The sequence below is a fragment of the Mobula birostris genome, chromosome 17 (genome assembly GCF_030028105.1).
Source record: "Mobula birostris isolate sMobBir1 chromosome 17, sMobBir1.hap1, whole genome shotgun sequence".
NCBI lineage: Eukaryota > Metazoa > Chordata > Chondrichthyes > Myliobatiformes > Myliobatidae > Mobula > Mobula birostris.
Genome location: NC_092386.1, coordinates 65,344,029 through 65,488,207, shown reverse-complemented (window position 1 = coordinate 65,488,207; position 144,179 = coordinate 65,344,029). Strand labels below are relative to the sequence as shown.

General features: G+C 40.5%; 1 protein-coding gene across 3 annotated transcripts; it reads right to left on the bottom strand.

The window, feature by feature from the left end:
- Positions 1-23,546: 23,546 nt before the first annotated feature.
- On the bottom strand, positions 23,547-119,746 carry melk (maternal embryonic leucine zipper kinase). 3 transcript variants are annotated; one of them, XM_072281835.1, is made up of 18 exons: positions 119,206-119,746; positions 105,853-105,934; positions 90,680-90,765; positions 90,373-90,489; positions 86,005-86,148; positions 80,901-80,969; positions 80,243-80,335; positions 78,133-78,231; positions 76,278-76,346; positions 71,413-71,511; positions 56,248-56,334; positions 48,545-48,670; positions 46,850-46,978; positions 45,570-45,795; positions 42,444-42,540; positions 38,929-39,097; positions 32,302-32,405; positions 23,547-24,445 (listed from the first exon to the last, which is right to left on the bottom strand). In XM_072281835.1, the coding sequence occupies exons 2-18, from the start codon at positions 105,911-105,913 to the stop codon at positions 24,268-24,270; spliced, it is 1,953 nt and encodes a 650-aa protein (XP_072137936.1). In that variant the 5' UTR covers positions 105,914-105,934; positions 119,206-119,746; the 3' UTR covers positions 23,547-24,267. The 3 variants fall into 3 exon arrangements, with proteins under 3 accessions (XP_072137936.1, XP_072137937.1, XP_072137938.1); XM_072281836.1 differs by lacking the exon at positions 119,206-119,746 and adding an exon at positions 106,436-106,571; XM_072281837.1 differs by lacking the exon at positions 119,206-119,746 and adding an exon at positions 106,454-106,571.
- Positions 119,747-144,179: the final 24,433 nt, after the last annotated feature.

Sequence of the window (144,179 nt, the reverse complement as noted above, 5' to 3'; positions counted from 1 at the left end):
GATAATATCCGCAAAGTTTTTGCAAAGTTTCCGACAGTACCCCACCATTCCCAAGAACCTTCTCAGAGCTCTCTTGTCCTTTGGAATGGGAACTTCGGAGATAGGCTGTACCTTAGCCTGCATCGGAGCCAGCTGCCCCTGTCCTACCACATACCCCAGATAAGTGACCTTAACGTGGCCGAACTCACTTTTTGTGAGGTTCACTGTCAGGTTGGCTTCAGACAGCCATTTAAACAGTTCCTCTACTGCCACAATGTGCTCCTTCCCACGTGTCACTCCAGACCACTAAATCGTCAATATACTCTTCTGCGTTCTTTAACCCTTTTATCACTGAATTAATCATCCTTTGGAAGGTCCCTGGGGCGTTCTTCATGCCAAAAGGTAAAACATTATACTCGTATAACCCCGATGGAGTGACAAATGCTGAGGTTTCTCTAGCCCGGTCGGTTAAAGGAACGCACCAGTACCCTTTTAGCAAATTGATCTTTGTGATGTACTTAGCTCTCCCCACTTTATCGATGCAATCGTCTACCCTTGGGATGGGGTAAGCATCAGTTTTTGTGATAGCGTTCACTTTTCTGTAATCTGTACAGAATCGTATGCTCCCATCGACTTTCAGGACAACCACACAGGGAGACACCCATTCTGATTTGGATGGCCTAATAATACCTGTGGCTGGCATGTGTTCAATTTCTTTCTCCACTAGCTTGCCCTTCTCCAAGTTCATCCTATAGGGGTGTTGCTTAATAGGCTGATCTGATGTAACAACAACATCATGTACCGTCCCCTTGCATTGCCTCAGGACATCCGGGCATACATCTGCATGCTAGTTAATTAACTTTATCAGCGGCTCGCTCTGTTCAGGGGTTAAGTGAGAGACCTTATCAGCAAAGTTGGCCAAAACAATAGAGTTCTCCAATCTGGTCCAAGCTATTTATCTTTTCAAGATGGGTTTTCCCCTTATCATTTGGCACCCCAGCCTCATTAATTTTCATGATAACACCAACTAGATCTGCTTTCTGATCGTGGTAAGCTTTTAAAATATTAATGTGTACTAATTGGGTTGGCTTACGTCTGTCCGGCGTTTCGATAACATGATTCAAAGAGTCTATCTTTTTAATCACTTTGTACGGACCGTGGAATCTCACCTGGAGGGGGTTGGTTACCACTGGAAACAGAACTAAGACCCAATCGCCCACTTGAAACACTTGTTCATGGACACGTCTATCATATCACTGTTTCATTTTAGTTTGGGAGTGTTGTAGATTTTCTTTGACAAAGTCACAGATCCTTTTAAGCCTCTCGTGAAATTTTAAAACATAGTCAATCACATTGACTTGTACTGCTGGACTGAAACATTGCTCTTTCAGTAAGGTCAGGGGTCCTCTGGGCCGATGACCGAAGACGAGCTCGAATGGGCTGAACCCCAGTGACTCCTGAACTGTGTCCCTTATGGCAAATAACAGAAGAGGCAAGGCATCATCCCAGTCCCTAGCATTCTCTTGACAATAAATTTTAATCATGGTCTTTAATGTTGCGTAGAATCTTTCCAAAGCCCCTTGGGACTCTGAGTGGTACGCGGAGGCCAAATTCTGCTTTGCTCCCATCTCATCCAACATCCGTCGGAATGTGTGAGATGTGAAGACACTCCCCTGATCTGACTGGATTTCCCTTGGCAACCCCACCATAGTGAAAAATTTCACAAGTGCCTTTACCACTGCGGGAGCCTTGGCGCTTGCCAGGGGCACAGCCTCCGGAAACCTGGTGACGGCACACATCATAGTCATCGCATTCTCTCGCCCACTTGCAGTTCTGGGCAGGGGACCGACAAAATCCACAATTATTCGGGAAAAAGGTTCCCCGAAAGCAGGTATCGGTCAAAGGGGCACTTTAGGCAGGACCTGGTTCGGCTTTCCTACCACCTGACAGGAATGACACCGTCTACAATATTCAATAATATCCTTCCTCATGTTCGGCCAGTAAAACTCTTTCATAATTCTATTGACTGTTTTCCTCACCCCAAAATGTCGAAGCTGGTCCTCCTGGGTAGTAATTTCTGGATTGCTGCCTGTGCCATGCGCCAGTGAGGGAAGAAACAGGATGATTTGACAAATAAATGCCTGGCTGAGAAACTGGTGCAGGGGGCAGGGCTTCAGGTTTTTGGATCATTGGGATCTCTTCCGGGGGAGGTATGACCTGTGCAAAAGTGACAGATTGCACCTGAACCCGAGGGGGACTGATATTCTCATGGGCAGGTTTATTAGAGCTGTTGGGGAGGGGTTAAACTAACTTGGCAGGCAGGTGGAAACCAGAGTGAAGGGACTCAGGAAAGGACGGATGGTAATAAGGTGAAGATAGCGTGCAGTCAGATTGTCAGGAAGGGCAGACAGTTGATGGAACTTTGTTGCAGCTAACAAGCTGAGTATCAAATCATTAGGGATGCAGAGTCAGAAAGGATTGTACTCAAGGTGTTGTATCTAAATGCATGTAATATAAGAAATAAGGTGGATGATTTTGTTGCAATATTACAGATTGTCAGGTATGATGTTGTGGCCCTCACTGAATCGTGGCTGAAGGATGGTTGTAGTTGGGAGCTGAATGTCCAAGGTTACACGTTATATCGGAGGGATAGGAAGGGAGGCAGAGGGGGTGGTGTGGCTCTATTGGTGAAGAATGGCATCAAATCAGTAGAAAGATGTGACATGGGATGGGAAGATGTTGAACCCTTGTGAGTTGAGTTAAGAAACTGCAAGGGTAAAAGGACACTGATGGCGGTTATATACAGGACTCCCAACAGTGGCTGGGAGGTGGACCACAGATTACAACAGGAAATAGAAAAGGCGAGTCAAAAGGGTAATGTTATGATAGTCATGGGAGATTTCAACATGCAGGTCGATTGGGAAAACCAGGTTGGTAATGGATCTCAAGAGAGTGAGTTTGTTGAATGCCTATGAGATGACACTTTAGAGCAGTTTGTCATTGAGCCTACTACAGGATCAGCTATACTGGATTGGATGTTATGTAGTGAACCAGAAGCGATTACGGAGCTTAAGGTAAAAGAACCCTTAGGAACCAGTGATCACAATATGATTGAGTTTAACTTGAGATTTGATAGGGAGAAAGTAAAGTCTGATACAGCAGTATTTCAGTGGAGTAAGGGAAATTACAGTGGTATGAGAGAGGAGCTGGCCAAAGTAAATTGGAAGGAGCTTCTGGCAGGGATGTCAGCAGAGCAGCAATGGCGTGCATTTCTGTGAAAAAATGAGGAAGGTGCAGGTGTATCCCAAAAATGAAGAAATACTCAAATGGTAAATTAGTACAACTGTGGCTGACAAGGGAATTCAAAGCTATTGCAAAAGCAAAAGAAAGGGCATACAGCAAAGCAAAAATTAGTGGGAAGATAGAGGATTGGGAAGTTTTTAAAAACCTACAGTGAGCAACTAAAAAAATTATTGGAAGGGAAAAGATGAAATATGAAAGCAAGCTAGCAAATAATATCAAAGTGAATAGTGAAAGGTTTTTCAAGTATATTAAAAATAAAAGAGAAATGAGAGTGGATATAGGACCACTAGAAAATGAGGCAGGAAAAATAATAATAGGGGACAAGGAGAGGGCTGATGAACTAAATGAGAATTTTGAATCAGTCTTCACTGTGGAAGACACTGATGTAGGAGAGTGTGAAGGAAGAGAAGTGGGTGCAGTTACTGTTACAAGAGACAAGGTGCTCAAAAAGCTGAAAGACCTAAAGGTACATAAGTCACCAGATGAACTGCACCCTAGGGTTCTAAAAGAGGTAGCATTAGAGATTGTGGAGGCATTAGCAATGATCTTTCAAAAATCATTGGATTCTGACATGGTGCCAGAGGATTGGAAAATTGCAGAAGTTACTCCATTCTTTAAGAAAGGAGGAAGGCAGCAGAAAGGAAAATATAGATTAGTTAGCCTGACCTGAGTGGTTGGGAAGATGTTAGAGTCAATTGTTAAGGATGAGGTTATGGAGTACTTGGTGACACAGGACAAAATAGTACAAAGTCAGCATAGTTTCCTCCAGGGAAAATCCTGCTTGACAAACCTGTTGGAATTCTTTGAGGAGATTACAAGTAGGATAGATAAAGGGGATGCAGTGGATGTTGTATATTTGGACTTTCAGAAGGCTTTTGATAAGGTGCCACACATGAGGCTATTTACCAAGTTAAGAGCCATGGTATTACAAGAAAGTTACTAACATGGTTAGAGCATTGACTGATTGATAGGAGGTAGAGAGTGGGAATAAAAGGATTCTTTTCTGGTTGGCTGTCAGTGACTAGTGGTGTTCTGCAGGGGTCAATGTTGGGACCACTTCTTTTTATGCTGTACATAAATGATTTAGATGATGGAATAGATGGCTTTGCTGCCAAGTTTGCAGATGATATGAAGATTGGTGGAGGGCCAGGTAGTGTTGAGGAAACAGGTAGGATGCAAAGGAGGACTTGGACAGATTAGAAGAATGGGCAAGAAAGTGGCAAATGAAATACAATGTTGGAAATTGTATGGTCATGCACTTTGGTAGTAGAAAAAACTGTGTGGACTATTTTCTACAGGAATGTGAACTGCAGAAGGACTTGGGAGTCCTTGTGCCGAACACCCTGAAGGTTAACTTGCAGGTTGAGCTGGTGGTGTGGAAGGCAAATGTCATGTTAGCATTCATTTCAAGAGGTCTAGAATACAAGAGCAAGGATGTGATGCTGAGGCGTTAAGGCACTGGTGAAGCCTCACCTTGAGTATTGTGAACAGTTTTGGGCCCCTCATCTTAGAAAAGATGTGCTGGCATTGGAGAGGGTCCAGAGGAGGTTCACAAGGATGATTCCAGGAATGAAAGGGTTATCAAACGAGGAACGTTTGATGGCTCTGGGTTCGTACTCGCTGGAATTCAGAAGGACGAGGGGGGATCTCATTGAAACGCTTCGAATGTTGAAATGCCTAGACAGAATAGATGTGGAAAGGATGTTTGCCATGGTGGTAGAGTCTAGAAGAAGAGAAAAAATAAGGACCAGCCATGATCGAAAGACTCAGTGGGCCAAATGACCTAAATCTGCTCTTATGTCTTTATCTAGGAAAGACTACCCTGCTGGCCCTAAATTTCTATCTCTATTATCTGCATGTAATTGATCAATTATACTAAAGCAACTCAGCAGCAACCCATACTGTCAATGTTACCTACAACACTATCCATTTCTGAAACCTTTGTTGACAACTGGATTAACCTGTGATTAACAAACTTTATATTGCCCCTGACTTTACCTGCCTAGTTTGACACTCCCCTTTCTCAAAAGCACATGTAGGTAATGAAATTTGAATTACAAATATTATAGAGGCCAATGATCACAAAACTGGAGATCAATTTATGCTGCAATTTCCAGAAGTAATTTATAGGCTATTTCCCTCCAATTAGGAAAGTAATATTGAATAAGTCTTCTTTCAGAGGACTCAACATCCTGTCTCAATCTACTTCAAATCATCAGAAAAAGCATCTCTACTTTGGATTTGTGTAATAGATAGGCTTAAACATTTGCTTTCTGTACTCTGGAATGTGGATAAAACATCACTAGCCCATGGAAACAGTTGCAATTGGTACTTTCCGATAAAATGTTAGCAAATTATGGATACCAGAGATATTTAGACAATCATATCCATTTCATTTCAAGGACAGTATGCCACCTCTTTTCAACCTCTTTGTAGAACCAGGATCTCCAAATTCATACAAATGCACCAAGTTCAGGATAGGTAACAATTTATCATTGTCTATTTGTTTACTGAAATAGAGAGAAAAGTGTCTTTTGTCCTATGCTTTCTACCTTGCCAAACAGAAAATGAAGATGTTGCAGTGAGATACATCCCTAGACTACAGCAAGAAGAATTCCTTGTGAATTGGTGAATAACTTTAGACCTAGCAGACATGGTTGGATGCCCTAGTTAAGCAGTCATTCATAGATTATGTTATTGTTACTATTCTATAGATTTGTTGAGTATGCCCACAAGAAAATGAATCTCAAGGTTGTATACGGTGACATATACTGTATGTAGTTTGATAATAAAATTTACTTTGAACTTTGAACGTGCAGCTTCTGTTGCATCTTATGTTTCATTATCATGACAGATTCTTCTGCCCTATCTGAGACTCTAAAATACTTACCAAATGTTATTTCCAAGTGATCTCCCAAAGGTAAGCTCTTAATTATAGATATGCTGGCCATGCATTAACTAACCAAATAAAACTATTGTTAAAAGATTACAAATTCAGGGATCCTTTGTGACTTCAATTAAAATCATAAGTAGAAGCAAACTTTATATTGCCACTCAGCCCCTTTTGCCGTTCCTTACTAAGTCATTGTTAACTCAGGCAGTGAACACCTGCGGTAAGATCATGGTTGAAAGATCAACTTTGTGCCACTTTTCTACATTAACTTCTCATTTTTTGATCTCCTTTATCCAAAAATCAATCAGTCCTGGTGTTGAATATACTCTGTAGCTGTTCCTCCACAGATATCTTGAAAAAAGAATTCCAAAGATGCACTATCTTCTGGGTGAAGAACTTTCTTCCTAACTATGTCCTAAATGATTGAATTCTTATTTTGAGACTGTGACCACTGGTCCTGGACGCCTCAGCCAAGCAAAGCACCAATCCCCATTTCCCCAGCTTTTCTCTGATGTCATCTTTGTACCTCTTTATTCTTATTATAATCTGACAACCACTTGAAAATCATATATTTCATATTGCTCTAACAATCCAAACTATCATCAGACAGACTGAAAAACATTTTATGTGATGTGAGGCAATATGAATCATTAAGCTTCTTGTGTTTACGAATGACTTAGATACATGCAACATATCAACTGCAAACAAGATTCTTTTCTCAATTTCTACCCTTTAAAATGTACTGCTTACTCTGTGCCTTTGGCGTGATTGTTTTTTAGTAACAACATACAGCATACAAAAGCTGATCTCATGGTAAGAAAAACAGAATCACAATTTAACAGCAAACATCCTTTGCTAGTGCATGTAAGATTAAGCCGTCTTCCACTTGAGGTTTGTTTGGATTCAGAACCGTTATAAATAATTTAATAAACCTCATTTCAGGAAAACTGGGCTAATCTTGGGAATGCTATCTCAGATATTAGCCTTAAGTAATACAATAGCCATCTCCCAGATGAGTGTTGCATCTAAAATTGTGCTGTCCATTACAGCCAGTTGTATAAGGGACCTGTTTATTATTTATTGTACTGTCCTGCACTGTTTTGTTCACTTTATGCAGTCCTGTGTAGGTCTGTAGTCTAGTGTAGTTTTGTGTTGTCTTACGTAGTCTAGTGTAGCCTTGTGTTGTTTCACGTAGTCCAGTGTAGTTTTTTCATTGTTTCATGTAGCACCATGGTCCTGGAGGAACATTGTTTCGTTTTTACTGTGTACTGCACCAGCAGTTTACGTAGTCTAGTGTAGCCTTGTGTTGTTTCACGTAGTCCAGTGTAGTTTTTTCATTGTTTCATGTAGCACCATGGTCCTGGAGGAACATTGTTTCGTTTTTACTGTGTACTGCACCAGCAGTTTATGGTTGAAATGTCAATAAAAAGCAACTTGACTTGACTTGACTTGACCTGAATTTAATGAATAAACTCTTCACGGGCTACCAGCCAGGTACAGGTATCAATTTTAACAGACGTTTCGAGGACAAACTCCTGTCGTCTTCATCAGGGATAATGCCTCAGCATGTCTAGTGCAGTGGTATATATACCCCTGATGTCTATCCCTCCTGATGGTTAATCCTCAGCACAGTAGTTTTGTGCCATCGAAGTCAATCCCTTGGCCATTATGAATGCAATGTTCTGCTACTGTTGATTTCCCCAAGTAACCCAAACGGATACACCTCCTGTGCTCCTTGATGCAGGTTTCCACTGTGTGCCCCGTCTGATGATACTGTATACGTTGCTCTGCATTCATAGAGAATCCTGCAAACGGAGAAATTGGCAGTAGCAGAACATTGCATTCACAGTGGCTTCGACTGCACAAAACTACTGTGCTGCGCCAAAGGCTTTTGGGATCGCCTGGTGAAGGAAACAATTGAAATAAAACTAGAGGAAAAGAATTTTAACAAAGATGAAGGTCTCACTCTAGGTAAGAACAGGAATTTGTTTGTAAACAAGGTGGGACAGTGGAGACCTGATTGGTTGAGGTCTAACCAATCAGGAGGAACAGACATTGGCGGCACATACACCACTGAACTAGATGTGCCTAGGCATCATCCCCGATGAAGATGGCAGAATTTGTCATCAAAACATCAGTTAAAATTTATACCTGTACCCTGGCTGGTACCCGGAGATGAGTTTATTCGTCATATACACCTGGAATGCACTAGATGCTTTTTCAGTGTGAATATATGTACCAGTCTAGCATTTGAGTGTGCTTTGTTTTAAGTTGTACATATATCAGAATCTTCTAGACAACACAGCAAGTCCAGTTGCCTTGATTTACTACTACTTGATATACAATGACCTGGATGACTGAGAACCTTCATCGACATATCAGAGTAGAACCTTGGTTAACACTCAGAATTATCAACAATTTAATCTTTTCCTGGATGTATCAAAGACTGACTATCATATTGCTTTCTCCAATCATAATCGATGGCTGAGCATATTTGATGTGTTTGTGAAAAAGAGCAACAGACCATAAGACATAGGAGCGGAATTAGACCGTCTGGCCCATCGAGTCTGCTCCGCCATTCAACCATGGCTGACCTTTTTTCTATCTCCTCCTCAACCCCAGTTCCCAGCCTTCTCCCTGTAACCTTTGATGCCATGTCCAATCAAGAACCTATCCATCTCTGCCTTAAATACACACAACAACCTGGCCTCCACAGCTGCCTGTGGTAATAAATCCCACAAATTCACCACCTTCTGGCTAAAGAAATTTCTCTGTATCTCTGTTTTAAATGGACGCCCCTTTATCCTGAGGCTGTCCCTCTTGTTCTACATTCCCTCATCATGGGAAACACCCAATCCATGTTTACTCTGTCTTGGCCTTTCAACATTCAAAAGATTTCAATGGGATCCCCCGGTATCCTTCTACATTCCAGCAAGTACAGATCCAGAGCTCCAGATAACGCTTGTATTCCTGGAATCATCCTTGTGAACCTCTCTGAACCCTCTCCAATGGCAGCACAACTTTTTTTAGTTGAGGAGCCCAGAACTATTCACAATTCTCAAGGTGAGACCTCACCAGTGCCTTATAAAGCCTCAGCATCACATCCCTGCTCTTGTACTCTAGACCTCTTAAAATGAATGCTAACATTGCATATCCCTTCCTCACCACCAATTCACTCTGCAAGTTAACCTTTAGGGTGTTCTGCACAAGGACTCCCAAGTCCCTTTGCATCTCAGATTTTTGGATTTTGTCCCTATTTAGAAAATAGTCTGCAAATTTATTTCTTCTACCAAGAGAATGACCATGCATTTTCCATGTTGTATTTCATTTGCCACTTTCTTGTTCATTCTCCTAATCTGTCTACAGCCTACCTGTTTCCTCAACACTACATGGCCTTCTACCAATCTTCGTATCATCTGTAAATTTGGCACCGAAGCCACCTATTCCATCATCTAAATCATCGATAGACAGCATAAAAAGAAGTGGTCCCAACACTGACCCCTGCAGAACACCACTAGTCACTGCCAGCCAGATAGAAAAAGATCCTTTAATTCCTACTCACTGCCTCCTATCAATCAGTCGATGCTCTAACCATGTTGGTAACTTTCCTGTAATACCATGGGCTCTTAACTTGGTAAGCAGCTTCATGTGTGGTACCTTGTCAAAGGTCTTCTGAAAGTTCAAATTTACAACATTCACTGCATCCCCTTTATCTATCCTACTTGTAATCTCCTCTAAGTACTCCAACAGGTTCATCAGGCAACGTTTTCCCTTAAGGAAACCGTGAAACCAAAGTTCCCATATTGCATTTGAAATTGCATTCGATCGTTTACAACTGCTAGAACTTATTTGCATTGCCGTCATTGCAAAATCCTCCACAAACCAACTAGTATATGTTTATTTTCCCTTCCATTAAAAAGTATTTCTTTATGAATGGTAACCTGAATCAGTTTTATTAGCAAAACTAAAAAGTAAGCATTTTCAAATGAAGTGATCCTCATGAACATATAAATTCAGAGAAAATATTTTTGAAATAACAATACTTAAACAATTTAATAATTCTATTAGTGAGGTCATTTTTAGGCATATTAAATTTTTTATATGACAGTTATTTAAAACATATTGATTAGTTTCTGCTCTCCAAATTAAATTGACCTAATCTGAAGTCTCCCCAAACCAGAGCAACAATGGATCATGACCAGTTTTGAAAGTGGGGACAGATTGAGGTAAATAAAATTCTGAATCGACAAAAAATGCAATTTCTGAAACTGCAACCTGGCAAAGAACCACAACAGGGGAAAAAAAAAGCCTTACAGTTTTATTTGGTGCTACAGATAAGCCACCCAGCCTCTCCAGGGGAAGGGAGTGGTGAGGAACGATTGAGTACTCTGAATGCTCAGAGGCTGAAGGGTGATTGCTATTTCTGGTTCATAATTTGAAACAAAAATTCAGGGATTTTCTTTACTCTAACATTTCTTCACCTGCTTCAGGAGTATTTGAACACAGATATCTCAGATATTTTAATGACTAGTTCATCACTGTAAGTAGCATGCTAAAAGCAAAATTAATGGCTATTTCACTTGCAAAGTACTGATGATGTATGGTTATTATTCTCTCTGCGGAGGTTATCCTCTTTGATGCAACTGAACATTTGCACATAGAAATAATTAAGGAATAGAAGCAAGATTTCACCACTTGGCCCTTCATGCCTGCTTTAAAATTTAGTAACATCATATTTGCCTATACTAATCCCATATTTCTGTATTCTCTTGATAGCTAAACATCTATTGATCTGTCTTGAATATACTCAACAACTGAGCTTCCACAACCTCCTTGGATGGAGAATTCCAAAGAATCACTACATTCTGAATATTTTTATTATAACTCTGAAATATCTGACCCCTCTGAGATAAAAGGAGAAACTGATAGAAACATTCAGCACCTCAAGCTGTGGAAAGATTAATAATTTTAGATATCAGATTCAAGAACTTTCATCAGAACCAAATAAAATAATTAATTTCATATGTTCAGCATCCTCAGTTTTCTTGATTTCAAGCTTTATTTTGAGACCTTGATCCCTAGTTCTACATACCAAGTTAAGCCTTTAATGAATTTTACTTGTTTCCTTGAGATCACCTCTTATTCTTTTAAGCTCAAGGACAAATCTGTGCCTCATCCCCTCCCCCATTCCAGGAATCAAAACACTGAAATTTTATTGCACTCTTTTGCAAAATGTTTTTTTCTTGGTGGGGATTTGGCGGAGGTTTGGGAGGTGACCTGACCTGACTATAATAATTGAACAGCTGTTTCACTAGGGCCATGTACTGTATAATCACAGTAAAATTACTTCTACATTTCTCTCAAATCTCATTGTAATTAAGGCCAACATACCACAACATACCATTTGCTTTTATAATTCCTCATTTTACCTTAATGTTTAACCAAGACACACAGGTCCCCCTGAAGACAAATGTCCGACAGTCTCTCACCATTTACTAATATTTTGTCCTGTTATCTACTTCATCAAAATAATTTCACACATTCCCATATTTTATTTAATTAAGTACTGCATGTCCCTTTCCAATCTAGAGGTTTGTCAGTATCCCCCGAAGCCTCTCTGCATCGTCCTCATAACCCACTCTGCAGTCTGGCTCAGTGTCATCATCTACCTTTGAAATATTACTCGGTCCCCTTATCCAGTTCACTAGTATAGATTGTGAACAGCTGGGACCCTGGCACCGTTCCCTGTGACAACCCACTAGTCATAGTCCCTCAACCTGAAAATGACCTATTTATTGTAACTCTGTGCTTTCTGTCCATTAATGAATCCTTAATACATACTAATATATTACTCTAAATACCAGGTGCCCCAATTTCTTTTAATAACCTCTGTGTGTACTTTCTTGGAGGCCTTCCAAACGCAACATATCTATTTGTTTCCACTATATATTCTGCAAGTTATAACCACAAAAAAATCTCCATTAGATTGTCAAAAGTGATTTTGCTTTCATTAATCCATGTTGACTTTATCTGGCATTATTTCCTAAATACCCTGCTGTCATTGACAAGGTGCCACACATGATGCTGCCTAACAAGTTAAGAACCATGGTATTACAGAAAAGATACTAGCATGGATAAAGCAGTGGCTGATTGGTAGGAGGCAAAGAGGGGGAATAAAGGGAGCTTTTTCTGGTTGACTGCCGATGACTAGTGGTGTTCCACAGGGGTTTCCACGGAGACTACTTATCTTTACATTATATATCAATGACTTGGATGTGGTAAAGTTTGCGAATTATATGAAGATAGGTGAAGGGGCACGTACTTTTGAGGAAGTAGAGAGGCTTCAGAAGGACTTAGACAGATTAGGAGACTGGGGAAAGAAGTGGCAGATGGAATATGGCGTCGGGAAGTGTATGGTCATGCACATTGGTGGAAGAACTAAAAGGGTAGACTGTTTTCTAAATGGAGAAAAAAATTCAAAGATCTAAGGTGCAAAGGGACTTGAGAGTTCTTATGCAGGATTCCCTAAAGGTTCATTTGCTGGTTGTCTTGGTGGTGAGGAAGGCAAATGTGATATTAGCATTTATTTCAAGAGGACTAGAATATAAGAACAAGGATGTAATGTTGAGGATTTATAAAGCACTGGTGAGGCCTCACTTGGAGCCTTGTGAGCAGTTTGGGCCGCTTATCTAAGAAAGGATGTGCTGAAACTGGAGAAGATTCAAAGGAGGTTCACAAAAATGAGTCCAGGTTTGAACAGCTTATCATATGAAGAGCGTTTGACAGCTCTGGGCCTGTACTCACTGGAATTCAGAAGAATGAGGGGTGACCTCATTGAAACCTATCAAATGTTGAAAGTCCTTGATAGGGTGGATGTGGAAAGGATGTTTCCTATGATGAGAGAGTCTAAGACCACAAGACACAGCCTCAGAATAGAAAGACGTGCTTTTAGAATGGAGATGAGGAGGAATTTCTTTCGCCAGAGAGTGGTGAATCTGTGGAATTCACTGCCACAGTTGGCTGTGGAAGTCAAGTCATTGGGTATATTTAAGGCAGAGGTTGATAGATTCCTGATTAGTCAGGGCATGAAGGAATATGGGGAGAAGGCAGGAGATTGGGGCTGAGAGGGAAAATGGATCAGCCATGATGAAATGGAAGAGCAGATATAATAGGCCAAATGGCCTAGTTCTGCTCCTATATCTTATGATTTTATGCTCTTATTTAATACTTGATTCTAAATTTTTGATTACTATTGACGTAGAACTGATTGTCTCCTGTTCCTAACTTTCTCTCTTCCTCGTTTTTTTTCACACAGTGTGTTTATATTTACTACATCTTCAGGAACTGTTCTAGATTCTATGGAAATATTGAGAGATAACAACCAGTCTGTTGACTATGTCCATGGGAAGGCTTTAGAACTTAAGGTCCAGGTCAGCAGATCCTGTGGTTTTGATGGCTTTCTGTCCCGTTAATTTGTTGAATATTTTTTAAGTTAATGCTAATTTCTTTCAGCGTCTTGTTCACTTTAGACCTGTGCTCCAGCATTTGTGGGAGGCTTTCTCTATTTTCTTCTATGAATATAGACACATAATATTTGCCACTTCTTTGCCTGTTCTCCTAATCTGTTCAAGTCCTTCCGCAGACTCCCTGCTTCCTCAACACTACCTACTCCTCCACCTATTTCTGCATCTGTAAGCTTGGCCAGAAAGCCATCAATTCTGCATTCTGGATCATTAACACTGTATAATGTGAAAAGTACTCTACTGTGTCTTTATTTCTTAAGTAATTCTTGTTGTATACCTATAGAAGCCTTTACTCTGTTTTCATGTTTTGTTTCTAGATTTCTCATGCAATGAACAGGTTCTGATTTTACTGATGTCTATAAGTCAATAAAGAATCACTGAGTATTGTAACTAAAGCTCCACAGTAATGTACTGAAAGGCATAAAAAGCACATAAGATGGATGAGAAAGAACAATTACTAAAAGGAGAGAGAGAGAAAAATAGTGACAACATTTGTAGAAATGAATGTATACATGCATACATCAGACCTATTTAATAATAGTATGGAAGATTAATAACATTATCATTAATCCTGCATAGAATAATATATAAAAACCTTACATATAATTATAAATAGTTGTCCATAACTTGGTCATTCACAAACTGGGGACTGTCTGTATCCTACTTTTTCTCTCCATATTAATTTTGTGATTTTCCTGAATTCTTTAATTTTGCCAGACAGGCTTCCTGCTCTTTTTTTTGATAGCATTATAAACCTCTTCCTTTGACCTCTCTCAGTTAGGTTACTTTTCCTCTTGAAGTTTTTTTTTGTCTTATGGGGAGATATGTTGCAAACCATGAGTACTGTCCTATTCTTTATTATCAGAACCACCTTTTCCATTTTTTCTAACTCACCTAAAATTAAATAACATGGAATATATCTCACCTAACTCTGGTGATCTGCAACCACACCTCTATAATATTGTACTCAGTTACTTTGATTTGTGCCACTCACTTACTGGCCTTGCTGTTACGTGCACCAATGAAAAGCCTTCGGTATTGCCTTTCTATAATTTTCCCTGCTCTGACTCTGATCAGATATTCATTCACCTGGGTGTATGCACTGTCTCTTCCTGACTGCCTCTGCTCAGTTTGGTATCCTACCCCATCACCTTGTTCTTCTGTTTAATTGTCTGCATTTTCCTTCATCAGAACACTTGTCTCCACTGTTCACTTTAAAGCCTTATCTGCAGCCGTCGTTATCTAATTCTCTAGGATATCAGTTCCAATGCAATTCAGGAAATCTTTTCCAGCAGAACAGCTTTCCTAATAGTTGTTCCAATACTCCAATAAACAAAATCCATTTCTCCCATATAGTCCTCGAAGCAGGTATTATATTCTCATTCAATTTTGTCCCTGTGTCAGTTTGTATATGGTTCAAATAGTAACCCATAGTTTGTAGCCTTCGTAATTTCAAGCCTCCTTTGGTAGAACCTCCTTCTGTGTAGAGCTTACTCTTTGGTTTCCACATGGACCTTGACAGCCAACAACAAGTTCCAGTCCAGAGCAGAAGTCCTCAGTCTTGCTCACAGCTGATGGTGATGGCATTTTTTTGCTGATGAGTCTGTCCCTTACGGATGCTACATTCTTTTACACTTCCCTGGTTTGAATGCCCTCTTCCCCATCCCATAGTGCATGATTGGTTTGCTCGTCCTCCTTGCTGACTATGCTCTCGTTCACATAGGATACACAAATGCCATGTCTGTTGGAGGAATGCAAGGACTGAAGCTGCTCCCATCATTATCTTTTGGGTTTCCATATCTGCCCCACTGCATCAAATGGATCACACTATTAAACACTCTTGTCCCTATTAACTGATCAGTTTTGAAGAACTTTATCTAAGATATGTGACTGCCCTCTAAAGCAAAAAGTCCAGGTAACTTCTCCCTGCATCATGGTGTCCCAATGTAAGATTTCAGTCCACCAACTCTGAGTCAAATCTTGGAAATACTCAACAGATCAGGCTGCATATGTGAAAACAGAAACACAATGAATATTTCAGGCTGAAGATCTGTCACCAGAAATGATTTTCAATTCTGATCCAAGGCTCCTCAAGGCAGACATTTATTGCAGATATGGCTACTTCGGATCATAATTATTTCCACCTACTACAGTTGTACATTGTCATCAGCCTATTATTAGTCAGAATATTAATTCTGGTTATGTAGATAATTTAATTAATTTAATATTTTAATTATTATGCTGCTCCATTGCCTTTGCCTTACCTAAGTGCACATTCCAAAGATTTTGTACTTCACAACTGGTCTTGAGTAAATGCAGATATGCATTATTTAAAATAATTTAAATATTTAAAACAATATTTAAACTAAGAAGTTAGTACACTATACCAGCAAATATCTTGCACTAAGGCAGTACCATTAAAATCAGAAAACATCCAATGACTAGAAAAATAATTGAGATAGTTTATGGAGACATGAAAACCTAGGTCAAACCTTTGCCAAAAAGATGGATTAAGTAGTGTTATAGAGACATATAGCACAAAAATGGGCCCTTTGTAGCATCATGTCCATGTTGACCTTTCTGCCATTTTAAGTGTAGTAATTGTGTCCGACTCCAACTCCTTCTCTGGCTCTGTGTTCCAGATGTCAACCACTCTCTGTGTAAAACAAAAACATTCCCCTAAGATCCCTTTTAAATCTCCTTCCCCCCAACTTAAACCCATGCTATCTCTATCATGGGAAGAAGATTCTGACTATCTACCTTACTTATCCTTCCCATAATCTTCTATCGTCTAACCCCTCAGCCTTCCTTGCTTCTGAAAAACAAGCCCAACCTATCTGAGATCTGCCCATAATTAAAGTGCTCCAATCCAGGCAACATCCTATTGAATCTCCTCTGTACTCTCTCTATCACGACAACATCCTTTATATAGTGTTGCAGTAAACACTGCACTAACACTAAATATGTTTTTTAAAGTTGCTACATGATGTCCCAATTCTTGTACTTTATAACATGACCTACGAAGGCAAGAATGCCATGTTTATTTTCACCAACCTATCAACCTGTGTTCCCATTTTCAAGGAAATATATACTTGGACGCCTAAGTAGTATCACCTAGTAATGTATGAGAGGCACTGCGAATTTTGTTTTTAGAATGCAGGATGAGGGGGAGCAGCAAGGAAGATGAGGAAGAGCAGCAATTTCTGGGAAATGAAGGAGTAGGGGTAAGGAACTACAATCATATCAAAACAGAGGCAATTTATATGATCACCTTGTTCCAGGAGTCAGTGGTTATTCAATGGGCACTTTTAGTACAAAATAAAGGCAGAAATATCTGGGAGCGCTCATCAAGTCAGGCAGCAGCCCTGGAAAGAGAAACAGTTCATGTTCCAAGTCTGGGACTCCATCAACAGAACATGCATGCACCTTCACAAATATTCACAATCGCCGACCACCCTGTAATTTCAGTCTCTGAGGCCAATACAAGAGCATCCTTCAGGAGGGTGAACCCACGGAAAGCATCTGACCAAGTGCTGAACGCCTGTGTTAATCAGCTGGTTAGACTGTTTACTGACTTCTTTAACCTATTGATTTGGCTGTCTGTGGTACCCATCTGCTACAATCAGGCTTTAATCATACCAGTGCCCAAGAAGAAGATGGCATCCTGCCTCAATGACTATCATAGAGTAGCACTTATATCCACAGGGGACGAAGCACACAGCCTTGTGGTGCAACTGTGTTGCTGGTGACCGTGGAAGAGATGTTGCCAGTCTGAACTGACTGGGGTCTGCAAGTGAGGAAGTCAAGGATCCAGTTGCACAAGGAGGTATCAAGGCCTAGACTTTGGATTTTATTAATTAGCTTTGAGAGGATGAAAGTGTTGAATGATGGGGTGTAGTCAATGAAAAGTATGCCAATATATGCAGCTTCACTGTCCAGGGCTGAGTGAAGAGCCAAAAAAATGGTATCTGTTGTTGACTTCTTGTGATGATAGGCAATTTGGAGCAGATCCAAGTCACATAGTAGCACTTACATCCACTGTGATGAATTGTTTTGAGACATATCAACTTCTGCCTGAGGAGTGACTTGGATCTGCTCCAAATTGCCTATCATCACAAGAAGTCAACAACAGATACCATTTTTGGCTCTTCACTCAGCCCTACACAGTGAAGATGCATATATTGGCATGCTTTTCATTGACTACACCCCATCATTCAACACTTTCATCCTCTCAAAACTAATTAATAAAATTCAAGGCCTGACCTTGATACCTCCTTGTGCAACTGGATCCTTGATTTCCTCACTTGTAGACCCCAGACAGTTCAAACTGGCAACAACATCTCCTCCACGATCACCATCAACACAGTTGCACCATAAGACTGTGTGCTTAGTCTCCTGGTCTACTCACTTTACACTTAATGACTGCGAGGCTAAGTACAGGTCCACTGCCACATTTAAATTTTCTAACCTCACCACTGTTGTTGGCCAAATGAAAGGTGATGACGAATTGGCGTATAGGAGAGAGATTGAAAATCTAGTTGGTGCTACAACAACCACCTCTCAGTCAGTCCTTATTGGAGGATGGGAAGTGGAGAGGATCAGTAACTTTAAATTCCTTGGTGTTATCATTTCAGAGGATCTGTCCTAAGACCAGTTCAAAAGTGCCATTACAAAGAAGGCAAGACAGCACCTCTACTTTCTTAGAAGTTTGCGAAGATTTGGTATGTCATTTAAAACTTTGATAAGCTTCTATAGATGCACAATGGAGAGTATCCTGACTGGTTACTTAATGACCTGGTATGGAAGCACCAATGTCCAAGAACAGAAAAGACTACAAAAAGTGGCAAACACTGTTCAGTCCATCACAGGCAAAACCCTCCCCTCCATTGAGCACATCCACAGGGGGCTCTGCCACAATACTGCAGCATCCATATCAAGGTCCAGTTATTAGCCTACAGCCAATAGGCTCCTGAGCAAGTGTGGATAACTTCACTCACCTCAACATTGAACTGATTCCACAACCTATGATGTCACTTTCATGGACTCTGTAACAGTAGTGTCAGGATTATTTATTTACTATTTATTATTATTATTTTGTATTTGCACACCGTCTTCTTTTGCATTTTGGTTGTTTGTCAGTCTCTGTGTACAGTTTTTCATTGTTTCTACTGTATTCTTTGTTCTATTGTGAATGTTCACAAGAAAATGAACCTCAGGGTCGTATATGGTGACACATACATATTTTGATAATAAGTTTACTTCAAACTTTGAGAGAAAGTAATTTAGCCTTATGTAGTTGAGAAAGTGGAGAAAGAAAGAGTTGAACAAAGGGAATTATGTCAGATAGAGCAAAACCAAATGGATTAATGTGGTTTTTAGAAGTACAGTTTGCTTCTTAGTTTGTTACACATTCTTGTGGCAAGTCTGAGGGGCATACTCAGCATGCCAAGATATGTTAACTGAGAGGCAATCATGATATGAGCAGAAATGGCCAGTTCTGATAGAGAGAGAAAGAATGAAAGAAAGACCTCAAGTCAAATAATTCATGGTTGAGTCAGGGAACTTGAGGAACACCTACATTGGTAGCAGAGGGTGGGATGGTCAATTACCAATGTCCTTTGTGCTGTGGATGACTCCAAACACTAAAGTGTCTTGTTTTTGCTGCCTATTGAATTAAGTTTTAACAGGACTCTTCAAAGCCTGACAATCATATGTTGCCTTGATACAGCCATCCTGATCAAGAATTTTGCAAATTGGGCTAATTTTTAAAAATATTATTATATAAGAGATACAGCATGGAACAGACCCTCCCAGCCCAACAACCCACCAATTTAACCATAGCCTAATTACAGGACAATTTACAATGACCAATGAAGCTGCTAACCAGGATGTCTTGGACTGTGGGAGGAACCCGGAGCATGTGGAAGAAACACACACGTTCACAAGGAGAATGTACAAACTCCTTACAGATGATGCTGGCATTGAACTCCAAAATGCGCAGACCCGTAATAGTGTTGCGGAACTGCTTTGTACCATCGCAACCGTGTGACAAGATCTGGAATGTATGGTCCAAGCAAACCCAAAATAAGTATCAATGAACGGGTTATTGGGGAGCAAGTGCCATTTATCAGTACTGTGAACAATCTCTGCATTATTTTGCTTATGGCTGAGAATAGTTGAACTGGATAATAATTAGCCAAATTGGATTAGCCTGCTTTTTGTGAATAGAACATATTTGGCAATATTCCATATTGTCAGGTGTTCAAACAGTGAGTAAAAGCATTGAAATTAGGAAATCAAACCACTTATCCTTTGAAGCTGGGCTAGTGAGGGTGGGGAGGTCACCAAATTTTACTAAAATGTGTGGAGCTGAATGAAATGTATTGCCATGGCAGTTGTAAAGCTGAAGTGCCAGACATAAGACATAACTAGCCACTTGGCTCAGCATTATACAAAATGTCTCTGGACTTTGGGTAATAGCAGGGCTGGAGGGAAAGATTAAGTGTACCAGTACTCATTCTTCAGCATATTCCATACTATAGTATGTAGGTAGAGAGGTCCAGACTGTTTTGTCATATGCACTTCAGCCAGCCAACACTGTGCAGGGCCACCATTCAACCAGTACTTCAGTTCAGCCTATCATTTTTCTACAAGGTGAAGTCTTAACATTTTTTTTTCCTCTGGAGAAGCTGTAATTTCCCAGCATCTCCCATTTTACTTTGTACTTGGGCATGCCAGTACAAGTCAAGGAAGATGTTGAGAATTGACCATTTGCTTTTGTGTAGGGTGAAGTTTTCTTTTTGGACAATGTTGGTTCTAGACTACTGTCTTCATACACTCGCTGGTTGCAGAAGGACTCATCACAATAACCTTTTCCACCCTGGAATCAGAAGGGAAGGCTTTAGTGATGACTGCGGTAAATTAGTGCACAGCCACACTGTTCTGGGCAAATTTAATAGCTTTAAAAAGTCACTAACATTCAGATATTACAAAAGTATTGAAATTTAGTAAGTGTTCCCTTTTGCTTTTTAACCCAGCTAAGAATCCCCAAAGTCAATAGGATCACTGATCTTATACCATGTTTGACCCCATTTCACATGGAATCCAGTGACAGATGCAGTAGCACTTGTCGTCAAGCAGGTCAGGTAACATGTTATCATTTCAGATGAGGTGGCCTGAAATGCTAACTATTTCACCATCCATAAATGCAGAACAGCAGAGTATTTTATTCCTATTGCTTAATTCCAGTATCCATAGAAATGTTCTTTAAGCTTTTAGTGCAAGAGAAAAGCAGAATAGCAATCTGTGATAGCAGAATCACAAACAAGAGGAGAACTGCAGATGCCGGAAATCCGAGCAACACACAAAAAGCTGGAGGAATTCCGCACGCATGGCAGCATCTACGGAAAAAAGTACAGTTGACATTTCAGTCTGAAACCCTTCAGCAGGACTTGAGAAAAAAAGCTGAGGAGTAGATTTGAAAGGTGGGGGAGGGGAGAGAGAAACTCTAGGCAATAGGTGAAACTTGGAAGGGGAGGGATGCAGTAAAGAGTAGGAAGTTGTTTGATGAAATCATTACCATTCAGGGCCCCAAACAGTCCTTCCCGGTGAGGTGACACTTCACCTGAATCTGTTGGGGTCATATACTGTGTTTGCTGCACATGGTGGGCCTCTTGTATATCGGTGAGACCCGACACAGATTCGGAGACCGCTTTGCCGAGCATCTACACTCCATCCGTCAGAACAAATGGGAACTCCCAGTGGCCATCCATTTTAATTTCACTTCCCATTCTGATATGTCCATTCATGGCCTCCTTCACTGTCAGAATAAGGTCACACTCGGGTCGGAGGAACAACACCTTTATTCCATTTGGCTAGCCTCCAACCTGATGGCATGAACATCTATTTCTCTAACTTCCAGTAATGACCCCCCCCCCCCACCATTTTCCATTCCCTTTTCCCTCTCTCATGTTACCTCCTTGTCCGCCCATCGCCTCCCTCTGGTGCCCCTCACCCCTCCTCTTTTTCATTCTTCCATGGCCTTCTGTCTCTTTCACCGATCAACTTCCTAGCTCTTTGCTTCATCCCTCCCCCCCCAGGTTTCACCTCTCTCCTGGCATTTCTCTCTCCCCTCCCCCATCTTTCAAACCTACTTCTCAGCTTTTTCTCTCCAGATCCTGATGAAGAGTTTCGGCCAGAAATGTCGACTGTACTTTTCTCCCCCATAGATGCTTCCTGGTCTGCTGAGTTTCTCCAGCATTTTGTGTGCGATAAAAGATGGCAGACATTTATGGAATCAGAAATAGAGGGTTTTTTTTGAAAAGGCATAAGCATTGTTTATGTTTCCTCTTCAAAAATACTAAAATTACTGAAGGCACACCACTATTATCAAAATTTACTGAGAAACATAAGGAGGTATAAAAATGGGTGTCCAAGCACTTGGTTTAAAGCAGTGAGTGTCCTGAAAGGACAAATGTGATGTAGAAATAGAGTTTTAGGGTCTAAATTTGAGAATAACCAAGAGGCTGGAATCAGGGGAACATACTAGACTGTGAGAGATGAGGGATAAGGTGGGTGAGAATTTCAGAGATGGTACAATATTTTTACAGAAGCGGGAATCATTAAGGTAGATTATATTTATATTAAAAAACACCAAGAATTTAACTAAGTGAATATCTCTAATCGGCACACAGAGGTATGATATTGTAAAATGGCATTTAAAATCCCAGTGTATTTTCTTATTTTTATTTAAAAACTGTTGCTTTTCTCTACATAGATGCCCACACGTTGATACCAATAGGAACAGAAGTAAAGAAACAAAAAAAGTTCAGTTAACAATGAATTTCATAAACAATGGATGCTAATTTCTTAACCAAGGCAGATTCAAAAAGAAAACAGCAGACCAAATTTGGACTGTATCTGTATAGGCAAAGTGTGCAATTTTATCCTTGGGGAATGAATGCAAAATGAGGCAATATACTATAACCTCTATGAACTAAATATTCAGTAGTATCAGATATTCATACAACTGCTGAGAACTGTCAGACGTTAAATGGCCTTGCACTACACGTTAAATATGTAAATTGGTATGCTCATTCATCACTTTGTTGATTGTCATAAAAATCAAATTTATCTTAACTTATAGTTCTACGATTAGCTGAAGTGTGGTTGAGCAATGTAAACAGCTTTCAATACCGTAAATTTAATCAGACACTTTGATATTCCCTGCAATTGCTCCGAGACCTTTAACCATTAAGAATGGTATAATTTTTTTTGGCTGGTAAGCCAGTCAATTTATAGTATGCTGTTTAATCAAAACAAGCTGAATAATGTAAACCAGCAACGGGAAACATTTAAGTAGGTAAAAAGGGATCATTGCAAATACTCTACAGGTAAAATGTACTCTCAGCATTGTCACAGTACCCTTTAACAGTACTGTCACAAGTCACTGATAAGCTGAAATCAGCTTCCAGAGGCAATTTCCTTGTGTCATGTCAGTCCATTTTAGATCATTAGTTAGTAAATACAAAATTTCATTTAACATTCAGAAAGACAGGCAAGTTATTTAAATCAACTTAATTTTATGCAACATACTGAGTGTATAGTTCAACTGTGGTAACTGCAGCTGTGACTCTTTTAACGATCCCAATAAATCCTCTTTAAATCACAGACAGGAAGAGAATTATGCAAATGATATATTAAGCAATCTTTGACTGAATGCAGTGTTCTGTGAATGCTGGATTTTCAAAAAAATTGGAATAGTCACGTCTGAAAATTAGAAAATTAACAATTAAGGTTCAAAAATAAAGTGGTATACTAAGACCAAATCTAAGGAAATTTACAAGTTTATTAAGGAATGACAGTATAACCAACTCACACAGATAAAAAAAGTGCACTTTTTACAAATTACATATTACATGATTACAAAAAATAAACAGAAAATAAAATAGAACTACTACAAAGCTATGTTGTACAATTTAATCATGAGTTTCTTTATCTCCATTAATTATGCCTCAATTTTTACCAAGAGAGATTTAACTTTAAAATTTGTAAAGCAATTTAAAATTGAATGGACCACTCCATTTCAAACTTCTTTGTTTAACCCTCCCATATATAAATATTTCTATTTCGGCATACAAATGAGTTTTAAAATTCACTCACTCGTGGCTAATTTAAGTTAGGAAGATCATACTTTTATACAGCTTTAGGTTTACATAGCTAGGAACACAAACTTCTCAGTACCTAGGGTAACATGCCTAGTACATGCATCCTCATCCTCATGTATTTTAGAAACCTTCTCAGGTGATACTGTCCTAATGTTGCTGTAAAAGATATTAGAATTATTTATAAAAAGAATCACTAAAATATATCCTCTACATGCACATGTTTCCAAAACTTTTTTTTTGTTATGCTCAGTGTATACTGATACAGCTAGGTTACATTAAACTGAGAAATCAGTGAAGGCACAAGTAAAATAGTAGATGGTACACAATGCCACAATAACAAAATACTCCTTTCATCAATCGAAGAACTTAAAAAAAAAAATTAAATTTCTAATATACACACTAATTAGATGTTGGAACTGGATAAAATATCTTCGACTAAACGTTTATAAACCCAGGCATCACCCTTTAGTCGCTGTCTTCTGATACCAATCACTTCAGGCTTGCTGAGCTGACACATCTCCAACTTGAACTGCATGGTGACCTTTCCAAAATCTGACCTCGTCCAGCATTTTAAAGTATAGCTGATGGAGAACAAGGTGATGATTGCGTAGTATGAATATACAATCATAATATAGAATTTCTTCTAAAATCTTGTTACTTCAATATTGATCTAACTGGAGCAAATTGGCTTAATGCATCTAATGAGCAAAGTATGAAAGAAATGCATTTATAAAAAGCATACTTTAATCACCCATTGAGAGACTATCATTCCTTGAGTGCACACATACAGAAGATTTTTATATTGAGACCACAAAGTTTAGTCAAAACAGATAGAAGTGAACTATTTAAAAGTTCAATCTCATCAATGATCACACTGTATTTCAAATGGCATTGTGGCAAGTTTCAGGAGACTTTATTGCATTGCAATTGCTCCCAATTACCAGTTTTGATTTTTCAAAATAATTACCAAAGGAAATTCTCCATATCTGTTATGCTAAGAATTACCAAGCCATTAATAGATTTAAAGTCATTTTTTAATAATAAAGACAAGATATTCTCTGAATGAAAAATAAAGCAGTGAGAACATTAAGTAAAATGATATTTCTACTTTGAACAGAATTACTAATTTTGCTGCAAATTACACCCAAAGTTACTTCCATTTCAAAAGATACAATTTTTTCCACTGCCTCCCACCAGAGTTTCCACTCAAACATACATGGGAACTACCAGATGCAGTCTTCTATAAATATAGATTGCATTACCATATATAGTTGAGGTAAATGCCATAGAAGCATTTAAGATGAAGGTAAAACAGCACAAGAAGAATACGTTCACATAAAATTCTCAATCGGCGCTCATAAAAGCACTATGAAGGAAGAACGACAATGCTTTTTTTTGTTAGGGGATTCATTCATCCAGATAGGAATGTTAAATGTCTTCAGGACTTAACAGTTCTTGATAATATTTGGGAAATTGAAAAGCTTGCCGCACCATGCGATAAAAGTTAATCCAACTCCCAAGCAAAGGTTTATTTTGCAAAAGTATTCTTGGTGTATCAACCATGTCTAAATGTTGGAACATTGAGTAATTAATACAATAGCACCATCCAGAGGAAGCAATATAAACTGATTCTTGAAAGCTGCGTATAGAAAGGAATTGTAACATTGACTAACAGAAACAATCATGTGCTGGTCTACCAAAAAATATTTTTCCCAAACAAGAGCAGGATTAACATAAAATAGTAAAATTTGCACTCCTATTGATTACGTTCTAGAATTTAGAAATCTGATATTTTCAGCATTTTCTGGGGTTCTGTCATTTATAGCACTGATTGGCCAACAGCTATTTTCAGCAAAAGATTGGTTAAGAATCTAAGAGAGACAATGGCCAAGCTCATATTTCCAATGTAGTATGCTACAATTTAGATAAAGATTAAGGAAAAAGATGCATCATGTATTCTCTTGTTGGAAAATGGTAAAACTAATTATTCTTCTGCCTGCATGGGAAATATTTACTGTACATGCAAAAATATATAGGTAATATATTTCAATACGTCACAATGATTCAGCCTATTTACTCAGTACTTTTAAATAAAGCATTGAAAGTGATATGCCTCCGAATTTGGTATAAAAGCAGAAATTGCAGGTCAGCAACATTTGTGGAGCGAGACACAGCTAGGTTTCAGATTTATAATATTTGCATCTAACTGGGTCAATTTAGAAGGCAGGTATGTTTTAAAAGTTGCACAGAGAAACGAATGGGAAGAACAAAGGTGATGTCTGTGACAAAGTGAAGACCAGGAGAAAAAAAGACAGCAAATGGGTGTCAACAGAAATGATGAAAGCAGCTTCCTAATGACAGCCATTCTATCTGGATAAAGAGAACAGTCCCAGAAGCAAAAATAAGAATTCTTGCTTGAAATCAGAAATAAAGGAGAATCATTGGGGAAGTCCAACTGGCCAGGCACATCAAACTCAGCTAGGGACTGAAAAGAGAAAAAACGACAGATGTAAATCTGAAACAAAAACTTAAAACTGGAAACAAATCAGCATGACAGGTAGCATTTGCAGAGAGAAGGCACGGAGCCAATGGCTTGTGTACAACGATAATCTACTCCACTTTCTAAGAAGTTTGCAAAGATTCGACAGGTCACCTAAAACTTTGACAAATTTCTACGGCTGTGTGGTGGAGAGTATATTGACTGGTTGTATCACATCTGGCATGGAAACACCAATACCCTTGTATAAAAAGCCTAAAAAATGTAGTGAATATTGTCCAGTCCAACAAGGGTAAATCCCTCCTCACCATTGAGCGCATCTGCAAGGTGTGTTGCCACAGATAAGCAGTATCCTCACCTCCAGGCCGTGATCTCTTCTATGCCATCAGGAAGAATGGCACATGAGCCTCAGGACCAACACCACCAGGTTCAGAAAGATTTATTACCTCTCAACCATCAGGCTCTTGAACCAAAGGGGATAACTTCATTCAACCTATTACTGAAATGTTCCCACAACCTATGGACTCACTTTCAAGAACTCACCATCTCAGGTTTTCAATATTTATTGTTTATTTACTTACTTTCAGTTTGCTGGGTTTTTTTTGTCTTGTTGGTGTGATCTTCCATTGATTCTATTGTGTCACTTGTATTTACTGTGATTGCCCGCAAGAAAATGAATCTTAGGGCTGTATATGGTGACACATGCTGTATGTGCTTTGATAATAAACTTATTTTGAATTTTAGAGTGTTTCCAACCACTAATGGGTTAGCAGAATGGATTTACTTAATCCATTCATTTGCCAATTATTGCACCTAATCTCCTTTACTTTATACAAGGCTAAATTACTTTGCTTCTAGGTTTGTATTTCTTGCTGGAAGCAAAATTATTCCTTGTGCTTTATGTGATTAATGTCAGTATTGATAGAGTGAACGTCAGTGTCAGAGTATCTTACAAGGATATAAAAAAATATTGAGTTCATAAAATCAAATGGAGGTGGCTTGAATGGTTTAATGTCACAAATCCCAGTAGAAGTACATCTTCAGTTTCAATCCCTGGGAATAGATAGCTTTACAAAAAAAAGTCAGCTTATTTATTAAGATCTGGTGCTGGAAATAACTAGCTGACAGGGTAACCAACAGGACCATTCTAACACTCTATATAAAATGAATTATTTCAAATTTGAAAAGAAGTAATAGAAATTGGGAAAGAAACAATTTTGATTAGTTTACTGAATCTTTCCTACAATATTTATACCAGGAAACATTGCTGTACAACTCAAACCTATTAAAAAAAGACAGTACATTATACCAAAATGAGTGGCATGCAAGAGTATTAGACAAGCTGCAGTGTTAACAGCTCCTCCAGAAAAGAAGGAAGTGTTTTAGCCAAATGCAAGTTATCCAGAAAACAGAATTCAGAAGTAGTAACAAATTGCTAATATACTGAGATTTGTATTGTTTAGGAAACAAAGCTCTGAATGTGAAAAAATAATGTAAAGAAATTTTCAATTAAATTTTAGTCATTCTCACCCCCCCCCATGTAACTAATACTGATTCTATCTTCAATGCATTTACTGCAAAGTGTCTTGTAATATAACCAGTGGGATTACCTGCAATGCAAAAAAAAAATTGCTCTATAGGTTATATTACGCCACTTTCTAGATGAGAAGTATTTCAAGAGCAGCTCTTGCTTTACATTTAAACAGCCTTAGTACGTAAGCATGACTTGTAGGGAGGGCAGTATTAGCATGTGAAGGACGTTAATGATCATTTTTTTACCTATCCTACATCAAAATTGTCTTGGCTCACCTAACAAAATCAATACATTAAGTTTCAGATTTACAGGAAGCTGATGAAGTTGCTGATGACAATGTTTCTCAACATGCTCCAGGAGGACAACTGGCAGGATATCAGAGGAGGCATCAGCATTGGGGTCACTGCACTTCCTAATGTTGTATCATTTGAAAGCTCAACTGATCTTTGCCATTTATTCATCGTTACGTAGGCTTACCATTTCCTTTTCCTCCTACATCATCCCGTGAAAGCTACTCACTCCAACCTCTAACTTTAGTGACCCAAAAACTGTACACCATCTCGTCCCCACCTTTGCGATATCGCAGTGTAAAGATAGAGTACGGAAAACAAAGAAGAAAACCGGCCACAAAGATCTCATGCTTTCCATAGCATGCACTCCATTTTTCCTTTTGCTGTCCAGTGTTAAGTTAGAGTCATTATGGCATAGGAGGCATTATTGTAACCCAATTTAGCTTTTTGTTGAGTAATCTAATCAATTCAATTCCCCAGCACAAGCCAGTAATCCTGCAACTTTTTTTTAGATTAGATTATGAGGACACTCAGTCCTCGTTTATTGTTATTTAGAAATGCATGTATTAAAAAATGATACAACGTTCCTCCAGAATGATATCACAAGAAAACACAGGACAAACCAAGACTAAAACTTATAAAACCACATAATTATAACATATAGTTACAACAGTGCAAAGCAATACCATAATTTGATAAAGAGCAGACCATGGCACAGTAAAAAAAAGTCTCAAAGTCCCGATAGCCTCATCATCTCACGCAGGCGGCAGAAGGGAGAAACTCTCCCTGCCATGAACCTCCAAGCGCTGCCAACCTGCTAATGCAGCACCCGACCACAGTGGACTCTGAGTACATCCGAAAACTTCGAGCCTCCGACCAGCCCTCCGACACTGAGCACCGAGCACCATCCTCTGCCGAGCGCTTCGACCCCGTCCCGGCCGCCAAGCAACATGCAAAGCCAAGGACTCGGGCCTTCTCCTTCGGAGATTCTGGACCACACAGTAGCAGCAGCAGCAAAGCAGGCATTTCAGAAGTTTTACCAGGTGTTCCTCCATGCTCTCTTGTCCGCCTCCGTCAAATCAGGATTGTGCACACACCCTACTTGAAAAATAACAGACATCACCACCGGAGTGGCCGCTGCGAGCTGCGTCGCGCCACCATCTTCTCCTCCTGCCTAAACTTTAAGGTGTTAATCTAATTTACTTTTGAAAATATTGATGGTCTCCACCTTGTTTAAGAAAAGTCCTTCCTTGTCCATATGCATCCCTTCATCATCATCCGAGATCCATAAGCCATAGCCACTATACCATCAACTAATAGGGACAGCTTTTATTTGTCTACCTTTTCTAACCCAATTATCTCATACCTTTCAATCTCCTTTGCTCTAAGAACTCTTTGCCGGTTGTCGATTGCATCGCCTCTGATCTGGGCCAACAATTACGTGCTGGGCGGCACCTAATTAATTAGCATGTTTATTTCGGCTTTTTTCTTAAAGATGTGCTGTGTGTCTCCCGGCTACTGCTGCATTCTCTGCGAATCGGTATCTGTCCACGGCCTGGGTGTTGGGGTGGTGGGACACTGGGGTGTCATCTCGTCGTCTATTTCCATTAGAGCAGGCAGCTCATCTTCTCCTATGACTGCCCGCCTCGATGTTGAAGGTCGAGGTTCGTCGTCTGCTGTGGCTGATGTGGAAGGCTTGCTTGACTGCTGAGCCTCGCGCATTTCTCTATCATACAGTTCTTTGTAAGCACTCAAACCATCCTGAAAATATCCCCTAAACCGATGTACCCTTTCAAAATTAAAGTCGTACTTTATCATTACTCATTCGGTTTTGATTGTTATCCTTTCCTCTTCCAATTGCATCAGCTCTTCATCTATCAGTTCTTGGTCATGGGATGCCAAAACCTCTTCAACATCATCTTCGTCAGCTTCCACAAGCCAAATTCACTTAGTCCTTACTTCGTTCACCACGATCGAAATGCTTAATTATGTCTAGTTTTATGCTAAGTGTAACATCCTTACGAGCTCTTTCAGGCTTTTCCGATACCATAGAACTCATCTTGCAAACGACTGCTCACAGGCATGCGTTTAAGCAATGCCAGCGAGAATGCAGTTCCGAATCCGGGGGAGAGCGGCTGCTCGGGGTGCGCGCTGCCTTTTATCGCGTGCTGCTTTTCTCGTAACAGTGAAAACACCCTCTGTTAGCGAAAACAGGGTACTAATGTAGGTCTTTCGTAACAGTGAGGTTTTGTAAAGTGAACGTTTGAAAAGCGGGGGACACCTGTAATATCACTGTATTAGAACCTTCACATCCGCCCCCAAGTGTTGTGACCAAAACTGAATTCAATTCTCTACTTGTGGTCTAATCAAGAGTTGTATAAAGGTTCGTCATAACTTAATTTTTTATATACTCAGTAGAGCATGTTAAAATTTGGACTTCATAGATAGCTACTTACTTCTCTTTCACTTCTATCATCTTCAAAGGACCCGGCTGGTGGCGTAGTGGCATCAGTGCCGGACTTTGGGACGAAAGATTCCGAGTTCGAATCCAGCCGGCTCCCCTGCACACTTTCCATCTGTGCTGGGTTACGAGCTGGTGATCTCTTTGGAAACACCACCCGGCAGAAGGTACTTGCCTTGTACACGGTTCCTCACTACATCAGAGAGGCGTGGAGGGAAATCGTCCGCTAACCGGAGAAACTCCGGATGCGACGTAATTTTCCTTTCTTTTCCATCTTCAAAAAATTTTGCACTTTACCCCTCCACATTTCCCTCTGTTCCTGCACCTCTCAGAACTATCTCACCAAACCTGTTGCCTTTTCCCACCCTAAACACAAGAGATTCTGCAGATACTGGAAATCCAGAGTAATACCCACAAAATGCTAGAGGAATTCACGTCCTGATGCCCGAACATCAGCTCTTTATTCCTCTCCATAGATGCTGCCTGACCTGCTGAGTTCCATCAGCATTTTGTGTTACTCTGTCTTTTCCCGTCCCTTCTGCCAAAATGCAACACTTCAAACTTGTGTATTAAATTCCATTTGCCACTTGCCTGTCTATTCTGCTAAACCGTGTCCTGTTGTACAGAGATGGTATAATTCCTCTCATTTGCCACATGTTAAAGTTTGGCATCATTGCAGTTTTTGAAACTTTAGTCTGTTCTAGCACCAATCCTGCGTGCTAATGAACACTACTGTGTGCCATCTTCCAACGTGAAAAGAGTGAAAATCAAAAGAAGTATGAATGCTAGAAAGCTGAGATAAAATCAGAAAATACTGGAAGGAATCAGCAGATTGGGCGGCATCTATAGAAAGAAAAACGATGTTTCAGGTTTGAGATTTTTCATCAGAATAAGGAAGGAAGAAACTGCAGGTATCATTGAAGGTGAAGTACAGCAATAGCTAGAATAAATCAATTTGTTTCTGATTGGATTAAATAAAATGTCCATTAAGGCATTAACAAGCAGCAAAACCTGTGTCTAAGCAATATGTTGCTAATCTTACAAAGTTTATGTAATGTGTATGGTCTAGTCTACTGGGCATATCCAGATCAGACTGTATAAAGAAAAAGGAAAAAAAGAATGATGCCAGCGGTGGTTGGATTTGGTGAAGACGAAAGCAGCCAGATTGTGACTCATTTTCAGTCCATAATCAGAAATGCTTGGAAATCTTGGTTATCTAGTATAAGGTGTCATCAAGCAGCCCAAGTAACCTAACAAGGTGAATGGTCAAATTCATAAATCACCAAATTAAAATAGATTGACTCTGAACAATTTACAGAGCTACAATTGGGATATATTACAGTAGGAATTAAAATATCATTAAAATGTTCTAAACAATTATTTCAGTAAATAATCATCTGTAGTCCATTTATATAATGGCTTGTGTGTGTATAAAAAATAACTGCATTTAAAAAAGTTGTAAATAGAGAACTTTGCACTAATTCACTGCCACAGTAGTAAACACTAAAACAATAAATCTTGTGAGACCGAACTATTAAACACGTGTTTTCATTTTTGTTAATGCATAGGTACCTAATTCCCATCAAACCTGCAGTACTTTAACACTAATATCCCATTATTTTCATTCAAATATTGGACTAATTTTAAAAACTTACCCCTTTTGCACAAAGTCTACACGTTTGGTTGGTAAAATCTGAATAATTTCATCCAAAACTTGATCTGCATTCACCATGGTGGTTGTTGTCACATTATATTGTGCCTAAAAGAGCAAGCATGATTTTACTGCAGTTTCCATATTACAAATTCAAAGAATTTTCACTTGTTTAACCACGAGCTTTGAATACAAAAGTGCAATTTCAATTTTGGAATAGTTTCCTTTGTAATACTACAAATTAGAATTTTCCTCAAGGATCTATTTGCATATAATATATTGTCAGAGAAAATAATTATGATGATTCCTTAATGATTCAGTATTTAAAGTAAGCCAGGTTGGGTTATTAGACCATCTAAAGTATTCCAAAATAATTTACTTAAAAAGATTTCTCAGGATGGTAGTGTGAATTACTGCATAATAGATTATAGTATCAGGCAAGCATAGCTGCATTTCTGTGAGACTGCAGAGAAAGGACAAATAAAAGCTGCATGTTAGATTAGCACTTTACTCTCTGAAGCATAGGAGAACGAGGGGAGATTTGATAGAGGTTTAAAAAATTATAAGGTTTTAGATAGGGTAAATGCAACCAGGTTTTTTCCATTGAGGTTGGGTGAGACTACAGCTAGAGGTCATAGGTTAAGGGTGAAAGTAAAATATTTAAGAGAACCTGAGGGGGAAATCTTCACTCAGAGGGTGATGAGAGTGTGGAATGACCTGCCAGCACAAATGGTGGATGTGGGTTCATTTTCAACACTTGAGAAATTTGGATAAGTACATGGATGGGAAGGGTATGGAGAGCTACAGTATGATCTACACCTCGACCAATAGGACTATGCAGAATAATACATTGGTGCCAACCAAATGGGCCAAAGGGCCAGTTTCTATGCTGTAGTGCCTTGACGCTATTGCTGGAGTTCGTACAAAGGCGGCATTGGGTATAGGAGCTGGGAAATCAGACACCATGTTACAGCTATACAAAATGTTGGTAATATTGCATTTGGAGTATTATGTGTTGCTTCAGTTTCTACTCTTTAGGAAGGACATGGTAAAGAAGAGATTCACCAGGATGTTACCCGGAATGGAGAGCTGTAGTTATAAGGTAAGTGCGGATAGGATGATTTTATTCTCATTGAAATGCTGGAGGCTGAGGGGTAATCTTATACGGTTTATAAAATTATGAGATTCATAGATAGGATAGGTAGTTATTCTTCCAGGACAGGCTAGTTGAGAACTAGAGGCCAGTGGTTTAAGGTGAGGGAAAGAAATTTAAAGGAAATCCATAGTTATCTGGAATGAGCTGCCAGAGGCAGATATGATTACAACATTTAAAGGCACTTTGGGTGGATACTGAGATAGGAAAAGAGTAGAAAGATATGGGCCTAATGTAGGTTAATGGAATCAGTGTCAATTATGCTTCATGCATGAGGTGGGCCCAAAAGGGACAGACAGGAATGATGGGTTGATATCTAAATTGGCAGGCTATGATTAGTCATATCTCACAAGGTTCACTGTCACTAACTTTAAAGTGTTCAGAAAGTACTGTTTTATCATTTCCATAGACAATTTATTAGTGACTTTGAGCTTCATTTTTCTAGGCTTCACTAATAGAACTGTTTTGTGAATGGTAGCAGTCAGGTGTTTTGAAGTCAAGGAGGAACTAAAGTTAATGGGAGAGGGGCACCCTCTCCATGACACACAAGAACCCCGTCATCAGGTATGAGGTCAGTACTGATGTACATTGTGCAGGTGTGACTCGTATCTTGACCCTGCACTGAAAGTTAAAGAAATTCTGAAGATTTCATTATGAAAGCTTATTACCTCAAAATGCACCATAATTCAATCAAAAAACAAGTTTACGAATTTGCTTCTTGCTATATCAAAATAAGAAAATTAGGAAAGTTGAGTTTTATTAATGAGTCATATCCTTAAAAGTGTGGGCATGTGGCCAAGTGGTTAAGGCATTCGACTAGCGATTTGAAGGTCATGAGTTCGAGCCCCAGCCGAGGCAGCGTATTGTGTCCTTGAGCAAGGCACTTAATCACACTGTGCTCTGTGACAACATTGGTGCCAAGCTGTATGGGTCCTAGTGCCCTTCCCTTGGACAACATCGGTGTCATGGAGAGGGGAGACTTGCAGCATGGGCAACTGCTGGTCTTCCATACAACCTTGCCCAGGCCTGCGCCCTGGAGAGTGAAGACTTTCCAGGTGTAGATCCATGGTCTCACAAGACTAAAGGATGCCTTTACTATCCTTAAAAGCAAAAGGTTCATTCATCTACTCGCCACTTAGTGTGACAAATTTAGCCGTGTCTTTGGCATTTAATTTTCCAAACTGACATGATTCACAGAATCCCAAAAGTGTCTTTAATGCAGAAAAAAATATCCAATGGAAAAAAACAATGTTCGGACAAAGTTAGGATGTAATGAAGGGGATAAAAATAAGGCTCTAAAACTAAACCAGGAAATTATAAACCAGTGAGCCTGACAGCAATAGTCGGAAAGTCACTGGAAGGTATTCTAAGGGACCGGATATATGTGTATTTGGATAGACAGGGACTGATTAAAGATAGTCAGTACGGCTTTTTGCGTGGTAGGTTGTGCTTAACCAATTTTATAGAGAGTTTTTCAAGGAAGTTACCAGGAAAGTTGATGAAGGCAAGGCAGTGGAGGTTATCTGACAAAGTCCTACGTGGCAGGTTGGTCAAGAAGGTTCAGTCATTTGACATTCAAGTAGTAGCAATATATTGGATTAGGCATTGGCTTTGTGGGAGAGGCCAGAGAGTGGTAGTAGATGATTACCTCACTGACTGGAGGTCTGTGAATAGCGGAGTGCCACAGCGATTAGTGCTGGTTTCATTGTTGTTTGTCATGTATAATCAACAATCTAGATGACAATGAGATTAAATGGATCATCAGATTTGCGGACGACAGCAAGATTGGGGATGTAGTGGACAGCAAGAAAGTCTATCATGGCTTACAGCGGGATCTGGACCAGCTGGAAAAATGGCAGATGGAATTTAATGCAGACAAGTACTAAGTGTTGCACTGCAGTAGGATCAACCAGGGTACGACTTACATAGTGAACGGTAGGGCACTGAGGAGTGTAGTAGAACAAAGGGATCTGGGAATACAGGCCCATAATTCAGGAAAGTGGCATCACAGGCTGATAGGATCATAAAGAAAGCTTTCGGCACATTGGCCTTCATAACTCAAAGTATTGAATACAGGAGATGGGATGTTATGCTGAAGTTGTACGAGACATTGGTGAGGCCTACTATGGAGACTTGTGTGCAGTTTTGGTCACATACCTACAGAAAAGATGTAAATAAGTTAGAAAGAATAGAGAGAAAGTTCAGATCTGAAGACCTGAGCTATATGGGAAGATTGAATAGGTTAGGATTTTATTCCTTGGAATGTAGAAGATTGAGAGGAGATTTGATTGAGGTATACAAAATGATGAGGGGTATAGATAGGGCAAATTAAACCAGGCTTCTTCCACTGAGTTTGGGTGGGACTACAACTAGAGGTCATGAGTTAAGGATGAAAGATGCAAAGTTTAAGGGGAACGCGAGGGAATACTCTACTCAGAGGGTCACGAGAGTGTGGAATGAGCTGCCAGTGTAAGTGGTGCACGTGAGCTCGATTTCAAAGTTTAAGAAAAGTTTGGATAGGTACATGGATGGAAGGGGTGTGGAGGGCTATGGTTCTGGTGCAGGTCGATGGGAGAATTTAAGTGGATCGGCATGGACTAGATAGGTCTAAGGATCTGCTTCTAAGCTGTACTTTTCTATGACGCTATACGAGTCAGAAGCACAAGGCTGCAATATGAAGTTGCTCATAGGCAATTTGCTAATATATAAGTGATACAGCAACTAAAAAGTTAATAGTTTAAAATTTGTAGAAGTTAAAGCAGAAGACTGAATTGTTCGTCATTTAAACATTTGGCTGGAGAAGTTGCTGCTCAGAGAGGCAGTGAAAAAGTTGGGAGCTGAGAATTGTATCACAAACATGCATAACACAAGACCATAAGACAAAGGAGCAGAAGGCAGCCATTCGGCCCATCGAGTCTGCTCTGCCATTTTATTATGAGCTGATCCATTCTCCCATTTAGTCCCACTCCCCCACCTTCTCACCATAACCTTTAATGCCCTGACTACTCAGATACCTATCAATCTCTGCCTTAAATACACCCACTGACTTGGCTCCACTGCTGCCTGTGGCAACAAATTCCATAGATTCACCACACTCTGGCTAAAAAAATTTCTTCGCATCTTTGTTCTGAATGGGCGCCCTTCAATCCTTAAGTCATGCCCTCTCGTACTAGACTCCCCCATCATGGGAAACAACTTTGCCACATCCACTCTGTCCATGCCTTTCAACATTCGAAATGTTTCGATGAGGTCCCCGTCATTCTTCTAAACTCCAAGGAATACAGTCCAAGAGCGGACAAACGTTCCTCATATGTTAACCCTCTCATTCCCGGAATCATTCTAGTGAATCTTCTCTGTACCTTCTCCAACGTCAGCACATCCTTTCTTAAATAAGGAGACCAAAACTGCCCACAGTACTCCAAGTGAGGTCTCACCAGTGCCTTATAGAGCCTCAACATCACATCCCTGCTCCTATACTCTATTCCTCTAGAAATAAATGCTAACATTGCATTCGCCTTCTTCACCACCTGGAGGTTAACCTTAAAGGTATCCTGTACAAGGACTCCCAAGTCCCATTGCATCTCAGAACTTTGAATTCTCTCCCCATTTAAATAATAGTCTGCCCGATTATTTCTTCTGCCAAAGTGCATAACCATACACTTTCCAACATTGTATTTAATTTGCTACTACTTTGCCCATTCTTCCAATCTATCCAAGTCTCTCTGCAGACTCTCCGTTTCCTCAGCACTACCAGCCCCTCCACCTATTTTCGTATCGTCAGCAAACTTAGCCACAAAGCCATCTATTCCATAATCCAAATCGTTGATGTACAATGTAAAAAGAAGCGGCCCCAACATGGACCCCTGTGGAACACCACTGGTAACCGGCAGCCAACCAGAATAGGATCCCTTTATTCCCACTCTCTGTTTCCTGCCAATTAGCCAACGCTCTATCCACGTATGTAACTTTCCCGTAATTCCATGGGCTCTTATCTTGTTAAGCAGCCTCATGTGTGGCACCTTGTCAAAGGCCTTCTGAAAATCCAAATATACAACATCCACTGCATCTCCCTTGTCTAGCCTACTGGTAATTTCCTCAAAAAATTGTAATAGGTTGGTCAGGCAGGATTTTCCTTTAAGGAAACCATACGGAGTTCTGCCTATCTTGTCACTGGCCTCCAGGTACTCTGTAACCTCAACCTTGACAATCGACTCCAACAACTTCCCAACCATGGATGTCAAGTTAACAGGTCTATAATTTCCTTTTTGCTTCCTTGCCCCCTTCTTAAATAGTGGAGTGACATTTGCAATCATCCAGTCCTCCAGAACCATGTCAAAATCTATCGACTTTTGAAAGATCATTGCTAATGCCTCCGCAATCTCCACAGCTACTTCCTTCAGAACACAAGGGTGCATTCCATTTGGTTCAGGAGATTCATTTACCTTTAGACTATTCAGCTTCCTGAGTACTTTCTCTGTCGTAATTGTGACTGCGCACACTTCTCTTCCCTGCCACCCTTGAGTGTCCGGTATACTGCTGATGACTGATGAAAAATACTCGTTCAGTTCCTCCGCCATCTCCTTATCTCCCATTACAATTTCTCCAGCATCATTTTCTATGGGTCCTATATCTACTCTCACCTGTCATTTACTCTTTATATACTTGAAAAAGCTTTTAGTATCCTCTTTGATATTATTTGCTAGCTTCCTTTCATAGTTCATCTTTTCCCTGTTAATGACCTTCTTAGTTTCCTTTTATAAGCTTTTAAAAACTTCCCAATCCTCTGTCTTCCCACTAATTTTTGCTTCCTTGTATGCCCGCTCCTTTGCTTTAACTTTGGCTTTGACTTCTCTTGTCAGCCACTGTTGCATCCCTTTTCCATTTGAAAATTTCTTCTTTTTTGGAATATACCTGTCTTGCACCTTCCTCATTTCTCGCATAAATTCCAGCTACTGCTGCTCTGCTGTTCTTCCCGCCAGTGTCCCTTTCCAGTCAACTTTGGCCAGTTCCTCTCTCATGCCACTGTAATTTCCTTTACTCCACTGAAATACCGACACATCGGATTTCGGCTTCTCTTTTTCAAATTTCACAATGAACTCAATCATGTTATGATCACTTAAGGCCTACATTTGTGAAAGGTGACAACAAAGAAAAACAGTCAAGAAGGTTCATTGAGTAGTTGCATTTTGATGGCCTACAGGTGGAAATTATTTCTGGCTACAATAGAATTTGAGGCAAAGCAAAGACAGAGCTTGCCAATAAAGTACAAATGGTGCAGGAAAACATCCAAGAGTCAAGATGATTTACAAAATTATGGATTACCAATATTGTTATTTTACATCAATTAGCAGAAACAAATAAAATTAATAAATATCCCTCCTTGCTAGAGTATGTTCAACATAACTGATTCCACAGCTTAAACACTCAATCTGATTTTTAACAATGGATCAATTGGTAAAGTTAACCTGAAAGGCTAACCTTAATCTTCCTTGGTCCATCTTTAAAGGGTCTTTTTCGTTTGCTAGGAGTTAGCATTGTGATCATCTTGTCCAACCCCCGTTCCAAGCTTCCAAACATCTTGGTTCCTTTTTTCTTTTGGCTGCTTTCACCATCATTCTGATATAAATTAAGGTCCAATGAACGAGTCCTGTAAGTTCCAACATTTAATAGGTTCTTTTATTTTAATATGAAAAACCTAATCCACTCCTTATAAAGCAGATCCAAAATTCTGTAAATAATAAAACTACATAATTTTCATCATCAGTGAGTGGATCTTTTGCTAATATACAGTGCTCTTCACTTAACTGTTCAGGAGCTCTTAGACCTACCAGGATGAGAGTTGGTTTATGACTGACCATGAATAATAACCAATTGTGAACATGCAGCAATATGCAAACACTCCACTGGGAGTCTGGTATCTTGTCAATGTTTTCATAAAGTATGTGGTACAAAGAGAAATACCACTGGCAAAATTTTCAGATGATACAAACCTAATGAAAATGACGGATTCTAAAGCTGAATAAGATAATTTACAGATAGAACTGAATTGACCAGGGAAGTATGCCAAGAGAAAGATGAAATTCAAAGATTAAAAATGCAAATCAGAAATTTCAGAAATCAGACAGGACCTACTACATGTGGTTGTTAAAAGGGAAATCCAGTTTCCATTGATAATAATTGAAATCTTAATAATGAGCAAAGGGTTAAGAAAACAGAGGTTCAACTGAAATTTTAAAAAATCCTGTAGAAAAATACTATAGTCCCTAAATACAGAAAACAGAAAGTAAAATCATTGGGTCATAGTTGTACAACACAGAAAAAGGCCCTCCAGCCCACTTTGTCTATGCTGACCATCATATCCACCAATACCACTTGCCTGCATGATTCTATATTCTCCATTCCTTGGTCATTCAAGTACCTGAGTAGATGCTTCTTAAATGCTGTTACTGTTCCACTTCCACCATCTCTTGTACCTCATTCCAGATGCCAACTAGTCTTTATGGTTTAAAACAAAAATAGCTCCTCAGATCCTCTTTAAAGCTCTTCTCACTCATGTATACTCTCCAGTTTTAGACAACCCTACCCTGGGAAATGAACTAACGAGAAAAAATCTGCAGGTGCTGGAAATCCAAGCAACTCACTCAAAATGCTGGAGGAACTCAATAGGCCAGGCAGCATCTATGGAAAAGAGTACAGCTGACGTTTCAGGCTGAGACCCTTCAGCATGGGAAATGAACAGTGGCTACCTATAGACTTTTATCTACCATGGCTCTAATAATTTACGTACTTCTATCATGTCACTTCTCAGCCTCCTTTCACTCCTGAGAAGACAGACCAAGGATATTCAACCTCTCCTTAGAGCCATCCAAACCAGGCAATACTTTCGTGAATCCTTTCTGCACTTTTTCCTATTTTAATCACTTCCATCCTATAGTGGATGGCTGGATAGATTGCATTAAGAAACTTCTTAATTGATAACTGACTTTAAGATACTTAGGAGAATCTTGATTGCAACCAACTGTTTCACTTGATGCAGAACAGAGACAGTCTTTGTTCAAAATACCAGAAGGGATACTGAGTGGGCATTTGGAAAAGACATCAGGTGAAATGGTGTGCCCCACCCCCATCAAAAAGTTTTATTCAAAGTAAAAAAAAATATTTTGGAAAATAGTGATGTGGACTTCCATGAGAAATGCCATAGTTTTTGTCGAACTCTTATCATTTCTCTCGAGGCAACTTCAGACTACCAAACAAGGGTGTGGAAATACTAAACTTCTTCAGAGTTGTTTCCCAGCTGTTCTCCAAATGCATTCTTTTATTAGATGTATTATGCATTACCAACTTCCTGCAGTTTCCCAGCAGTTATATTGGGATATCTGTTGTTTGCTGAAGTATAAGGTCAAATAATTCACTAATTCAATGAACAACCTTTTGGATAGTTGCTTTTCAGTGATTGATTTAAACATACATCCAAGTAAATAGTTTTATTTATTTTATTAATTACATTTTAATAGTGCGATTTTTATAGTTTGCACATGAAAGACATTCAAACTGTTAGCTTTAGCAGCTGGGAGCTTGGCTTATCCAGCTATTAAAGCAATTCTTTGGGTGTGGTTTTATCAATTAATTAGACCTGTTGGAAGAAGATGGTGTTTTAAGATCTGCACAAGTGTGAACTTATCAGAAGGGGGATGAAGAAAGTGGCAGAAGCTTACTGTTTGGAAATTTCAGGAAAATAACATACCCGTGTATATTATCATGCCTTCAAATGCCACCAGAGTTAAAAAATACATGTGGACTAAGATGTTAACTGCCCTGTGCTATCACCAGTGGGATCATCAGTTGATCTGCCACCTGTCCTCAGGAGTTTCGGCCCGCTTATGATCAAGACTCCCTCGAGGTGGTGGGCCAGCAGTGCTAAAGCACCACCTCCCACTGGGGAGCTTAAAAACTTGGCATCTGCCTCTATCAGAGTTGTTGGTCACTTCCATCCAACAGATAGTCTGCTCTTCAGGTGTCTATGCAACTACTGAAGGGTTTGCAAAAGATGTATACACTGTCTGACTATCTGCCCCTCTGGACATACTTGGTCCACACCCATGCTGATCCTTTCTCTGCTGCCTCAGCTACAGCCCTACTGATTGACTTGATCTCTCTTCTAGTGAAGCCAAGGTCACGCAGCCACTTCTGGAGAGTGAACGCAATAAACCCACGGCAGCCTACTTCGAATGGATAGCATGAGACCTTCCGCCCTCTGTCTCTGCACTCTGATCTTAATTCTGCATACTTGGTTAACTTGCGCTCATGGGCTTCATCAATGTTGTCTTCCCAGGGGACTGTGAGTTCACCAATAACCACTTCTCTACTGGTGTCAGACCATATGATTATATGGTATATAATATATACATTGAGGTGCAATTCCCAGATATGAATAAGTACTCTAATCAAGATACAACTTGGACTCTGATAACAATTTCCAGCTCTTGAGATAAAGGCTATCATTTAATACTTTTGTAATTGTATTTTTTACTTCTCTTTAAAACTGATTTCTGTATTGGGGAACTTTTAAATTTAGTACCGAATTCTTAAGTTCTTCCTATTTGGAAAATATCCAATGCCGGTAGTAGTTTAAGGAAAGGAAACTGGAACTGAAATGGGAGAAGCTACGTACATTCCTAATTCCAAAAATGGCATTTTTAAAAATTTATTGGGATACTGCGCAGAATAGGCCCTTGTGGCCCTTCGAGCCACGCCGCCCAGAAATCCCCCAATGTAAACCTAGCAATGAACAATTAATCTACCAACTGGTACGTCCCTTGTACTGTGGGAGGAAACCAGAGCACCCAGAGGAAACCCACGTGGTCAAGGAGAGAACGTACAAGCACCTCACAGGCGGTGGTGAAAATAATTGTATGTGAAGACAAAAACAATTTCCCCAATCATTAAATATTCTACTGCTTACTTTGAATCATACAGTTGCTGTATGCACATACCGTCTTTCTGGACTAAATGCAGCAGCTGTATGTTCTTGTGGGACATCTTGGTTTGAATCCTGATTTAAAGACGTCTCTTTGTAGCTATTGACCACAGCTGACAGTTAAACAATGAGACAAATTAAAATGTAATACAAAATAAAATTTTTTCAATATCTGCTTTAAACTCAGCTCAACCATAAAATTTGCAGCAAAGTTTTGTAGTTATGCAAAAACAAATCGAAGTTCCAATACAACTCAGTATGTGAGTAGAAAAATGTATTTCCTGTCATTGATGGGTATTATTACCATTCAGTACAAGTAGCAAGATAACTTAGTGATACTTAAAATACTAACTTTCTTCAAAGTAAACAAAATTTTTAAGAACGGATTAAAAAAGTATTCTAACTTGGAAAAGAGCAAGTGAAAGCCAATCACAAACAAGAGAAAAAGCTGCACATGCTGGAAATCCGAGCAACACACACAAAACACTGGAGGCTGAAACCCTTCAGCAGGACTGGAGAAAAAATGCTGAGGTGTAGATTTAAAAGGTGGGGGGGGGAAACACAAGGTGATAAGTAAAACCTGATTGGGGAGGGATGAAGTAACGAGCTGGGAAGTTGATTGGTGAAAGAGACAGAAGACCATGAAGAAAAAGGGGGAGAAATCCCAGAGGGAGACAATGGACAGGCAGGGAGATAAGGTGAGAGAGGGAAAAGGGGAGGGAAAATGGTGAAGGGGGGGGTATTACCATATGTTTGAGAAATCGATGTTCATGCCATAGGTTGGAGGCTACCCAAATGGAATATCAGGTGTTGTTCCTCTAAGCTGAGTGTGGCCTCATCACGACAGTGGTGGAGGCTGTAGATGGACATATCACAATGGGAATGGGAAGTGGAATTAAAATGGGCGGCCACAGGGAGATCACGCTTTTCTGCAAACCGAGCATAGGTGCTCAGCGAAACAGTCTCCCAATCTACGTTGGGTCTCACCAGTGCACAGAAGACCACACCAGGAGCACCAGACCCAGTAAATGACCCCAACAGACTCACAGATGAAGTATCGCCTCACCTGGAAGGACTGTTTAGGGCCCTGAATGGTAGTGAGTGAGGAAGTGTAGGGGCAGGTGTAGCACTTGTTCCACTCTCAAGGTTAAGTGCCAGGAGGGAGATCAGTAGGAAGGGATGAATAGACAAGGGAATTGCATAGGGAGCAACCACTATGGTAAACAGAAAGTGGGTGGGAGGGAGAGGTGTGCTTGGAGGTGGGATTCTGTTCGAAATGCTGGAAGTTCTGGAGAATTATGTGCTGGACGTGGCGGCTGGTGGAGTAGCAGATGAGGACAAGAGGAACCCTATCCGTGGTAGGATGGCAGGAGGATGGGGTGAGAGCAGACATGTGTGAAATGGAAGAGAAGTGATTAAGGGCAGCGTTGATGGTGGAGGAAAGGAAGCCCCTTCGTTTGAGAAAGGAGGACATCCTTCGTTCTAGAACGAAGAGCCTTATCCTGAGAGCAGATGTGGCGGAGACGGAGGAATTGAGAGAAGGGGATGGCTTGTTTACAAGTAACAGGGTGGGAAGAGGTATATTCCAGGCAAATGTGAGAGTCCGTGGGTTTATAATAGTGTATAAGCTGTCTCCAGAGATAGAGACAGTGAGATCGAGAAAGGGGAGAGAAGTGTCAGAAATGGACCAGATAAATTTGAGGGTGAGGTGGAAGTTGGTGGCAAAGTGAAAACTAATGCAAGTTCTGTGTTTGAAAGATAATTTTATTTGGAAAGAGTTAAGAAGGAAGCAGGACATTTAAAGGGTTTTCTTTTACATTTTCCTTTAAATCCTAAAACAATGAAAAAGTTAATTCCGCTATATCAGCATTTAATTTTAAATTATGCAATATCTAAACTGCGTTATTTATTCCACGTGAAGCAAAAATCAACCAAAAAAAATTTTATGCTGTTTCATGAATACCTCCAATATTCACTAATCAGTTAAATTGCCGACTTCTGTATATTCTCAATGTCTTCTCTGTGGAAACGCAACTATATGTCCTTGAACTACAGTTATGCCACAGGTCTATCACCCTTTCAATTAAGTTGTTCTTTGTAGCTTCTCTTCCAAATTTCTAAATTCCTTGTATTCTAATGTGCTGGATAGTTCTTTATAAATTGAAAATATATCTTCTGTTCCAAATAAAATATGCTTAAACCCTAATTCCTCAAAAACTAAATTTCTGAAATCAACCATTATTTTATGCTGGAGTTAATTAAGACAATGTTCATTTTGAACAAAAATAGTATCTTGCACATCAGTGTTAGGTGACCAGGTACAAAAATAGTGTTCCAAACCAGAGGTAAAAGATCATTTTTGATCATTGTTTGCTGTGTAATTCCAAGAATGCTTTACTATTTTGATATATCATTAAGTTATGTCTTAATTTCACATACCCCACCACCACTCAAAGGATGGCAAATCTTTGGAATTCCCTCTGTGGAAACTCAAGACTGATGTCATTAAAATTTGAGTAAAGCTATAGGAATCAAAGGAAATGGAGATAGGACAAAAAATTGTGTTGAGATGGTTGATTGGCAGTGACCTTGCTCATTGGCAGACCTAGCTTGAGAGGCTGTCTAGCTTATTCCTGGTCTTATTTCTATGCTGTCATGAGGTATACTGATTTTCTGTAATGCAACATGTTTCATCTGTCTTGCTAGAAAATAGTGGTCACTATAAAGCAAATCAGTATTTAAAATATCAGAAAGAAGTGTGGCAACAGTTTCATAGCTTGTACATACATCTCTACTGTTACACTATTATTGTTCTACAGCAGGAGTCCCCAACCTTTTTTGCGCTGCGGACCGGTTTAATATTGACAATATTCTTGCGGACCAGCCAATTGAGGGGGTGGTGTTCAAGTTCAACAGTGCATGACAGGGAATGAGGAAAGGTGCAGCTGACTCATATTGTTTCATATCGCCAAATTATGTCGTTTCCTCACGGCCCGGTGGTTGGGGACCAGTGTTCTACAGAACAAACTACTCTTTATTTATCTATGACTGCCAGACTACATTGGCTGGAAACTGAACCATGTGGACCACTTCTTGTTTCATAATAGACACAAAAATCTAAGATCTTAACGGAAAAGGTTACCTTTATGAGGAACATCTTCACTTTTTCTGGGAGTAACTAGATTTTTCTTTCCACGGCTTTTCTGAACAACTGGTGTTCTGGTTTCAGGCTGCACAAAGTTATCGTTGGCATTCATATTCACTTTTATTTGCTTTATATTTTCTTTGTTTCCAGATTTCATTGAAGCAAGCTTTTGTTGTTTATCCAAAAACTGTAAATTATCTTCTGAATGATCTTTAAGTGCTTGCTGTGTAATAAGATTAAGAGGTATTTTAAAGAAATCGATGAGTTAATCTCATGGAATTTCAAAAATACAACATGCCTGTGAATGATAATAAAGAGACTTGAAACATGAGCATCTTGACACAAACACTATTCCTACGAAAAACATATGAGCAGCGCATTTTCCAACAGTTTTAAGCAGACTCCATTTTATTGGCTGCACAAGATCCAACAATACTGAAGCAGCTTTCATATTGGGCATCGATCTGACCTCAAGTCAAAATTGAAGCAATTTAGTGCTTAATCTCAAATGGAAGAAATGTTTTGTATAGTTTAAAACACTTCAAGTGTACCAGTACAAATTGATTAAAGTTTGCAGTAAATCAACATGTCAATTTGGTGGGTGTGTACGCGTGCACACATGCATAAAATACAAATATACCAGAGATACAAAGACAGACGTTACACACAGAAAAACAAATCTAGCAATCCATTGGGTCTTCCTCATTAATGCAATTATACGAATGCCAAATATCACTGTTTGTGATTTTTGGGGAATAACATGCTGAGCATGGAATATTGAAATGTTGACATGATGATTCATCTGGTGATTGATTCCCAAGTTGTAGGACTTTATTTTGATACGTTTAAATAGAGGTTAGCTAATTATTTAATATTGACCTCAGACAGGTTTATCAAGGAATGTTAACAGTAGAAAGAAGCTTTTTTTCCCTTCACAAGAGTGACATACTAATGAACATTTAAATACAATAACATCAGCCATCAATATCCATCTTCCAGAGGCATGTGCTATACCCGATCAAGAAGTCACTGTATTAAGTAAACAAACACAGATTACTCCAAATTTTGCTGTTTTGAATGCACTTGCCATTGGTTGAGAAGTTAAGATCCCCGCAGTTTTAAGGATCCAGAATTAGCTGGAGTCATGAGCAAAAATGCAGAACTTGATTCCTCCAAACACAAGAATTCTTACAATTTGATATTGTTATTTTTGGTAAAATGAAATTGTCAAAATGAAGTAACAGATCATAAAGAAATCAATGAAAAATTATGCAGACCTCTGTAACTTGGGATGAGTTTGTAAAAGGATATTTCTCTTTGAGGATGCACTTATCCATAAAGTCCAGTGATCCACGCATGCAGGATTGATCGTCATCCAAATCTTCGAAGTTTATATTTCTCTTTGACTAATAAAAAACAGGAGATAAATTTGCTACAAAATACTAAGATTAAATAGTAATGTGACCACAAAAAGTAAAAAATACTTATTTGATCACCATAAATTTCTAAGAAAAACAGTTCTTCAAAGATCCTACATAATAAAATTTGCATTACAAACACTAGTTTGGCACAGTTGTCACATCAGTAAAATAAACATCTATATTCAAACGTACACCAATACTGTTGCAAAAAGATGAAACAATGTCATAGGAAATAAACCATTTAAAATCTGTTTCACATTCTTCCACAAGATAATATCCTACTCTTTAAGAAAAAACAACCTACATGCCAATCCACTAATTATATCCTTCATTTATTTTCAAAAAGGCTTGTAAAAAGAACCTTTCTTTTCATGGGGGGGGGGGGGGGGGAGAAGAGTATAGTAGATAGAACGCAACCAAGGATCAAATTTAGAATTTTAACTCATAATTCTATTGGGAGACCAAGTTTCTCCCACTAGAAGGGAAGGCAAGAAATATAATTAAAAACATCATTAAGAACACCTTTTCTGAGATAAATTGTGGTAGACTGTCACCACAAGCAATGAAGAGGCGAGCGAAGGTGAAGCTGACTCGAAGTATGAGCCATGCTGGTATATTGCAAAGTCATAACGGAACATGTTTGACATGGTTTCCAAGTCGGGGAAGCAGTTGCAGCGAGCAATTCAGAGAGGAGTCAAGGCAGGGGAGTTTCGATGTCTGTCCCCCTAAACCAGCTGCAAGGTAGGATTGATCTAAGCAGTGAGACGATGTGGAAAGGTTGAGAATGGCTTTGGGCTGGGTGGCAAGGTCCAGGCTGAGAACTTTCACTGCAGCGGGGCCTGAGTCCCAGTGCGGGGGACGACCAGCCCGGATAGACTGGAAAGGTAGGATGTCAGAGCCAGAGGCGAGGCTCAGGCCGATTGCACTTGCTCTATTGCGACATTCACTCCTATCTCCGTGGCGCTGACACTCCTCTGGCTGCTATCCACATTGTGTCTGTGTGTTTTGTGGTGATTTGCCCACTTTATGATGAATTTGAGACTGAGGCTTTGGGCCTACATCGGCTGCTCTGGGATATGGGTTGTTTTTTTTTAAGATTATGGACTCAATTTGCTTGCTTCTATCATTAGCATGATTTGTGTTTTATTTTTTCTCCTCTTTCTCTGTTCATTAGATGTTGGTTGGGTTCTTTCGGGTTTCTTGCTTTTTGCCTGTAAGCAGACAGATTGGTTTTGCTGTAGGCTAGGAAGCTCTTCTTCATGTGGTCCTTCTGAAAGTCAAGCACTGACCACTTTTGTAGCAATGGATTATATAGGGAGTGGTGCCAGGCAACTCCGCATTATCATGAGCCTCAGGTTCTTTTAAAGTGGGAGTGGGATGTGAGGGGCATGAAAGTAGGACATTAAAAATAAGGAAGGACTTGTACCTAAAATAGAGATTTATGCATTTTCCTCAAAAGTTGCATTTTTAAAAATTTCAGTAGTTGTAATATGCAATAAAAAATTAAGCTACTGTTAAGACATTTTTAAATTAAGTCTTAAATGAACTCACCTTCAATTCTGCTAGAGGTGTTGATACCTGCTGCTTCTCAGCACAAGAGAATAAGCGGACTGACTTTCCATGGATTTTCTTGTGTAACAGCAGTAGGTATGCAGCAGTTATTCTATCGTATTTCCACTAAAACAAAATAATAAAAAACTTGATCTATTGTGTAAAAGGAAGCTGTATTTGAACTAATACACGTTTCCAATAACAATTATGATTTAATGACACAGGCCACACCACGAATCACTACTGTGGCAGGCGGAATTCATACCCTGGAGTGATAGGGACATGCCAGTCCTAGGACGCAAAGTTGGCTCCAGCGGACTGGACAGATGAGTTCAATAGTGAGATCCACCGACCAATACAGCATGGAAAGCAAAGAGCATGACAAGGCACAAAAATAGTCATGGTCATCCACTGCAACCAAGGAAGACCCAGTTGTGAAGACTACTTGTACCACTGGAATCGGACTTCCAAGGCCAAGAGAGGGGAGCGGCCTCAGTGCAATGGCTTTTCTGCTTTAAAAAATCTCCTGCACAGGTTTACTGTCATCGTTGGATACGATGGACAACCAAAATTAATCAATGATTTAATGTTACTAGGATATTAGCATTACACTTAATTTATTTTGTAAGGCAAGTATATATTTTCCCCATTATATAATACTCCTGTATGGTCTCAGCAGTTTGTAGTAAGACAAGGCAAGGGAGAAAATCTGACAACTTTGGGCCAGTTGGACATCAAACATTAAGGAAGATGCTGAAAACTATTATTGGCAAATTAGAAACAGTGTGCTTACATAATAACAATAGCTTTGGGCAAAAGCAACACAAATTTATCAAAGGAAAGTTATGTTTGACAAATCCGTTAAGCATTTTTATGCTTTAACTTACAGTAAATAAGATTGAACCAGTTAATGTGGTGCTTATGAGCTCAAAGAACAACCTCTACAACACTGTGCAAGAGACAGATTAAGTAAAAGTGAAGTGCACAGTATTGGTGCCTTTCGAAGTCCAACCTAACACCCCCCGTCGAGAGAGGTGGAAATGGGTAAGGCCAGCCAATGGGGCTCTGGTGAAGCTGTATAGGCCAATCCCCTGTACAGTGTATGCAATGATTACAGAAACATTGATCAACTCCAACCATACCATCAACTTTGGATGATGGAGATGGGAGGTCATCAGTGGCCTGTGTTCCACTGGGAGCTAAGGGCCCATGAAGAAGATGCACCATATTGGTAAAATACAGGCATGGATCAAGAATTGGTTAGCAAACAGAAACTGGAAGAGGGAAGATGTGACCAGTGGTGCCCAAGATGCTCAAAATTTTGATCACTGATTTCATGAAGCCCCCAAGTGTAATTTATTTCTGTTTGCTGATACAAAGGTAGATTGCAGTGAGGATTTTTTAGAAGAGAGGCTTCAGGAGGATATAGACAGGCTATCTGAATGGTGTCAAGTTAGGAAAAGGGGAAGTACAACAAGATCTAGGTATCCTTGTTCATCAGTCACTGAAAACAAGCATGCAGGTACAGCAGGCAGTAACGAAAGCTAATGGCATGCTGGCCTTCATAACAAGGGGAATTGAGTATAGGAGCAAAGAGGTCCTTCTTCAGTTGTACAGGGCCCTGGTGAGACCACACCTCGAGTATTGTGTACAGTTTTGGTCTCCAAATTTGAGGAAGAACATTCTAGCTATTGAGGGAGTGCAGCATAGGTTCACGAGGTTAATTCCCGGGATGGCGGGACTGTCATATGTTGAAAGATTGGAGCGACTGGAATTGTATACACTGGAATTTAGAAGGATGAGAGGGGATCTGATTTAAACATGTAAGATTATTAAAGAATTGGACACGCTAGAGGCAGGAAACATGTTCCCGATGTTGGGGGAGTCCAGAACCAGCGGCCACAGTTTAAGAATAAGGGGTAGACAATTTAGAACGGAGTTGAGGAAAAACTTCTTCACACAGAGGGTTGTGGTTCTGTGGAATGCTCTGCCTCAGAAGGCAATGGAGGCCAATTCTCTGGATTCTTTCAGAAAAGAGTTAGATAGAGCTCTTAAAGATAGTGGAGTGAAGAGATATGGGGAGAAGACAGGAAAAGGGTACTGATTGTGGATGATCAGCCACGATCACAGTGAATGGTGGTGCTGGTTCAAAGGGCTGAATGGCCTACTCCTGCACCTATTGTCTAAGTGATAAGCAAAGACATAGCACATGAAATACAATGTGGAAAAATGTGGGATCATTCATTAAAAAAATAGAAAAATTACACTTTTTTTAAAAAGAAATGGTGAAAGATTGGGAAGTGCTGGCGTTCAGAAAGATCTGGGTGTTGTACACAGATCGTGAAAATTAACATTTAGTTTCAGCAAATAGTCTGTTGTACCATAATGTTAGAAATGTCTTGCTCCAGTTATATACAGCTCTGGTGAGACCACATCTGTAGCATTGTTTCCAGGTCTGACATTGTGATAGAGGAAGTACCGTAAGGTTTTATCAAATTGATTCCTGGAATGACAGGAAAGGTCATCTGACCTGCCCTATTCTTCCTGGAGGCAGGAGGATTGGGGTTTGACAAGGTAGGTGGAGAAACGATGTTTCCCTTGCTGGATCTCAAATTAGCCAGATATAAATAGCTTTTTAGATATTAGGGGAAATCAAGGAATATGAAGTTTGTGCACGAATGAGCCAAAACCACATTTCTATTATCAGACCCCTCATAATGGACTACTGCTTCCCTAACTGGTCTACAAATCTTATTCGTTCTTTCATCACAGAATTACATTTTTTACATTGCAATTTGCAGGGATAATTCTAAAATACTGTAAATTTTAAAAGTAACCCCTTTATTAAAACTAGTTAGGTTTTATTCCCAGCTCAGGATCCGTATAACTAGTTACCAAGTTTGTTAACCTGATGGCAAATAAGACTAAACTAATTCATATTTAACAAGATGGGAACAATTTGGTCAAGACTGGTTCCTATTGGTTTTGAATAACCAATCACTATACTAGTTAACCTTTCAACTTTAAAACAACTTAAAACACAGACACATAGAAATTGGCTCTCACCAAGGGCAGCGAATACTTAGGATTTTCTATTCCAGAGAGTTCTCAGGGGCAGATCATCCGAAGTATTTAAAGTGGAGGGGGATACATTTTTGAAAGACTGTGAAATCAAGAATCATGGGGACCTGGCACAGGGTAGCCCACTCCTGCTACCATTTTCTTGTGTTCTTAAGACACAACTATACCTCATCCATTCCTCACCAATTACTTTTCTATCTCATTAAACCAAGAAATTATGCCTAAAGTAACCAATGATATTTGATATAGAATCATCATTTCTCTAATGTAGACATTCTGTCAGGCTTAAATTACTGCTAGTGGAATAGAACCCAAATGAACTGCCATCTGTGAATTAAATTGAACAATGCAATGGTTTTCATTTAAAGAAAAGACTTAAGACAGTGGGTCATTCAAATTAGAAAGTAGACTCCATTTAATAGCATCCAAATTGACTGTTAGCCTTTAATGATTTAGTTATAGCAGGTGTACCTTCAATGCAATAAAATCAAATGCTCAAGCTAGAATCAGGGGTTCAATTTCAAACTAATTCCCATAACCAATGACTGCATTCAGGTAGTAGAAACAAATTTATTAGAAAACCAAAGATGCATTTGCTGATTGAAAATAGGTGGCATGATGAAATTGATACAATTGCGTGAAGTACTGAGGCTCCTTTGGACCTCAAGTGCAGAAATTGCAGGGGTCCCCAGCAGCAGTATTTCAAACGTCTTTAGCCACTGGTGAGCTGTCAGACAATTGGAGGATAGCTAATGATGAGAAGCTGTTTAAAGAAGACTCTAAGAATAAGATGGGAAATTATAGGCCTTTGAGCCTAATGTCAATAGTGGATAAATTATTGTAAGGTATTCTAAGGGACCAGATAACACAAGGGACACTACTTTTCATAGGGATCGCTCCTTCTGTGATTCCCTTGTCCATACCTCCCTCTCCACTAATCTCCCTCCCAGCACATATCCCTGCAAGTGAGAGAAATACTACACCTGCCCATTCACCTCAATTCAAGGTCTCAAACAGTCCTTCCAGGTGATGAACACTTTACCCGCAAATCCTGTGCTCCCAATGAGACCTCCTCTATATTGGTTAGACCAGTCATAAATTGGGGGACAAATTTGTCAAACGCCTCCACTCCATCCGCAAAAAGCATAATTTCCAAGTGGCTAATTATTTTAATTCCTATTCCTGTTCCAACATGTTGGTCCATAGCCTTGTATTCTGCAATGATGAGGCCACTCTCAGGGTGGACTTCAAATGCCGTCTAGGTAGCCTCCAATCTGATTTCATGAACATTGATGTCTCCTTCCAGTAAAAATTCCCCTTCTCCTCTCCCCTTCTATTCACCTCTCTGGCCTCTTGCCTCTTCTCACCTGCCATCTTGTGTTCCCTCCTTCCCTTTCTCCTATGGTCTATTCTCCTCTCCTTCTAGATTCCCTCTTCTCCAGCCCTTTAGTTTTCCCACCCCACCTAGCTTCACCTATCTTCTTTTAGCTTGTCCTCCTCCCACTGTCCCCCCGCCACTCTACTAAACCTTCAAGACAATAAGACATATAAGTAGAATTAGGCAATTTGGCCCATCGAGTCTGCTCTGCTAATCATGGCTAATTTATTACCCATCTCAACCAAATTCTTCTGCCTGTAACCTTTGACACCCTTATGAAACAAGAATGTATCAACCTCCACTTTATAAATATCCAATGACTTGGCCTCAACAGCCATCTGTGGCAATGAATTCCACATATTCAGCATCATCTGGTTAAATAAATTCATCTCTGTTCTCAAGGGAAGTCCATTTATTCTGAGGCTGTGCCCTCTGATACTAGACACTCCCACTTTCGGAAACATCCACTCTATCTAAGCCTTTCAATATTCGATAGATTTCATTAAGATTTCCCACCCCTACCCCCCCCCCCTCATTCTTCTAAGCCCTTGTAAGCACATACCCAGAACCATCTAATGCTCCTCCTACATTAAGTCTGTTATGTCTGGGATCTTTCTTATGATCCTCTTCTAGACCCCCTCCAATGTCAGCACATCCATGTTAGATAAAGAACCCAAAACTGCTCACAATACTCCAAGCATGGTCTGACCAATCCCTTAAAAAGCCCAAGCATCACATTCTTGCTTTTATATTCTAGTCCTTTCAAAATGAATGCTAACACTGCTTTTGTCTTCCTTATCACCGACTTAACTCACAAGTTAACCTTTGGGAGTCCTTGTGCAGGATCCCCTAAGTTCCTTTACACCTCAGATTCTTGAATTTTCTCCCAGTTTAGAAAACAGTCAACTCCTTTATTCCTTTGACCAAAGTGCATCACCATACGCTTCCTGACTCTGTATTCTACCTGCCATTTCTTGACCCATTCTCCTAATCTGTCCAAGTCCTTCTGCAGACTTCTTGCTTCCTCAACATCACCCTCCTCCCTACCTATCATCATATCAATGGCAAACTTGGCTACAAGGCCGTCAATTCCATCAACCAAATCCACCCTTCATTTCTTTGTTCCACATTGCTATCTCTCTAATCTCATTTTCCAGTGGTACAATATTCACCCTTACTCCTCTTTAAATATCTGAAAATCTTTTCAAGTTCAAGTTTAATTATCATTCAAACATACAAGAATACATCCAAATGAAACAGTTCTCCTCCGGGGACAAAGTGCAAAATGCAGTATCCACAGTCATACACAACACAAGGCTCATACAAGATAGCAGTAAAACATAGTCACACTAAGTGAAACGCCCTGTAAATTGATGCTGCATGGGAATCACTGGTAAGAACAAGCAGAGGAATGTACACATGCACACATGCAATCCAGCATGTCACTCCACCGATCAAACACGGGAGGGGCCAGACCCCAACCCAGCATGGATGCCACACTACACTGACTCCAGCATCTCCTCTCCTGGAATACTGAAAAAAAACAAAAACAAGCCTGCAGCATGAGGCCTAGTCCTCGCTACAACCAAAACCACTCAGCTCCCTCGCCATCTGTCTCACCAATAAAGAGGAGAAGTGGACTTACAACATTTTACACTAACAATGTCCAACAAGGTCTTGCGCTTGCAAGAGAATCACCCAAGACAATCATTTGCATTTAAGCTGCACATAGTGTTCGCACACCAACTCCAGTGCTGTCATCCCTGCTAGTGTCCCCTACCAATCAATTTTGGCCAGCTCCTTTCTTATGCCTCTTTAACTGCTTTTACTCCACTGTAATTTTGACACACCTGATTTTATCATCTCCCTCTCAAACTGCAGGGTGAATTTTGTTATGATCACTGCCTCTTAAGGCTTCTTTTACTTTAAGATCCCTAATCAAATTTGAGAAAGTCTGCAGATGCTGGAAATCCAAGCAACACACACACACACACAAAATGCTGGAGGAATTCAGCAGGTCTGATGAAGAGTCTCGGTCCAAAATGTAAACTGTACTCTTTTCCATAGATGTCCAAATTTGGTTCATTACAAAATATCTAATCCAGAATTTCCATTTCCCTAGTGGGCTCAATCACAAGCTGCTCCAAAAAGCCATCTTGTAGGGATTCCACAAATTCGTTCTCTTGAGATCCAGTACCAACCTGATTTTCTCAAGCTACCTGCATATTGAAATCCCCCACGACTATCGTAACATTGCCTTTTATACGTCTTTTCTATGTCCCTTATAGTTTCTTCACTCTACATACCAGGATTCGACATCTTCTGATGCTATGTCATCTCTAAGGATTTAATTTCATTTTATACCAACAGAGCCACCATGCCTCCTCTGCCTACCTGCCTGTCCTTTCAATACAATGTGTATCCTTGGATGTTAAGCTCCCAGTTGTGATCTTCTTTCAGCCACAACTTAGTGATGTCTACAACATCGTTCCTGCCAATCTCTAACTGTGCTACAAGGCCAGCCACCTTATTCTGTATACTACATGCTTCTAATAGAACATCTTCAGTCCTGCATTCGTCACCATTTTAAATTTTGCCCCACGAACCTACTATTTAGTTTAAAAGGCACACTTCAACCCAACCCACTAACTGCAATTTTCCCCTATTATCTGCTTATCCTTCCTCAGTCTCAACACACACCGCATCTACATTTATACCAACTGCCCCATCCTTTGGCCTATCACTCGGGTTCCCATCCCCCTGCCAAATCAATTTAAACACTCTCCAAAAGCTCCAGCAAACCTGCCCACAAGAAAATTGATCCTCCCGAGCTCAGGTACAGCCCAACCTTTTCGTACAGGTCATACCTTAGTAATACAGTAGTGAATTTTCTGCAGTTGAACCACAATAGAATAAAGGATGTAATGAAATTTTTGTTGTTAGACAGAGATTTAGCATTTTTATGAATGAAGAGCTAGTCCTCTTCTAGACTGCATGCTATAAGAAAATAAAAAGACTAACACTTAGATTTAGTTAAGCATCTATAACATTGTAGCTGTTAAGATAAGTAAACTTGATCATCTTAAATTTTAATGGAGATAGTAAGGCTGCAATAAAAAATGTTAAATCTTCCTTTAATACTGAGAACAACAATAAAAAAAGACAAATGTAATTCAGGCTCTAAAATAGGATGAATTCATTTATTGAAGATCAAAAATGAACAACTTTGGAGGGAGATTCATACCTCTGATACCAAGCTGGACATGTGCTTTTTGGAGCATTTGAAGAACACTGACAGCTCTGTAATGCAGTCCTCATCAAGACGGTCAATCTAGAAATGTAAACAGTCAAGAAAAAAAAGTTAAGATATAATATAGTTAGAATCTTGTTCAATGCGTTAAGTTTGCAATGTACAAAATGCATTCTGTAACTTATATTTACTGGTAGATTAATGCATTAACACTATTGCAATATTACAAAACTTAAAATTGGTTCACTACATGTTGGAGGAACTCAGCAGGTCAGGCAGCATCCATGGAAACGATCAATCAACATTTCAGGCCGACTCAGGACTCCGGGTTCCAGCCCAAAATGTTGACTGATCGTTTCCACGGATGCTGCCCGACCTGCTGAGTTCCTCCAGTGTGTTGTGAGTGTTGCGTTGACCCCATCATCTGCAGAGTATTTTGTGTTTACTTAAAACTGGTTGTTTTGAAAGAGTACACAGAAACATTAAGGATCAGACATTACAAGTGGAAGTAACATTTTCCTTAGCTTCTTTATCTTGGGCCTTCACTATTTAAAAAAAAGTTACTTTAATACAACACAGATCTCTTGGTGCCCTCGTTTCATTGATGTCAATACATAGCATATAGGAAAATATGCATATGATTTCAAGCCAGACTACAGAAAAATAGCTATAGATGAGATGATTCAATTTTGATTAAAGTATATAGATACTAGGGCTACTTGTATCATAATCAAACCTGCATTTGGTTCTAATGAAGTTTGATCAATAATCAAACTTGTGTAACAAGTTATCCTGCAAGAATAACTGCACTTTGTTTACTGACTTTATTTTCTGAATAATTTACTTCCTGTAAAACCCATTGGATGATTTCAATGTGAATATCTAAATTAACCCATCAAAATAAACCTTGCAACATCTGCAGCCTTCTTCAACTTTCTTTTTACTTAGGTGTCTAACAGTTTTGTTTAACTATCGTTATATCTGTTTTACACAAAGGGGAAGGAATTGGTATTCACTGTAAAATTGATCCAAATGGAAGTTTTGAGATCAACACTTTTAGGTCACAATAATACTTGCAACAGTTACAATTTCTATAATCTCTTAGTCTCAACTGTTCCAGAAGTCTTCGGTAAATTTTACTCCTTATCTCAAATTTTTGGGCAGTCATTTGTGAATTCTGCAGAGCAAATGTTGATTACCCAGACAGCTTGTACTAAAAAATAATTTGCATGACAGCTTTGAGATGGCCCGCTTCCACAGTGAAAGGGAACATAAAATGTTACATTTCAAAATGATACAATATGCATAGAAATACACGTTTACCCAACACGGCAGCTTATAATTCTGATGATAATTACCCACCCTTTTATGATCTATATCATCTGCCTATCCAGTGTAACCTTGTACATTGGTTTTACTTCTTCAAACAATAACCCTAGAAGCAAATTTCACAGGTTCAGATCTCCATGAATTTTTTACTGCTTCTACCAGATCAATTTGCATTTCCAGTCTTAACTGTAATCTACTGAAAGTAGTCTACAATCATAAGTAGTTTTATCTTTCATAATAAACCAAAACAAAATTAAGTGTAAAAAAATACTTGGAGCTTTCTTTTGTTTTTGAGTTTCCTCATTCTTGAACCCCAGTGAATACTGATACAAAATCAATCCCACAGACTTGCTTAATTCAAATGACCTTCATTCAAAAGTTTGGCACAAATTTAAATGCTACCTTCTTCTTCTTCTTCTTCATCATGTGCCTTGCATGTTACACGCTTGGGCAATCATGGCTTTCCACATCGAACGATCCCACGCAGCGTCAATGATATCTCACACACTTAGATCTGTCAGTTCTTTCACAGAGTCCATATATTTTCTTCTTTGCCTTCCTCTTCCGCATTTCCCAGGCATACGGCCTTGTAATGTAAGGCATTCTATTTCTCCCTTTCTGATGACATGGCCCAGGAATTTAAGTTTCCTCTCATTCGATGTTCTCATTAAAGATCTTTTTGTATGGGCATGTTGGAGTACTGTCTCATTAGTTACCCTATCTCTATACGATATTTTCAGCATTCTTCTAAGAAACCGCATTTCAGTTGCTTCTAAGTTTCTTTGGAGTTCTGGTGTTATAGTCCATGATTTGGAAGCATACAGCAAGATTGACCAGATGTAACATTTTAGTAGCCTAAGCTTTGTTGTTATAGAAATGTGTCTGTTGGTAAAAATGGGCTTCAATTTTTGGAAGTTGGTTTTGGCAATAGCAATTCTTCTTTTTATTTCCACTTTACTTCTAGCATCTTGTGATATAAAGCTACCAAGGCAATTAAAGCGGGTTTTTTGTTCAATCTCTTGGTTACCAATGAACAATTGGCAGTTGGGAGTATCCTGCTGGTTTGATATTACCATACATTTGGCTTTTTTTTAAAAAAACAGTTGATGGTTAGACCAAAATCTGCACTTGTTTGTGCTACTTTGTCTAGGAGGATCTGTAGGTCTTCTGCAGCACTTGCAGAAGTATTGCCTGCATATCTTATACTGTTGATGTTAACACCTCCAATTTTTATCCCATCTAGGTCTTTTATTTCTCTGAGAATCATTTCACTATATATATTACATAATTCTGGTGAGGCAACGCATCCCTGTCTAACTCCTCTTTGAATTTTAGCCCAACTGCTTATATTATCATCAATTTTTACTGCCGCCATTTGGTTGCAATATAAATTTTGAAGCAGTTGTTGGTCCCTTCCGTCAATGCTTAGTTTAGCGAGAATTTGAAATAATTTTTCATGTTGCACTTTGTCAAATGCTTCAGTGAAATCAATAAAACATAAAAAGACATAACTCTGATATTCAATTGCCCTTTTTGAAAGCAATCGTAGTATGAAAATTGGTTTCCTATCCTCAATAAACCCATATTGCAGTTTAGAAGTTTCTGGCCTTAACTTGTTTCTAATTCGACTCAGAACAATTCTCAACAAAATCTTTATTATGTGACTCATAAGACTGATTGTTCTATAATTTTTGCAGTCAATCGTTCCAGGAATGTTTGGCAGTTATAAATACTGATTTCAAGAAATTGTCAGGCAAATACACCAGACTCATATTTACCATTAAACAGTTCGAAAAGAATATCTATGCCCAGATCTTCTAGGGTTTGTATCATTTCCACTGAAATTTCATCAGGTCCATGCTGTTTCATGCTTTTCATTGCTTTAGTTATTTCTTCTTTGGTAATAGGTGGTCCGGAATTAGGGTGTTTAATATCTGGGTGTTCCTCTCTATTATCCTTAAACAGCTGCTCTGTATACCAAATCCACCTCTCACATACTTTATTTGGATCTGTTAGTATGGATCCGTCTACTGATCTTATGCATCCTGTAGAGGAGGTTTTCTTAACTCCAGTAATTTCCTTAAATTTTCTTGTGCATTTCTTTGCTGTTGTTAATATGGCCTTCTACTTCATTGCATTTTTGATTCAGCCATTCTTCCTTTGCAATATTGCACAATTGTCTGGTCTGTCTGTCTAGCTCTCTGTATTGCATTTCATTATTCTTCACTAACCTTCTTTGTTCCATTAGATCTAGAATTTCTTGGGTTATTTACCTCTTGTTGGTGTGTTGGATTTCTTGTACGGGGATTATCTCCTATACTGATTGTTGTATAGCATATTTAAATCTGTCCCAAATAGGTGTTGTTACATTTTCATTGAGGTGTTCTTCTACAGCTGTCTTGAATTGTTGCTTAAGTATGCTATTTTTTTCAATATACCATCTACCTCAGTTTATTTGAAGCCAACAAGATTTCTTTAGCAACACACATCAAAGTTGCTGGTGAACGCAGCAGGCCAGGCAGCATCTGTAGGAAGAGGTGCAGTCGACGTTTCGGGCCGAGACCCTTCGTCAGGACTAGACCTAGTCCCGACGAAGGGTCTCGGCCTGAAACGTCGACTGCACCTCTTCCTACAGATGCTGCCTGGCCTGCTGCATTCACCAGCAACTTTGATGTGTGTTGCTTGAATTTCCAGCATCTGCAGAATTCCTGTTGTTTAAGATTTCTTTAGGTGAGGTATGGATTCAAGCTCTCCCATAATGAAATGTTGTATCATTTTCTACATTTCAACTTTTGATTTTGACTCTACACAATTCTGCATTCTATCTGGGATATAGATGCGGAAGATCATTATGTTTTAAAAAATAATTAACTGAAAACAATAAATCAAAATAATGTACTTCATAGACATGAAGCATATAACCATGAAACAGGTTATTTAGTTCAACGAGTCCATGCAAATGTTTATGAACCACAGATCTCTTCCACTGTTCTTCTATTTTTTTATCATTTAAATTTTGAATTCTTTTACAAATTTTTCCCCGAACCCTTGAGTTAGTGTTGAAAATATGTAAATCATAGTTTACAAAACATAAAATTATCCATAAAATAAAAAAAATGGCAGAAATAAATATCAATAACCATGTGTGTTTATTTAGACCTCTAATAGCATAAAAGACTGCCATTCAGCAATATGCTTCACCACACATTCACCACTATTTCCCACCCCCAGGAAACCTAAATATTTTTGTGTATAGATGTCCAATCTATCAAACTGTTTGTAAGACATGCGTTCAAAAGCTGCCACTTTGGCTTTCTGTGGTCCACTCCTGAAATGATGGTTCCCCCCCCCACCCCCCCAACAAGTTCCTCCAACCTCTACATATAATTTGTCTTCTTACTATTGTAGTTGCCTAGATCCAATTTTGAGAGTGTTTATCCCCAAGTAACCCAAGTGTGTTTTCCAAGACAAAAAGTCTGGGGCAGAAAGGGAGTTGAATACCTGAAACTTCACCAATATACTTATGTTTCATAATCCAAAATTCTTGAATTCTGGGACAGGACCAGAGTGCATGTACTAAGTCCCCTTTATCCACCTCACAGCACCAGAATTTAGGGGTATTTTTCCAACCCAAATCTATGTCACCTTGTTGGAGTCCAATAAAAACATTGTAGAGTCTTAAACTGAATAAGGTCTCTTGACATTGTTTTGACATTTTTGCAAATTTTGTCCCACTCCTTTGTCTCAAATGTCACAATCGGTTCTTTTTCCCATGCTCTTTAAGACCCAACAGAAATTTGTCCCCAGAGATTTGTGTTAAAGCTGAATAATAAGTTGAGGCTTCATGACCTTTACCATATGCAGCCAGTACAGTAGACAGTATCGTAGCATCTTGTGGGGGTTGCTGTGTAGAACCAAAAGTTGTATGTAGCAAATGACGCAGTTGAAGATATCTCCAAAATTGTGACCTAGAGATATCGTACTGTTGGGTTAATTGATTAAAAGATTTTAAACTGTCACCATTATCAAGGTCTCCCAATTTAATTACACCTTTCCCTTGCCATTCCCTCCAGAAGAAAGGAGACTTATCAATACACAACTTTGGATTCATCCAGATACTCGAGGCTTCATTCAAATATGGATTAAATTTAAATAATCTGGCTAGCTTATTCCAAAACAAATGCACATGCGATATAATTGGGTGAGACCGTGCCTCAGAAGGTACCTTGATAGACAAACATTGTAATGGAGGGATGGGAGGAAGAGCAGAACACTCAATACGATACCAAGGAGGCACTATCTCCGGAGGGAGAGACCAATGTGCTAAGTGCTTAAGAGTAAAGGCATAGTAATAGTATATTAACTTTGGCAAACCTAAGATCCGCCCCCCTCTTCAACTGGCCATTGTAATTTGTTAAAGTTTAAGCGTGGGCATTTACCATTCCAAATAAAAGTCTTAATTATTTTATCAAATTGCTTAAAATGGGAGGACTTCCGGGTCATCAAGGGAATGGCGGCGTAGGGAAAGGTCTCTTGACGAAAAAGGTAAACTGCCCCAAAGTCGAAATTAAACAAATAGTTAGTATTATATATCAATAAAAGGGGCAAGGATGATGTCTAAGAACAAGAATAAAAAGTCTGCTCAGAAGGCTGATAAATACAAAGAGACGCAGCAAGACGAGGGGCCCAGCTCCCCCACGGCTAGCCAGGACGGAGGTACTGAAGAAGAATCGGTGAATCTGATTTTGATTCTCAGAGAGATTCGTGAGTTCCGACAAGATAACAACAAACAGCTGGAAGATATTAAAGGAGAAATAGTAAAAATTAATTTGAGGTTAGATGAAGCTGAAGCGAGGATTGTAGGGACTGAGGAGAGGCTGCAAAACGCAGAGGAAGTGATAGCAGAAATGCTAAAGCTACAAGAGCAGCTCCAGTGGAAGCTAATAGACTAAGAAGGCCGCTCAAGGAGGGAAAATGTGAGGATCTACGGAGTTCCCGAAGGAACTGAAGGTAAACCTGGATTGGTGATTCCCTTCGTGGAGAAGCTGCTTAGAGAGAACCTTGACATACCGGACGCAAAAGACCTACAGATAGAAAGAGCCCACCGCGCATTGGCACCACAACCCCCAGCAGGTGCCCAGCCCAGATTGATTCTAGTCAGATTTCTCAGTTACACAACAAAGGAAGAGGTGCTTAAACTGGCATGGCAAAAGAAAGGTTTCATGTGGAACAACTGTAAAATCAGCTTTGACCATGATTACGCACCGGGGATCCTTGCCAGACAGAAGGAATATGCGGAAACGCGGAGGGTCCTGAAGGAAAGCAACATCAGATTGCAGACCCTGTATCCAGCTCGGCTAAGAGTCGTTTACGACGAAGGGACAAAAACCTACACTACAGTGGAAGAGACAACGTTGGACCTGGCGGACCGGGGACTACCCATAAAAGTTATCACCCAATCGGAGTCGTTACTGGAGAGGATTCAGCAGAAGTCATGGCAGCCAGTGCGGCGAGGACGCTCCATGCCAACTACAGTGTCAAACTACAAGGAAAAGCTGCAAATATTTAGACACGAACGTACAGAGAGTACAGATTAATTAAGAGAAATGACTGAAGAGAGTAAATCGGACTTAAAGGTAAAATGAAAGCTGGTAACTGAAAATAAACTAGGCAGAATAACTTGAATGATAGCAATATGGTCGAGACATAAATAGGAGAGAATTCTGTATGATTATTCACACTGCGGAGGGCCCTCTAACACAGACTGGAGATTGGGGTTAGCCCTCTGAACTGAGGCAGGTCGGTGTTCAGGCCTCACTGTTGGAAGTTGGGGAAAATTTTCAAATGTGATATGTTCAAAAATGTCTAGGGTGTGGTTTTATGTTTTGGTTTACTGTTGAGAAGGGATTGCTTACTGTTTGTTTAGAAAAGAAGAGTGTCTTTTTTTCCTTATTAGAGGAAAATTGCAAATTGAACTGGTAAAAATAATTTTCTAATAATGTTAATGGGGTTTTGAATCCAATTAAGAGAAATAAGATTATGTCTAAATTGAAAAAAAGAGAGGGCACAAATAGCTTTCCTTCAGGAAACACATGAGCCAATCCAAACATGCAAAATTAAAAAGAATGGGCTTTAAGCATGTATTTTATTCATCATATAAATTGAGCCACAAAAGAGGGGTAGCTACTTTAATATCAAGTGCTCGTAATTATGAACATATTTTAGAGATTAAAGACAAGGATGGAGGATTTGTAAAAAGTAATGGAAGAATAGAAGGTACTGAAATAATATTGTTGAATGTTTATGCTCCACCAGGTTGTGAATGGTCATTCTCTCGACACATTTTTGACCTAATGGTCAGTTCTTAAGGGGTAGTAATCTGTGGAGGGGATTTTAATATTAGTTTAAACCCTGCATTAGATTCTTCAAGAATGGTTACTCAGAATAAACTTCTGACTAGGAAAGTGAATTCATTGATGGAGGAGTTGGGAATTATAGACGTGTGGAGGGAATTACACCCCACTAGTAAAGACTATACACATTACTCTTTCCCTCATTCAGCTTATTCAAGGATAGACTATTTTTTTAAATATTTAACACAGATAGTCTCAGGATAAAAGACTGTAATATTACAACAATTGATCTGTCTGATCATAGCCCAGTCTCTCTGTCTCTAATCCTGGAAAGGAAAATGAGGAAAACACTATGGAGGTTAAACTCACATATACTCAATAACCTGAAAGTAATGGAGAGATTAAGGGGAGAAATCAAATACCTAGACCTTAATGACACAGGAGAAACACCACCAGTGATTTTATAGGATACATTGAAAGCTGTACTGAGAGGGAAAATTATTTCCATTACCACTCACATGAAAAAAATCAATGCACAAAAATTAGCAGACCTTCATGGAAAATTAAAACAACTTCAAGTTGTAGATAGCAACAAAATTAATTCTAATGTAAAACAGGAAATTAAGAAATTGCAAAGTGAAATTGATGATATTTATACATTGGAAACTCAAAGAAATTTTCTTTATCTGAGACAAACGAATTATGAAGTAGGAGGTAAACCAGCTGGATTATTAGCATATAAATTACGTAAACAAGCAGACAATACAATTCATAAAATAAAGAATCCAAAAACAAAGCTTGTGGAGAGTACAATAGGGGAAATTCAAGAGTTTTGAAACATATTATCGAGAGCTGTACTCTTAACCCCAGACTTCCAATGAGCCCGATATAGACACTTCCCTGAATTCTTTAGATCTACCCAAGCTCACAGATTTACAAAATGAATGCCTATTAGAACCAGTAACTGCCAAAGAACTGAACACCAGAAAGATTAAAGGTCGGAAAGTCTTCAGGTTCTGATGGGTATGAATGGTACAAATCACTGAAGTCCCCCATTATTACTTAACACCTTTAGTTGGATCTTACAGAGGAGAAATCCCACCTTCCTGGAGAGAAGCGATTATTTCAGTTATTCTCAAAGAGGGTAAAGATAAACTAGAATGTGGTAATTACCGGCCAGTCAGCGTTCTTAATTTGGATTACAAATTATTTACATCTATATTAGCGTGCAGACTGGAAAAGCTTCTACCTGGCCTCATCCACTTAGACCAGACTGGATTTATTCAACAAAGACAAACTCAGGACAACATAAGGAGAACTTTACGCATACTACAACAGGTTACTAAGAATGGGACAGAGACAATGGTAGTGGGATTAGATGCTTCAGTTAGTTGGGTATTCCTATACAGAGTGTTAGGAAGATTTGGCTTTCAAGAAAAGTTTATTAAAGTAATCCAGACTTTATATGACAGCCCTACAGCTCGAATTAAGATAAATGGGGACCTCCCTGACTCCTTTATTTTAGAGAGAAGAACTAGACAGGGATGCCCAATTTCTCCTCTCCTTTTTGCACTATACATTGAATCTCTTGCTCAACTAATAAGACAGAGTGAAATCGTAAAAGGTATCAAGATGGCAGGGATTGAACAGAAAGTGGCGTTATTCACAGATGATGTTTTAGCATGGCTGAGCGAACCAGAAAAATCATTTATAGGATTGTTTACACAGTTGGTGAGTTCGGGAAAATATCAGGTTATAAAATTAATGTAAAGAAGATGCAGGTTATGTCCCTAAATTATACAACATCCAAAAAACTGCAGGATAGATATAATCTTAAGTGGGAAGCTAAATCATTAAAATATTTAGGAATAACCCCGCCAAATGATCTTTCAATGTTGTCACAGGTAAATTATGGGCCATTGATTTCAGAGATAAAAGCAGATATACATAGATGGAATCTTATCCCCTTAAGTTTAAATTCAAGAATAAATAGCATAAAAATGAATATTCTCCCTCAGTTACTTTATCTTTTCCGGACTTTACCTGTGGAGGTGGACGATAATCAATTCAGGGAATGGGACAAGTGGATTTCCCGCTTTATCTGACAAGGAAAGAAACCTAGAATCCGATTTAACACCTTACAGTTAGGGAAGGAAGGAGGAGGTATGGCACTTTCTTGCTTGAGAAATTATTTTTATGCTTCACAGATAACCCCTCTGTTATATTGGTGTAATAGGGAATATAAGGCTAGATGGAAGGAATATGGATTGATTGACAGTTTTCCTCTACAGGCCTCAATAGCCGACAAAGGATTGATGACCCAATTGGAAAAGTTTAAAAACAGCTGGATAAATCTCACATTAAAAGTATGGCAGAAAGTGGCTAATTCATGTGGAATCAATAACATCTTAAAACTTTTCAGATGGTGTGCATATGATACCGAATTTCTTCCCAGCAGAGGAGATAAAAGACTTGAACTATGGATAAAGAAAGGTCTTACAACCTACCTCTTATTCACACATAAAAGAGTATTACAAAGTTTTCAATCCCTGCAGGACAAACATGGCCTGAACACAATGATTATTTTTTTTTTTTTTTTAAAAAGTACCTTCAAGTATGACACTATGTTAACCAGAGTTGTAGATATACAGACTTATCAACAGTAGAATTATAATTTTTCAAGGTTCTGAATTCGGTTTACAGTTCAATACCAAGTAAATCAATTTCTCGATTATATAATGCCCTCTTTCATGCCAAAAATGAAAACACTTTGTATATTAAAGAGAAGTGGGAGAAAGAAGTGGGGTCGGTACTTCCAGAGGATGCTTGGGGGAAAATATGCAGCTTTTTGATTTGTCGAGAACATTGCTGGAAAAATATTATAAGATACTTCAAGACCCCGTACCAGGAAAAATATAAAAGACACAAACGTGACGTGTTGGAGAAGGTGTGGCTCCAAGGAGGCAAATCATTTCCATGTTTTTTTAGGATTGCCCTAAATTAAGTTTATATTGGAAAGGCCTTCACAGAACATTGGTTAAGGTATTTAAGACCCAGATACCTCTGAACTTTGAGACTCTCTATTTGGGGCATGTATTGTTTTTGGAACAGATATAAAGCTGCTGCAGGTCCTTTTAGTGGCAAGTAAGAAATCAATCACCAGAAAGTGGCCAAATCCAATATCACCTACATTAGAAGATTGGCATGAAATTATTTTGGAAATATCTAAAATGGAAAAGGCGACTTACTCTCTGAGAATTGAAAAAGAAAATTTTTTATCAAATTTGGAATAAATGGATTGAATTCATAACCCCAAAGTGAGCAGACTTTAGATGACTCTCCTAATCTGGTGAAACTTCTGAAATGCCTGCTTCGCTGCTGCTGCTACTGTGTGGTCCAGAATCTCAGGAGGAGAAGGCCCCGAGTCCTCGGCTTTGCTTGTTGCTCGGCAGCCGGGGCGGAGTCGAAGCGCTCGGCAGAGGATGGTGCTCGGAGAGGCTGCATCGGAGGGGCTGGTTGGAGGCTCGAAGTTTTCGGACGGACTCAGAGTCCGCTGCGGTCGGGTGCTTCCAATGGTGCTGCATTGGCAAGTTTGCAGCACTGGAGGTTCAGTGGCGGGGAGAGTTTCTCCCTTCTGCCGCCTGTGTGAGATGATGAGGCTATCGGGACTTGGAGACTTTTTTTTAAACTGTGCCATGGTCTGCTCTTTATCAAATTATGGTATTGCTTTGCACTGTTGTAACTATATGTTATAATTATGTGGTTTTGTAAGTTTTAGTCTTGGCTTGTCCTGCGTTTTCTTGTGATGTCATTCTGGAGGAACGTTGTATCATTTTTTAATGCATGCATTTCTAAATGACAATAAACGAGGACTGAGTGTCCTCATAATCTAATCTAATGGTTTATACTGCTTTTCTCATCAACATAATAATAGTGTTAACGTAAGCATCCTTGGTTTGAATGTTTACTGTTCTTTTTTTTGGAAAACAGGGAATTAACACTAGTAAAGGATAAGATTTGGGAAAGGAAGAAAACATGATAAAATGAAGTAAATAAGTACATAGGGATTGGATAAATATGTTTGTGGGTAGGAGCAAACATGATGATTATGAAGACATGTAGTCCTCTTTTATTGTCATTTAGTAATGTATGCATTAAGCAATGATACATTATTTCCTCCAGTGTGATATCACAAAACACAGGACAAACCAAGACTGAAAAAAACTGACAAAACCACATAATTATAACGTATAGTTACAAACAGTGTAACAATACCATAACTTGACGAAGAAGTCCATGAGCACAGTAAAGTTCAAAGTCTCTCAAAGTCCCACATCTCATGCAGACGGGAGAAGGAAGAAAAACTCTCCCTGCCATGCCGACCACAATCTGACTCTGAGTCATCCGAAAACTTCGAGCTCTGATCAACTCTCCGACACCGAGTACTGAGCGCCATCTCTGTCCGAATGATTCGACCTCCTTCTCGGTAGCCAAAAGCAGGCAAGGCCGAGGACTTTGAGGCCTACCCTCCGAAAGATTCCCGACCACACAGTAACGACAGCAGCGGACGAGCATTTCAGAAATTTCTCCAGATGTTCCTCTGTGCTTTCACGTCCATTCTCCATCAAATCAGAATTGTCCAAGGCCCCTACTTAACAGGAATGATATCATTTTTCACCGGAGGGCTGCGCACACGCAGTTAAGATATAAATACCTACGATGGAAGTTACATAGGGTTACATACAATATTTTGGACCAGAAAGAAATGGTCCAGAAGAGATATATGGAAATTATTATTAATCCACTATTATTACTTTTTTTTTTACAACCATTATCAATACTTAGTCTATTCTAATAGAGTGGAATTACAACTGCACATATCTATTTAAGTGCCTAATTACTTTTTATATCATCTCAATGTGTACTTGTTGTATAAATAATTATAGATCTATACATATATAAAAATGGAAAAAGTTATACATGTAAAACAAAGTTTGTATAATACTTGCGAATACCTTATACCTATAAAAATAAAATTATATAACAAATTGCTTAAAGTGTTAATGGGATTTGAACTGGTAACGATTGGAACAGATAATTAACCTTTGGAATGCTATTCATTTTCGAAGCATTTACTTTTCCGGACATTGACAAATACAATGATGACCATCTGTCTACATCACATGAAATTCTCTGCAATAATGGATCAAAATTTACCTTTACTAAATCCTTCGGTTGGGGGGGAAAATTAATACCTAAATATCATATACCCTTCTTTGGACATTGAAATTGGCCTGGGTAAAAAGCAGATGCAGGGCAATATGCAATCAACGATAGCGCTTTCGATTTTGTCCAATTAACCTTATAACCTGAGAATCTAGAGTAAGACTTTATAATGTTAAAAAGACATGGCACTAATTGACAAGGGTCCGACACAAATAATAAAATATCATCCGCATAAAGCATCAGTCTATGAACCTGTCCTCCCACAGATATCTCTATAAAGTCCTCATTCTCTCTGATAGCTGCTGCCAGGGGCTCCAAAGCTAGACAGAACAACATTGGGGAAAGTGGGGAACCCTGTCGGGTACCCCTTTTAAGAAAGAAGCAAGGTGAAATGTAACCACTAGTTTGAACCGCTGCTTCAGGGTTATTATACAACAGTCTAAACTGTTCTTCTTTAACATGACCTTTCATTTCATTCCCTCAGGCATTTAAATTTCTTTTTACTACTCATCTCATCCACAATTCTATTAGCCACATTCTAGTCACTCCTTAGATAATGAAATTTTTCCAGAATATCCTATTGAATTTATTGATGCTACATTTCCCATATTCTCCTTATAAGAAAACAAGCTATCAGCCCAGAGTTTATACTGGCTCTCAGAGCAAACCAATCAAATTTTACAACATACATAGTTCTCCACAAACTTTCCTCACTCACACGCCCATTAACTCCATCCTGACTCATCTACACGAGTAATTTACCACGTCTAATTAACCTACCAACAAGAATGTCTTTGGAATGTGAGAAGAAGCCAGAGTACCCAAAGAAAACCCATGCAGATACAGGGACAATGTGCAACTCTACACAGCCAGCATTAGAGGTTAGGATCAGATGTTGATTGCTGGAGCTGTGAAGTTCAGTCCAAGAAAATTTCACTAGCTTGGATAAGATAGACTAATTTCACTTAACTTGACTTTACAGAATCCATATTAGGAGACATAAAACACTAAAATAGCAATGGGATCTCAAGTAATAACCTATCAGATTTTCTTAAAGGTGTTTGCAGAAACAGAATATATACTTTTTATTTTTTTTATATAAATTGTTACATTTTGATTAGATGGCTTTTCAAAAATTCTTAGATACACAAAATCCCAAGAGATGTAAGCCCAAGCTTCAAACAAGAGAAAATCTGCGGATGCTGGAAATCCGAGCACACACAACATGCTGGAGGAGCTCAGCAGGCCAGGCAGCATCTATGGAAAAAGTACAGTCGAAGCTGAGGAGTAGATTTGATAGGTGGGGGGGGCGGAAGAGGAGAGGGGAGAGAGAAAAACACCAGGTTATAGGTGAAACTAGGAAGGGGAGGGATGAAACCCAGAGCTGGGAAGTTGATTGGTGAAAGAGACAGAAGGCCATGGAAGAAAAAAAAAGGCGGTGGGGGTGGGGTAGGAAGAAGTACCAGAGGGAGGGCAAGGAGAAAACATGAGAAAGGGAAAAAGGGATGGGAAATGGTGAAGGGGGGGGTGGGGTTGAGGCATTATTGCAAGTTAGAGAAATTGATTTTCATGCCATCAGGTTGGAGGCTACCCATACGGAATATAAGGTGTTGTTCCCCCAACCTAAGTGTGGCCTCATCATGACAATGGAGGAGGCCACGGATGGACATATCGGAAAGGGAATGGGAAGTGGAATTAAAATGGGTGGCCGCTGGGAGATCCCCCTTGTTCTGGCGGACGGAGCATAGATGCTTGGCGAAGCGGTCTCCCAATGTACGTCAGGTCTCACCGATACACAGGAGGCCACACTGAGAGCACCAAACAGAGTATATGACCCCAAGAGACTTTCAGGTGAAGTGTCACCTTGCCTGGAAGGGCTGTTTGAGGCTCTAAATGGTAGTGAGGGAGGAGATGTAATCCCAAGTTTAGAATTTTTAAAACATAATGAATTGACTGTGTTTTAGAATGTGATTGTCATAGGGCAGCAGATCACGGATACAGGCACTTTGGGCTAACCAGTTCAAACTGACTGCACTGCCATTATTAACAGGTGACTGCCTGTTCAGCAAACAAATCTCAAAGTTGTATAATTTACAACTTGTATATTCTTTGATCAAAAAAATGCACATTGAACCTTTCAATTATTACCATTTATAAATTTAGAAACCAAATCTTATGGTAGAGATGTCTCAATAATTAAGAATTGTACTTTTAACATTAAATACGAAAATCACATTTTATTTACACTCACTGGATATCTGGTACGCCAGTCAACTGGGCAGCCGTAATCTTGCATTAACCAGGGGTGGGTTAGAAGATGTTTTACAGTGATCCTCTTCTTTGGATCTACCTGTGAGGAGGAATTAGAACTATAATGGCCATCCAAATACCTTTGAAAACGCAAAATAAATCAAACAAAATTTAAAATCACTGATATGCCTTCAGATCCAATTTAGTTAGTTATTAAATTTTGAAACCTTAAATTTAATGTGAATACTTATCAGTGTAAATATTTTGAATTGCTGATGTTTGGCAACATAATTGCCCTTGCACTCCAGCAATGTTAAATTCAACTAATTGAAGGTGCTCTGGTGAAAGATCTGCACAAATCAATGCGTAGTTTTCAAATTCTATGTTTTAAATGCCCATCTGATAGAAGCTTTTGGAAGTCACAATTCTTTGAAAATGTTGAGAGAAAAATAATTACATTTATTTTAAAGAATCTATCCAATTTACCTTTATCTCAATTGTAGATGCTCAATTGTATTGGATAAATTAATGTACATCTCAAACTAGCCTTTGTCAAATCATAAATTAAGCTGTAGGCATCACTCATGAGACCACTTAAGCAGAGTTGCAGGATTATATTGATTCAGGTAAAATACTGACAGTTGATATTAAGATAGTGGATTAGAGAACTCATGAACAATTAAATGCATGAACAATTAAATATTTTGTTCGTACATATTATCTATGATTAAGAACACTGTGGATGGTTACAGAAGAAATTGCGGAAGCCCTGGCATCATTGTTAGCCACAGATGATGTTGCAGTAAACTGAAGGGTAGCAAATGTGCTTTTATTTATGGAGGGAAACAGAGAAATACCTGAGAACTACAGACCAGTAAGTCTAATATCTGTAGGTAGTTACTGGACAGAATTCTGAGTGATGAGATATATGTACATCTGAAAAGATAGGGGTGGATTAAAGATAGTCAAGCATGGCTTTGTGCATGGAAGAGCATGAACCTGCTGAGCTTTTTGATAGTATAAACAAGGATGAAGGCAGGGCAGCAGATGAGGTTTAGATGGAATTCAGTAAATCCCTTGATGGCGATCCATATGCTCTAGAAAGTTAGATCATATGGAACCCAGGGAGAGCTGGCTATGTGGATACACAACTGGCTTGTTAAAAAATCAGAGGATGATGATGGAAGGTTGCCTCTCAGACTGGTGACTCCTGACTAGTGGGGTGTTTAGGGGCTGGTGCTGGGCCCATTAAAAAAAAATCATGAATATCAACTATTTGTATGAGAATGTACAAATCATGGTTAGTAAGTTTGCAGATGACACTACAACAGTTGGTATAGTTGGCAATGAAGGTTATCAAAAAATTACGGGGAGGGGAATCTTGATCAACTGAATGTGTAGGCCAACATATGGCAAATGGAGTTTATTTCAGATAAATGTGAGGTGTTGCATTTTGGAAAGTCAAACCAGATAGGGTTTTCACAGTGAATGGCAGAATCCTGCAGAGTGTCATGGAACAGAGGGACCTTGGAGTACAAATACATAGTTCACTGAATGCGGATTCACCGGTAGACTGGTCAGTGAAGGCAGCTTTTTTACGCTGACCCATGTATGACATGGCCATGAGTAAAGTTAGGAGGTGTTGGTGCAGTTGTATAGGACGTTGCTGAGGTCAAAGGTGGAATATTGTGTTCAATTTTGGTCACACTGCTGTAAGAAAGATGTTATTAAACTGGGAGGAGTGCAGAAAATAATTACAAGGATGTTACCAGAATTTGAGGGACTGAGTTATAGGGTAGGTTAGGCAGGCTAGGACATAATTCATAGGATAAGACAGGAGTGTTCTTATAAATAGAGGCCATTTGTTGGTTAGGGTCTACCACTGATGTTGCAACCTAGTGGTCTATGTGTCGGTACACAAGCCAGGCAGTACGATGTGGAGAGCAAGCTGTTGCTCATGCGGCATGCCCCCCCACCCCCCCAATGCAGCTGATGAATCGAAAGAAACAGCAGAGACCAATACAGTTCGGCTTCAGTGGCATCGCAAAAATAGCCAGTCAGCATTGAACTCAATGTAAGATTGCCTTAAGGACTCCAGAGGTGATCTTATAGAGGTGCATAAAATCATTGGGAGCATAGATAGGGTGAATACACCAGTATTTTCCCCCCCCTAGGGCTGGGTAATCAACAAGTAGAGCAAACAGATTTAAAGTGAGAGGGGAAACTTCAGTTTTAAATATATAAACACGAAGGGTGATATTGGTGTGGGATGAGCTTCTAGAGGAAATGATTGAGGCAGGTACAATAACGACTTCTAAGACAGTTGAACAGGTACATGGATTGGAAAGGTTTAGAATGGACCAAATGCTGGCAAATGGGACCTGCCTGGATGGGGCATCTGAATTGGCATGGTCTAGTTGAGCCGAAAGGCCTGGTTCTATATATTGTGTAACTCTATGACTCACCACCACCCCCCCCCCAATTTCAATTATCCTGGATTATTTTCCCCGAAACAAGTGCAAAATAATTTACAACTTGGAATATTTCGGGCGTTAAATCAGTATAGTTAAGTACATTTCATTATAACATATCTGTATTTCAAATTTGAAGTGTTTTTGACATGAATGTTTTTCTCCACATCAATGCCTCATACCTACAACTTGTAATATTGCTCCAAACACACCATCTATGAAGATTTTCAACCTTTTCTGAATGAACCTCAATAAAGTATAAGATTCGTAATCTAACACATGAAGATCTGACAGGGTAGATGGTGCCAGAGCATTTCTGGTGGCTAGAGTGTCTGCAATTAGCAGTGAATAAGTGGTTATCAGTACAAGAGTCATTTACTTAAAAATTATGATGAAGCATTTTCTTCTCTCAAAAGCTGAGAACCTTTGGAACTCTAAACCAAAGTCAACTGTGGATACTGAGAACTTGGGTATTTTTAAGGATAAAATAAGGGTAAAATCAAGGCTTTTGGATCAGGTAGATAAATGGAGTATTCGCTGAAGATCAGAGCACCCATGAACTCACTGAACACTGCAGCAGGCTTAATGGCCCTAAAACTATTTTCTAATCCTTATAAATTTATGAATTTCATAAACTAAAATTGTGAATTAACAATCATTTAAAGAACGGAAGGCTAACAAAATGTCATTTATTCATCATTTTCCTCGGCTCAAGAGATTCTAATCTACTGTCTTGGTAAACAACCAAATACAATTGAAGTAAAGATTTCCTTCTCTTGATGAAATAGCAGAGCAGGATGACCAAACAACATTAAAATTATTTAGGATCAAATGTCATGATAAATCTGTGGATTATTCTAATATTAAAAAAATCTCTGCTGTCAAAAACAAAACATCTGTAGAATCAAATTAAAAATAAATTTCAAAAATGATCTTTGGCCTTTTTTTTTAATTTAAAAGGTATTAGAACAATCTATAGAATCAGGTGCCCAAAGGTGCTTTGATACACTTCAGTATGTTAGTTTCATAGCAAATGGGACATTTAAACAATGCTGTACCAAAACTCCAACTAGAAATAGGACAATCTAAGTAGGGAATAGTGTAATCCCAAGAACAAGGTGGTCACTTTTTTCTCCTTTTTTGCCAGAATACTGCCTGATCTTCATAGCTGTATAATTTACATATAAATCAGGAAAAGTGGTCAATTATTGTTTTACATTATATTGCTATTGAATATAACTTAATTAAGTAGCCATAGAATACACCTAGGAAAGGAATTAAGTTACTCGCTTTTAGATTAAAATCTATTTTTAAAAGAAAACAAAAATGTAAAATGTATCAATATTTTGGATTGATGCTGATTCTGATGAAGGTTGATTTTCTGACATGACCATTGTATTGCAGAGGCTATACGAGGGGTGACTGATAAGTTTGGGGCCTAAGGTAGAAGTCAATTTTAGAAAACCTAACACATTTATTTTTCCTACATTTACACACTTAGTCCAGCGGTCGTGGAGCATACTGATCCCTTCTTTGTAGAAGTCGGCGTCTTGGACCTCCAGAAGTGGTCCACAGCAGGGGTGATTGATAAGTTCGTGGACTAAGGTAGAAGGAGATGAGTTATTAACTACAAACTTACTGCATTTTCACTCAGAGTTGAACTGCATATGCATGTAGCAAGAGCTGTATGACTCATCTCCCTCTACCTTAGGCCACGAACTTATCAATCACCCCTGCTGTGGACCACTTGGCTGTCCAAGACACTCTCGTTCAACTCTTTGAGTGATAATGCAGAAAGTTTGAAGTAAATAACTCATCTCCTTCTACCTTATGCCACAAACTTATCAATCACCCCTGCTGTGGACCACTTCTGGAGGTCCAAGACACCGACTTCTACAAAGAAGGGATCCGTATGCTCCATGACCACTGGACTAAGTGTGTACATGTAGGAGGGGACTATGTTGAAAAATAAATGTGCCAGGTTTTCTAAAATAGACTCCTTCTATGTTAGGCCACAAACTTATCAATCACTCCTTGTATTTGCCAGCTGGCAGTCTCTGAGTTTTGGTGTTTTTAACAGGTAAAGTGTTAAGAGTTACTTTATATCTGGGCTACCATACAGAGACTATACTCTTACATTCCCATTTGGGAAGCTCTAAATCCATTTTTGTTGAAGAGATAAATTTTGCTGAAGGTAAAGAACGTTGGCAGTATTTAAAATATACAGGGTTGAGTAATTTAAAAGTGCCCACTGCTAATGCTATCAAGACATATACAGTATGTAATAAACTACACAATAAATATAACACCTGAGGGTAAATAAAACCGCACACTTTTCAAGTTTCTTAAAACACTTCAAAATATATTTCAAGAAGTTAATGTAATAGAATTCTACCTGTAACATTTGATTCAAAATCAGTACACTTGCAGGTGAGAGCCATTTGGGTATGTTAAATTTTCCCCTCTGCAAAAAGAAAAGTAAGTTGAAATGTTTGTTTTAAGTATGTTCAATATTCCTCAAACAGCCAAAGGTTCAATATGCCGAAAGGAATAACAAGTTATCAAGCTGAAGGCACAGTGGCAAAAATCAAACTACTTTTCTGTTGTGTGCTTTAAAGGAATCAGACGACAACAAATCTGAGATAAGAAGCTAGAGTGCAAAAACTTGAGTCATATGCATTAACAGTTCAAGGAATTGAAGGATTGAAGAAGTGAAGGCATGATTAAACTGGTAGACTGCAAATCAATAATATTGAAGCTGTTGGGCATTAGATAAAGCCTGAAAAAAATTTAAGGATTAAGAATGGAAAGAATATGACATTTGCACTGCATGCTTATCATCTCTTATTCATTGAGATATATTTGCTCCAACACAAAAAAATAGTTTTGCATACAGGGCAAACAAGTACAAGACTAAATTCCTGTTTGTATTTTTGGACCCATTCAATTTTTAACTGATTCTCAATTCTAAAAGGAAGTTATCAATTAAAATGCAAATCTTCTCAGAAGGGTTATGTAGATACATTTTCAATTAACATTCGGCCGGCTGGTGGCACAATGGTATCAGTGCTAGACTCCGGAGGGAAGGCTCCTGAGTTCGAATCCAAGTCGGGCCACCCCCCGAGCACAGCTTCCATCCGTGCCGGGTTGAGCATCGAGCTCACCACTCGGCCTCATAAAAAAAGTCGAGTCAGGAACGTTCATATCGTGACCCGGGTACTCCGAAAGATGACCAATCCTGACACTACGCGCCAGACAAGAATGGCTGCCTGTCTGGTGTGACATGCTAAAAAAAAAGTTAACATTCTAGAAACATCTTAAAAAAAACAAAACCTTATGCAAATTCCCTGCACTTCACCTTCATTATACAATTTCTTGCATGGATAAATTTCTATAGTGCCCATTAGTTGCTTACACCTTGTACTTGAACGTCCTTTATCAGAGTTAGCAACTTTCTTGTTAGGCTATCTCTGGGATCGAGGATGACCTGATTCCCCTCTGAATTTGTGCACCTCAAAGTGAAAATGAGGCCAAATATGGGAAACCCCATTGCCTGATTGGAGCACGTAGATTATTTAGAAATGCAGCACAAAGAGCCCATGCCACCCGATTACACTTATGTGACCAGTTAACTACTAACCTGTACATCATTGGAATATGGGAGGAAACTGGAGCACCTGGAGGAAACCCGCACAGTCACAGGGAGAATGTTTGAACTTCTTACAGCCAACAGTACAATTGAATCTGGGTCACAGTAATTGCATTACATTAACTGCTACTCTATCCTGCCACACCAGATGAGTCGTTCATGGAGTTTCCTTATGTAGGAAATACAGGGCTTCAATGACTCTGAAACAAACTTTAGGTTCTCAATAAGGGTGGGGATGATTGAGTGAGTGAGGATGTTGCAGTTTCTTACCCCCAACCACCTCCCTCCCTTCTTAGGAGATTTTAAGCACATCCTTGAATTGTTCCCTTTGTCCATCAGATAATTTCTCAAGCACTTGCATTCATACAACTTTTGTTTTTAGTTATGACATTGTGTGGATTATAGGAACAGATCTTTAATTTGCACAAGTTGTGCAAGTTAGTCCAAATTCTACTATAGTTCTGTTCTGTCATTTACAGAAGATCAATTGACATGTTCTTGAGCAGCCCAAAAGATCTGGTTTATTGCACTGGCTAGAATAAGGAGAAGGCAGGGATGTGCTTATGCAAAATGTATAGATAATTGAAGAAAAAGAATTTACCATTATTTTCCTGTATAGAGTCACCATATTATCATCATCAAATGGGAGAAATCCACAAAGTAGTGCATACAAGAGGATCCCCATGCTCCAGATATCTGCCTGATGTTTTAAATTGAAAAAGGGAAATTACTGAGAGCATCTTCTTCATCTTAAACTTTCAGACATCATAACTGTGACACAGGTAATCATAATATTGTGTAACACCATCATTTACTAGCTTCATTCAAATAAGAAAATTTCATCAGATCATTTGAACATTCATTTTCCAAATCAAAGTATGCTCAATTTCCCTCAAAAGTTCTGAGGAACATACTTAACAAAAGAGCCCAGCCTTCACTTTCTACCATTCCAGAAATCATATTAAAATCTCAAATAATAAGGTTTTGGGCCAAAGTGTTGACTATTTATTCCCTTCCACAGATGGTGCCTGACTTGCTGAGTTCCTCCAGCATTTTGTGTAGGTTTACCGACATTTATTTGCTTTGAACAACTTAAATGTGGTTATCAGTTCACCTACCTGGTGCAGACTCTCACATCATTTCACATTATGCTCCATTCAGTATTTTTCTGTCCACTTGCTTAATCTATAGTTTATTGCAGCTTCCTCAAACCTAACTTTTCCAGCTGGCTTGGTATCATCAACTAACTTAGTTATATTAATGACTTATACGAAGGAAATGTTAAGTGTGAATAGCTGAGTGCCCAGGATTAATTTTGTAGCATCCATGAATCGGTGTTTGCCATCTTGAAAGTAGCTAGTTTATCCCTACTTTCTATGCATGAATCAATATTTAAAAATAATTTTAATTCTAACAAGCTAATAATATATTGCCCTACCAAATGGCTTTTGAAAATCCATAGATCTACTGGTAATTTTTCCTTCATGAAATTACATCATCCTCATTATAACTAATAATAATGACTTTTGAAAATGCATCTTCTTTCTAGATCTCACAAGCTAGAGGGTGAAAGAGAACCTGAAAAAGATAGAAGATTCTGAGGAATCTTGACAAGGTGGGTGTGGAAAGGATTTTTCCACTTGAGACATAATATAGAACTGGGGCGGGATCTTAAAAATAAAGTGCTTGCCATTTAGGACACAGAGAAGGTTTTTTTTTCTGAATAGCATGAGACTTTGTAACTCTCTTCCTTGGAGGGTGATGGAAGAATCAGCTTTCAATATTTTAAAGAGAGAGCTAGATAGATTGTTAATAAAGAAGCAGGTGAAACTGGAATAAAAATTGAAGAATTGTTCAGATCAGCCATGACCTTATTGAATGGCAGAGCATCCCCAAGGGACAGAATAACCTCATCTTGCTTCTATATAACCACATAACAATCACAGCACAGAAACAGGCCATCTCGGCTCTTCTAGTCCGTGCCGAATGCTACTCTCACCTCGTCCCACCGACCTGCACTCAGCCCATAACCCTCCATTCCTTTCCTGTCCAATTTGTAATTTGTAGTATTGTGTGACTATAGGTGAAACATTAAGAGATCCAAAGATTTTTTTAAAAACTTCTTCCCACTGCCCTTTGAAACAAGGAGACACCGTTCAAGGATTAGAAGGCAATCATTTAAAACAAAGATATGCAGGTTTTTCTCACGGTGGTTGACAAATCTCTGAAATATCCTAACCATTGAGGTTGTGAAGGCTTATTTAAAAAAAAGTAAGACAAATTTTTGAAAATGAGGGCTAGAGGGCTGTGGGGACTGGCACTTGAGAAAAAGCTTTGGGAAGATCAGATATAATCACATACATTGTGGGAAGGTTTGAGGAGATGAATGAATTGTTGCTGCTTCTATTTTCTTGTGTTCTTAAATAAGAGTATTTTTACTTTGCTACTTTGCACATCATTGGAAAACAAAGACATGTTTCTGAAAGAAAAACAAATTTAAAATTATCATTCATTGACTGGAAGATTTTGCACTACATTAAACTTCTGCCACGATTGGGCATCCAATCGAGATTTCTGGGAGAGAATGGAATAGATCAAAGAATTCACTAAAGGAGCAAAAGAATTACCAGCATGAGGAAAGACGGGAATAAAATACTGTTTAAAGTTTTAGTATTTAAATATAAAATACACTAATAAAATGCATCACTCACCTCAGAACCAATATAAGCTTTGCCTTGAATAAGTTCAGGAGCTGCATAGGCAGGGCTACCACAGCAAGTTGTTAACTGGTAATTCAAACCACCCTACAGCAAAGAGAATCTGTACGTTAATGTCTGCATTTGCCACAACAATACCTATTCTTCAAATCTTCATATAATTCAATACACATTTCCTTAATTTTATTCTCTATTGTTACTTTACTCCCCAAAGTGGTTTCTTTATAGTACAGCAAAACAAGGAGGTAAACAATATAAAAACAAAATAATGGAAAGTCTCAGCAGGGCATGTGGTGAATGTGGTATCTGTGGAAAGTGAAAATGCTAAATGGCTTCAGATGATAGATCCTTCATTACACCTAGGTAAGAGAAATTAATCTGGGTACCAGGAGCACATTGGTGAAACCAAGAGAATTTTTCCCATAGAGTGAACATATATGGCAGTCAGGCAGAAAGTGCTATAGTTGTGTAATTTGTTGAAGTGCCTTTGGCATTCTGAGACACTTTCAGCAGGTCAACTGTGCACAGAGAAGCAAAGGAAAAGGGATGGTAAGTGAAAATAGTCCTTATATTGACAGGAAGAAGTACGTCAGCAGTTTCAGAAAAATAAGTGAAGAATGAGCACTTAGGAACTATAAAAGATTCTACATACCTTGGGCTTTGCACACAGGCCAAAATCAATCAGCTTCAAATTATGATCTTCATCAATCAGTAGATTTTCCTATGTTCAAGAATACTAGATAATGTTACAAATACAGAAATTGAAATGTTCATCTTACATCAAGGATTAGCTTTTAGAATCAGAAAACTCTGCTCATCTAAAACATGTAAAGTAGAATGCTTTTTTACAGCTACATGTTCTACTGTTGCAAATCCCGTTCTATCAAATCGATTTTAAGTTATTACATTTTGCTAAAATGACCTTCACATAGGTGCCACATGTTATACTAGAAATGTTCTGCTTTTATATTCCTATTTCAGAGTGGCAAAGTCAAGATGTCAAAAGAGGAAAAAAAAAGAGGCACCCATAATATAACAGTTGAGAAGCAAAGTCAGCTGGCAATCCATTTGAGTTTTCCATCCAGAAAACAACTCCAGATCAATAGTCTTTAAGTGGTTTAGGAATTCAACTTAAATAGTTATTCTTGACTACCCTCCTCACTCAAAATATTTGCAAAACCTTTTAAGAGACATCATCTACATTGTTCATGCCTTGGTAAAATCCTACCTCTTCCAGCCAAAATCAGAATTACCCAAATGATAACTAGGGTCCTAACATACACAAGAAAATAAGCACTGAGAGTTTGACAATATTACGAGAGTTCTATTGCTGGTGAGTGAAGAAAATATACTAGTTTTGGTGTCTCTAGTTTAAAGAAGCAAAATAGCAGCTATGCTCTGCATTCCTGTCAACTTTCCAATCTTAATAGAATATAGAACCAATCCAATTTATGTCCAATCACAAATCTATACCCTATTGCAGAATTACAATGTAGTCATTATAACATGCTCATCCACCCTCTTTGCATCATCGGCAAACTTAGAATCTTTCAGGTCATTACTGTAAATAGTAAAGAACCGAGGGCCGATTGGGCTAAATCCAGCCTGAAAATGACGGACTTATTCCCACTCTATTTTCAATCTGACAGTCTGTTTTCAATACAAGCTAAAACACTTCTTCCAATACCTTGGGCTCTTAATTTATACAAAAGCCTCTTGTGAAACCTCGTTAAATGCCTTTTGGAAATATAGATACACCACACCTGCAGGTTCCCCTTTTACAACTCTCCCTGTCACAACCTTGTTCCTTTCTTCTCAGATCCATTTTTTAAAAAGATATACAGTCATTTATCAATTTTTTCCTGATTCATAGTTTGTTGAAAATTATAGTCTTTTATGTTGGTTTAAGAACATATTGTTCCAGAAAATTTGCAAATACATTGTAAAGAAAGCCCACTGCTTTTCAGTTTGGAGTTCTGTTTTCCCGAATATTTTTAACTCTTCAGTTATTGCAGGTACTCCATATTTGCAGTCTTAATCTTTGTGTATCCCAATGCTTGATCAGTAGTAACACAGACCACATCACCTTTTCTCATCACTTTCTGCTCCACCTTGCAGCCTGAATTTGCTGCTGAATTCGTGGAATTCTTTTCTCTTCTACATTTTTACCTACAAAAATTTATACGGCCTGCTCACATCTGTTGGCATTGTCCTCCAACAAATTAATTGCATCTCACTGTTTGACTTACATACCTTTTCAAAAAGTTTTGTAACTTGGATCATTTGTACCCTAGCTATATCGTGTCTGTAGCTAGTCTTAGCACTATGTGCTTCAAAAACATTTATAAGAAATGAAACAAACTATATAAAAATGGTATCTTAACAAAAGAATGCTTTCTGCTTTTTGCCTGAAGTTTTCTAAACATGTGAATTGCACAGTAATTGTATTTATTTATGGAGATACAGCATGGAATAGAGCCATTCAGCTCTTTGAGTCGTGCCACCCAGCAATCCCTCAATTTAATCCTAGTTTAAACATGAGACAGTTTACAATGAACAATTAACCTACCAACCAGTACATCTTTGGACTGTGGGAGGAAACCAGAGCACCCGGAGGAAACCGATATGGAGAACATACAAAGTTCTTACAGGAACTGGTGGGAGTTAAACCTGGGTTGTTGATACTGTAAAACCTTGTGCTAATCACTACGCCACTGTGCATCATTTGATCCAACTCTAAAGTTATTTGCTTATCTTTGTTTGACTAATGTAACACCTGTGTAGCACCACTCTTATCGTGTGTGACTAGTCGTTGCACTCTTTAGAGAAAATCAAATTACACTAGGTGCTAATAGGCCATCAGGAGAGCTCAGGTATCAGAAGGAGGCAGTGAATAGAAACCACACTTTTCTGGAAATAAGGTTTTGTTCATAAGGAAAAATCAATATGTACAAAATATTTACATGTGCAAGACCAATTCAAAATTCAAACATTCTGTTTACATTCCAAATTTTAGATATCAACAAAAGCCAAATTCCTGTTTAGTTAGAATCAGTGATATTCATTAGAATACTCCTTGTTACTCCAATTTCTCGAACTAATTGGATCCAGTGTTATTCCCTGTTTAAAAGTTTACAGACTAAACTTCCTTTTTTACTTATCCCTAGTTTGTTAGAAAACCAAATATAATTCCTAATCTCAAGTATTATAGTTAACTTCCGTTTCAGTTCCAGGCGGCATATCTACAAGTTTAAATTCAATTTCAAAAATTATATATACAGTTTAACTCCTTTCATAAATGCTCCAACATCACAACTCTTAAATCAAGTAAACCTCATTCAGTAACTTATCAAATTCTGTACAAAAATAATCAGTTCTTGCAGAAAATCAAATTTGGATTCCTCAAATGAAAATAACTTATACATCCAACTGTACTAAAACCTCTGCGTCATTACACATTTCCTTCCCGCGCTGGTTCTTCATCTGGGTGGTTTGCCATCTAGTTCATTGGATGAAATAGTTGATCATCCAAGCCAAGTTAATTCACAAACTTGTACAAAACTTGACCAAATGCCTTGGTATAATTTTGCAGAAGTAATTCCCAACTACACCATAGGGATTTTGGACACTGGTCTCTGCCGATATTGTCTTGTTAAATCTGCTGCGTGTTATATAGCTGTAGCTTCAATAAATCTTTTATCGCCATTATCTCTCCTCCAGGGATTTCACCCTGAGGATTTCAAGTTAGTAGGGTAAAGATACTCACTACTAATTACACTCTTAACAGTTCATGTCTTCAGGTTCTAATCAATGCTGCGTTTCTCTCCTTGTCCGTCCTGTGTTCAGCCCGCCCCTCCCTCGCACAGCATTTAAAGAAAATAAATAAATCGGTAAACCTCATTTTCATCCTTCCGCAGGTAGAACTTTCTAACATTATAATTTTGAGTTCAATTAACCTGGATCACACTAAGTTCCATGAAGAGTCTACTGACAAATAGTTCAGACATTTCTCCACATCACACAACCCTTCTTAACCTTTTAGCTAACAGCTTAATCTATCTTATTCAGGTTAGGCTTGTTGATGCACCTGCAATTCCTTCTTGTCCCAATTCTACAGGAAATACTTCATGAGAGAGAACCATTCCACCCCATCTCCCTCCCTCCTGCAAAATCCTTTAGCTGTTACATTTCCTGTTCAGTTTGCCCAATGCCAACTTGCAAAGTTTGGTTAATAAGCCCAGCAACTTAATTTATTTAAGAATTCCAATTCTAGACATTTCCTCACTAGGACCATCTTTTCCTTCCGAATATTGTTGGTCCTAACATAAAGCACAACAACTGGATCTTTTCCCTTGTTGCAAGCACAGTTAAATCTTTTATCCTAAAATGTAGGGAACAACATCGCTGTAACCGTCAATTGTGTCTGCAAAGGATGTTTCCAAAGGAATGCCAATGATCTACACATCATCATATCGCAATGTGAATGGACAAACTATAATCGTCATTTTCACCATTTTAAGAAGAGGTCAGAAAGGAATAGTAGAAAAGTCCTATTTAAAAAATGATTACTGTTGTTCATAAACTAAATAATTTGGTGTAAACCTTTTGCCCAAATTTCCCCTGCTCTTTCTTAAATTCACTATCGAATTCTATTATATTGAACTATGTATTGTTGAGATTTACACTGGTCAGTTAATTTACTACAGAGATGTCCATTTTAATACTGAAAGTATATTTTAAAAGGTATTTTAAATATCAGCATGAAAACTGCATGTGTATCTGACCTGAAAATGAGGATGAAGGGTGACGAAAAAATAACTATGCCACAGTGTATTCAAGTTAATATGACACTCAACCTTTCAGGAACTAACAAGGACAGCAGTTAAACTACTAGAATAATTATCCAGAGCCAACTGGGAAACATGTTTAAATATCACCACGACAGTTAGGGAATTTAAATTATAGTTAATTGAATAAGATAAAATTGAAAGTGACCATGAAATGACTTGATCCTATAAGATAATTAGTTTTACATAAATCACAAAATACAATAAAAGAATAAAGCCAAAAGGCAACTCGAGGATCAAGGCAATGGTAAACATGGCATCATGTTCTCAAAGTTAATTAGTGTCTAATGTCACTAACATTCCTCCATTCAGGAGTGTGCAATTTCTTCCAATGTGCTTGTGTGCACCTGAGTAAATAATCATTAAAAAAAAAATCATTGTGGAGCTGGAGCAGTAACCCATTACCCTGAGTTCCAATCCCACCATGGTGAAAAAGTGATATCAGAAATTTTCAACATGTCAAGTCTGTTGAGAGAAATAACGAAGCTGTCCTGTTCCACAGTACCCGTTCAGTCTTCTATATTGGTGCTTCAAATATTGCTCTCTCTACAGATGCTACCTGACCTGCTGAGTATTAACAGCACTCTTCTGTTTACTTCACTTTCCCAATGTCTGCAGTTTTTTGCTTTCTAATTATTATTTTGTTGAATTTAGCAAAAAAAAAAATCTACAAAAGCTGTCTGATTGTTGCATAAACACAACCTTCACCTCACACCTTCAGTCAGGTGAATCATATTTAGCCATGTAGAACTCTCCTTTCACAGTACATAGCTGACCTTATGTCCATTAGTACTTGTAAACACAACTGCCAGCATTGCAGCTTTCCTTATAAGAAACTTGATGTATTAACTTCAATCAATTTGATTATTGGTGATTTATAAATTTCTAAGGTAATTTATAAATACGTACCGGTTTAAGATCTCGATGAGCATAGCCCTGGCTGTGAACATAAGCTACAGCCGATACAATCTGTCGGAAAAAAATTCGAGCTTCCTCTTCTGATAAACGGTCTTTTGCAATAATATAGTCGAACAATTCTCCACCAGGGCAGTACTGGAATAAGGTGAAAGAATGTTGAGCACAAAGACTGTGTTTTAAAAAGTATGCAGTTATTAGCGCTCTAGAAGCACGATTCTGCAACTTGATTCTTACAAATGTCTGCTGTAAGGTCACCTGATGAGTAGTGATCATTCCAGATCACCAGGATAATGCAATTCCCTCCAACATGCTTCTATGAGCAATCATAGAATAGGATTGGATTCCCTGCTTATTGCCAAAGCCTTTCTGACCATTTGTGATTGGCTGTGCCCCAAACAGTCTTGACTGCAGTGAAGAACCACTCATAGTTCACTTGTAATTGGTGAGGTCAAATGGCTCAGAAAAAAATAGGGGAAAAAAATAATCTAGCAGAGCAGGACTCTTGAGATCAGGCCTATGATAGCCTAGGATCAGGTCCAGACACTTGGGAAAAAGGATGGGACAGTCAGGTAAACAGAAAGCATGAGTGTGCCTCCATTCATTCGATAGTCCAAATGCATCAGCTCATCTGATTGCCAGTGTCATTACTTATCCTTTGATGCATGGATCAGGAAATTTTTACAGGTCTGAGAAGCTATAGGAGGCTTCAGCATTACACCAGAAAGCTGTTGGATTTGCAGGTGGCTGTTAAGAAAGTAATCAACCGTATGCACTAGCCATTTGCCCATCTCCTAGTGAGAAACCTTTAAATTCAAGTGGTTACAGATGTAACTGCCAGCAGGCTATTGTAATTATGTGCTCTGTGATAAACTGGACTTGCCTCAGGCAAAGGAATAATTTACATTTGAGCAATATCTTTAACAGAGAAGGTGCTTCATGGGGAATGTTATCGAACAAAACTTGACAAGCCAATTAAAGTGATATTATGACACATAAAAGAGATAAAAGCTTTTCGAAAGATTGGTCAAGGTTCATAAAAATTTTAAAAGGTGTTTAAGAGGTGAAGGCAGCTGAAGGAACAGACATCAATGCTGAGTGATTAAAATCAGGAATAAACAAAGCCAGAATCAGAAGAATGCAAATATCACCAGGAACTGTATGAGTTGAAGAGATAACAGAACAAGGAATGAAGTTATGTCAGAATTTGAAAGTTCAAATGAGAATTATTAAAAATTTGCAGTTTCAAGATAGAAGCCAAAATTCAGTCATTTAGCCTGGTGTTATGATAAATAAACAGTGCAACATAGGATACATGTTATTCCTTACAATAATAACAAAGAATATTTTGAGGAAGCCAACTGTCAATTAATCAAATTGATCTACAGCAAATGAAGTGATATTTGTATGCTTTCAGCTATACATAGGCACTGTTAAGCAATAACTTAATCATTGAATATCAACTGAAAAAAAAAGGGCAACCTCTACAGGGAATCCTGTCTGTATCTTCAACCAGGGTGGAGTATCTTCGATGGGATAAGAGGTTAAAAACTGTTTCATGCAACATATTCCTTATTATCCACTTCCATTGAATTCAGTGCATTCAAATTTCAAATGTAGAGGACTCTACGTTCTACAGTTTCGGATATTTAATGGATTTGATTAAGGAATAAATTCTAGCCAGTCAAAACTTTAAAGGCACAAGTTAAATCATTTAAATTCAATGTTAAATCTCATGTAGAAAGTGAGACATTATGCATAACAGGCAAAGGCAAGGAAAATGACTTGCAATAAATAAAATCTGAAGGAATGGAAACTTACTAAGTTTGGGTCAAAACCTGCACTATAGCTTCACTAGTGGTGCCAAAACAAAACTGTGCCATTCTTCTGATCAGGCTTCAGCAGAAATGCATCCCTTGCATAAACTCACCGATCCCAACAATCTGAATATACTTGAATACTTTGAATTGTTTTATACCAAATATATTAATACAATTTTCATTCTAAAATTAATTTTGGTAGAACAGATACAAACAAAAATCAAATGTAGAAATTGGAAATGCAAACTAGGGTTTAGTTAAGAGAATTAGGAAGTCAATAAACAAGGACGTGCTAGGATAAGAAGAGGAAACTACTTTTTCCACTTTTTTTTTTTGTTTGTAACAAGCATGAATAATTTCACTGACCACATCTCTACCATGACCTACAGATTCACTTTTAAGGACTTTTTTTTTTTTATATAACAGTACACATTTTCAGTTATTTTTAAATATAACTTCTGTCTTCCTTTGCACATTACTTGTTTGCTAGTCTTTGTTTATGCAAGGTTTTTCATATATTCTATTGTATTTATGTTTCCTGGAAATGTCTGCCTACTGTGAAGCGAATCAAGAAGAGTCGGATCTCGAAACATCCTGACATCCTCGCAGCAAGAAGTGTGGTCAATGCCTGTCATGCCAAACTTAGAAGGAGCGAAACAGAACAGCGAAGAGACAAGTTCAAGACAGCAAAGAAGAATCTCTTTGCCACCTACGACCGACTGAAGGAAGAAGAACTAGCTGAGAGGATTAGAGAGATAGAAGCTGCTAATGAAGACATGCAGCATGAAGAAGCAAGGCACCTAGTCAATGAGATCAGTAGACGGAAGAAGTCCCCATTAGGTCAAATAAGTGGTAAAACAGCAGAGGACCGTGTCCTGACATGGTTTACCCACTTTAAGAACCTGCTGGGAAGCCCTCCAACGATCACGGAAGACGAGGAGGACATACCCACGATACTAATGCAAGTTGACATCGATGACAGCCCATTCACCATTGACGAACTGAAGGCGGCCAAATATACACTCAAACAGGGCAGGAGCGTTGGGCCAGATGGGATACCACCAGATGTCCTGAAGAACTGTGACCTGGACGACATCTTGCTGGACATATGTAATACAGCACTGATGAAAGGTGACAAACCAGAACAGTGGTCACTCTCAAGCATCATCCCGGTCCCCAAGTCTGGATCTCTCACAAAGACAGATAACTACCGCGGTATCAGCTTGACCTGCATCTTCGCAAAGTTATACAATCGGATGATCTTGAACAGGATTCGCACCGCCATTGACCCCAAGCTAAGATTCAATCAGAATGGTTTTCGGCCGAAGCGCACAGCAGTAATGCAAATACTTGCTCTCCGTAGGATCATCGAGGAAGTCAAGAAGAATAACCTACCAGCCGTGCTTACTTACATCGATTTTCGCAAAGCTTTTGACTCCATTCACTGAGGTAAAATGCTGAAGATCCTGAAAGCTTACGGAGTGCCAGACCGACTAGGTCCAGCTATACCAAAACCATGGCGAAAGTTGTATCACCAGACGGAGAAACAGCAGTGTTCGAGCTCCTAGCTGGTGTGCTGCAAGGAGACACTCTGGCACCCTACATCTTTATAATCGTCCTTGATTACGCTCTATGCCAAGCTACCAAAGATCATGACAAGCTTGGTTTTACCATAAAACCAGGGCGAACCAAAAGGGTCAGACCAGTTACGCTCACAGATCTCGACTTTGCAGATGACATAGTCTTGCTCTCTGAGCAGATGGAGGAAGCACAGCAACTACTGACAAAAGTGGAAATTGGATGCAATAAAGTTGGACTTCACCTAAACTCTAAAAAGACAGAGTACATGGTGTTTAACTGCGACAAAGGTACTCTCAAGACTGTAGAGAATGATACCATTAAGAAAGTCTTTGACTACAAGTACCTCGGGTCAAGAATGATGAGTTCGGAGAAGGACATAAAGATACGGAAGGCACTGGCGTGGAGGGCTATGAACGTCATGAAGGAAATCTGGAAGTTGAACCTGACCAGAGGGCTTAAAAAGAGGATTTTCATAGCAGTCATAGAGTCCATTCTCACGTACGGATGCGAGACGTGGACACTCACCAAGTCTCTAGATGGTTGCTATACATGAATGCTCAGGATGGCTCTTGATGTGAGTTGGCAACAGCACATGACGAACGTTGAGCTCTATAACAACCTACCGATGCTCACCACTAAAATTGAGGCGAGAAGACTGCAACTAGCGGGGCACTGTTTACGCCACCCCGAGCTACCTGCCAACCTAGTCATCATATGGGAGCCCAAGCACAGGAGGATGAACTCTGGGCGCCCTCCCAAGACTATGGTCAACACGCTCCCAGAAGACAGCTGCACAGTTAATGTAGATGAATTGCCCATACATTCCCCATTCATCTAGGAATGGAATGGAACTCAAATCACATCAATTTATCAACATTTTCATCTATAAATCTAACTTAAAGCAGAGATTTTGGTCCAAATTACATGCATGCAGTTTCAGTTACTTTAGTTAGATGGTTACCTCCATAATGATGAAGATTTTATGTGCGGTCTCAATAACATGATACAAACGACAAATGTGTTGGTGACTTAAATTCTTCATCGCTTCAATTTCTGTTTGAACACGAGGCAGGTCTTCCTATCAAACAAGGGAACACACAATTGATTGACTTGTCTTGAATCCAGCCTATTTCTTTTAAGATAAAAAGTTTAAAAAATTCTAAGTAAAATAAGTACATAGTGTTAATTGATTCAAAATTTTGAAACAATGAATATCAAGCTTTCAGGCTTTAACCACAATAGGTTTGATCAACCTTCTACAAACTTACCCCAAGTGATTCTTTGTCCATTATCTTTACAGCAACCTTTTCCCTTGTCAGTTTGTGAGAAGCCAGCTTTACTTTAGCAAAACCTCCTGGAGCACAAAAAAAATTTATAAGATTTACTTGATGTTTCTCCAAGACAAGAAAGAATTACATAGTAGTGTCCTCCACAAAACAGTAGTTTTAGGAAAACTGGATCATCTCACACTTTTCAGTTGAAAGATTTATTTTCTGCAAGTAATGTAAATTTAGAATCTCCTACGTTGTAGCACATGGATGAATTTGAAATATCATACCCTCCAGTTTAGAAGCTGGGGAACACTGAAACTAAATGTGGAGAAGAGAAAGTCAGAGTGGGGGGAAATCAATATCACAGTGTTAAAGGGGAGAAGCACATAACCTCAGCATGGTTACAATTGTTCGTTTGTTATGTGTTATGTCATATGACGCGAGCGACCATGGTCTGTCCATGGCCATGATTGCTCTTGGCAAAGTTTTCTACAGAAGTAGTTTGCCATTGCCTTCTTCTGGGCAGTGCCTTTACAAGATGAGTGACCCCAGCCATTATCAATACTCTTCAGAGATTGTTTGCCTGGCGCCAGTAGTCGCATAATCAGAACTTGTGATATGCACCAGCTGCTCATATGACCATCCATCATCTGCTCCCATGGCTTCACATGACCCTGATCGGGGATGGCTAAGCAGGTGCTGCACCTTACCCAAGGGTGACCTCCAAGCTAGTGGAGGGAAGGAGCGCCTTACACCTCCTTTGGTAGAGAAGCATCACCACCCTGCTACCCATATGGTTACAATAACAGAAACAATTAGTATATGTCTCTCTCATTTGGAGAGGAAAGATGAAATCTTGATAGTTCAAGAAGCAGAGAATGGGCTGGAAAGTAAAGTTAGAGTAAGGGTGCTCTCTTCAAGAATTAGCTTGCATTTGTTTACATGTATAAATTATGAATCTCTAACAATGTTTTCTTTTCTATACTTGTACAAAGATTACTCATAAACCTGGATTAACTGTTTCATTGTAATCAAAAATTGAATGTTGCCTTACAGTGAAAGCATTCATTTCAGCATTTTTAAAAAATTTTTGACCAACAGCACAGGTTCCCTCACTAGCTGCTATAATCAAGATACTGCAAATAAAGTAGCATTGGGCTCAATCTTTGTAGAATTCCTTAATCTCAGCTGAACAATAATGGAGCCATTTCAACCTTTATCATTTCCTTTTTCCTAAACTGGAAGAAAGCAAGGAGAAGGAATGAGTCCAATTAAATCATCAGATATCTACACACATGACTGAATTACACAATGTAGAATTATCAACCTGGAATTGTAGATTTGATACAGTATATGAAGAAGCCATCTTGCTTACTGAGTCAACGTCAATGAGCTAACCTTAATTCAGAGAGAATGGTTAAGCAGCAAACTGGTAGAATAGTGTAATCCAAAAAAGATCCACCTAAACATCAATGAAAAATTGCCTAGGAGGAATGGTTAGTGTTGGATCTGCTCATTTTCAAGTTATACGTTAATGATTTGGATGACAGAATCAATGGCTTTGTAGCCAAGTTTGTGGATAATACAAATATAGGTGATGGGACAAGTAGTGTTGAAGAAGCAAGGAGCCTGCAGAAAGGCTAAAGGACTGGAGAAGCCTGAAGATTAGGAGAATGGACAAAGTAGTGACAGATGGAATACAGCATAGGGAAGTGTACAGTCATGCACTTTGGTAGAAGGAATAAAGGAACAGACTATTTTCTAAATGGGGAGCAAATTCAGAAATCAGAGGTACAAAGGATCTTGGAGTCTCAATGCAGGATTCTCCAAAGGTTAGCTTGGAAGTTGAGTCAGTTGTAGAAAAGGTAAATGCAATGTTTGCATTAATTTCAAGAGGAATAGAATATAAAAGCAAGGATGTATTGCTAAGGCTTTATAAGGCAGATTGCATAAGGAGTATTGTGAGCAATTTTGGGCCAGGTATCTAAGAAAGAATGTGTTGGCATTGGAAAGGGTCCAGAGGATGTTCACAAGAATGACAGGTATGAGGAGCATGTAATATACGACGGCTTTGGGCTTGTACTCACTGGAATTTAGAAGAATACTTTGGGATCTCTTTGAAACCTACCGATTATTGAAAAGCCTAAACAGAGTAGCTATGCAAAGGATGTTTCCAATAGTGAAAGAGTCTAGAATGAGAGGGCACAGCCTCAAATAGATGGGTGTCCCTTTAGATATAAGGAGAAGGAATTCCTTTAGCTAAAGTGTGCTAAAATTCTTTGGAATTCCCTGTCACAGATGCTGCAAATGTTTTGAAACTACATTACCAGAAGCCCTAAAAATAAGTGCAAATGTAAAATCGTAAACGAGGAATTCTGCAGATGCTGGAAATTCAACCAACACACATCAAAGTTGCTGATGAACACAGCAGGCCAGGCAGCATCTCTAGGAAGAGGTGCAGTCGATGTTTCAGGCCGAGACCCTTCGTCAGGACTAACTGAAGGAAGAGTGAGTAAGGGATTTGAAAGTTGGAGGGGGAGGGGGAGATCCAGACAGGAGGGGGAGGGATGGAGCCAAGAGCTGGACAGTTGATTGGCAAAAGGGATATGAGAGGATCATGGGACAGGAGGCCTAGGGAGAAGGAAAAACAGGGGGGGGGGGGACCCAGAGGATAGGCAAGGGGTATAGTCAGAGGGACAGAGGGAGAAAAAGGAGGGAGAGAGAAAGAATGTGTATATAAATAAATAATGGATGGGGTACGAGGGGGAGCTGGGGCATTAGCGGAAGTTAGAGAAGTCAATGTTCATGCCATCAGGTTGGAGGCTACCCAGACGGAATATAAGGTGTTGTTCCTCCAACCTGAGTGTGGCTTCATCTTTACAGTACAGGAGGCCGTGGATAGGAATGGGAATGGGATGTGGAATTAAAATGTGTGGCCACTGGGAGATCCTGCTTTCTCTGGCGGACACAGCGTAGGTGTTCAGCAAAACGATCTCCCAGTCTGTGTCGGGTCTTGCCAATATATAGAAGGCCACATCAATACAGTCGAAACGTCGACTGTACCTCTTCCTAGAGATGCTGTCTGGCCTGCTGCATTCACCAGCAATTTTGATGTGTGTTGCAAATGTAAAATTAATGATTAGTGACATCTTCAAGTAGTCACTTTCTAAAATCTACAGTAGATTATACATATAGATGAAAACAGCCAAATTAGTAGATTTCAAATTTTTTTGTAGTTTGGTAAAGGCACTTTTCAAAATCCTGGCAATTTTACAAGGATCGTGGCCAATTCACTTCCAGTGGCAGTAATTCACACTATAACTGTGAATACATTAATAAAAACACTTTAGGAAGTTTGGATATCACTGACAAGGTCAAAATTTGTACCCAATCACCCTCATGATCGGCAATTTCCCCCATGTCTGCTGTTTATGCATTGTTAGAAAAATGTGTGGGCTGCCAGTGGTCAAGGAAGTGAACCTTTAGGGAAGAAGAATGAATACAATGTATCCTGGCCAGTATCAAATTTCTTTAGAATTAACAGATTACACTCATGCTTGTAAAGTGAAAGGCACATAGTTGAAGATAGTCACTGGTTGTTACTTTTACGCCATAAATGTTGCTTGCCATTTATCCATATCCAAATATTGTTCCATTCTTCTTGCATGCTGATCCAGACAGCATCATTATTTGAAGAGTTTCTTATGTAATTGAACCCAGTACAATTGGCAGTAAAACATCTCCAACCCAACTTCTTCCCCATGAAGTAGCTGAAGGAAGTTGCACGGCACTGAGAATCCTTCAGCAATGTCCAGAGCTAAAGGGATCAACTTCTAACAATAACCATCTTACATTTGCTAAGTTTAGCTCAAGCCATGGGGAAGAATTATCCATTGACTCCAATACCAACTATATCAACGTTTAATAGACAAAATACTCAAAACTCTTATTTGAGTTCCACTATTCTTACTTAAACAGGATGCAATGTTTTGGAAACACGGCTGGAAAACGTTACACAAAATGGCCATGGGAGGGAGCTGAATTAACAAGGTTCAAACATCACTTATTTTTCTGGTGATTTTGTATATTCTGGAAATGCCCAGTGTTTATAGAGTGGGTAGACAACAAACACTAGAAAATAATCCTTTTCTTCCCTCCCCCACCCTGAAAACCATAGAAAAGCCTATTCAAAAAAACAGTAATCATTTTCAAGTACACAAAAATATAGGCACATCTTTTCGACCCTCACCAAGTTATAGTCAATACATCTGTTCTACCCCCAAACACCAAAAACTGCAAAGAGTTGTGGACACAGCTCAGCACATCACGGAAACCAGCCTCTCATCCATAGATTCTGCGTACACTTCTCGCTGTTTTGGTGAACAGCTAACAACCAAAGACATCACCTACCCCGGCCATCCTCCCCTGAAGTTACAAAAGCCTTAAAGTGTGTACCACCAGGCTTAAGGAATCTTCAATCCCACTGTTATGACTACTGAATAGTCCTCTAGTATAATAAAATGCTCTATTGCCCTCACAATCTACCTCGTTATGACCATACTCCTTATTGTCTACTTGCACTTTCTCCAACTGTAACACCTTATTCGGCAATGTTATTGTTTTCCTTTGGACTATCTCAATGAGGTATTGTAATCAATTGATCTGTACGAACGAAAAGCAAAACAAGTTACTTCACTGCACCTTGTACATTCGACAATAATAAGCCAATTTCCCAAAATTTGCTTTTCCAAGAGTTCCTAGAGATTATACCACAGGACCGTATTTTTTATATATTTTTTTAAATTATTATTTTACTTGGTCTTTTGATCTTAATTGTGTTTTGGAAACTGTTGGAGCCTGTGACTTATACTTTAGAGTTCAATCAAGTGATCTAGCACTCTGCCTCCCCAAGAGGATTCCATGAGAGGACCGTGAGCACGAGTTGTACCGATCTGGAGACCAGACATAGGGCACGGGGCCATGATCAACTCCATTTCCCAGCAATTGAAGCATTGAGGAAGACTGAAAGCAGTGAGGCGAATGCAGAGGAGGCTGGGTTGGCGGTTGCTCTTCACGGGCAGGCCGGAGGTTGGCAGTCGCTCCCCACAGAAAGAGTGACGGAGGACATTTTCGAAATTCCAAGACATGTGACCATTGGTGTGGAATGTAGGTTATATTGGTCTCCTTCAGTTTTTCTGTTCTCTTTCTTTCTGCTGATTGGCAGGTGGGCAATATGTTACTTTTCGTGGGCAACGGAGGGGTTGGGAATTTGAGATTTGAGGTCTGATGGTCTTGTTAGTATTTTTTCATGTGAGCATGATGTGATAGTCACTTTTTTTTTGCGTGGGAGAGGCTTGTGAGTTAGGGGTTTGATGTATTAGTTGCCATGTCTGGGTGGGTAATCTGTTATTATTTTGTGTGAAGGAGGGGTTGATGGGTTTGGGGTTTACGAGTTCTGTTTCTTTATCGTGTGTGTGGGGGGGGTGGTGATGTATTTTCTTTCAAATGACCTCCATGGTTTTTCTGTATTTCGTGGCTATCTGGAGATGACAAATCTCAGTTGTATTCTGTGTACATACTTTGATAATAAAATGAACCTTTGAATATCCACAGGGGCTTTTTAACCATCTCACTGAAAAGCTGGAGGCTACAAAGCTGTTGTAAATGTAAAATCAACCCCCTATGGATGAAAGAAAGTGCAGGGGCAAATGAAAATGGCACAGAAGTTCTAATCTAGAAATATACCATTACAGGCCCTTCATGCCACATTTAGTCTCCACATGAGCACAGGTGCAAAGGTGAACTCCAGTAAAAGGAAAACACTACCAGAAGCAGAAAATTGATAAACAGGCATTAAGTCCAAAACATCACTTCAAGCACAAACAAGAGAAAATCTGCAGATGCTGGAAGTCCGAACACACACAAAATGCTGGAGGAACTCAGCAGGCCAGGCAGCATCTATGAAAAAAAATGCAGTTGACGTTTCGGGCCGAGACCCTTCGGCCTTTCAGGTGGCGAGTTCCAGACTCCCATCAATCATTGTGAAAATAATCTTTCTCTCAAATCTGATCTCGTCATCTTGGCTCCATCTGTCTAAGTAGACAATGGACACACCCGTTCCGGGGCGCAGATCTAGGCGATAAATATGGAGATCTTGGGCTGCCCAGACATCAAGATCCCCCTCTCGACCTCTTGGATGTGGTCCAAAGGAATGCGAAGCAGTACATTTGGCATCAGCTTGGCTGCAGGGCCTGCTGGGAGGTGACATGATATGTCATCCAACTGCCTTAGCGGCTCTACTCTGGATTTGTGCAGGGTTTACTCTTTAGCCTTCTCTTCTCCTGAAGATACCCACAAGGCAGTGGGATCCGTAACCCTGGAGAGGGGCCCATACCGGGTACAGTCAGCTGGAGCCAGCCGAGCACGGGACTCATGTAAGGCAGGGTCATCACACCCTGTAGTAGTGACATATGGAGCCACTACCCACTACCTAAAACCTGATTTATTTCTTCCATTAATTAATTACTTCAGGCAAGTCACTTGGGGCTGTCACATGATCTCAGAAATGAGTGACATAGAGGAAAGCCATTCAGCCCATCATTTTCAGGCTATTCAAAATCAACTTTATAATGATCTCGCTTTCTATTTCTTGGTCAAGAGTGCTTCACTTTATGACTTTCCCTGTATTTCAGATATTGCTTAAATGTAGTGCTAGCTTCTGCTTCCACCATCCCTTTCAGACTCCCATCAATCATTGCAAAAATGATCTCTCAACCCTGATCTATTTCTTCCATTAATTAAATCTATTCCTCCAGTTTCATAAAAAGCCTCTTCTTTTTATGAAACACCAGTTAAATTTTCTCAATCATCTTTGTTCCACAAGATACAATTCCATGTTAGCCACTCCATGTAATTACATTTTACTAGCCTGATACAACTTTGTAAATGTCATATGCACAGTCTCCAGTGCTATTAAACCTTCCTTGTTGTGTGGTGGTCTGAACAGTACACAGTTCTCCTTTCTGTGGACTCCAGAATTCCTCTGTGCTACCATTTGCTTTTCCCAAAAGCATTACCTCACACTTCACTCCTTTATAATCCTGAAGGATCTTGGCCCAAAACATCAACTATTTATTCATTTCCATAGATGCTGCATGACCTGCTAAGTTCCTCCAGTATTTTGTATATTGCTTTGGATTCCTTTTGTCACTTGTGTGGCTATCCAGCTATTTTCTGTACATCCACTTTAACTTCCTAATTCCCATTTAAATTTCCCCCTGTACTTACCCAGCATGTCACTGAGCCCACTCATTGACTTGGAAATACACTTGATTTAGTAATGACAAAAGGATTAAATATTGTTAATGTCTCTGTCTGATACCACTGTCTCTGATCATTTGTGTACTTCTAGATGCCCTCCTGCCTGAAACCAATACCACAAAATAAATTAGAGTTTAAGAACAGTTCTTGAAGCTGCAATGCAATTTAAATTCTCCGAGCTGACAAATCACCGTCTGTGAAAGGAAGTGCCATACTTCCATGCAGGGAAACTGTGAGAACATTCTTCTCCCAATATTTTGTTTATATATTTCCAATTTTCTGATAAAAGTGGAGACTGCACTTTTTGCCTGGATTAAATTGAAATTCTCACCCTGCAATTTCATATTTAGAATGTTTATGTTGTCATACAGATCAGATAGGTATGCCACATTGCCATGTAGAAGTTTAACCTTGCTTCCCAACTTCTTGCTGACTTTGAGCAAAATTTCAACCAGTGTCAAAAAAAAAATCAAAGAAACATGTTAAGCAGCAGCCTTTTGACAGCCAAGCATTCAAACTCTTCATCGTTATCTTGGCATAATTGGTGAAATATTCTGCTATTTAACAGATGAGCTTTAATTTTGTTGATGGCAGCTATTACAAGAGTCATGCTTGGGGAAAAAAAAAGTTGCTGGCTGAGGTTTTTGGCTGTAAGATGTTGATGATGAATTACACAATAGATTGCAAACAGACTTAAAATTTCTTTTTTCATATATGCCACTAAACCAGCATGGCAACCTGTTATATTTGGTGTTTCATCTGTTGCACAAGAAATCATGTTCCTAATTGGAATACTTTTATCCTCAATATACATTTTGAGCTCAAAGATTGATTCTATATTGATATGTTTTTAACTTTTTACAAAAGAGAATCTCCATTTTTGCAAACTGTACATATGTCATTAGCAATGTCTCGTATTGCATAGTTGACTCATCCAGTCGTACACCAAATTCTGCTTATTGTAGCTCTGTGCATAGATGATACTTAATGTCTTCACTCATTTCATCAATAAAACAAGCTATAGAGTTATTACTCAGAGGAATTGATTTTAAAATATTGGTATCCATTTTGAGAACAGTGGCAAGGACTTCTGATACAGCAGACAATATTAATCTTTCACCAATTGTATGAGGTTTTCCACAATGCTATCATTTTGGAAATGTTATAGGAAGCAATGAAACTACTATCAAGGACATTTTTAGCTTTTTTAGCAAATGACTTGTGTGTGCGCAACACTTTTCAAATGCTTCTTTCATCTTCTGGAACTGATTAATACCACAAGTAGCCTTTTCAGGGTGTCTTTTACAGAAGTGTTCCTGCAATCTTGATGGTTTCATGGCTTCATTAGACAGTACAGTATTACAAATAAGACCATAAGACATAAGAGCAGAATTAGGCCATTTGGCCCATAGAGTCTGCTGCGCCATTCAATCATGGCTAATCCTATTTTTTACTCCTCCTCAACCCCATTTCCCAGCCTTCTCCCTGTAACCTTTGATGCCATGTCCAATCAAAAACCTATCAATCTCTGCCTTAAATACACACAACAGCCTGGCCTCTACAGCTGCACGTGGCAACAAATTCCACATATTCCAACAAATAAGACACATGGGGCACCACTGATCTGACAAGAACGGAATAAAACCATACCCTAGATATGTAACATTGTATTGATGCACTTTCTGTAGTTTCTGTTTCTTGGCAGGATTAGAATTCAAGGCTTCACCACCTTCAGACTCGAGAGATCGTGTAATACGTATTTACATACGAAAATTACATTGACGAGGATTCACACTGGAATCTGAATGTTAGTCAAGGTAGAGCTGGTGTCTGGCAAGCTACCTTTATACTACTCCAGTTAGAGCAGTTGACCAATCACACAAGATCTCATAATTATAGTGCCATAGTTAAGGTGTCGCTTACCGCCACCTCCAAGAATCTTGAACGCCTCCCCCCATGACTTCTATTTCCCCTCATGCACCCTTAGGACATGTAACAACCCCCTTAGGGGCGGTGGGGGAGGCGGGGGTGGTACCGGCCCTTGAGAATCAGGGGCAAGATTCTTGAGAAAGCCATTTTTAATCAACTTAATATCTTTCTGAATAAGAACAATAATCTAGAAAATTTTCTGTCAGGTTTTAGAGCAAACCATAGCATGGAGACAGCCCTTACCAAAATTGCCAGTGACCTCAGGCTCAGCGATGCCAACAGTGTCCCAGTTCAAATTCTTCTAAATCCAAGTGCTGCCTTCGACACCATTGACCACAACATTCTCCTAAGTCACCTTGAGAACTGGATTGGCCTCTCTGGTAGTGCCCTTATTTGGTTTCAGTCACCTATTTTAGAGACAGAATTATTTGTCTAAGACAGGGATCCCCAACCTTTTTTGCACTGTGGACTGGTTTATTATTGACAATATTCTTGCGGACCGACCGATCCGGGGGGCGGGGAGGAGGGTTGCCAACGGACAAGAGTAGCAGTCAAATACGTTGTGTTTACCACGTGGACACGTGGCCAAGTGGTTAAAGCATTGGACTAGTGACCTGAAGGTCGTGAGTTCGAGCCCCAGCCAAGGCAACGTGTTGTGCCCTTGAGCAAGGCACTTAATCACACATTGCTCTGCGACAGTACTGGTGCCAAGCTGTATGGGTCCTAATGCCTTTGGACAACATTGGTGTCGTGGAGAGGGGAGACTTGCAGCATGGGCAACTGCTGGTCTTCCATACAACCTTGCCCAGGCCTGCACCCTGGAGAGTGAAGACTTTCCAGGCGCAGACCCATGGTCTCGCAAGACTAACAGATGCCTTTAACCCCGAGAAGACTATCATGACCATGAAGCCTTACGTGGGCACCAGTGCGTGTACAAATCGTTTTTGGAAATTCTGTTCAGTGGGGGGGGGGGGGGGGGGTTGTTAATCATGACCAGAATATAGGTGATAAGTGGCTAATACACTCAATTTCATTTCTAAAAAAGTTTATCTAAGAAATTTAATATTAAACACATAGCGCACATTTTCCTCGCACGAATATAGTGATAAGTCAATTATCGGGGAGGAAAGGGGAGCTTGAAGTAAGTGTTGAACGAACTTCCAGTAGAAGTGGTAGAGGCAGGTTCAATATTATCATTTAAAGAAAAATTGGATAGGTATATGGACAGGAAAGGAATGGAGGGTTATGGGCTAAGTGCAGGTCGGTGGGACTAGGCGAGAGTAGCGTTCAGCACGGACTAGAAAGGCAGAGGTGGCCTGTTTCCGTGCTTTATTTGGAAATGCATGGAAGACTGTGTGTCTCGCAAGACAATCTGGGTATTCCCTAACCAGAAACCTTGGATGAATTATGAGGTCAAGTCCCTTTTAAAGGCTAGAGCTGCGGCTTTTAGGTCTGGGAATACCAGTCGCTACATGGAATCCAGGTGTGAACTCCAGAAAGCCATTAAGGGCGCCAAGAGGCAACATTGAGACAAGTTGGAAGCCCAGGCTAACCACAAGGATGCCAGTAGACTATGGCAGGGTCTAAGTGAGATCACTGGGGCGCAAAGAAAAAGCTGGGAATATCAATAACTGTGGCGCTTCTCTTCCTGACGAACTTAACGTATTCTACGCAAGATTCAAACAGAAGAGGAACGTCCCGCTCCCTCCGGATAAACCGGATCTGGTGGCATCGAGATTCATTGTCACCGAGGAGGACGTTAGAAGGGCCTTCCTGAAGATAAATCCAAGGAAGGCGACGGGCCCAGCTGGCGTCCCAGGATGGGTTCTCCGGGCCTGTGCAAGCGAGCTAGCTGGAGTGTTTGCTGATATCTTCAAATGCTCCTTGCTTCAGTCTAAGATCCCCTTGTGTTTTAAGAAGGCAAAGATAATCCCAGTGCCGAAGAAGAGCAAGGTGGCATGCCTGAATGACTATCGACCTGTGGCTCTGACATCAATTGCTATGAAGTGCTTCGTGAGATTGGTTATGGCACACATCAACCACAGCCAACCGGTCAACCTCGACGCTTTGCAATTCGCCTACCGGAGCAACAGGTCGACAGCAGATGCCATCTCTCTGGCCCTACATTCCTCCTTAGAACACCTGGAGAATAAAGACGCATATGTAAGGCTCCTTTTCACTGATTACAGCTCTGCCTTTAATACTATCATTCCAAATAAACTGATTCCTAAGCTCCGGAACCTGGGCCTTAGCACTGAGATCTGTAGCTCGATCTTCAACTTCCTCACAGACAGGACGCAGGCTGTGAACATAGGAGACAAGCTCTCCTCTACAATCACTCTGAGCACCGGTGCCCCACAAGGCTGTGTACTCAGCCCCCTGCTGTACTCACTGTACATCCATGATTGTGTAGCCAAGTTTACATCAAACTCAATATATAAGTTTGCTGATGACACAACAATTGTAGGCTGTATCTTGGGTAATGATGAGTTTGAGTACAGAGAGGAAATTAAGAACCTGGTGGCATGGTGCAAAGACAATAACCTATCCCTCAACGTCAGCAAGACGAAGGAATTGGTTGTTGACTTCAGAAGGAGCAGCAGACTGCACGACCCAATTTACATAGGTGGCGCGCAAGTGGAACAGGTCAAAAGCTTTAAGTTCCTTGGGGTCAATATCACAAATGACCTGACTTGGTCCAACCAAGCGGAGTTCACTGCCAAGAAGGCCCACCGACACCTTTACTTCCTGAGAAAACTAAAGAAATTTGGCCTGTCCCCTAAAACTCTCACTAATTTTTATAGATGCACTGTAGAAAGCATTCACAACCTGGTATGGAAGTTGTCCCGTCCAAGACCGAAGGAAGCTGCAGAAGATCGTGAACACGGCGCAGCACATCACACAAACCAATCTTCCGTCCTTGGACTCACTTTACACCGCACGCTGTCGGAGCAGTGCTGCCAGGATAATCAAGGGCACGACCCACCCAGCCAACACACTTTTTGTCCCTCTTCCCTCCGGGAGAAGGCTCAGGAGCTTGAAGATTCGTACGGCCAGATTTGGGAACAGCTTCTTTCCAACTGTGATAAGACTGCTGAACAGATCCTGACCCAGATCCGGGCCGTACCCTCCAAATATCCGGACCTGCATCTCGGTTTTTTTGCACTACCTTACTTTCCCTTTTCTATTTCTGATTTATAATTTAATTTTTAATATTTACTATTTTTACTATTTTAAATATTTAATATTTGTAATCTGGGGAGTGTGAAGCACCGAATCAAATATCGCTGTGATGATTGTACGTTCTAGTATCAATTGTTTGGCGACAATAAAGTATAATTGTTATATGGTTATATAAGTCACTTATAAGTCAATAGCATCATAACATTTTAAGTAACATTTGGATATTAAACACACAGCACATACTTTCCCCATATGAACATATAAAATCATTGCAACACACCAGTATCGCTGAATCAGTGGGAGCCCTGGGCTCGTTTCCCTGTAACAAGATGGTCCTATCGAGGGGTGATGGGAGACAGCGATACTCGAACGGGGTTCCTTATGTCCAGTCTATTCCACAATTTAGTTTTCATTGCATTCATTGCAGAGATATGTTGGAAATGGAAGCAACGTTTTCAGTGCTTTCGTGGCTATCTCAGGATACTTAGCCTTGACTTTGATCCAGAATGCCGGCAGAGATGTTATGTCAAACATACTTTTCAGCCCGCCGTCATTTGCAAGCTCGAGGAGTTGACCTTCTTCCCGCGCTGACATGGATGACGCGTGGGTAATGACCTCGCGTGCGTTCAAGCTCAACAGTGCGTGACAGGGAATGAGAAAAGGTGCAGCTGACTCATATCGCCAAATCATATCGTTTCCTCGCAGCCCGGTAGCATATGCTTTGCGGCCTGGTGGTTGGGGACCGCTTGTCTAAGAGACCAATTTTCTAACAGATACAATGCATCTTTTGGTGTTACTCAGGAAAGCTGATTTGGTCCCCTTCTCTTCTCCTTATATATGCTCCCCTTAGGAGACATCATTAGAAAGTATCTCTAGGAAGAGGTGCAGTCGACGTTTCAGGCCGAGACCCTCTGTCAGGACTAACTGAAGGAAGAGTGAGTAAGGGAATTCCTTACTCACTCTTCCTTCAGTTAGTCCTGACGAAGGGTCTCGGCCTGAAACGTCGACCGCACCTCTTCCCAGAGATGCTGCCTGGCCTGCTGCGTTCACCAGCAACTTTTATGTGTGTTGCTTGAATTTCCAGCATCTGCAGAATTCCTGTTGTTATCATTAGAAAGTATAACTTGATATCCACTGTTAGACAGATGACACATAACTGTAGATCTCGGTGGAGTCGGATGATGATAACACCCTATCTTCTCTAAATTGTGGTCTAGTTGCAATAATAACTGGATAAGCAATAAACTCCTAAGACTAAATGAGGATAAAACTGAAATACTTTTAGTTGGTCCCAAAGCCAAAAGAGATAAACTTAGGAACTTGGTTACCCTCGTAAAATCAGAAGCCTGGGTGTTAGTCCCAATTCAGATTTGAATTTTAAATCCCACATAAAGAAAATGACCAGAGCAGCATTTCTACACTTTAAAAATATTGGAAAGGTACATTTGTTTGTCACATAATGACAAAAATTAATTCATGCCTTTATATCAAATAGACTAGATTACTGCAATGCACTTTTTACTGGCCTTCAAAAACAATCTATTGATAAACTTCAACTCATTCAGAATGCCACCGCTAGACTTTTAACCAAAACCGGGATGAAGGAACACATCACTCCTGTACTAGCGACTCTGCATTGGCTTCCTGCATTTTTAGAATTGATTTCAAAGTTCTCTTACTTGTTTTTAAAGCTGTCTATGGTCTGGGACCAGAGTACACCACAGAATCATTTTCATTTTATAATCCTGCTGGAGTTCTTGGGTATTCTTCCACCTGTCTCTTAAATTTAAACTATCACCCTCAAAAGATAATTTGGCAGGTCAGCTTTTTCAAACTACACTCCTAAACTGTGGAATTCAATACCTAAACCTACAATTATTGCAGACTCAATTGACACTTAAACACCAGCTCAAGCCTTATTTATTTAACTTTGCTTTTAACTAACATCTTGATGTCTTTTATTTTCATGTTTTTTAATTTTATTTTCGTATTTGTATTTTTATCTCATTGTAAAGCTCTTTGAACAACATTATCTGTATGAAAAGTGCTCTAAGTTATAAATTATACTTTCTACACCACTTCAGGCCAACTTTCCCAAATACATTACCTCACGCTTCTAGATTACATTCCTTTTACAACTTCCGTCCCAATATATTTCGGTTATCAGTCATTGGCTTCTTTTATTTTGCTTTTATCAACCTTGTATGCTCCATCACCCATCACATCCAGGCTAAGATGCAGAACTAGGCACTCCCATTGTTTTCCTAAATGGATGGATATTTCTTCTGAACCCTTGCTACCATTTCCTTAAATGCTCCATTCAAACACTGATACTCCTACAGTGCTTCACTGATAGACACTTAAGTAGCTACTTCACGTCTGCTTTTATAAACAAGGCCTTTTATAGAAGACTGAAATCCAATAACATTAGAAATTTAAAAATAAGAACACAGGACCTATGTGCTGATCACTTTAAAGCAAAAATAAAATCATCATTTCTCATGCCAACTGAAGGATGATCTTCCTAAATGAAGGATAAATTCAAGTATACAGATTGATGGAAAACAATTTTTTTAAAATTGAGAGTAAAAAATAGCAAACCAGCATATATTTAACTTTAAAACCTTTCATGTAATACATATATCAAGGGCAAACCTGCTCAAAATTTCTCAAGGTACATTCCAGTGTAAGAAAGTGGTAGAATAATTTTAGAGGCAAATTTAAATAATAAGATATACCTGAACCAATAGTTTCCTGTAATTCATAGTGTTTAAGTAGCTCTTCATTATCGATACCCATTGTAGACCTTCAAATCTGCACCTGAAATATTTAAAAAGCATTTTAGAATAGCTTCACATCTATATTCTACATAGGATTCTATGGAACTGCCAGGGATTCTATGAGAGACCAAGATCAAAATGAAACAAACAGTTTTTTGAACTTTGCGCAACGCACAATGCTAGAACTCACAGTGGTAGTTAGTAATCGAGCAGTCTGCTACTCTGCTGGTGTAGTAAAAAATTGGAGGGAAATTTTCATTCTAAAGATGGTCTGGTGTGGCGATTTGTGAAGGAGAGGTGTGAGATGGAAGAGGAGGTTAAAATTCTGAGTCATTTTACTGCACTAGTACAGCAATGGACACAAAAAAAGCCTTTTCAGAAAACTGTACAAATTTGTTTACACAACAAATACATAAACTACAAAGTAGTAGTCAAGATGGCGCTAAACAGCAACTCCTTTGCTTGCATCTTCGGGAACAGCTCTATTTCCATTTTTAATATCTCTATTTTTCCCTTTCAGGGTTTTTTTGAAGACGCTGACCTGGAGTTACACGCTGACCTGGAGTTACACGCTGACTTCAGTTCTTTGTGGAATGGGACCTGCTCTGGGGGTGTCACGACTGGCCATTATCCAACATGTCAAGGGTGCAGCCTAAGAGTTCAGTACACCTTTGGAGGCCGAGGATCTCGGGGCTCTGGAGACAGGCGGATCGAAGGTCAGTGTCCCAGACCGGTGTGTCATGGGAGCTGGAAGATCTTTGGCTATGTGCCCGGAGACCTGAGACCTTTGAGCACAGCTTGGCAAAAGCAACGCAATGGACTTTTAACATCGTAAACCAGCAAGTTGTTTATTAGGTCTTTGCTCTTGCTGTGAAACAGAGACATCTTTCTCACTTATGGGGGAGGGGGAAGAGAGGGGGAGAAAGAGAGACAGAGAGACAGAGAACGAGAGAGAACGAACCTGCGGTAGTTGAATACCTGGTGAACACGTAGTCTTTGGAATGCTGCAAGTCTGTGTCTTTGCTGTTGCTTTTGCTGCATGCTTGAGTGCTCAGTGGCGGGTCCCGATGCTTTTTTGCCAGTGGGGGAGAGAGTTCGTTGCTTACTGCCGCTTACGGGCAGGAAGGGAGCTTGGGGGGGGGGGGGACTTTGGGGTTCTAACACTTAACTGTCATTCATTCTTTGGGGCACTCCTGTTTTCAGGGATGGTTGCAAAGAAAAAGCTTTTCAGGATGTATATTGTATACATTTCTCTGACATTAAATGTACCTTTGAAGTATTTACAAGACAGTGAATACATTCAAATTAACATATGATTATTACTGTCTATATGGCAGTCAATTCCCCGGGGGGGGGGGGGCATCACTCTCAGAGATCCCCCACAGTACCCACTGTGACCACATACTTTCATGTCCGGCTCTCCTTAGAGAGGGAGTATCTTCGGAAGAGGGGCATGCAGTTGGGCCCAGGCAGAGTCCTCGACTTTCCGACGCCTGGACCCATGAATGGCCATCTTGGCTGGGCCCAGCAGCAAGTCCATCAGGAGATCCACCTCTCGTGGTCTCCAGAGGCCTGGGTCTGACGAGTACATCCATCCCATCAGGTGGTGGTGCAGCCGGAACCCCTCCACTTCCCTGAGCCCCTTCGACACCCACCATGATAAGATGGGGACCAGTCCCCTTGTAACTAGATCACCATCCCCCAGCAGCACAGAAACACTCTGTCTGGATGAGACTAGACCCCATACCCTCAACAGCTCTCGGTAAAAGTGAGGCAGTTCCCTCAAAGTGGCACGACTGATGCTGACTGCTGGAAGCTGCACATCCCCCTGCAGGCAATGTCCCCAGCAGAGAAAGTGTGTCGCCAGCGTATGCCATCTTGGGGGTGATCGCTACAGAGGCATCTCTGCAGGGTCCTGAGGTGAAGAGGCACCAGCTGGGTGTGCACACACATCAGTGGCTGACCGTCCTCCGCAATCGGAAGACTGAGGATCGCAGCAAAGACCCAATGCCTCCCGTTGCCCCAGAAGTTGTCCACCAGCCTCTTCTGGGTCCTGGGGGACAAAATCAGTAGGTGGGACTAATGTAATCAGCCGATACCATATCTTTACAATGAAGGACACTTATCAATGGTGATCCAAGTTGTCCTATTCCATTGTGCCTAGTCTGTGGCAAACAACTTACAAATGGAGCAATGGTTCCAGCAAAGCTGAAAAGGCACTTAACTACAAATCAGTTATATGACACATAAAAGAGACGATTTTAAACAACTATTGGAACCTCAAAACAAACAGTTCAAAGCTTTTAAAAATAAAGTCACAGTCAGTAAAGCAATTCAGGAAGCAAGTTATTTAGTAGCTTTAAGACCAGTTCACTTGAGAATGTTTTTAAAAAATTGTGTGAAAACCTGGACAAAGAGCACACCAATCTCCTGCTACATACAGAAATCTGATGGCTTTTCAGAGGAAGAGTTCTCAAAAGTGAAAGATGAATTGCCGGAATACTTTCAAGAAAATAGTAGGTGAGATTTTGCTGAGTATTTTGAAGATGAAGAATGGCTGCAGAAACCAGTCTATATAACAGATATTTATCATCATATGAACCAGTTGAACAAGTCTCTGCAAGGCCCTGGAGATAATGTTTTGACATCAAGTGACAAGATTCTTGGATTTAAAAGGAAACTGAATCTTTGGAAAATCATGCTGCAAAAGGAAATCTTGAAATGTTTCCACTGCTGCTTAGGCTTCAGAGTGGGGAAGGATATTAAAAAGACTTGAGTCTTATTGAAAACCACCTGGAAGAACTGCAGAACAAAATTGGACAATATTTTTTCCAACCTTACAACACAAGTGTATGACTGATGAGGGACCCTTTCTCTGAATCTACTGTTCAGCTGTGAACTTGACTTTGAGAGAAGAGGAAGAACTTTGCGAGGTGCAGTCTGATCATGCACTCAAGAAGAGATTTACTGACCTGCCCCGGACAAGTTCTGGATTTCTGTGAAAGAGTATCATGCCAATCATAGGAAAGCAATAAATATTTTGCTGCAGTTCTCAACTCTTACATGTGTGAGCAAGCTTTTTCTTGTTTAACAAGCATCAACAGCAAGGACAGAAATCATCTCATTTCAGTTGAAGGTGAAATCTGTGTGTGCTTATCTCAAGTTTGACCCAGAATTGAGAAATTTATTATGTTTGCCTTATGAGATTTTAAAATTTATTAAAGAGAAAGAAATAGTAATTTCAAGAAAAGGAAGCTAAGCTTAACTACCTGCTTACACCACCCGCACACCCCCAGCCCCAGGCAGGCTGGCTAAAAATTCATTCTCTGCTCAAAACAACATCGACAATTATTCTTGGATTACTAAATCTACAATTTACCAACCACGTTAATGTACCATGAGCTCTAGAGCTCATAATTGTCATGCAGGGGTTCCCCGAGACCTGAAATTATTTCAAAGGTTTCTTCAGGGAAGAAAGGTTGTGAAAGGCTGTTCTACACAGAACAGGTTGTCTATATCTAAAGGAAAACTATAAGACAAATGGACAAAATCTTTTAGAGGTCACTTTATTTTTCACAATAAGAGATTAACTACATAAATAACATTTAATGGATTCTAAATGTTTTATCTGCTCTGAATGCAGTTTGCACCCATATTCTCTCAGATGAAAGTATTACTGCAAAGTGAATACAAATAAATGACAATTGTGAACAATTAGTGTTACTACAATAATAAATACTGATGTTTTAATGTACTATATCATGTTAAAAGGAGCATTAGAGACAGAATTGCAAAGTTTTCAGAATCAGGTTTAATATCATTGGCATAAATTATGAAATTTGTCTTTTTGCAGCAGCATTACAGTGTAATACATAATAAAAATCTACAAATTTCTAAGAAATACATAAAAATTAAATAAGTAGTACAAAAGGAAAGGAAAAGTAATGAGGTAGTGTACATGGATCTATTGTCCCTTCAGAAATCTGATGGTGGAGTGAAGAAGCACTTTCTAAAACATTGAGTGAGTCTTCTAGCTTGTGTGCCTCCTTCTTGATAGTGACAATGAAAAGAGGGCATGTCCTGATTGATGGGGGTCCTTAGTGATGTATACCACAATTCTGAGGCATCGCCTTTTGAAGATATCCTCAATGTTGGGGAGAACAATGCCCATGATGGAGCTGACTGAGTCTGCAACTTCCTACGTCTTTTTCCGATCCGTTGTAGTGGCCCCTCCAGACAGTGATGCAACCAGTTAGAATGCTCTCCACGGTACATCTGCAGGAATTTTTGAGTCTGGTGACATACCAAATCTTCTCAAGCTCCTAATGAAACATAGAGCTATTGTGCCTTCTTTGTAAGTACATCAATATATTGGACCCAGGATAAATCCTCGGAGATGCTGACACCTAGGACCTTGAAACTGCTCACCCTTTCCCTTACCGATCTCTCAAAGAGGACTGGTGTTTTTCCCTCAATTTTCCCTTCCTAAAGTCCACAATCAATTCCTTGGGCTTACTGACATTGAGTGTCAGTTAATCCATCTCATCTTTGCATTCCTCCCCCCTCACTATCTGAAATTCTGCCAACAATAGTTGTGTCATGGACAAAGTTATAGATGGTGTTTGAGCTGTGCCTAGCCACTCAGTCATGAATGTTGAGAGACTAGCGCAGTGGGCTAAGCACACATCCTTGAGGTGCACCAGTATTGACTGTCAATGAGGAGATGTTACTTCTGATCTGCACTGACTGCGTTCTCCTGATGAGGAAGTCAAGGATCCATTTGCAAAGGGAAAGGTACAGAGGTCCAGAGGGTGTTGCCAGGGTCAGAGATTTTAGTTTTTCCAGAATGATTAGCCAAATTGGAGTTATTTGTTCTTGAAATGTATAAAATTCTGAGAAAGATAACCACAAGGGTAACAGTACCTCGCAGATTTCATAGGCCACATGGCTTTCTTCCATGCGGGAGGAGAAGATAGCGGCGCGACGCAGCCTCTCCTGTGAAATGATATCGTATTTGTTAAATAAGAGGCCGTACACAATTCTGATTTGATGGAGACAGACGTGGGAAGCACGGAGGAACATCTGGAGAAACTTCTGAAATGCCCAGTTTGCTGCCGCTGCTACTGTGCGATTGAGAATCTCCGGAGGGTAGGCCCCAAATCCTGAGCTTTGCCTGTTGCTGGCAGCCGGGGTTAGGGTGGAAGCGCTCAGCAGAGATGGTGCTCGGTGTCGGAGGCTCGAAGTTTTTGGACGACTCAGAGTCGGATTGTGGTCGGGTGCTTCCAGGATGCTGCATCGGCAAGTTTGCGGAGCTGAAAGCATGGCAGGGAGAGTTTTCTTCCTTCTACCGTCTGCGTGAGATCATGGGACTTTCAGGAGACTTTGAACTTTTTTTTTTAAAACTGTGCCCATGGCCTGTTCTTCATCAAGTTACGGTATTGCTCGCACTGTTGTAACTATATGTTATAATTATGTGGTTTTTGTCAGTTTTTCAGTCTTGGTCTGTCTTGTGTTTCTGTGATATCAACCAGAGGAACATTGCATCATTTCTTAATGCGTGCATTACTAATTGACAATAAAAGAGGATTGCGTGTGTTCATAATCTAATCTAATAATGATTCAATTTTCAGACAGTCCCTTCAGATGTGTAGCATTGCCCTCAGTGATGCACTTGGAGGTCATCCTTAATGTTTGTAAAATTGAACACAAGTTCGTAGAAACTCTAATGGATTTATTCCTCAGCAACTTGACAATGTACCCATAAGAATCCCTTCAAAAAGCAAACAATTTACTTCCTGTTTTTGGCATGATATTCCAGATAACATAATGGAGATCAGAATGAAAATCCCGGATGCGATAGGAAGAGAATAGCAGACAGGAGAAATTTCTTTGCGATTAGAATTACAAGGATTTAGAATTCTCTTTCCACGTTTACTCGACAGGCCAAAAATTACATTAATATTCAAAATCAGTTTGTATTAAGGAATATTGCTGCAGAGATACAAGAATAGGGTAAGCAAATGCATTTTAAACTATTTCATTGAATTTGGGTGACTGTTGTACTGTATGGACCAAGCAATGCATTTCTGTATTATGAGAGAAGTGCATTTATCCTGGAATTCAGAAAATATGGATTAAACAGGAGATTTGGGAAAAGGCAGCTATGACAATAGATTTACTAGATACTGTGGAGGAAATGCATGTTGTATTCAAAATAAAAGGATGAAAAATTCCAACTGTATAGCAATTACTCATGCATACTTAGTGCAAATAATAAAAATGATTACCAGGTACAAATGTATGGACTAATTATACAGGTGTCCCCCGCTTTTCGAATGTTCACTTTACGAAACCTCACTGTTACGAAAGAACTACATTACTACCCTGTTTTCGCTAACAGAAGGTGATTCCACTGTTACGAAAAAAGGCAGTGCGCGAAAAAAAAAAAGCAGCGCCCGCCCCGAGCAGTCACTCTCCCCCCGGATTCAGAACTGCATTCTCGCCGGCACTGCTTAAACACGTGCCTGTGAGCAGCCATTTGCAAGAGCAGTTCTATGGTATCGGAAAAGCCTGAAAGAGCTCATAAGGGTGTTACACTTAGTGTAAAACTAGATATAATTAAGCATTTTGATCGTGGTGAACGAAGTAAGGACTAAGTGAGTTTGGCTTGTGGAAGCTGACGAAGATGATGTTGAAGAGGTTTTGGCATCCCATGACCAAGAATTGACAGATGAAGAGCTAATGCAATTGGAAGAAGAAAGGATAACAATCGAAACTGAATGAGTAATGATAAAGTACGACCTTAATTTTGAAAGGGTATGTCGATTTAGGGGATATTTGGAGGATGGCTTGAGTGCTTACAAAGAACTGTATGATAGAAAAATGCGCGAGGCTCAGCAATCAAGCAAGCCTTCCACATCAGCCACAGCAGACGACGAAACTTGACCTTCGACATCGAGGCGGGCAGTCATAGGAGAAGATTAGCTGCCTGCCCTAATGAAAACAAACGACGACGAGATGACACCCCAGTGTCCCACCACCCCAACACCCAGGCCGCAGACAGATACCGATTCGTGGAGAATGCAGCGGTAGCCAGGAGGCACCCAGCACATCCTTAAAAAAAAAGCCAAAATAAACAAGCTAATTAATTAGGTGCCGGGCGGCATCTAATTAATGAGCTTGTTTATTTCGGCTTTTTTCTTAAAGATGTGCTAGGTGCCTCCCGGCTACCGCTGCATTCTTCGCGGATCGGTATCGGTTCGCTGCCCGGAGGGTGGGGGCCACTGCACCACCCCAACCTGCGACGACTCAGTCTAACACACCATCATCACTGTGATCACTGTCTTCCCGATTCCTGTAAGTGATACTACACTGCACATACATTATTTCTACTGTTAATCGGCTGTGTATTTTTACGTGTTATTTGGTATGATTTGGCAGCTTCATAGCTTAAAGGTTACTGGAGAGCGCTTGCGCCGTGTTTTTGCTGACGGCGCTTGCGTGAGATTTTCGCTACGGAGAACAGTTCAGGCAATGATTGTGGAAAAGTATTTCTACTTTGTATAAGCTGTGTATTTATCATATCATTCCTGGTTTACTATATGTTACTGTTATTTTAGGTTTTATCTGTTATTTGGCATGATTTGGTAGGTTATTTTTGGGTCTGCGAACACTCACAAAATTTTCCCATATAAATAAATAATAATTGCTTCTTCGCGTTACGACATTCCGGCTTTTGAACCGTTTCAACCTTCGGATGGCGGGGGAAACCTGTATTCAACAAATAAAAGACTGAGCCATTTATGCAACAGCAAAATCAGAGGGATATGGGAAGCACTTAGAGAGCATGCGGGAAGAAATTACAGAACAAAAGCGGTATCATGTCCTCCTGGTGTCCACCTTCCTTCCCCCTCTTCCATGATCCACTCTCCTCTATGAAATTCCTCCTTCTTCAGCCCTTTACCTTTCCCACCCATCTGGCTTCACCTTTCACCTTCAAGCTTGTCCTCATTTCCCCTCCCCCCACCTCTTATGCTGCATCTTCCCCCTTCCTTTCCAGTCCTGATGAAAGTATCCGCCTAAAATGTTGATTGCTTATTCACTTTCATAGATGCTGCCTGATGTGTTGAGCTCCTCCAGCATTTTGTGGGTGTTGCTTTGGTATCATCCCATGTTTCACTTAACCTGTCTCATTATTACAAAATAGAGACTTCCTCAGCCTTTCACATTACACTTTTGGAACTTCAAGCCTCACTTTGCCTCCACCCTTTCCTTATCTTCACAGCAGCCTTCAATTATGTTATCTACAGATATGCAATTAGCTTCTGCACACAGTTGATAATGTTCCATCATCCTTCAGTACTCTGCAGCCATTTGCTAATTTTATGCCTAATCTTAGGAAAAATACAATTTATCCAATTCCAAATTGTGACTGCTTTCCTTGTGTCAGACATGAAACCTTCATTCATCTTATCACTTCCAAATATAAATATTTTGGTGTTTGCTGTGATTCATCTTGTTGTGCATCTTTCATAAATTATAAATTGCATAGACATGTTGGAGAGATAATTTCTCAATAATATTGGGAGAATATAATTATTTATATTTTATTGTTGGAGACATTTCAGAGCTGTGGTAGGGATAAACTTCTGGCAGTATCTCCAATCAAGTTCTGTGAAGAGATGGACACAGATTTAGGAAAGAATGGCACATTCAGGGCATTAAATTACAATCACTCAGAGATTCTAATGCTTCCACTAACAGGATACCAGCATTTGACTTTTTGAAAATCTCTTTGCTGTCAGAGTTGTTTCAACACTCAAATCTCTACAATGGTGTTCACTGATCACTAGATAAACAATGTTTTGTAAGGCAAGTATAATGATGTAACGGCTTTATACAAGCATCTCTCAAGTGGTAGTTATAGCCAGAGGAGGTAGTAGGGATAATCTTCCATTACCTATAAAATGTGTCTAGTAGCGTGCTTCTCAAGTAGCCCCTGATAACCAAGTCAGGCTCCTGGTCTTCATGTGGGGCTTAGTTACTGAGCCCAGCAGAACTGTTTCTACTGACAGGAGAAGATGCAAAAGCAGGTTACTGGAGCCTTAAAACCAGTTGTTTTGAACAAATGAGGCTCATCAGCTATGGCTGGCAGCTCACCTAGAAGGGAAACTCAAACCTCTGTTGCTTTACAGCTATACACACTCACGGGGAAGGCTTCAGGAGTAAACCCGGAGGAAGTATCTGGAGCTGGAGTCCGTAAGACAGTCCTATATTGAATTCAACACCAACTGGCAACTCCTGCGACACCAGTGGTTCCAAACTGTATTAGTTTCTGCCATTCCTTTGGATTTATCAGCTCCATGGAGAGGGTGAGCCTGCTGCTTGGGCAACAGATTGCTCTACGTACCAGACTGTCCTGGCTTGCGTACTGGTATGCATCTCATGTAGACAGCTGGGATGCAACATCTCATGGTCAACTCCAACCAACAGAGCATCTCAGTCTCAAGTGACCAGTATGACAAAAATTGTGCAGAAGTTCACTGCTGTGTTTGCAGCTATGCTCATTTGTGAACAGACCCTTTCACAGGCAAGAACTGCCACATCAAATCCTAAATCATGTTGGTATTATGATCATGTGCAGGCAAGAGTCTGCACTGCTGAATTCAAAACAAAACCCTGATACATTGGCCACTTAACTTGTGAGAAGCAAGCACTTCAATCTCACTGATGTTTTCAGAGAATGACTCTTCCAAATTTGTTAATGTCCATTTGGTAAAATATTTGGAGACCTCAGGATAGACCATTGCAGCAATCTGAAGTAATTACACATTTTCAAAGGCGGCCCAGTGAAACCACATCCATTGCTGTAAATCTTGAACAACATAATCTCCATATTTAAGAAAAGGTGGAGGCTCAAGGAATGAACTTCAAAACAAAAAAACAAAATCCTTGGCTTTGCAACAAGGCAAAGAAAATAGGAAGCAAAAAAAGAACTGGAGAAAATTTTGCCTATACTCTGGCTCCTTTCATTGCCTGAAGACATCTAATATGAAACTAGATTACTTTCAGATCAAATTGTAATCGTGTCCTACATCACTGTGATTTTGCATGGCAAGATGACACATGGCTAGATTATGTCTTAGTAATTCAATACCGTGAAATATTTTGAACACAGGAAAGTAGGAGCCTTGAAGTCTGCCCACTATTCAGTATATTTACAGCTGATCTACTCCTCCTCCATGTCAGAATTCCATAGTGTACTATCTTCAGAATTCTTCCTTACCTCCACATTAAACACTAATGATCTAGTCTCCACAATACTTTGGGTCAAAGAATTGCAGAGACTCAACTCTCTACTAGAAGAAAATTTTTACATGCCTCTTTTTTAAAATGCTGGCCCCTTATCTTGAAGGCATGCCTCTTCATGTGACATCTTCCAACAGGTGAAAATATTTCAACGCAAACACGAGGAAATCTGCAGATGCTGGAACTTCAAGCAATACACACAAAATGCTGGTGGAACGCAGCAGGCCTGGCAGCATCTATGGAAGAGGTACAGTCGATGTATTTCAACATCTTCTTTGTGCTTCAAATAAGATCATATCTCATTCTTCAACACTGCTAATTTTATAAACCAAACCTGTTTATCCTCTTGAAGGGACAATCCTGAATGAAGGGAATTAGCCTGATAAATCACCTTTGGACGGCTACCAATGCTTTCATAGGAGACCAAAACTGAGTGCAGTACTCCAGATATGGGCTCACCAACTCCCTGTATAATTGTAACAAAACTTCTCAATTTATAAACTCCAGTGAATTTGCAATAAAGGCTAATATGTCATTCAGAAACACAAAATGTGTGTTGCTTGAATTTCCAGTGTCTGCAGTATTCCTCGTGTTTATGTTGGAGGAATTTAAGAAATTTGGCTGCATCAATGGACGAAAATAAACCACAACGTTTCAGGATGAGACCATTTATCAGGAGCAGAAAGGAAGTGGGCAGAAGCTATAATAAGGTGGGAGGAGGGGATGGAGTAGAAGCAAGCAGATGATAGGTGCGAACAGATGAGGGGGAAGGTGCATGGTTAGGGGAGGAATCCTCAGTTTCCACTCCTCCTTCCCTTTCTTCCATGGCCCACTGTCCTCTCATGTTAGATTCCTCCTTTTTCAGCCCTTTACCACTTCTACCTATTCCTTTCCTGCATCTTATTTTGTCACCCCTCCTCCACCACCCCACACACACTTTCCCCCTCACCTGCCCTCTCTGCTCTGGCACATACACTTGGAAAAATCCTAGAGCATGCTCTAGTGTACAAGTTTGCCAGGGTATAATTTTTTTTTTCAAAAAAGCAAAGCCAATCCAAACCTAACCCAAACCCATAGTTTTATTGATAATTTGACACATAGGACCAACTAAATTTGGTCAACAGCCAGGCTCATATCAGAACTAATGGTGACCTGATTTCCCCCAATTCGCGCTTATTCATTTAAAGAAGCTTATCCAATATTCTGCATGCCGTTTTTCCTTTCATTGTTAAAATAACAACCACTGGTAAATTGGTTTATTATTGTCACAAGTATTGAAGTATATACGTAGTGAAAAGCTTGTCTTGCATACAGATGAATTCATTATGGAGTGTGTTGACATGACATGGTACAAGGTAAAATAACAGCATGCAAAATGAAATTCAAAGTAAATTTATTAGTGAAATACATACATGTCACCATAAACAACCCTGAGATTTGTTTTCCTGGGGGCAATAAAGCCAAAAAATACAACAGAATCAATGAAAGACAAGCAACTAATGTACAAAAGACAAATTATGCAAACATAACGAATGATAATAAACAAATAAGGAAATAAATAAGGACCTTCAAGGGTCCTTGAAACTGAGTGCATAAGTTGTGGGAATATTTCAGTGTTGGGGCAAGTGAAGATGAGTGAATTATCTCCTCTGGTTCAAGAGCCTATTGGTTGAGGAGTAATAACTGTTCCTGAACTTGATGGTGTGGGTCCTCCAGGCAAAGTGTTACCGAGGAAGTACAGTGCAGGTAGACAATAAAGTGCAAAGTCATAAAATAGATTATGAGGTCAAAAGTCCATCCAAGGGAACGATTTAGTAGGCTTATAACAGTGGGATAAAAGCTGTCCTAGAGCTTTCAGGTTTTTGTATCTTCTGTCCAATGGGGTGGGGGGGTGGGGGAGAGAAGAACTGAGAATGTGCAGGGTGGGTTGAGTCTTTACTTGTATTGGCTACTTTACACGGGCAGCAAGAAGAGTACATCAAGTCAATGGAGGGGAGATTGGTTTCCATGATGTGCTGAGCTGTCTCCACAACTCTGCACTTTCTTGCAGTCACAGTCATGTTTTAGTCATTTCCTTTTCAATATTTAAATTTCTAAACATTCTAACTGAATGTTTTATAGTCAAGTTCGTTTTAAATGAGAAAATAAGTTATGAAGAGATCAAAGACCAACATGAAGGATAGGAAATAAAGTTGAAGTACAATTAGTTGGGAAAGCAAATGGAATTATAGCCTTTATTGTAAAGAGAATGCTACATGAAGTAACCAAAAGACCATACAATGTTCCGTGTACCCTTATGGATAAAAAGGGATATTCATATGCAGGAGGGCGTTCAAATAAATTTCACTATATTAGATTCTTGAAATGAAGGGCCAAGCAGAAAGGTCTTTTCGTCATTGGTAGTTCAAAGAGTAACAGGTAACCTTATGGAAAAGCACCTGATTATTCAGTATAGAGCTTATGGGGGAATTGCAAGCTGCAGGAGCGAACAAGCTCGTTCAGCAAAATCTGGGCCATCAGACCAGCATTTTTCCCATCCTCCCCTTTAGTCACACGAGATTCCAACGTTAGTAGTGAAAATTCCTGGTATTTTATCATCAGTTAATCGCTGTAACAAACGAAAGTCACTATAAAGACTAGAGTGACAATACTCCAAAGAAACCAATTGATTATGAAGTTACTTCAAGGAAAACCGTTACACAATTGGAAGGAGTTTTTTCAGACACCTTCATCTTTGACCTCCAAATAATAAATGTTTCCTTCGGCCAATTTAAAGTTTGGGTGAGAGCAAGCCCAAGTACAGTAATCGAAAAGACAAAACAAAACTGCACGTGTTGAAAATTTGAATTAAAAAATACTGAAAACATTCAAGTCACGCAAAAAAGCTACGGGGGAACAGGGTTAATGTTTTCAATCAACGACCGTTTTTATTGGAAATGTGCCCCGCTCCACAAAAGAACCGAGAGACAAGATAGGTCTAAGTTCTCCCGCGGCGGCCCCTACCTTGTTTCGGCAGAACTCGGATCTCCCGTGTCCCGTCCTGAGCTGGGACTCGATCCGCCAACTCGTTTTATTTTTAAAATCAGTTCGAGCCCAACGATCAAATTTCCCTCCTTCAAACACAACTTCCTGTCCGAGCCCGACGGGCCAATCAGATGCGGGCCGGTGTACACTCGGGGAGTTCGGGCGTTGCTGGAGGGCTCGGCTCGGCTCGGGTCCACTCGGGTCGGCTCGGCTCGGCTCGGCTCGGCTCGGCTCGGCTCGCGTCGGTTTGCTGACCGTCGGTTCGGTCTTTGGTGGTGAGCTGCGCAAAGTCATTTAACAGATGCGAGCCCCAGTAGAGGGGGAGGTAGAGACATAATTTCCTTTCTCCCTCTTTCTGATTTCCTGCTGATGACTCACCACGGCTTCCCTGTTCTTTTTCACGTAGAAACAGTTTAGCCGACTGCACTGCAGTTTTTACCTCGCATTTCATAATTTACCGAAAATAGAAGAGAAAGATTAGGGGTAAGAGCGTAACAATCACAGAACTCTACAGTACAGGAACAGGCACCTCAGCCAAATATTGCCGAGCTATTAATCTGCCTATTCCCCTCGGACTGCGCCCGGATCAAAGCCCTCCCATTCATATACGGTTCCAAGCTTCTCTGAAATGTTGAAATCGAACCCGCGTCCACCTCTTAACTCGAGGCAGCTCGTTCAGCCCTCTCACTACCCTCTACTTGAAGTTCCCTCTCGTGTTCCCCTTAAACTTTTCAACTTTTATTATGAAACTCAAGAAATTAATCGAAAGAAAAACACGGGAGCCCAGGATAATGTGTACTTGAGGGAGGCGTAAGACATATGCTATTCACGTACCTTTAAGGTACGTATAACCTGTAATAAATTATATACACAACAAAGAATGTTTTACCAAATTATGTATTTACAATATTATTCAATTATTACTGAAATATTAAATACAAAACACTCCTCCCTGCTTAGCTCCCTGATAGTATGGTTGAGTGGGCTCAACAACGGGGCACGCAGTTCAATCCTTCCAAATGTGAAACCATGCGTGTCACCAGGAAGAGAAAACCAGGTAAAACATCATGTAAGATCCTAGGTGTCACCCTTGAAGAAACCAAACATATTCAAGTAAATTGGTATCAAAATCCAGAATGATCTACGCTGGAATAGTCAGACGCATCATGCAACAGTAAATGCAACAGGAGTCCTAAATTTTTTTGATTCGTAATTTTCATCATTGTTCAGCTTCAGTTAGGGAGAAGTTGTACCTCACCATCGTTAGGCCACATTTGGAATATGCAGTTGCTGCATGGGACCCATACACAAACAAAAACACTACCTCCATCGAGCGAGCCCAAAGACAGACAGCTGGATTTCTCACAAATACCTATGAGGGAGAAGCGAGTGTTACTCAACTTTTACATTACAGTGGAACTCTCTCCAAGATGGACGTGGAGCACACCGCCTGACCTGTTTTTACAAAATGTTAGATGGTCAACTCGACATAGACTACCCATCCCGCATCAAACCCAAACCTATTAGGAGCAGACGAGGGCACTCAACTCAATTTGAAATACTAACTACCAAGTCAGATGTGTACAGCAATTCATTTTCCCCCGCACAATTAAAGCATGGAATATTCTTAATCCTAACACAGTCACACAACCAAACCCAATTAAATTTAAGACAGCTTTTCTTCTTCAAAAATCTCCTCCTTAAGCCCACCCTCCGCCACCTCCAGTTTAAATTCCATGTGGAATATTTTGGAGAATCAAGAACCAAGAACCAAGCTAGAAACTCCCAACTCTATACAGAATGCATCTCAACTTATCTACTGTACAATACAACTACTGCTACACATCACAGCAGGTCTGAATCCAAACAGCCAATTTGCTGCAGACCTCTTGCATCCTGATCTTCTGAGTTAGCCCTCTATGAGAGACTTTGTCAGATGCCTTACAAAACTCCATGTAGACATCTATTGCTCTACATCCATCAATCTCTCTCATTACCTTGTCAAAAAATTCAGGAATGACCTACCACACACAAACTCATGATGGCTCTCCTTAATTATGCCGTGGATTTCCAAATGCTCAAATATCCTATCCTTAAGGACTTTCTCCAGCAAGTTCCCTACAACTGACGTGAGACACTGGTCTATAGTTCTCAGGATTTTACCTTGCTCTCCTCTTAAGTAGAAATACAACTTCTGCCATTTGCCAGTCCTCTGGGACCTTGCCTGTGCCCAGAGAGGACATGAAGATAGTGTTCAAGGTCCCAGCAAACTCATCTTGTGCCTCTCTCAATAACCTAGGGTAAATCCCATCAGGCCCTGGGGATTTATCCACCTTTGGAGACCCAACACCTCCTCCTCCTTGAGCTCTAAACACCCTTACATATGTATACACTCAGCACCGCTCTCCTGGTCCTCCATACCTTTTTCCTTGGTAAATACTGAAGTGAAATACTCATTAAGTACTTCATGCATATTCTCCACATCCAAGCAGATGTTCCCCTCTTTATCCTTGAGTGGTCCTACCATAGTTATCTTCCTGCTCTTGATGTATGTACAGAATGCCTTGGGCTTCACTTTAATCCTACTTACCATGGACTTTTCATGGCCTCTCCCAGCTTTCCTAATTCCATGCTTTAGTTCTTTTCTGGCTTCTTTATAATCTTCATATGCTCCATTTCCATTTCCAACCCTATTCCACATTTCCATTGTGCATTTCCCTGAGTGCATCTTTCCAATGCACGCTCTCAGGTTTCAGCCTGATAGCATCATAATACGCCCTACATGAATTCAGTACTTTCCTATACTGTCAGCTCCTATCCCTGTCTCCAAAGTAAAGGTCAAAGTGTTGTGGTCGCTGTCTTCAAAATGCTCACCTACCAAGAGATGTGTCACCTAACCTAGTTCATTGCCTCGCACCAGTGTGGCGTCTCCTCTAGTCAGCCTGGTACATACTGTGTCAGGAATCCTTCCTGGACATACCTAACAAATTCTACCCTATCTCGACCTTTTGCACTGAGAAGCTGACAATCATGATTAGGGAAAATAAAGTCACCCATGACAACAACCTGGTTATTTTTGCACTTTTCCAAAATCTGCTTCCCCCTCCCCCTACCACCATATGCTCCTCCATGTCTCTGTTGCTATAGCAAGGTCTATAGAATACTCCCCATAGGGTGGTGATTAATAAACTCTTCCTGGGCTTCCAGAAATAGAAACATAGAAAATAGGTGCAGGCGTAGGCCATTCAGCCCTTCGAGCCTGCACCGCCATTCAGTATGATCATGGCTGATCATCCAATTCCAAACCCTGTACCTGCCTTCTCTCCATACCCCCGATCCCTTTAGCCACAAGGGCCATATCTAACTCCCTCTTAAATAGAGCCAATGAAGGGGTACAGGTATTGATTTTAACTGACACTTTGATGCCAAACTCTGTCATCTTCATCAGGGATGATGCCTAGGCATGTCTAGTCCAGTGGTATACAGTCCCTCATGATTGGTTAGTCCTCATCCAATCAGGTGTTCCAGTGTCCCACTTTGTTTACAATTTCATTCCAGTTCTCACATAGAGCGAGACCTTCATCTTGTTAAAATTCTTTTCCTCCAGTTTTATTTCAATGGCTTCCTTCACCAGGTGATCCCAAAACCAATTTGCATTGCACAGTAGTTTTGTGCCGCTGAAGTCAAACCTGTGGCCATTGCGAATGTAATGTTCTGCTACTACCGATTTCCCCAGGTAACCCAAACAGATACACCTTCTGTGCTCCTTGATAGGATCATCATGTTCATCATTCTTGCTCTTGATACTTTTTGCATTTAAATATTCAATTCAATACATCCAACTGACTGCAATAATTCCCTATCCACTGCCTATCCTTCCTCACACTCTATACACACTACATCTACCTTTATATCAACTGCCTCATCCTCTGACCTTTCAGTCTGGTTTCCATCCACCTGCCAAACTAGTTTAAACCTTTCCCAACTGCTCTAGAACTCTACTTGCAAGTTATTGGTTCCCCTCAAGTTCAGATGTAATCTGTCCCTTTTGTACAGGTCGTACCTCCCCCAGAAGAGATCCCAATGGTCCACAAACCTAACACCCTGCCCCTGCACCGATTCTCAGACACACATTCAACTGCCATATCACCCTATTCTTATGGTGTATAGCACAGGCAGCAATCCAGAGATTACTACCCTTGAAGTCCTGCTTTTTAGCTTCCTACCTAGCCCCTTATATTCTCTCTTCACAACCTCATTCCTTTTCCTACTTGTCATTGATGCCAATATGTACCATGATTTCTGGCTGCTCACCCGCCCCCTTAAAAATGCTATGGACCCGATTGAGACATCTCTGACCATGGCACTTGGGAAGCAACATACCGTCCAGGAGACTTTTTCACATGTTTGTTCCCCTATCCATTGAATCCCATATCACTAACTCTCTCCTCTTCTCTCCCCTTGTATTCAGATCCACAGAGCCAGACTCATTGTTGAGGTTCCCTCTGATGCGTCTTCCACCCAACAGTATCCAAAGCTATGTACTTGGTATTGAGGAAAGTGGCCACAGGGCTATTTTGCACTTTCTGTCTGCTCCCTTTCCCTCTCTTGACAGCCACCCAGCTATCTGCCTCCAGCAATTTTGGTGTTACAACCTCCCTGAGCTCCTGTCTAATACCTCCTCATTCCCCCAAATGAGCTGTAGGTCATCCAGCTCTAGTTCCAGTTTCCTTGTATCATACACCAGGGTGCGCTCTTCAGCTACTTGATGAGATAACCGTAGCCTTTGGCCAGGGGCAGATGTTATCAGGAGGTGCCCAACCTTCATAGACTGTTTCAACCCTTAACCAATACACTCTCCAGTTGGCAGGACAACAGTGGTGGCCAAGTCATGTCCATTTGTCCCTGACTTCCAGCTCAACTCCTCTTGCCTGCTCTATATCCAGCAAGAGGCTCTTCCTGCTTTCCCCGCAACCGCCCCCGCCCCCGCTGCATCCTGCGAGTTGCTAGGTTCTTGCTCTTTTCATCAAGGCCCAGCGCAGACAGCAACCTCCATGCTGACCTTGCCAGGAATCCTCTACAGCCAGTCTCCACTGGGACTAGCCGCGTCTGCTATCCTTTGTCCCTGCATTCCTATATATATAAATGACTTAGACGAGGGAATTAAATGCAGCATCTCCAAGTTTGCGGATGACACGAAGCTGGGTGGCAGTGTTAGCTGTGAGGAGGATGCTAAGAAGATGCAGGGTGACTTGGATAGGTTAGGTGAGTGGGCAAATTCATGGCAGATGTAATTTAATGTGGATAAATGTGAGGTTATCCACTTTGGTGGCAAAAACAGGAAAACAGATTATTATCTGAATGGTGGCCGATTAGGAAAATGGGAGGTGCAACGAGACCTGGGTGTCATTATACACCAGTCATTGAAAGTGGGCATGCAGATACAGCAGGCGGTGAAAAAGGCGAATGGTATGCTGGCATTTATAGCGAGAGGATTCGAGTACAGGAGCAGGGAGGTACTACTGCAGTTGTACAAGGCCTTGGTGAGACCACACCTGGAGTATTGGGTGCAGTTTTGGTCCCCTAATCTGAGGAAAGACATTCTTGTCATAGAGGGAGTACAAAAAGGTTCACCAGATTGATTCCCGGGATGGCAGGACTTTCATATGATGAAAGACTGGATCGACTAGGCTTATACTCGCTGGAAGTTAGAATATTGACGGGGGGATCTTATTGAAACGTATAAAATTCTGAAGAGATTGGACAGGCTAGATGCAGGAAGATTGTTCCCAATGTTGGGGAAGTCCAGAACGAGGGGCCACAGTTTCAGGATAAAGGGGAAGCCTTTTAGGACCGAGATGAGGAAAAACTTCTTCACACAGAGAGTGGTGAATCTGTGGAATTCCCTGCCACAGGAAGCAGTTGAGGCCAGTTCAGTAGCTATATTTAAGAGGGAGTTAGATATGGCCCTTGTGACTAAAGGGATCAGGGGGTATGGAGGGAAGGCTGGTACAGGGTTCTGAGTTGGATGATCAGCCATGATCATACTGAATGGCGGTGCAGGCTCGAATGGGTGAATGGCCTACTCCTGCACATATTTTCTGTGTTTCTATGTTTCTATGTGAGCCTCCTCATATCCTTCCTCCCATGGTACTGTGAGCTCTTTGGTGGACCACAGTATGATGTTTGGTTGAAGTGTGGTTTGCACCACCTCTGGGAACTGCAGCTTCCTCACCAAATCAACCCTCACTTCCCATTATTTGGCAGTTTGCAGCAGATTGGATTTAGGTCTCTTTGATATGACTGGCATGGCCCTCTCCTTGATGAAAACGACTGCCCTGATTGTCCCTCTGCCAGCTGGTCTCTTTTTTCACCTCTGCCTCTTGAGTGTGTCAGCAAGGGACAGCAGGACCTTGTCGTGGTGCCACCTATACCGCCCTCGTGTTAAAGCTGTTTTGCAACTTGACAGCATGTCTGCTGGTGAACCCCACTGACCATAAAGCTTGCAGTTAGGGTCCTCTCTCAGCCCCCATGTATGCAGCTGTGATGGTGAAGGGAGAGCGTCACATACAGACCGTAGGAGGAAAGAAGTGCGGAAGGGCTCCAGTCTCCAAAGCTCTGTCCAAGTGATCTTGCCCTTTCTGAAGATTCCATTTCTTCCGGGCGCCCTGCGACCCCAAGTCCACTGCTTTTGATACCCGCCCTTTCATCCTCAATGTTTCTGTTCCTCTGCTTGGACCATGTCACAGGCTTATCTTTTGCCCTTGCACTCCCCCATGTTGGTAGCGTGCAGAGCCAAGGCCTTGCCTTCCCAATAATGGTTTGCTAATGATGTCTCTCAATTGCAGGGAGCTCACTGCCTGGTCTATGACTACAGTGGCGGCCCAACCTCGTTGTGATGCCTGCTTGATTCATTAGCTTGTCATTGGAGCCCCTCAGTGTTAACACAACTCTACAGTTTGCCACCTTGAACTCCATCACTACCGATGACAACAGGAGCTGTAGCTGGCCTAATCTAACGTAGAGCTCCACTGAAGAAAAACTTGGGGGGATCCCCGGCCACCACTGTGGGTGCTTGTTGACTTTGCTCTTGATGCCTTTACAGTGGTCATGGGGAACTTGTACACCATGAAAAGCCAGAATAGCCTTAGTAGAAGACCATGGTGGTACAGCTATGTCTAAATTTGCCAGCGACTGCAGTTTTGTTGATCTTCTTCAGCCACTCTTCAGTCTGCTTTACTGCGTTGGTGATGTTGGCGCTGTCTGTCATTGCTGCATTAAATCACTTTCCAATTAATTTTATTGTGTTTTCCTCTATGACCATAAGACTATAAGATATAGGTGCAGAAGTAGGTCATTCGGCCCATCGAGTTGGCTCCGTCACTCATTCATAGGCTGATCTAATTCTTCCAGTCATCCGCACATCCCTGCCTTCTCCCCATACCCTTTGATGCTCTGGCCAATCAAGAACCTGTCTATCTCTGCCTTAAATGCATCCAGCGACTTGGCCTCCACAGCTGCTCGTGGCAACAAGTTCCACAGATCTACCACACTTGTGCCCTCTTGTCCTAGACTCCCCTACCATGGGAAATAATGTTTCCATATCTCATCTGTTCAGGCCTTTTAACATTTGAATGCTTCTATGAGATTCCCCCCTCATTCTCCTGAATTCCATGGAATACTGCCCAAGAGCTGCCAGCCGTTCCTCATACAGTAACCCTTTCATTCCTTCTCGTGAATCTTCTCTGAACCCTCTCTAATGTCAATATATCCTTTCTAAAATAAGGAGCCCAAAACTGCACACAATACTCTAAGTGTGGTCTCATGAGTGCATTATAGAGCCTCAACATCACATCCCTGCTCTTATATTCTATACCTCTAAGAATGAATGCCAACATTGCATTCACCTTCTTCACCACCGACTCAACCTGGAGGTTAATCTTCAGGGTATCCTGCACAAGGATTCCCAAGTCCCTTTTTTGCATCTCTGCATTTTAAATTCCCCATCTAAATAATAGTCTGCCCATTTATTTCTTCTACCAAAGTGCATTACCATACACTTTCCAACATTGTATTTCATTTGCCACTTCTTTGCCCATTCCTCTAAACCATCTAAGTCTCTCTGCAGGCTCTCTGTTTCCTCAACACTACCCGCTCCTCCACCTAACGTTGTGAATTGGCAAATTTAGCCACAAATCCACTAATCCCATAGTTCAAATCATTGCCATGCATCGTAAAAAAACAACGGTCCCAACACCGAGCCCTGTGGAACTCCACTGGTAACTGGCAACCAGTCAGAATAGGATCCCTTTATTCCCACTCTCTGTTTTCTGCTGATCTGCCAATGCTCCACCCATGCTAGTAACTTCCCTGTAATTCCATGGGCTCTGATCTTCCTAAGCAGCCTCATGTGTGGCACCTTGTCAAAGGCCTTCTGAAAATCCAAGTATACCACATCTACTACATCTCCTTGTCTACCCTTGCAGGATTTTCCTTTCAGGAAACCATGCTGGCTTTGGCCTATCTTGTCATGTGCCTCCAGGTACTGTGTAATCTCATCCCTAATAATCAATTTCAACAACTTCCCAACCACTGATGTCAGGCTAACAGGTCTATAGTTTCCTTTCTGTTGCCTCCCACCCTTCTGAAATAGCGGAGTAACATTTGCAATTTTCCAGTCATCCAGTACAATGCCAGGATCTATTGATTCTTGAAAGATCATTGTTACTGCTTCTGCAATCTCTCCAGCTACTTCCTTCAGAACCCAAGGGTGCACTCCATCAGGTCCAGGAGATTTATCCACCCTCAGACCATTAAGCTTCCTGAGCATCTTCTCAGTCATAATTTTCACTGCACATGCTTCACTTCCCTGACACTCTTGAATGTCCAGTATACTGCAGATGTCTTCCACTGTGAAGACTGATGCAAAACATGCATTCAGTTCCTCTGCATTCTCTGCGTCTCTCATTACAATATCTCCAGCGTCATTTTCTTTTGGTCCTATATCTACCCTCAACTCTCTTTTACCCTTTATATACTATACATGAAATGACTTCTCCTTGTTCTTACTGGTAACCTTGCCCTTTTTGATCACCGTGAATCTGGACTTCCTAGCCTTGAAGGTCATCCTGCCTGTGTAGCTACATTGTCCAGTGCTTCCAATACCATCTTGCCTGGATATGGGTTACCGTGGTTACTGTGATGTCATCCATGAACCCCCGTATTGCGGGTTGTCAGATGCCAAGCTTCAACACTGGGCCTCAGGTTACGTCTGCTGCTGCTGATATGAGGGGGGTTCATACCCATGACATGCAAAATGGGGAAGACGGTACAGCCGGTTGGAATCCCTTTTTGGAGGTTTTGCCACCTGGTTGTAAAGTGGGCTGAAGTGAAGCATAGATTGGTTTCTCCACGGTGGCTGGTGATCATATCTCGCGTTACTGGCGAGATATGGTAGTGGTCCAAGCCAACCTGGATGAGGACATGTGGAATTGATCTGTAGGCTTTGGCTAGGTCTAACCAGGCAACTGTTAGGTCCCTTTTCTTCTGCCTGGCCTCTAGGATCAATTGGCTGATTATTGAGATGTGTTCAAGGCACCCAGAGAAACCCGGGATATCACCTTTCTGGATGGATGTGTTAATGTAGTGGTTCTCCATTAAGTAAAAGGTCAGCCTTCTCACAAATACCGAGAACAATATCTTGCACTCCATGCTAAGGAGGGAGATGGTCCTAAACTAGGTGATTGTAGAGAAATCTTCTTCCTTGGGAACAAAGTAGCCATTTTCCAGCTTGGTGGGATTGAGCCTTTGGTCCAAATCTTCCTCATTATCTTTCACAACTTCCGGAGGAGTTTTAGACATTTCTTATATACCTTGTAGGGTATACCAATTGGTCCTGGGGCAGCAGATGATATCCTGGACCTTCTGCCAAGTGAGCTCTGCCATGTTCAGCTTGGTGCGGGTTTCTTGGTGGGGATTTTGGATTGAATTCTAGTCCCTGATTCCTACAGGGATTGCTGTGTGATTTCCACAGAAATTCTTCCACCTTCTGTTTTGTGCTGGTTAGGGTGCCAGATTTTTGCTGGCTCAAAAGAGCCCTGGTGAAACTGAATGGGTTTTTAACAAACTGCGTTCTCCTCCTCTCTTTCTCCCTTCTTCACTTTCGCTGCGGCTCCACCCTCCTGAGCTTGTGCAGCCGTTCCCGCAGTTTGCTGGTTAGATCTTTGACACCTTCTTTTTCATCAAGTGAACTATTTTTCAATTGTTTGTACAGAGTCTTTATCTCGCTCTTAGGTGGTGAATCTCCCTTTCCCTCCTGTTTGGTTGCTGTGATGGTTTGAGATCCCCTTTCTTCTCCATTGGGTCAAATTGCTCTTTATCAAAGTTGATCACAATGGTCGTGAGGGAGTTCATTTTCCTGTAGACAGGTCCTTCCATTGTAGCTTGCAAGATGAAATCCGGGTCATTATCAGACTGCTTCCAAGATACATTGTCTGATGATCTAGGCCACCTGATCCTCTCTTTCCATGATTTAATGGATTAGGCTGTCAGAGGGAGCACTCACTTGGTCTATTCTTTGGCACTGGGGCGGCTCAGGTGCAGAGAGATCTTCAGCTCTGTGGGGTGCTTCCTGCCTGGAGTTCCCCATAGTCTCACCGGATGTGAGTCTGTGTGTTGCACCTGAGTCACCTTTGTTCCACAGCTGGACCTGTGCTTCAGTGTATCTTGAGGCCTTTGATGTTTTTGCAGATTTTGCCACAGTGGCACTTTGCAATGAATGCCTCTCAGGTCAGCGTTGTTTGCTTGAGCCTTCTCGTTATCATATTTTCAGTCCCGGCTGTTGCTGTTATGTCCATCCTAACATGGTCTGTAAGGAGCTGCAGCCACTTGCGGTTCTCTCAAATATAAAAATCAGGTAGACTAAATGTCTCCCAGATCTCTCACATCTTGCATGAGGAGCACACCACTGACCTGGGATCCATTCACATTACTCTAGTTAGTTACTAATAAAAAAGAAATAAGAAACAACAGAAACCTCAACCTAGCTTCCACCTCTCCTTGCCGAAGCCTCAGTTTCTCACTCTAACTCTGTCCGCCCATGGACAGAGTTAGCGTGGCTGCTCCACTTAAAGCTAAATTTTTATTAGCCCTTGTCAAGTGCCTAATAATCCAAGCAATCTCATGACACTCTCCACAAATAACTGTCCCTTGTAACAGTGTCTTGGGTGGCAAGGCAGTGTAGTGGTTAGCGTAATGTTATCATTCGGAGGGAGCAGAAGATGGCGGCGCGATGCAGCATGCGCGGCCGTTCCAAATGAATATCGATATGTGTAACTAGGGGTGCCATACATCAATCTGGATTTGACGGGGACAGCCGTGAAAGTGCAGAGGAACATCTGGAGAAACGTCTGAAATGCCTGCTTCGCTGCCGCTGCTACTGTGTGATCGAGAATCTCCGGAGACGAAGGCCCCAAATCCTTGGCTTTGCGTATCACCTGTTGTTGGGGCCAGGGTCAAAACGCTTGGCAGAGATGGTGCTCGGTGCTTGGTGTCAAATAGGTGGTCGGAGGCTTGGAGTTTTTCTGACTGACTCGGAGTTGGACTGTGGTCGGGTGCTTCCGGGATGCTGCATCGGCAAGTTGGCGGCGCTGGAGGTTCACCGTCTGCATGAGATGATGGGACTTTCGAGAGACTCTGAGATTTTTACTGTGCCATGGTCTGTCCTTATCAAGTTACGGTGTTGCTTTGTACAACTATATGTTAGAATTATGTGGTTTTTGAGTAGTTTTTAAGTCAGTTTGTCATGCGTTTTCGTGATATCATTCTGGAAAATCATTTTTATCATTTCTTAATGCATGCATTACTAAATGACAATAAAAGGGGACTGTGTGTCCTCATAATCATAATAATAATAGTGCCTGCAACCCAGGTTCAGTTGCACCACTGTCTGAAGAGTTTACACATTCTCCCGATGACCACCGAGCTTTCCTCCCACATCCCAAAGACACATGCAAAAGTCTTAGGCACATATATATAGCAAGGGTGCCTAAGACTTTTACACAATACTGTAGTAATTTGATATATTGCACTGTACTACTGCTACAAAAACAAAACAAATTTCTAGACATATGTGGGCGATGATAAACCTGATTCTGATATGGGTCTCTATTATGGACTGAGAGTGGGAAGAGGGCAAGGGAAGAGGAATCATGGTTGGGAATAGGGGAGGGGAGAGGGGAGGGAGTGGAAAGTACCAGAGGGACATTCTGTAATGATAAATAAGCCATTTGTTTGAAATCAAATGACCTTACCTGGTGTCTGCATCACAACATCCCCTGCCCCAGGCACTCCTCTGCCATCTATCCTGCACCTCTCCCATGGTGCTCCACTCTCACCATTCCCAACATCCTTTGCTGCCACCAAATTTACCAACTCACTCTCTGTTCCACATTGATAAATACAGTACTGTGCAAAAGTCTTAGGCATATATACAAACGTATATTGCTCGACATTTGTTAGTTCCTTACATTTTACTGTGCATGTCCTACCTCTGTTTGATTTAACAAAATGCACCACTTCACACTTGTTGGAATTAAGTTCCATTTGCCAGTATTTTGCACACTTTCCATTTAAAGTATATCCCACTGTACCCTTGATTTCCCTGGAGAGAAAGAAATTGAAAGGCATAGATATAGTAGTTCAACAAAATCTTTTTCCCAAGGTAGGAGTATCAAAAACAAGAGGACTTGGATTTAGGGTGAGATGAAAGAGTTTTAAAGGAAATCTGGGGGGAAAGATTTTTTACACAGAGTGTAGTTGGTATCTGGAACATACATAATCACGTATATCGGATATAATCACAATGTTTAAGAGACAATTAGACAAACATAAGGATACAGATGTAATGTGGACTAATGGTATTAGAGGGCAAAAAGAGCAGAATGGGCAATGCAGGACAGAATTCCGCTTTCCATCCTGTATAAATCTATGATACCATTGTTAACCTAGCTTCAGAAAACTTTACAGATTTTACCCATTTTCAACAATGAAGAAAGACAGCTGGATAGAAATGACTAGATGATAAAGAAAAATATTCCATTGGTACAAAAGCATTCTAGGAAATTTTGTGCATTATATGTTCTCAAATTGCACATCATAAATCCAGCTTGCAGAAATACAACTCAGGACAAAAATAAATATATCAAAGCGAAGTATTAAAAGTTGATGGACTACATTGAAACACTTAATTTGAGCATTATAATTTTTATTTGGAGAAAGAAAAGCATTTGTGTGAACTTTGAGATCAAATTACACAATTACTGATCAGAGTGGTCTGCTGACCTGAACATTAAAAAGACATCATATTGCCATATACAAAAATGACAGATACTGGAGTAACCTACAAGAAGGTTCTGATGAAATATGCATTTCAATTCTGAACTTGATATATAATTTAGTATGTTGTGAAGGTTGACTATCGTTTTCTGGAGAGAAACATTCAAAACAATCTTTTACGCATATTCCTGGGTAATATTATGCAGTGTAAATCTTTATTCTGTTTAATATTCATATATTTATTTCCAGTAGTTGTGTTTGGCTTTTCTGAAATTGAAGATCCCTTTGAATGATTTGAGCTTGCCATTATCAAAGGCAAAAGGAATTTAGAATATGTAAACTGGATTTAGATTTTTAAATAGTGCCTGTTCAACTTGTTCCCTTAATGAGCAGCATAATGTCATGATTACCAGGCCCAGAAATTAATATTTTAGCAATTTAAAAAACTATTGCTGACATTCAGTTCTGTAAATTGAGCATTTCAGACCTTGGAACCCATATGAATTTTAATTGTCACCTGAATTCATAACATCTCAATTTAAAATCCTATTTTCAACAGTTTAGTACAGATATAGTGCCACTCAGCAATGTTAATGTAATTTATTTGCTCAAATCTCTGCAGAATGGGGAAAGAACATGGACCTTCTGACTTGGTGAGTGTTATCACTGAATCAAGTCTAATGTTGGAGTAACTGATACTGCAGTTATTCCTATAGAGATGGAGACAAGGTTCTCGATAGAATGCTTGATTCTCTTGTTGTGAAGTGCATTCTTTAGGCTGGGAACATGAATTTTTGTAATAGATTTCCCTTTGGAATTAGAAATTTAAAAACAAATAAAATTTATTATAAAGACTTAGTACAATGAATCACCTTGTCTAAAAGAGCAGTTAACCTGTTATGAATTATTCTGGTGTATTTACAGTTCTTTAGTTGTCAATTATTACTGTTTGTATTAGTGAATTATTTATATTGAGATTACTGTTTATATATCGATTACTATTATGCATTAGTGATAATTTTTCAAAACTCGTTAGATTCTGGACTAGTTCCTGAGGATTGGAGGGTGGCTAATGTAACCCCACTTTTTAAAAAAGGAGGGAGAGAGAAACCGGGCAATTATAGACCGGTTAGCCTAACGTCGGTGGTGGGGAAACTGCTGGAGTCAGTTATCAAAGATGTGATAACAGCACATTTGGAAAGCGGTGAAATCATCGGACAAAGTCAACATGGATTTGTGAAGGGAAAATCATGTCTGACGAATCTCATTGAATTTTTTGAGGATGTAACTAGTAGAGTGGATAGGGGGGAACCAGTGGATGTGGTATATTTGGATTTTCAAAAGGCTTTTGACAAGGTCCCACACAGGAGATTAGTGTGCAAACTTAAAGCACATGGTATTGGGGGTAAGGTATTGATGTGGATGGAGAATTGGTTAGCAGACAGGAAGCAAAGAGTGGGAATAAACGGGACCTTTTCAGAATGGCAGGCAGTGACTAGTGGGGTACCGCAAGGCTCAGTGCTGGGACCCCAGTTGTTTACAATATATATTAGTGACTTGGATGAGGGAATTAAATGCAGCATCTCCAAGTTTGCGGATGACATGAAGCTGGGTGGCAGTGTTAGCTGTGAGGAGGATGCTAAGAGGATGCAGAGTGACTTGGATAGGTTGGGTGAGTGGGCAAATTCATGGCAGATGCAATTTAATGTGGATAAATGTGAAGTTATCCACTTTGGTAGCAAAGATAGGAAAACAGATTATTATCTGAATGGTGGCTGATTAGGAAAAGGGGAGGTGCAACGAGACCTGGGTGTCATTATACACCAGTCATTGAAAGTGGACATGCAGGTACAGCAGGCGGTGAAAAAGGCGAATGGTATGCTGGCATTTATAGCGAGAGGATTCGAGTACAGGAGCAGGGAGGTACTACTGCAGTTGTACAAGGCCTTGGTGAGACCACACCTGGAGTATTGGGTGCAGTTTTGGTCCCCTAATTTGAGGAAAGATATCCTTGCCATAGAGGGAGTACAAAGAAGGTTCACCAGATTGATTCCTGGGATGGCAGGACTTTCATATGAAGAAAGACTGGATGAACTGGGCTTGTACTCGTTGGAATTTAGAAGATTGAGGGGGGATCTGATTGAAACGTATAAAATTCTAAAGGGATTGGACAGGCTAGATGCAGGAAGATTGTTCCCGATGTTGGGGAAGTCCAGAACAAGGGGTCACAGTTTGAGGATAAAGGGGAAGCTTTTTAGGACTGAGATTAGGAAAAACTTCTTCACTCAGAGAGTGGTGAATCTGTGGAATTCTCTGCCACAGGAAGCAGTTGAGGCCAGTACATTGGCTATATTTAAGAGGGAGTTAGATATGGCCCTTGTGGCTACGGGGATCAGGGGGTATGGAGGGAAGGCTGGGGCGGGGTTCTGAGTTGGATGATCAGCCATGATCATAATAAATGGCGGTGCAGGCTCGAAGGGCTGAATGGCCTACTCCTGCACCTATTTTCTATGTTTCTATGTTTCTATGTTTCTATTATGTTCCTACAATTCGGCTACATGCTTGATCTAGCTGAAGGTATTTCAATTTGCCCTGATATCAAAAAGGAATCCCTGTAGAATCATCTTGATTGATCTCTGCCCCTTTATCTCCCAATAACCTACACAATAAAAGTAGATTTTCTTTCTATCCAAGGTAGAGGTAGGTAGGCTGTAGTGATCTTAAAGGCTATTGATGCCTCGGTCAGTATTTACAATTCATGTTTTTGTTGATCTTTCCAAGGGTTTAATGCTGATTTTGCCTTTAATATTCAGATCTTGATATCCAACTGAGACAGAGGATGGTGAAAATGGGTTGCAAATACCCTCTTCATGTCATTTGCTTATATCTTATGCATTCTATCATTTGCTCCAAGACATGTTTAGTAGTGTGCTTTTGTGAATAAATTGATGCTGAGTTGCAAAATTCTCTGCAGTGTAAACTGAATTTGTAATTGAAATTGTAGTAAACTACAGTCATTTTCTAATATGGCCATAAGTCTAGGAAAGCTAGAGGTAGCAATTATCGTTCAGTTTAACAGCGATGGATGTTTAATAATTTAACTTGAGTGTCCAGTAGCTAACAGAAAAAAATTCTATTCACTCTGATTTATTTCAGAATCCAGGATTTTAATTTTCTCTCTCTGAAAATGACTTGAAGTACATTTAAAAAGTAATAGTTTATAAAAACGGAATAATTGCAGAACTATTTTGTTCTTACTTTTTCTTCAGTTTCCCCTAGTGGTTCTGTAAATGGGATACAAGTCCATCATAGCTTCTTGGTTACTCTTCAGCTTTCTTGATTTGGTTGACATGAGGTAAATCAGTATGCCAGGGTTCATCAACCAAAATATTGGTAACTATTTGACCAATGTGCCGACTAATACTAAATTTAGAATTTTCTTCCGGTAAATTCCAATAAGTTACTGGGCTCTATTTCCTGTGAATTATTCTGTTTCCGGTAAATTTTTGTAAATTACTGGGGCTCTGTTTCCTGTGCTCCTATTAAACTTACTGGGGCCATATATTCTGTGCCCACTTTAAATTCACTGGTGTCTATGTTTCCCATACTCTATTTAAACTCATCAAAACCTAGTTTCCCAGACTCCCTTTAAATTCACTGGTGCCCTTTTTCCTATTAGGAAGTATGTCCTACCTCAGCTTCCCGATAGAATAGATTCTTCCAGTTTACATTGACTGATGTACTCACCTTGATTTTGAGTGTTACGGGGCTATTGTTCTTTCCCTCTCAAGGTCCAAGATGGAATTAATGGTACCCACAGAATTTGCCAGGCACCTACAGGCAATCCTCTCAAGTTTCTCAGCAGGAATGTTTTCCTCCACTTGGACATTGCAGCAACATGCAAAAGGATGCTGTATGTCAGTAAGAGATGTTCTGAAAATTGACTTAACCCATTCTGGCTTTAACAATGAATAAGTAAGTAAAAAAGAGGGGAAAAAAAACTGTTCCTGCAGATAATCACTCACTGAATGATATGTACAGTGGCTGAGATACACTACAAGAGATATATGCCTGCAACTAAGGCATAATCAATATGACAGTTGTTGTTTTAGGAAATGGCTTTTGGTCCTTTAATAGCTAGAGCGGTTCTGTAGTGCACTCCGATTCAGACACCTGACATAGTTACCAGAGTGCTTTAATTTGCAACTGTTACTTTTAGAGGGTGAAGAGCGCTTAAATAAAACAAAAAGAAAATAACGAATAACTCATTAATTATCTATGCCGATGTGGTCATATAACAGTGCCATAAGAAGTTCAATATTCCTGGAGTTTGAGGTTCCAAAGCACTGGAATACAGTATATGGAAGTAGGGGAGAAGGAATGATTTGTTCGGGATAAGGAAGTAAAACCTGATAATTCAAAGGGCTTGGTTCTGCTTTGTAAAAGTTGGTTTTATATTCAGTTGTGGGTTTCACCTGGAGTTTCATTAAATGTATTAAATTGTTAATGTCATGTCCAGATTATAAGAATTTCTGAAGATAGGAAAATAGATCATTCAACATCTCCTTTGGGTCATAATAACAGCTTAATTCTTAAACACTGTCCTGTCCTTTTCACATGCCTTGCATGACTTGACAGGCAGTTAAGCTCCATCCCCAATTACTACACTGACAAAAATGTTCCAAGTTGACTTTCTTTAATATAGCAACTGGCAGTAGGGTAAAACGACGATGCTTTCAAAGACCTGGACGTCAGGATGATGTTGGATGAAAAGGCACAAGCTCTCTCTCAACTCTACATGGAGAACTGTCTTGACCCTACTGATGATGTCATCAACATGACATGAGACACAGATCACATGACCTAAATGACTGCTATACAAAACTACCAGCAAAGGGTGCTAAATGACAAATAAAATAACTAACTACTAAGGCAGCACACTCCCCACCTGGTATCCCTAGATACTACAATTTAACACTTTCACAGTTCACCTCTAAATGAGGAAGTCCCTCGTTCCTAGTCCTCAGGGGAGAGCAGCAGGACCCCTTCAGCCACAGGCCTGAGTAACAGCTTTGTTCCATCACTTCTGTTGATCTTCACCTCAGCCTTACTGACTCTTCCGTCCTTGCTGGGAAATTCCTGAGTTATGACTCTCAAAGGCCAGTCACTTCTCTTGGATCGACAATCCCTCATGAGCACCACAGATCCTGGTGTGATGTTTGGCCTACTGGACGTCCATTTCCTTCGTAACTGCAAGGTAGGCAAGTATTGTTTGCGCCATCTGTCCCAGAAGGTACTGGCGAAGCTTTGCACCTGCCACCACTGTCTCTTGTACAGGTCCTTGCTGTCAAACTCACCTGGAGGAATGGGATAAGGGCTGCTTTTCTGTGTGAGCAGTATGGCAGGAGTGAGAATGAATGGATCTTCTGCATCTGTAGACACTGGCACTAGAGGTCTATTGTTCACAGTGGCCATAAAGGTGGTGAGCACCTCATGAGTGAGTCTAGAAGGCCCTGACTGGAGAAGCATGGAGTCCAGGATTTTGCAGGTGATGCCGATCATTCTTTCCCATGCCACTCCCATATGGGAGGAATGAGGCGGATTGAATGTCCAGGTACAGCCCTTTTCTGAGAGATACCTCTTCACCACATCTTCGTCAACATTGGAGAAGATTCCGAGATCTTTGCACACTCTGATGAAGTTCGTTCCCCGGTCAGAACGGATTTGTTTGACTGGCCCATGGATTGCCAGGAACCCTCTCAGGACATTTATAAAACTTGAGCTGTCCGTGGACTCTATGACCTCGAGGTGGATGGCTCTGACGCTTAAACAGGTAAATAAAACTGCCCATCTTTTACTTTCGGCATGGCCACCCCTCGTATGGCGCACAGAGATGGTCCAAGGTCCAAGTACATCAACACCAACATGCGTGAAAGGCGATTCCATGCTGAGTCTATCAGGAGGTAAGTCAGCCATTTTCTGGACTTCACACGTCCCCCGAAGCTTACGGCAGTGATGCACTTGAAGATGAAACTGCTTACACACCATTTGGCACCCACAATCCAGTAGCCAGCTGAGCGGACAGCGCCCCCAGTAAAATGGCGTCCTTGATGTTGTGACTCCACATGGTAATGTTGCACAAGGAGGGATGTAACATGATGTCATTTGGGAATGATTAGGGGCCTCTTCTCTGCATAGCCCAACTGTGATTCCTGTATACGTCCACCGACTCTTAATAGGCCATCCTCACCAATAAATGGATCTAGCATCCTCAGAAGACTGACCTTAGGGATATCTCTTTGGGTCTTGATGCATTCTATTTCTTCAGCATAAGTTTCCTGCTGCACAGATCGAATGATAACATCTTTGCTCTGACTGAGTTCCTCCACTGTGTATGGTGTCTCACAATGATGCCATCCCTTGCAGCTCCCCGTCAAGTCTTCTGAGGTCTTCTTGAAAAGGCATGCAATACGTCTGAAACAAGATATGGCACGAGTAAGAGCCCCCCAGGTAGAAAAGCACTCACAGTGCTGAGATCCAAGTCATCTGACTTGGGTGGTGGAGGTGAGCACTCTCACTTGCATGCTAATTTCTTTATCTTGTTCTGGGTCCACTAGTCCAAAGACAGCTGTCTTGAGAGGAGTTTTCTCTGGCTGAGATAAGAATGCCGGTAAACTAGGTGGTGTCTTTCAGACAGGCTGCAGGGATGGACCTTGTGGCATGGTCCGCAGGGTAGTGTTCAGTGGATACATAATGCCATTGTTGTGGCTGTGTGCCCCTCCTGATCCTCTGGATCCGATTGTTGACATAAACGTAGAATCTCGGCTTTTCATTATAAATGTAACCCGGAACTATCTTGCTGTCTGTATAGAAAGTGACTGCATCACACTCGATGTCAATCTGAAAGGTAATGGGCTCCGCCATGTCCACAGCCATCACTGCAGCACACAACTCTAACCGAGGTATAGTTTGTTCTGGACGTGGAGCTAATCTTGCCACGCCTAATATAAAGCCTATGTGGCAGTTCCCTTCTGCATCTGAGATCTTTAGATAGGCAACTGCAGCTATTGCCTTATCTGAAGCATATGAAAAGACACAGAGTTCCATGTGCTGGGCCTCTGTTGGAGACACACTTGTGTATGGCCTTGGGATCTTCAGGTGCTGAAACTCTTTTCTCTCCACTTTTCCCATAGTTCTTCTTTGTCTGGAGGTAATGGAGCATCCCAATCACTCGTTTCCATTGAGGGTTCTCGAAATAAGGCCTTGCCTCATATAGTGACCGGTGCTACGGATCCCAGCGGGTCATATAAGCTGTTCACTGTTGATAATACACCCCGGTGAGTGAATGGCTTCCTTTCTTCTGCCACCTGGAATAGGAAAGTGTCTGTCTTCAAGTCCCAGCAGAGTCCAAGGCTGCGGCTGTATAGGTAGGGAGTCGACACCAAGATCCAGATCTTTAAGGTCATTGGCATAATCCTCATTGGGGAATGCCTCCATGACTTCTCTGCTGTTTGAGGCTATTTTATGTAGCCTGAGGTTGGAACAAGCCAGCATGTTCTGCGTTCTTTTGAGCAGGTCGATAGCAGCCTCTGATGTGGACAGGGACTTAAGTCCATCATCAGCATAAAAGTCTCTTTCAACGAACTGTCTTGCATCCTTGCCAGACTCCCTCTTCCATTCTTCAGCTGCTTATCTGAGACAGTGAATGGCAACTGCTGGCGATGGTCTATTCCTGAAAACATACACTTTCATGCGATACTCCGTGATGTCATTTTCCAGGTTGTTGTCTCGATACCAAAGAGATCTCAGGAAATTTCTGTCTTCCAGCTTGACAACAAAACAATGGAACATCTGTTATATGTCCACTGTGATGTCCTTACGAAAGCAGATAAGTACCCCGAGAAGACTGTTGTTGAGGTCCGGGCCAGTCAGGAGGACCTGATTCAGTGAGACTCCCTTGTGTTGAGCACTTGGTTCAAAGACCACCCGAATCTGGTCCAGTTTCTTTGGATGGTAAACGCCAAAGCAAGGGAGGTACGAACGTTCTTCACCTCTTCCAAGGGGAGAAACTACCTCTGTGTGGCCATTCTCGAATATCTTTTCCATGAATGAGATGAAATTATCCTTCATCTCTGGCTTCTTGTTAAAGGATCAGCACAGTGAAGAAAGACAGTCTGCTGCTTGTGACCTGTTGTTGGGAAGGCGAGGTCGTGGCTCTCTGAATGGCCGGGGAACTACCCAGCTATTGTCCTCATCTTTATAGGCTTCCTGTTCCATAGTCTTCAGAAAGAGTATATCCTCAACTGAAAGGCCCATCTTGTCATCATCTTTTGTCTGTTGAAAGACACTACATCCCAGGTGGTCTCCGTAGTCCTCACATGTGGGACCTTCCACATGGACAGGTGTGGGGAGACCTGGGGCCTTGCTGCCATACCACTTTTCCTTTACAACATAGTGATTGGGGTATGGTTCAAAGACGGAGTAGCGACCATTTTCCAGAGTGTTGGTATAGTAGGTGCTCACAGTGGCCAGCTTGTAGACATTTCCCAGACAGACGTTGCCAACAATTAGCCACCCCAAGTCCAGTTTTTGAGCATAAGGGGAGTCATGTGGCCCATTTATCTGCTTCCGTACTTTGTGGATCCTTATGGTGTCTCTTCCGAGCAGGATCATGGTGGGAGCCTGAGGGTCGAGCTCTGGGATCTTTTGCACCAGAGGTTTCAGATGTGCATGATGCAGTGCTGCTTCCGGTGTGCGAATTTCAGAGCGATTATTCGGAATCGCACTACACTCAATCAGTGTTGGTAGAGAGAGAATAACCTGCCCGTCCATGGATTCTACCTGAAAGCCATGCACTCTTCTGCCTGCTGTCTCAACTACACCAGCACACGTCTTGAGGGAGTAAGGAGAGTTGTGGCCTTTGATGTTAAAAAGGTCAAAGAACTTGGAACTTACTAATGAGCGATTGGGATTACTCTGATCGTCCAATATCGCATATAACTGAATTGCCTTTTCCTGCCTGCTGGCCAGCTGGGTAAACTTTCACGAGACAAATCTTTGAGCACGATTTTTTAGTGAGGTCTCCTCCACAGACCTGTATACAGCTTGAGTTGAGGAAACAGTAGCTTCTTCAATATTGTCCCCTTCCTCCCCGCCATGCTCACGTGCAGAGGTTTGGGCCTCTGAGGACCAGGGTGCAGGGCTGAGCTGTGACCCTCGCTTCCACACTCAGCTCACTTCATGCTGCTGTCACAGGTTTTGGCTTGCTGTGCTGATGGTGCACAGCAGTTGTAGCAGAGGCCACGCTGCTTTAAAATGGCTTTCCTGTTCTCCATGGACTTCTCCCTAAACCCACAGCATTTTTGGAGGGGGTGCGGTTTATTGTGTAAGGGGCATTGCCTAGCAGGATCCACTTTCCTCTTACGTGTTGTATCAGCCGAAGAGGAGGTGTAAGGAGACACTTCAGTCTTGTGGACTGAGACTGGAGGACTCTGACTGCTGGATTTAGGAGACCATAAGACCAGAAGACAAAGGAGCAGAAGTAGGCCATTTGGCCCATCGGGTCTGCTCCGCCATTTTATCATGAGCTGATCCATTCTCCTATTTAGTCCCACTCCCCCGCCTTTTCACCATAACCTTTGATGCCCTGGCTACTCAGATACCTATCAATCTCTGCCTTAAATACGCCCAATGACTTGGCCTCCACTGCTGCCCGTGGCAACAAATTCCATAGATTCACCACCCTCTGACTAAAAAAATTTCTTTGCATTTCTGTTCTGATTGGGCGCCCTTCAATCCTTAAGTCATGCCCTCTCACACTAGACTCCCCCATCATGGGAAACAACTTTGCCACATCCACTCTGTCCATGCCTTTCAACATTCGAAATGTTTCTATGAGGTCTCCCCTCATTCTTCTAAACTCCAAGGAGCTGACTTTCCCATCACCGGAGGGTCAATACTGTCTGGAATGAGAGAAAAGCAGGGATCATTTCGCATCTTGGCTTGCCGACAAACGAAATCCACAAAGTAGGCAAACGGTGGAAAAGGAACATTATGCTCTTCCTTGAACCTAAAACCGTGCGAGAGCCATCTCTCCTAAGTTTCCCGACACCTCTCTGAGCAGCTGAACAACTGAGGGAGGGGCTGATCCCCTGAAATGATCCCCCTGACACTGCAAGCAATTTAGCTGCCCCCCTAGCCAGAGAAGATACTCTGAAAGCTTTTCCCCAATCTCCTGACACAGGTATGGAAAGCCCCCCAGGCGCTGTATTTTACTTCCAGTCGAACCAGACGCATTCTCCCCCGCTTTCAGACAACTGGCAGCTGTCGCTATAGGGTAACTGACCCCGACAGTTCTAACACCGTCACCAGCCCGCCCACTCAAACTTTCAACCAATCCCTGTCACTGTCTCTCAACTGAGCACTGCCACTCATCTAACAACTGAGAGATCCACTCCGCCCACGTCTCGTATGCCTCCACCCCTTTAGGGGTGGACAATATCCCAAAAACCAGGCGGAGCCTGCCATAGCTGGAACATTTATTCACAGACACTACCTCCAAATCAGACCACTCTTTCCTCTCTCTCCTAACAGTATGGACAGCCCATGGTCCCACCTCACCCGGGGCATCAGTAGACACTGGCAGTCCCACCACCAACTCGTCAGCGCTAGTTTGAACTTGAACAAAGACCTCCGGGGTACCAACAGCCACCCCACCCAACACGCATGCAGTAATAACCAGCAATCCCACAGAGACACACATTACTGATTTAAACAGGGCAATCACGCAGCACACCACTGAATTCAATCTCGGACAAAAGCCCCAAATGTAGCCCCCTGGTAAGCCTCAGGCTCATTCAGCTCGCTTTCGTCTAGGGGGAGTAGCCTTTGGCCCCACCAAATTGGGTAATCAAGTTTGTGTGGATGCTGTGTGATGTACCCCACCCCGGCAAATAACAGACAATACACCATATGCGATTAAATGATTACAATTTATAGATATTACTGGAACTATGTAATTAATAGAGATAAAATATAAAAGGAAAGTAAAGGTGCCAAACTTATCAAAGTTCAACCACATCATGCACAACAGTTGGAACTCAAGTAACGGAGTCTTCTTTCCACCATTTAATCCCCTCTGACCACCTCGACCCGCCGCCTGGGACCAACCACGGTCGTCGACCAGATGCTCCACACGAGTCTGTCTTCGTCTCCTCTCTTTGCCGAAGACCCTGGGCCTATGACTCCCGCTCAGGGTCTGTTCCGTCAGCCAGATTACAGCATCGCGTCCACTCTCCCTGTCCCCATCGGGCCTTCTGCCCCAAAGCCCGCGCATCACAATGGCTTACAGACACACAAGGAAGAATAACATCTAGCCCAATTGGTTAGCAAATGAATACAACTCTCTTTATAACCCAAACAAGCTGTTAGAGAGAGAACTTTCTCAGCAGTTAACATAACAAAGAAGCCATTTTGATTAGCCTACACAGTAACATAAAAGAAGAAACCCCTTACAGTAGCAACTGGCAGTAGGGTAAAACGACGATGCTTTCAAGGACCTGAACATCAAGATGATGTTGGATGAAAAGGCACAAGCTCTCTCTCAACTCTACATGGAG

Bases quoted from the DNA above. Each gene is read 5' to 3' on its own strand.
- melk (XM_072281835.1), bottom strand. From the start codon at position 105,913: ATGGGTATCGATAATGAAGAGCTACTTAAACACTATGAATTACAGGAA. The intron at 80,336-80,900 runs GTATGTAGAATC...TCTTTGCTGTAG, and splicing joins GCCTGTGTGCAAAGCCCAAG to GGTGGTTTGAATTACCAGTT. The intron at 39,098-42,443 runs GTATGTGCATAC...TGGAACTTACAG, and splicing joins GCATTTAGTCCAGAAAGACG to GACTCGTTCATTGGACCTTA.